The following is a 144179-nucleotide window of genomic DNA, read 5'->3' as shown; positions in this document are numbered from 1 at the left end:
ACAGCCGTCATCTCTTCATGGAGCCCAAGTCTCCCTGGCTCTGGCTGCTGCCCTTGCCTCCCCCGATTTTATCCAAAAGCCTCGGTGGCAGGCGATGCAGATGCATGCTGTTGCCTGCCCATCCGGGGCCACTCTTACCCTTCGCGCCACCTCCCCTGGAGAGGTTTCCCCCAGGACGCTCCCGCAGCGTCCCCTCTGCAGGGTGGGGTTAAGGGACACCTCTGGCTCCACGTGGAGGGGCTGGAGCTGACGCCAGCCTCTGCCCATCCGCTTTCCCGAGCCATTTCAGAAAAAAGCTGACGGGCTTAAACTCTAGAGAACCTAGCATAAATAACTTTCAAGGACCCTATCTTCTGCTAAGTCTCCTTGTCAAATTTGTTTTTCTTGTAACTTTTTTTTTCATATTTTTTATTGTGTTATTTCTTCCTATTACTCTGTGAAAAAGTCTGACATCAATGAAATCTTTAAACCTTAGAGATTTACTACAAACTTACTACAAAGATTTACTTTTTCAACATCATTGGGCTGTTTTGGAACATAAAACTTCAATATTGCTGTGATTGGACATGATTGTGAAGAACTGCCTTCCTATTCCATGAAAAAAGATACTGAAATTATCTCACTAACTACAGAAATGAAAGCATGAAATGAAGCAGCTCCTGTGTCCTGAGCTGACTCTGTCTAAGCTTCTATAACATTGTGCACACATCATAAAGCCCCAACAGACCCTCACCGGACATAAATGACTTGTTGTGTATAGAAGTTTTAAAACCAGACTGAAACTAAACCTCTTCTGAATCTAACGGCAAATTCTACCTCTGTGGGGATTTGTTTCTAAAGGAGGGTGCTGTGCATACACCTTTCTTCTTACAGCTGGTTGGGCGGTTTCTTTAGCCAGCTGGGTTTTCTTTCTTGCTGCTTCTCATGTACCGTTGGCTTCTCTACTGACTCTTGTCCATGGCAGCAAACAGGCTTTCTTAAAAAGGGTTTCTCCTTTGCAAGTTTTTAATATCAGGAAAAGATTTTCATCATATTTTTAATACCCCATCTCACCTTGAGTCCTTCTAAAAGATTATTTCCCCCCCTCTGTCTTATACAGTAAGAATTAATTTCTCCTCTGTCACTATTTGTCAGTTTTACGGCACTGTTTGCTGTAAATCATACTCTGACAAACTTCTAAGACAAACAAAAATACTCCTTCATCCCTAGATTTTCTGTGTTCCTCCTTTTAATTATTACTTTTCTTATTTTTCCTGTAAAGTCGCGTGTTCTGCCTCCTGTTTTGCTATGCAGCCGTGCACTTCCAAAATGGACCAAGACATCACGTACCCGTTTCACAGCCACACAACAGAGAGCTCCTGCTGGCACACGATCAAATGCACGGCGGAGTCCTTCGGGGTGAAGAGAGACAATCTTTTGCTGTTTTTCCAGCTGAGGACTCCTTTGAATTGGGCAGCATTGTGTCTTTATGATATTCCCATGTACTTATGAGCAGTAGCAACAGCTGACGCCGGAAGGAATCTGGAGCGGACTAATAAGCCCCCACACCACTTCTTTAAAGGCAACAAAAATAGCTTTGGTGGGTGCTGCGTCAGCCCTCTTGCTGAGGCTGGGAGCGTGCGCCCAGCCGCTGACGGCGTTTGCCAAAGGTGCTCTCTGCCACCCAGCTCCCCTCTGCCCAGAGCCGGCTCTCCAACCCCGCACGCAAAGGAGACCGCGTGGCAGGGGAAGGTATTGCCTCGGGGACTCTAGGAGGGTTGTAGGGTTGCGTGTATTCTCAGCTGTATCTTTTGTGGTAAACACAGAGTACCTGATGATCATTGACAAAAAAAATTTCTCTGGAACTCCTTAAAAAAAATCCCAACTTTTTGTTAATACTGTGAAGGTTTAAAGAAACTTGACTGAAGCAGCATACGGGCAGTATAGCAGTCTTCATTCGGGATAAAAGTAAGAAGATGCTAAGCTTCTTTTAGGAACAAACTACCCAAAATGAGAAAAACTGTTACCCCAGGCAGGTGTTGCGCTAGTTGGAAACTTAATGATGCAGGTGGTGATGAGGAAGGTTGTGGGGGGGAGATGGGGCTTATGGCTTTGTGGAGATGTTTCTGGGAAAAGCAAAAAAGGCAGCAGAAAAGCCAGAATGAAACAAGATAAATGCTCTTAACTTAGCACAGAAAGAAGGCAGCAAAAGACCGTATTGACCGGAGGGTTGGGAGGAGGAGTACCAAGGCAGTGAAAAGAAACTGCTTCATGTTGCTTCATTCGTCCTGTCTTCCAGAGAACATAATTTTAGGTATTATATCCATAAATAAAAAATAGTATCTCAAATATATGTAGCTTGTATTACTTTCATTTCCAAGAAAACCAAGAACCTGAATATTGACTATGCGCTGAATGGGCTGCTAAATAAATTAGGCAGACCTCCCCCTCCCCCACTGGGAAATAAAAACCAATATTCCATATAGCAGTAAAAGCATCACCAATAAATACAACCTGGAACATAATTCTTGAATAATACACATAAGCTTAGACAGGTATGCAGCCAGACTGCAAGCACAGCAACTTTAGCGTAAATCTGGAGAGCTCCACAAGAGCTGACAGATTTCTGATAGTTTCATATCTATAACTTAGTGGTTATGGTTGCTGGGTGGGTTTTTTTTCCTATGAAGCAGTAGCACAGAGGAATTAATCCCATAGGCCCTTCTTCCAGATGAGCAGCCCTTGGGTAAAAGCCACCCTTCAAAGCACTTGCGCTATTCCCAAAGTGCTGCGCTATTCTTCTGCTGTGCCCAGCTACTGCAGCCGCAGTAGCCACACAGGCAAACATTTCTGCTTCTAAGATTTGATTCTTTCACTTAGCTCAATTGAGCACTAATTTGTAGTTTTATAATTTAAGCTTTTTTTTCTTTCCATTAACTTGAACTCGTTTCAACTCCAGGCTGAAGTGTCTACATTTCCTCCTCTAATATCTCTTTTTTTTCCTGATGTTTGTTTACCATGAAGAATCATTCTGTCATTTGTACAGCGTATATATTACATTAGATATAACTGGTAGCTATATAGTGATACATTTGTGAACAAGGCGTCCAATAAATTCACAAGTAGGGAATGTATTTTGTCTTTCTGAATGATTTGTGAATGAATCTGCTTGCAAATTCCCAAAAGACACTAAAATATGTAATTAGAAATTACATGTTTTATATGCGCTGCTTTAGGTTTTTTTCCCCTCAAAGTTATTTCACCAACACTTGCAGATTAGGATGAAAATGCTGCACTGAGGAGGTATGGATCGATCACCCACCAGTAAAAATCACAGTCTGCTCCCAGGATGTGGTTACTGGAATCAAAGCAATCATAGATACAGTAAGCATAAAGTTTGGTGGGTTTGGGGTTTTTTTTTTGGTTTTTTTGGTTTTTTTACATATGTGTGTAACCCCCCAGTTTTGTAATGAGCTGCCCAGCGCTCGGGAAACGTTTGTTCTAAAAGATTCAGTAGAAGACAAGATCTTCAAAGGCAGTTGGCAGCTGAGAGGCACTTACTAGGGTTTACAGAAAAGTCTGTGTAGATATGTCCAGAGAGCACATTTTATTGAAATAAAATAATTCAATGCCAAGTAGTTATTGTGCTGCATAAGCACTCCCATGCTTTGCCTTCACTGCAAAGAACTCATGCTTTCCTCTCAAGATAACGCTCTTGTTATAAAATACTAAGGCAGATCCGAGGTGACCAGTTCCAGGTGACCCCAGCTACACGGAACGTCTCTGTTAGGTTCTGCCCTGAGATAGGTATCTCAACAGGAAGACACACCTGCTCTGAAAGACATAGCTGAAGGGAGGGCGGAGGTAGCTCTGCTGTTCGGTGCTGCTCATAGACCAGCCCCATGTCACCACTGCGTGCAAGAATACTCAGTACTGATCCCTTTATATCTCAGCATAATCCTTTTGATTAATCCTGGAAAGCAATGCACTATTTTGGTGAAAACAAACATGCAAAACCTATTGCAATTGGACATGAAGACAATTTTCTATGAGCGCAGGTGGATACAAACATTTTCCTAAAGCAAGTGTTGCAGACACATATGGACTCCATGAAACACAATCTTCTGCATGAAACTTGCTTTTTGCTGCCACTCCCTTGCCAATAAATTTTACAGGGACCTAGACAAGCACCAGCTGCTCCCTTCATCTGTGTTACAAATACTCTCCAGCGGTGAATAACCACCGCCGTCTTCTCGCATTCCAGAAACAGGCCCCGTGGAGCAATGCCGGTGAGCACACCAACAGCAGGAAAATTGCTGCCAAGGCCTCGCCAGCCTGAGTTCGACCGCTGCCTGCTGCTTTGACAGGCTGGCTGCTACTCAGGGAGCAGCACAAGACCTCCCTCAAAGTTTAAAAAAAGCAACAAAGAACTTTTAAATGCCCATGTAGATCTAGGTGAGGTGCTAAGGCAAACTTGCCGATTGGTTTGTTCTAAGATGCTTGCTTCTTGATTGTAAAATCGAGAGTTGTTTTGGCTTGCCATTAAAACAAAAAAATAGACAATTGTTGATCTGTCCAAAGAGCTTCCCCGTCCTTAGTGACTGCGATCCCTTAAGCCGTGTCAAAAGGCCTGGTGAAGCGAGGGCAGTTACGCTGCGAGTCCCCTCCGAGCCCGGGGCCGCCACTGCCTCCTCCGGGCTCCTCGGTCTCTGCTCACTGGCTCCGGCCGTCATTTTATAGTGAATTCAGTCAACCACAGGCAGGTGAAGTGGAGCATGATGGTTCACCGAGACGGATCAATTTTTTAATGTATCTGCCCTGGAAGCCTTCGCTCAGCATAAAATACCCCTTTACATTGGCAGGGAGGCCGTCTCAAATCTCTGTAAGATTTGACTAGGTGAGCACTACGTGTCCACATCTTTAGTAATCAACAACACAGAGAAAAGAAAATGTCAATAATGTGGTACAATATGAAAGTACTGCTTTTAAATATCTATCTACACTATTAAATACAGGATTTTAAAAAGTACGGTGACCAAATTGCTAGTCAACTATTGGAAAACTTAATCCATAAATACTTTTAAGCATTAACATCTATTAACTATCGAGTATTAACTGTCTGTTATTAATGTTAATGTCTTGTTACTATAGCACTAAAAGACAATTCTGAATCTTAAGCTACTTATAGTGTGTCTCAGTTCTTTAGTTTTTGCATTTTATTTTGCTTAACAATTAAAATGGATTCACTTTTGAATATTGTCCGCTCTTATAAAGCCAGTTTCACTATCTGCCTTCAGCAGCAGAAATAGCCGTAGTGTCTAAGCTGCAAGTTTAATCTTAAACAAAAACATTTTTGCTAAAGCTTCACAAGTAAATGTCGAGGAAACATTCTTCCTATGCAGTCAGTGAAGTTCATCTCCACTATAAACCCATTGGCATGATTAGCAAAATTTACAGAAGGAAATACAGATTATCATGGCCAAATTACTAGAACCAAGTCAAGAAAACAGCATCACACCCAACAATGGAGGATCAGACTTTCTCCCTCTCAAACCTCTAATTCCTTATCTTGTATGTATTTAATATTTCTTCCTTCTAACCTACTGTTTTGGAAGTTGAAAACTATAGAATTTCATTGCTACGTGCCTTAAAAAGGCATAAGGATTGAATCCTTGACTTGAAAAGGGTAGTTTGCTTTAATGTGTTTTTCATAACAATACACGTATTTCTTATTGCTACACAATGTTTTAACCATTTACTCGAGCTGCTATGGCTTTCTTTTTTGATGCAAGACATACTTTTACTAGCAATATGCATCCTGTATTAATACATTATACTTAACGACATTTAAAAACTCCTTTGAAAAGATACACATGCCACATTTTTAATAGAGTGACTTTCTGTGCACTATGATTATTATTGCAAATTGTTTCTCCTTGTTCCGGTCTCGCTCAGGTTGAGATGAGCAGGTCCTGCTCTGTGGAAGGGATCCTCGCCCTGAGGCACTCACGGTGCAGAGATGTGGCACCACAGGGTAGGACAGGCCAGCCAGGGATGGGTTGTAATTTTTAATGGTAATTTTGTTGTAAATTTTAATGCTCTGAGTGCTGACAGGGTTAGAGCTTTGCAAATAAGTGCGGGGAGACAGCATTTTAGAAAAACAAAAGTAACTCCATAAAAGTGAGAAAACCATAAAGGCGGAAAGTTTTGTAGATACGGCAAGAGCTGGGGATGACATAAAGCTCAAGGGAGGATAAGGAGGAATTAGACAGAGGTCCCACCATTAGACACAATGGCTTAAAACCACTATAACAACTTTCCTTTCTGCAGTGAACAAAGTTTTTTCCTTCTAATCCTTCAGGCTCCTAGTCAAATGTGGTGACAGCTGCTCATGCTATGACGCAGGGTCAAAAGAATTTTAAATATGACCTCTTTTAAGTCTGAAAAAAGCCTCCATTCTTGAAGTAGCTGTCCTTTCTGGCCACCTTAAATGGTTGGTTGCTGCACAGTTTGCACAGCTGTGAAGGTCGCAGTTTTAGACACGTTTTAGATAGCTACTGACTCCAAGTGGGTAGAAATGGAGGAAGCAATGAATTTTGAAAAAAACAAATGATGATAACTTTGGTTTCTACTCTTAATGTGTTCTTGCACTGGCACTTTGCCTTAAATATCAATAAAGCTGATAGGTATAAATGTTACCTTCATGTCAGAGCATGAGAAATGTAAGAAATAAGTAGGCTTATTCTCTAGCAAACATCACATACAATAAGCCATTAACAAGACACTTCCGTTTGTCACATATTGCCTCAAACTGGCATCCGCATGGAAAAGAATTACAGTCTATTAGGGAAGAAAGTCATTCTTGACAAATCATTCTCCAGAAGTCAATCTCATAGCTTTCAAGCAACTTCTCAGTTTTTCAAACTTGCCAGGGAAAAAAAAAAAAAAAGAAAAAAAAAAAAAAAAGGAGTGGAGCACGGAATACAGCCAGATCTTGCCAGGAGAACTACAAGAAATGTTTTTAATTCTTCAACCATCGAAGTTTACATCTAGACATCCAGTATGTGATGCATGTCATGCAGTGTACCAGAGGTTCTTGTAGAGTATATGTGGGTGAAACCTGCCAACCACCACATTCTAGAATGAACTCACAAGAATTATAAATAAAAAAGCACAGTTATCATTTAATATTGCAAAACAATAATTCCCTCTCACATCTCAATCCCAATCCTCAAGGAATATTTACAAAATATTTGGGATTAATTATTATTATTATATTATTTGGTATTAAATAGTACAGAATAAATAGAGACATTGGTTTTATGCTCATTATAATTCTCTCAACATCTCATCTCCTGCTGGCTTGACCCTGTTCTGCAAATGCTTTCTGTCTCAATCTGTCATCTCTGCTCCTACTGAATTCTCTCTGCTAACACCACTTCTCCCGCAAATGGGCTAATTAATTAACATAATTACAGATTACTTTTTCTTTTGTTTGGTTACTTCGAAATGACCTGCAGAACTTCACTTGTTTTACGGTATAGTCCCATGCTGAGGGAATAGTGAATTCATGGATGGGGTGAGGAATGAGTGGCTCTGGAAGGGTGTAACAGTCCTAGTTCTGTTTTGCTGCTGGGAAAAACACGTCAGCAGCCTAGGAGTAATGGTTTCCAGCGATATCTGCATCAGACTTGCTGAAATGCTTGCATACTGGAAAGCTTGACCACGTGTTACATCAGTTGGTCTAAACATATATTACCTGCCCTTACAAACTTGCCACCTTCTACAAGCTTAACTATGAGAGCTACAACACAGCTGCTAGAAAATGTGAAAGAGCAAAGAAGTACATTGCACAGGCACCAGAAAATAAATAGCAGGCACCATCAGGGGAGGGTGTCAGGGAGAAGGGAACAGGACCCCAGCTGAGCAGCTGCCTACTGATACTCTACTCCTACCTTGTTCAGGGAAACAAGCCAATGTTTTGAAATATTTGACTCCACACACACTCCTGGTGTGTATGAACTGGTGAAAGGTCTAGATAGTGTATACTATAGAATCATAGAATTGTTTAGGTAGGAAAAGACCCTTAAGATCATAGAGTCCAACCATAAACCTAACACTGCCAAGTCCCACTAAACCATGTCACCAAGTTGGGGACACATCTTTTAAATACCTCCAGGGATGGGGACTCAACCACTTCCCTGAGCAACCTGTTCCAATGCTTGACCACCCTCTTGGTGAAGAAAGGTTTGCTCATATCCGCTCTGAACTTCCCCTCACACAATCTGAGGCAATTCCCTCTTGTCCTATCACTTGTTATTTGGCAGAAGAGGCAGACACCCACCTCACTACAGCCTCCTTTCAGGTAGTTGTAGAGAGCGATAAGGTCTCCCCTGAGCTTGCTTTTCTCCAGACCAAACAACCCCAGTCCCAGTTCTCTCAGCTGCTCCTCATAAGACCTGTGCCTCCATACCCTTCACCAGTTCATTGCCCTTCTTTGGACGTGCTGTCCAGCACCTCCATGTCTATCTTGTAGTGAGGGGCCCAAAACTGGACACAATATCCCAGGTGCGGCCTCACCAGTGCCAAGAACAGGGGGACAATCACCTCCCTGCTCCTGCTGGCCACACTATTCCTGATACAAGCCAGGATGCTGTTGGCCTTCTTGGCCACCTGGGCACACTGCTGGCTCATATTCAGCCAGCTATCTACCAACACCCCCAGATCCTTTTCTGCTGGGCAGCTTTCCAGCCACTCTTCCCCAAGCCTGTAGCGTTGCATGGGGTTGTTGTGACCCAAGTGCAGGACCCGGCACTTGGTCTTGTTGAACCTCATACAGTTGGCCTCGGCCCATTGATCCAGCCTGTCCAGATCCCTCTGCAGGGTCTTCCTACCGTCAAGCAGATCAACACTCCCGCCAAACTTGGTGTCGTCTGCAAACTTACTGAGTGTGCACTCAATCCCCTCATCCAGATCATTGATAAAGATATTAAACAGAACTGGCCCCAGTACTGAGCCCTGGGGAACACCACTTGCAAACAGCTGCCAACGGGATTTAACTCCAGTCACCACAACTCTTCGGGCACGGCCATCCAGCCAGTTTTTTACCCAGCAAAGAGTGCAGCCGTCCAAGCCATGGGCAGCCAGTTTCTCCAGGAGAATGCTGTGGGAAACAGTGTCAAAGGCTTTACTAAAGTAGAGGTAGACAACCTCCACAGCCTTTCCCTCATCCACTAAGCAGGTCGCTTTGTCATAGAAGGAGATCAGGTTAGTCAAGCAGGACCTGCTGTTCATAAACCCATGCTGACTGGGCCTGATCACCTGGTTGTCCTGTACGTGCCGTGTGATGGCACTCAAGATGATCTGCTCCATAACCTTCCCTGGCACCGAGGTCAGACTGACAGGCCTGTAGTTCCCCAGATGCTCCTTCTGGCCCTTCTTGTGGATGGGCATCACATTTGCTAACTTCCAGTCAACTGGGACTTTCCTGGTTAGCCAGGACTGCTGATAAAGGATTGAAAGTGGCTTGGTGAGCACTTCTGCCAGATCCCTCAGTACCCTTGGGTGGATCCCATCCAGCCCCATGGACTTGTGTGTGTCTATATTACACTTAGATATACAAAAGATATCCATGAAAGTTAGCCAACCTATTAAGATGACATAGTCCCTTCCCAGAAGTCCTGACAACCTTGGAGATGAGCTCTACTAATGGAAGCTGTCATACTTCATCTTCTGCCCATATTTCTGCTGCTGTGCTATGTCATGAAGGCCAGATGGAATCTGAATTTATCTGAATACTGCCCATCTTCCCTTCTGTACCTGTAGTGCTCCTTTTCAAACTCTTTGTGGTCATCTTAAGTTTCCTGACAACAACCTATGGCTTCAGCCTGTGATATACACTGAAAAAAATTTTTTTATGTAACAAGCAATGGAAAAAGGCATCTGTTAGGGATTTCTTTGACAACTACCACCTCTCTTGAAATGGAAAGCTAAAGATACTCCCCAGAGCACAGCCAGCAAAAGCCACGCTGTGAGCAGGGTGACAGCTGAAATTTCTGTAGCAGTTCTAATTTGAAAAAGTGTCTGATGGGAATGCCTCCGCTGCTGCCAGCACAGGCTGCTGCCTAGGTTAGATACGAAAACCAGGAAAATGCAAAATAATAGTTTGGAAAGGCAGAACTTCAAAAAAACACTTTCTTTTGATGAATTTGTGCTTCTAAGCACTGAAGACAGATGTGACTTTGTTTGACTTGTTTCACTAACATTTGTTGTTATGAAATATCTCTGCTAGGGTACAATCATCAGAATTAGGTCCCTGCAAATACATCCGACACCTAGTCCTTGTTGCACAAAGCTACTCTTTAAGATAAAAGAGATTTGAGGAGAGTGCCTGAGTATTGAAACCAAATAAACATTACTCTCTTTCCTCATATAAATCGTAAGTAGTAGCTTCTTTCATTTTTCCTACATTGTTGTTACTCATTGTTTCCATACAAGGATGCATATTTTGGGGAGAGGATTCTCATCTTGCTGATGAACTGGGGGAGGGATCTTTGCATATAGATGAAAATATGAAATAAATATGTGTGTGTATATATACAAACACACATCTCTTTATCTGAATTAAAAAAAAAAAAAAGTGGGTGGAAAATGAAAGTAACTGGTAAAGTGAAGGCTATGGGTTAAGACAGGAGAAGATAACAGAGAGGATCAGAACTCTGAAGGGCATTCAAGGTGCAGACAAGAAGCTTAGTCTTCATACGCTGAAATGAGAGACACTCATCAGGAAGGAACGTGCCCAAAGTGACAGGCAAAGAAATATGCTGTAGAAACTATGTACTATAAGGACTGTGCAAGGGCTCCATGAAGTTGATTGAGGCTTGAAGGTAAATTTCAATGGCAGAGTTCTAGCTGGGCTCATAACCCTCAGTGGTGAAAATGTTCATCCAGTTTCCCATATCCCTATTCTTTGCTGCCACCTCTTGCTTTGCATTGGCTCTGGTGCTTGTTGGATCCCGCCATCAGAATACTCATCTCACTAAAAAGGCAGAAAACTAATCCAACAACAAGAGTGAAGAGCTTTCTGCCAGGCTGAACCCAGGGTCTGGCAGGCAGCAGAATGGGGCAAGGGAGGAGAAGGAAATAGGGTGGGAGCAGGCAGAAGAAAAACTTTCTGATTTTGGTGCTGAACAGATGTAAGACTAGCTTAGCAGTCACACGTAACTCCATCTTGACGGAAGGAAGGTTACAGGAATTAGGATGCTCAGTTAAGGATTTTGGTAGTTTAGGCACAAAGAGGAGGAGAAAACTTGTAAATATTTGTAAAACTAATTAGTGCATGATTGGTGTATGCCTTCTAGAGGTACAGAAGACTTAAAGGTCACTCCTAGCTTGTAGACTCCCATAACAAAGTTGACAGCAGTGATATCAACAGCAGCAGCTCAGTTTTGACTCTCAAATTTTAGTAGTAGTAAGACATTAAGAAGAGAAGCCAGAGGGAGAACTTGGGATAACTGATAAAAAGATGATGAGTGAAAGCCATGATTAGTACAGGGAAAAGATGTAGGCAGGCTCTTAGAGGGAAGCCATGAGTGGAAACAAGTCCACAATCAGGGTGGCAAGTGAACCCTTTCCTCGCCCACCATGACTCCCCAGGTGCCTCTGCACAATAGGTTTGAGGCTCTAGATGTGGAAGACCAGTCAGTGGATGATGTGGGCATTGATCCATCTACACCAGAGGAGTCACCAAGACCACAAAGACCTACTCCCCATATTACTACCACCTCCACAAGGAAGAAAAGAAGGGTCATAGTTGTAGGACACTCCCTTCTGAGGGGAACAGAGGGTCCAATATGCCGGGTGGACCTTCCTCATAGGAAAGTCTGCTGCCTCCCAGGAGCCCGGGTCAGAGGTATCACCGGGAGACTTCCCAGCCTGGTACGGCCCTCGGACTACTACCCATTACTGGTCTTCCATGTGGGTGGTGATGAAGTTGCAGTGCACAGCCCAAGGGTGATTAAAAGAGACTTCAGGGCCTTGGGATGGTTAGTGAGGGAATCTGGGGCACAGGTTATCTTTTCCTCCCTTCTTCCAGTTGTGGGAGGTGACATCGGAAGGAACAGGCGGATCCAATCTCTTAATACATGGCTCTGTGGCTGGTGCCACTGTCACAGCTTTGGGTTTTTTGACAATGGGATGGCCTACATGGCACCAGGCTTGCTGGCATCAAATGGGAGCCACCTTTCTCAAAGGGGAAAGAGGATCTTTGCTCAGGAGCTTGCGGGGCTCATTGACAGGGCTTTAAACTAGATGTGAAGGGGAAGGGGGAATATACCAGGCTTGCCTGTGACAAGCTGTGGGATGGCATGCTATGGTTAGAGGGATGAGGTGCTACTATGAGCCCTCAACCTGTTGCCCAGAGGCATGCTGGGGACGCTGCAGCACAGTCAAAGTCTTGCAGAGATGAGCTGGGGGCTCCTGAGGTAGTAGGAACTCACAAGCAAACCTTCGTGAAACACCCCAAGGGAAACAAAGGATGTTCCACGAAGGCAGCGACATGGCCAACAGCCCGGATGAAATGCCTCTACACAAAAGCACACAGCATGAGGAACAAACAGGACTTGGAAGCTGCTCTGCTACTAGAAAGCTACGGCCTGATTGCCATAACCGAAACTTGGTGGGACGAATCCCATGACTGGAATGTGGCTGTTGATGGCTACAGGCTGTTCAGAAGGGACAGGGGAGGAAGGAGCGGCGGAGGCGTTGCCCTCTACATAAAGAAATCAATACAGTGTGGAGAGCTGTCCCTGAAGAATAGCCATGAGCAGGTCGAAAGCTTATGGGTAAGAATCAGAGACAGAGGCAACAAAGGGAACCTTGTGGTTGGTGTCTACTACAGGCACGCCTGATCAAGGAGAGCCTACTGACAAAACCTTCTTCCCCCAGCTCCAGGAGGCTTCGCGCTTGCAGACTCTCGTCCTGCTGGGGGACTTCAACCACCCTGACATTTGCTGGAAAAGCAACATGGTGAGCTGTAGGCAATCCAGGAGATTCCTGGAATGCATAGACAATAACTTCCTAAGCCAGGTAATAGATACACCTACACAAGGGGATGCGATATGGGACCTGATGGTCACCAATGCAAGTGAGCTCATTGGTGATGTTAAGACTGGAGGCAGCCTGGGCTGCAGTGATCACGCGTTGGTGGAGTTCACGCTCCTGAGGGACATGGGAAAAGCGAGGAGTACAGTCAGGACCCTAAATTTTAGAAAAGCAAACTTCCAGCTCTTCAAGGAGTTAGTCAGAAGGACCACCTGGGAAATGGTCCTCAGGGACAGGGAAATGGAACAGAGCTGGCAGACCTTTAAGGACACCTTCCATAGAGCACAAGAGCTCTCAGTCCCCAAGTGTAAGAAAACAGGCAGGGAAGGGAAGAGACCAGCATGGCTGAGCAGAGACATGCTGGTCAAACTAAAGAGTAAGAGGGAACTGCACAGGCAGTGGAAGCAGGGACAGGTGTCCTGGGAAGAGTACAGGGAAGCTGCCCAGTTGTGTAGGGAGGGGGTCAGGAAGGCCAAGGTGTGGCTGGAGCTGAATTTGGCAAGAATAACAAGAAGGGCTTCTACAGGTATGTCAACCAGAAAAGGAAAGTTAAAGAAAGCGTACCCCCCCGATGAACAAGAATGGCCAACTTGTATCAACAGATGAGGAGGAGGCTGAGGTACTCAACAACTTCTTTGCCTCAGTCTTCACCGGCAACCTCTCTCCTCACCCCTCCTGAGTCGATTGACCAAAAGATGGGGACCAGGGGGGTAAAGACCCTCCCACTGTAAGGTTTGAGACCACCTGAAGAACCTGAATATACACAAGTCTATGGGACCTGATGAGATGCACCCCTGAGTCCTGAGGGAATTGGCTGATGTAGTTGCCAAGCCACCCTCCATGATATTTGAAAAGTCATGGCAGTCAGGTGAAGTCCCTGCCGACTGGAAGAAGGGAAACATTGAACCCGGTTTTAAAAAGGGAAGAAAGGAGGACCCTGGGAACTACTGACCTGTCAGCCTCACCTCTGTGCCTGGGAAGATCATGGAACAGATCCTCCTAGAAGCTATGCTCAAGCACATAGAAGACACGGAGGTGATTCGAGACAGCCAGCACAGATTCACCAAGAGCAAGTCCTGCCTGACCAACCTAGTGGCTTTCTATGATGGAGTGACTGCATCAGTGGACAAGGGAAAAGCAATGGATGTCACCTGTTTGGACTTCTGTAAAGCCTTCGACACAGTCCCCCACAACATTGTTCTCTCTAAATTGGGGAGATATGGGTCTGATGGGTGGACTGTTCAGTGGGTAAGGAATTGGTTGGATGACCGCATCCAGAGGGTAGTCATCAATGGCTTAATGTCCAAATGCAGAACAGTGACAAGTGGTGTCCCTCAGGGATCTGTACTGGGACCGGTGCTGTTTAACATCTTCATCAATGATATAGACAGTGGGATCGAGTGCACCCTCAGCAAGTTTGCAGATGGCACCAAGCTGAGTGGTGCGGTTGACACGCCAGAAGGACAAGATGTCATCCAAAGGGACCTGGACAAGCTGGAGAGGTGGGCCTGTGTGAACTTCATGAGGTTCAACAAGGCCAAGTGCAAGGTCCTGCACCTGGGACGGGGCAACCCCCGATATCAGTACAGGCTGGGGGATGAAGGGATTGAGAGCAGCCCTGCGGAGAAGGGCTTGGGGGTACTGGGGGATGAAAAGCTGGACATGAGCCAACAATGTGCGCTTGCAGCCCAGAAAGCCAAGCGTATCCTGGGCTGCATCAAAAGCAGCGTGGCCAGCAGGTCGAGGGAGGGGATTCTGCCCCTCTGCTCTGCTCTGGTGAGACCCCACCTGCAGCACTGCGTCCAGCTCTGGGGCCCTCAGCACAAGAAGGACATGGACCTGTTGGAGTGGGTCCAGGGGAGGGCCACCAAAATGATGCGAGGGCTGGAGCACCTCTGCTACGAGGCCAGGCTGAGAGAGTTGGGGTTGTTCAGCCTGGAGAAGAGAAGGCTGCGAGGAGACCTTATTGCAGCCTTTCAGTACTCAAAGGGGGCCTACAGGAAGGATGGGGACAATCTTTTTAGCAAGGCCTGTTGTGACAGGACAAGGAATAATGGATTTAAACTAAAGAAGAATAGATTTAGACTATAGACATAAGAAAGAAATTTTTTACAATGAGGGTGGTGAAGCACTGGAACAGGTTGCCCAGAGAGGCAGTGGAGGCCCCATCCCTGGCAACATTCAAGGTCAGGTTGGACGGGGCTCTGAGCACCCTGATCTGGTTAAAGCTGTCCCTGCTCACTGCAGGGGGGTTGGGCTAGATGATCTCTAAAGGTCCCTTCCAACCCAAAGCATTCTAAAAAAAAAAAAACCAAAAACCCAAAATGATCATGAGGCAGTCAGGAACTGGTCCTTCTGACTGCTTTTACGTTGACTGTTACTTCAGCACCTCAGTTGGAAACCAGAGGAGGACTGGGTCATGAAACGACCACAACGGACAAGATTCCAACAACACATCCATGGGTCACAGCATAAAAAAACAGCTGTGGATGTTTTTTCTTTTTAAATAAGAACCTTGTATATGTCCATCGAAGCTATTCCTACATCCGTAGATAATCTGGAGCAAGAGAGGCATGCACCTGCATATTTGTTTACTGCTTATCCTGAACCCTAAGAACACTAGTGTATATCAAAATTACTAACTATTTTGCAGCTGATCATTTAGAGCAGGTTGGGAAGATCCTGAAGCCCATAAACCAGCCACAGCATGCAACATCACCTCTCTGGCATTTTGTCTGTTATTGCCAGATAACACCAAGTATGCAATGCTGCATGGCCCTTGGGTTTAAACAGAAGCCAACAGCTACCAAGCGTAGCTTCGAGCTGCTGACTGTCCCCCGCAACGGTCCAGGTTCCAAACCCGAAAATTTCCCTTAAGCTATACCATGCACTACAGCAACCAATACACTGCAGCTTTTGGTTACCCATATACAGCAGTGCAGCAGACTTGGAAAAAATGACAATCTAGAGACAATATGATACAAATCATGTGAAAATAAGTGATCCAGCTGACAACTGTGCTTTCCTTCAAATTAGTCGCGAATCTTTACATTTAAATATTTTAAATAATCCTTTGCAGGCTATCAAGATCATTAGATCACTTGAATTGCAAGCTTCAGGGTCTCTGCTGAGGAATTCCAGATTATCTCACACAGCATGACTGCAGCAGGAGTGGGTGAATTACAGCACCCTTTGCTTTCCATGTGTGTTTGATAGAAGATCATTTTATGATTTCTGAGGTTTCACAGTGATGCATAAACAGAATGACATTAGCAGAGAGAATTCAAATACTAAATATTTTTGAGTAATCACTAAAACTGTACTCCCTACCTGCAGACAGTTTTTACGGTTTGTTTGTTTGTCTGGCTATATCAAAGAGGTCTGATCACCCACATGGGGGTTGCCCTACTATGTCTTATCTGCTGTAAGTTTTTCTAGTTTGTTTACTGTAGTGCTTTTGGGGGTTGGTTTTGTGTTGTTTTGTTTTTTAAACACAGAGAACATCTTGGTTTGCCTTTGAATTCAGCTCGTTTTCCCTTGTACAAAGTCAGACAACACTCACCACCTCTCCCAAAGAACAAAATATCAGACTCTGCTAAGCAGAACCGGCTCTGAAGGGTTGGTCCCAGATGCTTCCTGGTGCCAAACTTGTGTTGGTGAAGAATGTGGGCTTCACCAGTCAGTGAACAGGATGCACTTCGGATAAAAACGCACTCGACTGCAAGATACAGATCAGAAAAGCCCACATCCCTGGACCAGATTGCATCACTTCAGCCTAGAGAAATACCCAATATCTCAGTGATAATCCTGCTGAGATTATAGGGGTCTGCTTAAGCAGGTTTGCGAGGTTTTTTTAGGAATGCTTGGCCCATTCGGGGTTTTTTTACTTTTTATTTGAGCTTGAACCTCAGCCTGTTGGCCTGTGCAGCAAAATGAGAAAATAAGGCACAAAAGTAGTGGGTACGTGGTGAGGAGGAATTAAACTGCAGGTTCAGTGGACCGAGCAATCTCATTTCTTGGACTTAAATACCTTTCTGTTATGTCAACTCATCTGATATAATTGTATGAAGAATAACAAAGTCTGTGAGAAAGTAAGAGCTCTGCAGGATAGAGGCAGGTCTCTCAAGGTGATCATGACATCTGTTCAATCTCTGGGTATCAGGTCCCCACTCCTCCCCACGTACCTCAGAGAGGGCATGAGTGTATGAAGTGAGGTCTATAGTATACACAGTATCGACAACAGGTCTCATTGCTGCTTCAAAATCAGGAAAAATAGCACTCCAAAAATCATGAAGATGAATAGAAACATTCTAGTATATTGATTCAAAGTGCTGTTGCTGAAGCATCAGTTTGGAAAAAAGGGTAATTTTTTCCTTCTTCAAAGATTTGCATTAATTCAAAACCAATCCCTTCGGTAATTAAGTCAGCTGACTTAAAAAAACATGCCTCGTGTGTCTATTTTTGACAGAAAAAGACGAGGCAGATCTTCTCAAAAGCTAATTTCAGGAATCTATAGATAACTGGCTCAGTACTTACAAACTGAGTATGGTGCAAGGGCAAACGACACAAATGGGAGCTTTACACGTGCAGATTTGGAGCTACAACCTGCATAAACTTCTCACCCTTCATCATCTGGGGGCTTTGTATTCCTGCTGGGACAGCAGGGACCTGTCGGCACAGGCTGGTTGTCCTGCGACAGACGCCAGCACAGCACCGCAGGGGCTAGCCCCAATTTTCACCTTGGCTTTCTGCTGTCTCACTGAAGGCATTTTACCCTGAAGATTAATCAGCTCACCCTACACATTCACTGCTAATTTTGGCATCTAATCCTGACTAGGCAGAAATTGTTCTCTAACAGGAAAGAGAGAAATAAACATTTGCTTTCCAGGAGAGCAGTTTGGTTTTGCAGATGTCGTTGCTTTTCCTTCCCCGACTTCCAGACTGACTGATACAACATTACTTGTGGGAGTAAGCACAGAGAAGTGCTAGCAGGTAATAATATAACAGTTTAGCGCATACACTCCTCTGAACCCTTCCTTACATGGGAGTAATTTCTCAAGGTATCGGTTATCACCGATACGTTACTACCTGCTGCCACCAAGGACACAGGCTCATTACACTCTTTGAGGATAACTTTTAACTCGTAACAAGCATACGTCTGGGTTGGCTCTTTGTGGTTTATTTCTTTCTCATTTGGACCACACTTAAGCTGCCTAAGCATTTATACAGCTCCCCTTGCTGCTAAAAGCAATGCATTACCGTTGCAATGGAATGAGCACCTTCATTCACGTTAAAGAAGTATTTAAAATCCCTAAAGGCTTCACTGGGCAAAGCACTCTCTGTATACATGCCCTTGGGAAAGTTGGTGTCTTTTTCAAGGCGCCATTTTCAAACGCCCATACAATCTTCATTCTGTAAAGGTGACAGAGTAGAAAACGTAGCTGTACCATCACGAAAGATGACAAATGCGAGCAGAGCTGAGACTGCACAACCACACGGTTCTCCTGTCACAGGATTCCTGCTGCATTGATCGCTTATTGACTCACTAAGTAGATATTCACGGCATAGTCCCAAACCTTACTTAGAGTGCACTACCTGGCCTTTGCACAAGGTACAATATTAGCCATTTATTTTTGAAAATTTTAATGAAAATTTTACTACAGCATCTGAGTGCTTTTTTTCTCAATAACCCTGAGTTGAGCTGATACCATTATCCCCTTTCACGGTGAGTATGTGAAGCAGAGGAAGATGAAGGCCAAAACTGCTGAGAGTACACTAATTTTTAGATTCCTGACCAGAGATTCTGAGCATCTTGCTTGCCAGTGGGTTTTGCAGTTTGTAGAACATTTGCATGCCCAAAACATACACCCCAGGGACTGCAGTGCTTTCTGTGAGTACCAGCATCTCTGTAACACAGGTTTAAATCTGGACATTCAGAAACAGTTTGGTTTTGAGACAGTTGCCTGGGATTATACAATTGTAGTTGCAAAATAACAATTCCACAGCATATTCAGAAATATTAAAACCAGATCTTTCACTTGGCTCTTCCTGTAGTGAAGGCAGATTAATGATACTGATTTGATAGAGTCTTACTTCTGCCTGGGCAATGTGCTCTAGCCGTGCTATCAGCCCTCAATTCCTGTGAGCCTACGGCCATCTCTGTGCTCTACCATCCCGTTTTCCTCATGGGAGACAGCAGCAGGAGTCCCAGAGGCGGGACAGAAAGCTGAAGGCTGTCGATGCTCACATTGCTTTTGGCAGATACACAGCTGGTCAGCTGGGCATCAGGTTCGCTCTCACCTGCCTCACGATCATTAATCCAGGTTGACATGAAAGGAAGAAAGAAGTACAGTGCCTCTCGTCAGAGCAGATAAAAATAAAATGCACTGTACTAGTGAACTTCCCTTTGGATGAGGAATAGAAAAATAAGAAGTGCCTCTAGGTAACAACTTTCCTAATCAGATCCTATACCCATGGCAGATTTGCATCAGCCCCTGTATCTCGAGCTGCTGATCATAAAAGCAAAGAACCTTTGTTTACTTTCAGTTGTTTAGCTATCTGTGCTTCTTCATGATTGATAGCATCTCTCTCATCACCCGAGGGTTAAAAAAAAAAAAAAACCTCAGAAAATTGAGGAACATTAAATGTACACTTTCAAGTATTTTTCTATTGTCTTAAAGTAACAACTAAAAATAAAGTATTTCTTGAATTTATTACATCCATTGTTGTTACTTGCACTTTCCACAATGAAGGTCTTGCATGTTTCTTGCCATTAATTCAAGGCACAATAAGCAAAACCAGTGCACTCTTGGAGTTGCTGCTCATCAGCTTTTAGGACAAGCTCATAATTATTAAATACCAAAAATCTTCTGAGATCATTTAAAATAATTTAAAAAGAAACAAAATCAGCTTTTTGTAGCTTATTCTGGAAAGCAGGATGAAAGCCTCACCTCAGCAAGTTAAATTTACTTTTGCATCTTCCAAAGTACAAAAACAGATCTCCCAGAAGTGCTTTGGCATGAATAACGTGTTTTTTTCATAAGTCTTGATCCCCTGAGATGAAAATCTCATTTTAAAAATAAATATGAGTAAAGCCAACAAAACAAATACACTATTATAACATGACAGTAAAAGAAAACACAGTTCTATGCTATGATGAACATGCAAGGTTGTTCTGGAAAAAAAGCTGTCAACTTAAGGAAGATTAAATAGTTTTCTGGAGGTGAAAGAACACTTAAAAGTGCTTGCAAAAGTCAGCACTAAGGTGCATCTAACCCAGTATCTTGTCTCCTTAAGCATTAGCCCAGATCAGAGTGTAAGAACAGTGCAAGAACACATTGTACTTGGGGGTTGGTTTTGTGTTGTTTTGTTTTTTAAACACAGAGAACATCTTGGTTTGCCTTTGAATTCAGCTCGTTTTCCCTTGTACAAAGTCAGACAACACTCACCACCTCTCCCAAAGAACAAAATATCAGACTCTGCTAAGCAGAACCGGCTCTGAAGGGTTGGTCCCAGATGCTTCCTGGTGCCAAACTTGTGTTGGTGAAGAATGTGGGCTTCACCAGTCAGTGAACAGGATGCACTTCGGATAAAAACGCACTCGACTGCAAGATACAGATCAGAAAAGCCCACATCCCTGGACCAGATTGCATCACTTCAGCCTAGAGAAATACCCAATATCTCAGTGATAATCCTGCTGAGATTATAGGGGTCTGCTTAAGCAGGTTTGCGAGGTTTTTTTAGGAATGCTTGGCCCATTTGGGGTTTTTTTACTTTTTATTTGAGCTTGAACCTCAGCCTGTTGGTTGTTGATGCAGATAAAAGGATATATTAATTCAGCAAATACAAATTTTAACAATTCCTACACATTAAGTTTTAAAGTTTGTTATTAAATGCAAAACTGCTTATGGTTATAAACTGCCTACTCAGTAAAACAAAACCTAAAGCATTAAACCAGAAGGTCTTTGCTTTCAGTAGAGATTTAGAAAAGAATTGAGTGCTATAGAACAACTGCAACTATTCTGCAGCTCATTTAGAGAGACACAAACAAGTATAATTTTATTTAAAACAAATAATCTAATTTCTTTTTGATCTTGTATTTAATTTCTGTAAAGGACAAAGAACAAAGCTCCTCCGAGCTCTGTGGATGTCCTCTCCCAGCATCTCAATCAAAATAAATTAGAAATGGTAGAAGTCTTCTAGTTCACCAAACTCTGCACTTGCCAAATGCCTCTCCGTACACATTGCCAATATTCTCCCTGTCTCCAGCCATTTTCAGGGACTTCTTGGACGTGGCCTCTCTGGTATTGGTAGCCCTTAAGAGATTTCCATGAACTTGTCCAGTCTCCTCCTGAGCCACGCACGCTTTTAGCAGTCACAACATCCTTTGGGCAAGGAGTCTAAGCACTTAATTACTCATTCTATGAAAATCCACTTCATTTTATTATTTATTGGTTTTAGCCTGGCTCCTGCTAGCTTCATTTGATGTCCCATAGTTTTTGTATGAAAAGAGGCAGTGAACATAATCCCTATTTGTCATTTCCACACCATACATGGCTATGACCTTTATCACATTCTCCTCTGCTCCTACTGCTTCCCTAGTTTCTGTCTGCAAAACTCCTTCCCACTCCTGAGCCACAGGCAGGTACAGTATGGTGGCCATCTGCCACAGCAAATCTTGGTCGGGCAGATTGTCGAAGCGCTGCTACACTGCGTCTGGCATGGGGGGGGTGCCACTTTTCCTTTAAAAATGGTCCTTTAAAGGATAAGAGTTTATCAATACTGCCTCGTCCTAATTGCATTATTCCATTAGCTCAAAGAACAGAGCTTTATCTTGCCGTAAGTGAGGCACCAGCAGCCTGAGCTACGCAAAGGATTACTGACTTTAGCCCCATGAGGAAGAGGTTCTGTCTGTTTGCTCCACGTCCTTTTCCTAGACGTCCAACCTCCATGACCAAAGTCAACTGTAATAAGCCCCCTCTTCTTACAGCATCCCAAGTAATTGATTTCCCACAGCTGCTCCTGGTTCTTGTTCAAACATTCCCAAAGATGATTTGGGGCTGGAGCACCTTCCCTGTGAGGACAGACTGAGAGAATTGGGGTTGTTCAGCCTGGAGAAGAGAAGGCTCCAGGGAGACCTTATTGTGGCCTTCCAGTACTTAAAGGATGTACAGGAAAGATGGGAAGGGACTCTTTATCACAGAGCGTAGTGGTAGGATGAGGGGTTTCAGTTTTAAACTGAAAGAGGGTAGATTTAGATTAGATACTAGGAAGAAATTCTTTACTGTGAGGGTGGTGAGGCACTGGAACAGAAGTAGTGGATGGCCCATCCCTGGAAGTGTTCAAGGCCAGGTTGGATGGGGCTTTGAGCAACCTGGTCTAGTGGAAAGTGTCCCTGCCTATGGCAGGGGGGTTGGAACTAGATGATCTTTAAGGTCCCTTCCAACCCAAACCATTCTGTGATTCTATGAATTCAGGACAGAGAAATTGCAAGGTTTTTTCCTGACAAGTTCTGGGCCCAGCCTTGGTTCCCCCTCATAGCATTCCTCATGGCCAAGCTCCTAGCACAGGATTCAACTACGTTAAGTGCAGGTATCTATGTAGAACAAAATCACTCAAAATTCCTCTCACAGTTGGTAGAGATTCAGTGAACAGAGTCAATAGCATCTCTGGAGCATGTCTTCTCTGAAAGGAGCCAGAATGGCTCAGGAACCACAAGTACCTACCTTTTGCTATTGACTATACAAGAACAGAAGATGAGTAGCTCAGGTGCAAACATGTACACTGTAGACTTCTAAAGTTAGACATAACATCAAAAAAAGAATTGTATATGCTGTTCAAATAATGGAAATTTGATGCAGATAAAAGGATATATTAATTCAGCAAATACAAATTTTAACAATTCCTACACATTAAGTTTTAAAGTTTGTTATTAAATGCAAAACTGCTTATGGTTATAAACTGCCTACTCAGTAAAACAAAACCTAAAGCATTAAACCAGAAGGTCTTTGCTTTCAGTAGAGATTTAGAAAAGAATTGAGTGCTATAGAACAACTGCAACTATTCTGCAGCTCATTTAGAGAGACACAAACAAGTATAATTTTATTTAAAACAAATAATCTAATTTCTTTTTGATCTTGTATTTAATTTCTGTAAAGGACAAAGAACAAAGCTCCTCCGAGCTCTGTGGATGTCCTCTCCCAGCATCTCAATCAAAATAAATTAGAAATGGTAGAAGTCTTCTAGTTCACCAAACTCTGCACTTGCCAAATGCCTCTCCGAGTTGTGTTTCTTATTGTTTGTTACATTCTAGTTTTAAATATCGCAGAATGTTGCGATGCTGCTGCATAGTTCATTAGAAATAATGGTAAGGGAGGTTTTCCTCATATTCAGCTTGAAATTCCTTTAGGTTCACCCAGCCATCCCTTACTGTAGCTTTCCTATGCCCCTAGATTGTCTCCTCGCTTGCTTATATTCATCCTTCAATTATTTTTAAATCAAAGCATATCCCTTGAAACCAGCACACACTCGAAGAGATGATCTACAGCCCTGCAGCTCAAGTCACTTTGGGCGCAGGTGCCAACCTCTTGTGTTACCGCAGCTGAACGCCACCGCAGCAGAGCCACGCTGTGCGCCGAGGGAGGAGCCCTTCCCAGCCCACGGGGAGGAATTCCGACCGCCAGCTAAGCCAGGGAGAGAGCTTCAGCTTGCATTAATGGTACATTACCAGTAATTCCAGAAACAGGATGGGTACCAACGTGGAGTCTTTATCCGCAGCAAGAACTAACATACTTGTTTTCTGGGATTTTTTGCATGCCAGCAGCTGATACGAGAGGCCAAGTGAGTCACTGTCACCTTCTCCAGCTGCCTGGGCAGCCACCATGGCTTCTTTCTGCAAATGGAAACATCCTGAGGAGTAAAGACACTCAGGAGTTGCCACCGTGCTCCATGCCACCAAAAGGTACCTAGCAGAGCAAGGTCATTCATAATGCAGTAGTTGGTAGATTTTCCTTATCAAATCTTTGTGATTTGCCGTATTAGTTTCTGGATTAAAGCCTGTAGGCCAAATTATCTCATCTGCTTATGTATTCCCCTTTGGGAAAGAGAATGCGTACAAACCTGGCCTGGCAAATCTAATGGTATTCATTCTGCCATTCAGCTTCATTCTCTCTATTTTCCCTTTAGCTCCTCTCACATAGGTTTTCATTTTCTCATGCAATTTTATGCATGTTTATTTCATTATGTCTTCTGAGTACAATCACTGGCCTCAGCCCCATGAACTAGATGCAATTTACCCATAATTAAAGTCATTCCTCACCTGTAAAGTTCCATACATGGCAGTGGAAAAGAGATTAAAGTTAATTGGATCAGCCTGAAATGTAAACTATGCTGTCCCACCATGTATTCTCAGACAGCTTCATATAACTTCAGCAATCTACTCTCCTACTGGGGGACCTACTGTTATTGCTGAAAAGGTATGCAGGTACCATTGAATAACTACTGAAGGAAGAACCCAGAAGGTGAGGTTGCACTCCTTCAGATTTTTTTTTTTTTTTTTTAAATCTATTTCTAAAAGTTGGCATTAATGCTAGCACAGACTCAAGTGAAGATGCACGTACCATTGCCTCTCGGTAGCGCTAAACACACGCGTGCACAGAAGGCCAGCACAAGCAAACAAGATGCCTGAGAGGGTACGCGAATTCAAGGAAATCTGTAGCACAGACACGGGTGCAATTGTAGATGAAAAAGGGTATTTGGGTGGAAAGGCTGAGAAGTACAGTGGAAGAGGACTGGGAAGAAGAGAGGAGCATGAAGTTTCTTAAGAATCTGAAGGGAGGAAAGGTAGAGCATGTGACTAGAGGGGGTGGTGCAAGGAGCTGCCGGGTAAGTGGGATCAGCAGTGCTGTGGGAAGGAGAAAGTGGCCGATGCACTCAGGGTCAGCTCGCGCAGCGACCTACACGGAGTCCTGAAATATTTGCTTTGTCACAGCTTCCAACTAACATCAAAGAGCGTCCGACTAGAACAGGCTGTTCTCTTGTGCCACCCTGGCCTAAGACTTTGCTGGTTTCATGTGTGTGTTTTTGTTTTAATAATCATAAGAGGATTTCAGATATTTTTTTCCCCTAGTGCTTTCACTCTATTTAGCATTGTCAAAATCTCCTCCGCTTTGTAGTTTAGCTCCGCTTAGGGTTTGTATTTCACGCACTCGTTTGAATGAGGGCACTAATCCAACCATGGGGTTGCCCATGAAAATGTGTTCAAGACCTTTGCTGTATGCTAGCAAGAAAAAAAACCCAACCAACCAACTCTGCTTCTCACAGAGATGGGGACTGACTTTATTAGGCCAAGGTTTATTCAAAATTAAAATATCGTGCCGTATCATCAAGCTGAATCCAATAGTGACGAAAATTGTGATCCTGAAAGTTCAGACTCATAGGCACCTTACTTTTTTTGATTTTCAGAGGTTGCGGATAGGTGGTGTCTCCCCTGCGTGCGTGCCCGGAACTGCCTCGGTCTCCGCAGGGCTGAGCAGCCCAGCACTGCATCCTGAGCAGCCTCTACAATCTGCTCAAGTCCCCTAAGGGGCTCAGTCTGAAAGGTGTTTTCAGAAGACACAAGATTAGGCACCCTGCAAAGCGCACTGATGGCAGATACTTCCTTTTAAAATAGAGCCAAAGGAAGCCAGCCACCTTCTCACCTACCACTTTTACTTAGTAGCCTGGTGGTTAGAACATACACCCGGGAAGGAGAAGACCCAGGCTCAGTTCCCTACACAGAGCCTGAGGCAATTCAAAGCAGCCTCTCCGGGGCACGGTCTAAGCACCTAGCTAAAGGTTAATCTGGGAGCAAGCCTTCTCCTCTGCTGTTACTGAAGCCATGCTGCCAAGCCCAGAGGAATTCAGGACCCCACCAGGCCAGACAGAAAGCACGCTCCCATTTCTTGGCTACCTGGGGCAAGCCTTGGCTTCTCCTCCCAGATGGATCTCCACATTTCTCCAGATCCACAGCACTGCCCACCACGGTGCGTACGCAGAACTGCTTTGTTCCACAACAGGTTCCTGGATTTCTTCAAGGATTGTTTCAAGTGGAGCAAAAGGCATCACCTGGGAGGCAAAGCGCACATCCAGGCCTCTGCACTTCTACACAAGTGACCAGCCCACCAAACCAGGATCCCTTCTTGGTTCTCCTTCTGTACTCATGTATCTTAAATTCCCATCAGCACAGTACGCTAGCTTCCATAGGATGGGTATAAAGTATTTCCTACTAAGTTTACTGCATCATGCTGAGGGCATTTTACTGGAAAGTACTTAGGATCCATATATAATATCTTTTAAAAGCTACTTTTCAGGGAAAGCAAATGAATGCCTGTGGTTTTGACCTTACTCAATCAGAACACAGACTCCAGATTTTGCATCTCATTTGTGCACAATAATGGTGAAAAAGTACAAAATCCAAGTTACAAATAAGTAAAGCTTAAAGAAAAGGGCAATCCACAGTCAATACCTGGAACTAATAATTGTTCTGACACAATAATCACTGTTTCCTAAAAAGCCTGGATAATTAACTGGCCACAGGCAACTCCAGAACATCTCAGCAATATCCAAGTTTTACTCTACTTGGACTACGCTCTTTAATGTTTTGAAGAAACAGAGACAGGGTTTTTCTATTAGTTTTGAAAAGCAGGCATCCTGACTAAATGGATTTTATATTTAATTGATTTCAAAAATTGTAACTCTTATTTTCTACTTCAGATCTGAAGGATTAATGTTCTATGAACTCAGATATTATCAGACAACATTAAAGTCGTACTTCCTCTCCTTAGCAAAAAAACAAAACAAAAGAAGTTTACAAAATATATAGCTGATGTTCTACCTGGAAGTTGAATGATTAGGACCCAACTTTCCAAACAAAAGGCTCACAATGCCACCAAAGAGGCACATTGCCTAATCACACTCAATTCAGCCTCTCCTTCACACAAGCAGGAACCTTGTAGCTAAGATGATTTTGTGTAGATATCAGTAAACATGCTTTACCATGCCAACTTTCAAAATACTGAAAGTTATTTCAGCTAGTGTGCTGAAAATGCAGGTGAATCTATGAAAACAAGTATTCTGTAACATAAATGGTTAAACTCTTTACATTTTCTCACCACAAGGTTGTCCTATGCATTCCAACCAGATTACTAGGTCCAGACATCTAAAAAATTCTTTCTTAATATTTGCTTCTGCCACAAAGATAGGAAAAAAATCCCAAACCCATACAGACACTAAAGAAAAAGCAAACACATTTCAGACGGGAACCTCAAAACAGTAAGGAGGCATTAAGTAGCGCAGCACTAGCCTCCTAAAGACATGATTTATTGTATCTATTTTCTACTGTCACATCTTCCTTCCCCCACGACGATTCACTGTAGCCTGTTCCAAGTGGTAAGACAGGTACGGATTCCTGGGCTCCATTCCCGGTCTGTTCCTCGGCTCCAGGGCTTCTCCCATCCTCTGCTGCCCACTTGGGACTCACCTACAGCACTACTAACCCATTTCAAGAAGTTTGAAAAGAAAGTTTAGTATCCGCACCTGGAGCTCTCACTGCTTTCACCATTTCTAGCTTCATCCCCAAATCAAGTTTAGATCCCACATTTCACTCACGTGCACCATTCTCAACTGAGGAGCCTTTTATTATGTCACAACAACCCCATGCAACGCTACAGGCTTGGGGAGGAGTGGCTGGAAAGCTGCCTGGCCGAAAAGGACCTGGGGGTGTTGGTAGACAGCCGGCTGAACATGAGCCAGCAGTGTGCCCAGGTGGCCAAGGTGGCCAACAGCATCCTGGCTTGTATCAGGAATAGTGTGGCCAGCAGGAGCAGGGAGGTGATTGTCCCCCTGTACTCGGCGCTGGTGAGGCCGCACCTGGAATACTGCGTCCAGTTTTGGGCCCCTCAGTACAAGAAAGACATTGAGGTGCTGGAGCGTGTCCAGAGAAGGGCAACAAGGCTGGTGAAGGGTCTGGAGCACAGGCCTTATGAGGAGCGGCTGAGGGAACTGGGGTTGTTCAGCCTGGAGAAGAGGAGGCTGAGGGGAGACCTTATCGCTCTCTACAACTACCTGAACGGAGGTTGTAGTGAGGTGGGTGTTGGTCTCTTCTCCCAAGTAGCTAGTGATAGGACGAGAGGAAATGGGCTCAAGCTGCGCCAGGGGAGGTTTAGGTTGGAAATTAGGAAAAATTTCTTCATGGAAAGGGTGGTCAAGCATTGGAACAGGCTGCCCAGAGAGGTGGTGGAGTCACCATCCCTGGAAGTGTTTAAAAAAACGGGTAGATGTGGCACTTCGGGACATGGTTTAGTCTAGTCTACCCTTGATTGGTTTAGGTGGGCTGGGTAGTGTAGGTTAATGGTTGGACTGGATGATCTTAAAGGTCTTTTCCAACCTAGACGATTCTATGATTCTATGATTTTCAACAAGGCTTTCAAAGCTCGCACAATCAGGTGCTCCACTCAAAACTCAAAGGGAGAAAGTTTGGGGTTGAAGCAGCAGCTGATGGGAACTCAAGGAGAGAGGGTATTCGGAGAGTAGCAAGCTATGGGGAATCAAACGTGAGGTTTCTCATTTGTGTTACCTGTTCTTGTGCTTACAAACTGCCCAACTGAATAACTGTAGATCAGGGTTTTCTCCCACCCTAGGCAAAATCGATGCACCACACATCAAAATACAGCAAGTATTTCTGTACTGCCAGCTCCGCAGCTGTCTATTCCTCTGTTTCATACACTCTTAAATCCCCAAACTGTATCTTTCCCCACCTTTCTTGAGCTCTTCTACTGTAACAGTGATTTGGCTGTGAACAGCTTCGCACCCATCTTGATTCCCAGCCCTTCTCTCTCCCACTTTGTCTCAGCAAGAGGATGATCAATACCTTTCAAAAGCTGCAGTACTCCCCAAGCCTCCTGTTCCTGAGAGAACGATGGTTATCTCCACCCAGAAGGACTCTAGCAGAAAAGCAAGGTATGTTTTTCTGCAGCTTGTGGTATCCTTGCTCAGAGAAGGCATTTAATTGGGATGCAAAGCATCTTCCCCTTTTTACCCTCCCACCCAAATTTGCTAAAAGGTTGCAGCTGTCTCAGCAGAAATGCATCCCAGCAGGGTCCTCACTTTCAATCCCACCCACAAAATCATAAGAGCACAGCCCCAGCTGGCCCCTCTCTTCCCAGCTCCCAAGTGTGTGCACACAAGTTTCCTTCTGTGTTTTTTTTTGGTTTTTGGGTTTTTTTGTTTTGTTTTGGTTTTTTTGTTCTTTTTTAATGTCCTGTGCCCTCTAAGCTCTCTCGTTCTCCTTGCTGCACCCCCCAGATAGCTCACCTTGCTAAAGCCCCTCCTAAATCCTGACTCCACAGTGGAGAGTATTTCCTCTCCTAAAACATACCGTTAAGAAGAAGAGGTGGCTGCTGCTGTGGGAAAGCGGCTTTGGGGCCGGCTGAATCCCAGCAGTCAGAGGCAAGACCCGAGGCGCCGGTGAGGGCAGAGGAGAGCGCCAGGGCCGTGCGAGGCTCCCCCCGCCCAGCGCTGCTGCTGGCAGAGGGCCGCAGCGGGGCCCCTGCTGCGCCCACGGGCTCGCGCACCCCACACCCCTCCATGCTAACAAAGGAGGAGCAAGACATTTTCATGTCTTCATAGCTGTCTTCCCAATATTTGACCTTTTCAGCAGAATGTATTGTCACGCTGCTCTCCCCACAGTCACTAGGGCTGGTAAGTCTCTATTAAAAGCCGAGATTCTGCTATAACAATACATTTTAAGGAAAGCACCCACGTTTCCACACAGCTGCAATTAAATCAAGAGACTGCTGCTGCTGCAATCGCATTGCACCAGTGGCTTCAGAAAAGATGAGAACAGGCTGCTGACAGTCACTGCCCCAAGCAGGTTTGATAGCTTTCCGCCACCTTCCCCAAATTTTCCCAGCCAACGATTGTGTTGAGTGAAGAAATTAATAATCCCATTAAGTGAAACCAAGGCAGTGGAAGAATCTCTCCCTTCCACGCTGCAACTTCTCCTACAAATAGTGATTTTAGAGCAGTTGTTATTGAACATAAATACTGTAATTCTTCATAGCCTCAGCAGAGGATACAAAGACGCCCTGTCACAGTTGCTTCCTCCATCGCTGCAGATGAGTTTGAAAAGGAGTTTGCATTGATGTTGTCCATACTCTAGCTAGCATGTAGCTAAGCGACAGTTTTCAAGAGCATTTTAATGGGCCACATTTTACAGACACAAAAAATGAACAAAATAACCCCCAAAGGATTTCTAAGGACAACAAAAAAGTTCAAAATATCACTCTCTAGCATGTGAAGCACTAACCGATGGCTTGCAGTGCTCCGTAGGAGCGGTACCAAAACCCTAGTCTGCATGGGCAGGATTTAATGGGGTTTTTTTGGTTTTATAATTGATGCTCAAAACAGCCATCTATCAGAAATGACCAATGACAAATGCCTGAAGAAAACCTCATTTAAGTACGCCAGAGCTCTTGTGAGTATGACACTAATAAAAACAAATTCTAAGGCAGGCGAGGCCAAACTGCTTGCTACAGAAGCAGACATAGGAGTAGCAACTTGTCACGTACCTTCATAAGCAGAGATTTAAAAAAAAAAAAAAAAAAAAAAGAAAAGTAAAGAAAAGAAGGTTTAAGGCACCATGTGTAATTGCCATGTACAAAACATACAGCTAGGCAACAAAGCCCAAAAGGGTATGGCAAGACAGAAGAGCTCCATGCAGTGAGAAGGGCAAAACCAGCCCCTGCAAAGAGAAAACTCTACCCAGTCTGGAGCTCAGCTGTTACAGATGTGGAAAAGCACGATGGCCATTTTAGACAGCGTGGAAGGGAATTCAGGAAGATGTAAAGCCCAGAGTCTGTGTCAGCAGGATGTGTGAATTAAACATCCCATAAAAAAAACTTCCAAAATAAACTTCTTGAAGATATACCTTTCCAAAGGCTGTATTTTATTTTACAAAAGGACTTACAAACCAACCGAAGAAGGCAAAAGCAAATCTGTGTGTGTAAAGTAGCAATTTTACCTGCCATGTCTTCACCTCTGTCATTGCGTATGACCCATATAACCTACGGTTTCCTGAGCCGCCGCAGATAACACGCTATTAAGAACTTTATCCCAAGCTTCCTGGCATTTTTCTACGTACACCTTTGATCTCTGTCCCTATATTAGAATTAAGTCCACGCAGCTCACACCCTCCTTCGGCACCTGTAAACCCCCGCCGCGGCACGCCGCCTCCAGCAGCGCGCCTCCCGCCTGCCGCGCTCCCAACGCTTCCGCCCCGCGCGGCGACGGCGCTGCCTTTCCCTATGAACCGGTTGGCGAAGCGAGGCTTGTCCTGACTCGTAGCCCTTACGCTCGCAGGAGCTGCACCAGGAAGGGAAGGAGCAGATATTCCAGCTCTGCCTGTCAAGTCTGTATTTCAAAGGTTGTGCCTGGGTGTGGGAAAGAATAAAGAGGGTCTGACGGTCCACATGCAAAACCCCACACTCTTCTGCCCCAACTGCCAGGCTGCCATTCAGGACACGTCCCCACTTGCCCCTTCCCGCTAAGTAAATACCAGTCTCACTCAGTGACACAAGCTCCAGCGCTCTTCCATCCTATCTGTCGAACTATATACATGTATTTTAAAATACACATTTTTTAAAAATTAACTACCCAGTGCTCTGGAAGCGGGAGGGCATCCAAACCAGGTGAGGCTACTGCCTTGAGGAAAGAGGGCTGAGGAGCAGCTAGTGTAGTTTCTCAGTTACTTTACTAAAAAATGGACGCAGGTATTAATTTGCAGGGTCTTCTCAATGGATAGAAGTTTCTTAAGGCTAGAGTCTACTTGCACGCAGATGGAAGGTTTCCTTAGCCCGAAATGAGACTGCTGCTGTTCTCAACAGGAATGTTACGTCTTCCCAAATCTCCTTCACCAGCTGCAACGGGCACATCTCTGATTCACAGCCATGACTCAGATTTTAAGCAGTGCATGCTTTGTGGGTGTACATCTATTCCCTTCAATTTGTGGCTACAGTAAGGCTTAGATACATCATTACCAGTACACTAAAACATGTGGGAGCAGACACCCGCTTAGGGGAAGGGAAAGAATTTCACCTGGAATTGCTGAGATGAGGCTACAGGTGAGATTCACATGACTCATTTTCACAGCTTCAGATGGCAGTCAGGCAGAACATACGCACAAATCCAAACAGGTAGTTCTGAAAGCCTAATTTCCAAGTCTTTCTGAGTCCCCAGATGGCAAGATGGCCCCTGAACTTCAATGTTCACATACCTGAAGACTCATTCGTTACTGGTAACTAGATTACTAGCTGTCACTTAAGTCTATCATGGACATCAACAAACACAGAGGATGAAGTTTGCATACAGAATTCTGGCCACTGCTGCTTTCCTTCTGCACTGATGAGCAGATGGCTCATCTCTAGTGTACCAACCCACTGACTGGAACCCATACGCAAACCCACAGCCCCAGCTCCACAGGAATACCTTCACGACTAAAGTTACAGATCCCTCATCCCAATTATTGTTTTTTAGTCCCTTGAATATCGCAATGAAGAGTACACAAAAAGCCTGGGGAAGCAGGTAAGAGTTTATCCCTTGTAGGACTTGTACACATCCAAGAGAGGTACTAGGCCTTGCTTGCCTTATTGGGTAAGACCAGGGCACTCTCCTGGTCAAGGACAGAATGAAGACAGACTCATCCAAAAGGCCAGGCCTCCTGTTTCTTGAACGCCCACTCGCATCAGTGCTTATGCCCGCTCTTTAAAACAGAACAAACCCTGAAGAGAACATGTGATGTGATAGATCCTGTGCACACAGACGCACTAGATAAACTTCCGAAGAGTAAGTCAGTAGACCCTTCATACCCTTCCACTTACAGTTTCCTCTTGATTAGTTCTAGGCAGCACCTCACGCCATGTATCTCACCACTCTGAAGGAGCCAAATGCCTGGCATTGCTTAAAACAGATCCCATAAAGCATTCTGAAACTGGCTTCAAATATACAGATGACAACATAATATCATGAGTTTCAGATAAACTTTTTTTTATTCTCTCAAACTCAAGTTTTGACAGCCATGAATTCTACTAAGCTGGTGGCTGGAAAGAAGAAAGGAAAATGGACCCAGGCGTAGAGTTTTTCAGAAAACAGCCCAAGTACATCTTACGAAACTGAACTGAAACTATTAAACATAATGTGAAAAACTACCCAAGAATTGTTACACTTTTATCATATATACCTAGTAAGTTATAGATGATATAACCAATGCTAAAAGACAGGCAACAGCGACCTGCCAAGTTCCAAAACTGTCCTCAAACCACTCCTTTTTAATAACTGTTGGCAACTACACTGCTACTGTTCACAGCTGCTGGAAAAAGAGTTTGACACACATCAGAACCACCGGCTTCCACCAAAAGGTGATAACTACAGTGTTTACCATTCAATGATTATGCTAAGAACAAGGCCTCTTTGGGATGAAAACATGCCTAACAATCTCCTTATGTATCCATTGCTCGTGTAAACACTAATATATCAAACATTTGCTTGGGTAAGAGCCAGACTGAAAGGATTAATGCCTTGGCTATACAGACATCGGGAAGTGTTTCATCCATTCCACTTTACTTTCTGTAGTCCCAAAACACATCATTTTCTGCTCCTGGTATATAACACTACATCAGAGGAGATTATAGGAGAGCAAATTTACAGAAACACCAGTGTATGATTTTATTTATCTCAGTGGAAGACTGGAAGGAAGGACACACAAAGTCCGTAGAGCCCTCCTCAGTATACAATACCAGAGATTTCTGTCTAGTCCAGAAGCTCTAGAAAGGGTTCATACACAGCAAGTTCACCAGTGGTTCAAATGTAAAGTTTTTACTTGATATTGTAATAAACTAGTAATCACACACCCATCACTTTCCCCAGCTGAGCAGGAGGAACTTACGACAGTGTTAATGCAAGCTGTTCGTGACGCCAGTCAAAGCAACCAAGAGAGCATTTCAGTTTTGCTTGAATCACTGTTGATAGCTTTCAGTCACAAGGGTCGTAAAGAGGGTGTAGAAACGAATGGCAGAAGTAATTCCCTAAACTACTAGAACCGTTTTAGAAGTGACTAACAATACCTTTTGACTTGCTTCGTACAACTACTCAGGCTGGGAAGAGTCCTTCACTTTTCAGATACACATGCAAGACAGGACTTACTGGGGAGACTAAGGGAGCTTTCACGTCTTGCGCTGCGTGCTCCCAGGACAGCTGATGGGAGCAGCACCAACACGTGGCTATGTCGCATGCATTGCTGCTTTGAATATTCTAGCACACTTCTTCCTCAAATGCATGACAAGTAATCATCAATACTGAACTAAATAGTAATCTTGTTAATTAACATACGCATGTTCAAACTATTCAAAGATAAAGAACACAAAAATACAACTCCAGTAGTTCTAACCAGGGAGGCCAACTTGCCAGCCTCCTCATCTACCTCTTTCCTTTTCCTGGCTGTTATTTTCTTGCCTTGATGTAATTGTGAATTCCACAGAATGGAGACAATAAGAAATGCACATCCAAGCTACACGTGTCTGGTTACTTTCACTATCATATTTGTTCACCCTCCCTCTTTAAAACTACACACACACATGCTTGTGTTTAGCAAAGTCTTGCATTGTTTTAAAATTATTATACCCAAACTATGTTTTGATCCTTCCTGTTTTTGCCTGACAACTTGCAAGAACTGTTTTGTTATCAGCTAGAAAGTACAGTATGAGGTACCGTAAGCAAGTAAGGATAACTTCAGATTTGTAATAGGAGAAAATACCCAGTGCAAGAACAATTGCTTCTGGAGAATATGTTTTCATAGATTATAATACCTCAGATTAACTCTAGGTACTTACCATATTTGTAAAGCACGGATGGTCCTAACATATTTGCACTAGGGCACAAAGAATTTATTCTGCTCAAGAATCAATACTATGTTGAAAGACTTGCTTTTAAAATTAACTTTTTTAAGGATAAGAAATGGCTTTCTAAGTGTAGCTGAAAGATATCAGCTTATAAAATGTATTTCTCCTTTGACCAATTTCTGCACTCTGCTCCTTATTTGGAGGAGTGATGTACTCATTGAAAGGTTTCCTAAAAAGTAATGATAGTCTCCACTTTGAAAACTGTTTCTCATGTTATGGTGATTTAAGTACCTGTCATAGCTCCAGCAGCCCTCTATGTATGAACACACTAAAATACACATACACATTTTTCTTCCCTAGAATAAGATAATCAATCTGAAGACAAATCAAAACATCATAGAAATACATTTTCAGTTAGCCTAAGAATTATCAATAACACTCAACACTAGAGGTAAAATGCATTTTGATATTAGAAATGTATGAGATGTATGAAATCATTACGTTTCCAGACTCAGCTGTATGGCTCCTACAGCTAGCAGGTCATACATGTTAATAGGCATATAACAAATAAAAAAATCCGTACAATTATACCAGTTTCTTCTAGTGAAAAATTAAAAATGCACGGCATTTTTGGATGTCTTCTCTTTTTATCATTTGCCCCTCCTGTTAATACCCATTAGCACTTTGTATTTTGAAACGACACTTGCCAGAGGTATTGAGTTGCCAGGTTGTAGCACTACGTGTGCCAGCAATGACTTCAGTGACCTAACCCAGCTAGAGGGCTCAATCTTTGCACTACTTCTTTCCTTAGGGGGAAGGTGTGAGTTATACAGTAGAATTCAAAAAGTTTCCCAGCGATAGCCATGTTTCCCAAGAGGCACTGAAAAGACTGAGTTTGTGTATAATTATGAAAGACATTGTCTAGGGATGCCAACTGCACTGAAATACATGAATGTTTTTAACTCACTAAACATGTCTCAACTCAGCAGCATGCTTATCTAAAAACCAAAATATTACTTTTGATGTTTTAGGTATGCAAAAATTCAGAGATAAGGTAATGCTAAAATCTTACACGTTTGGGCTAGAGCAGTAAAGTTTTTGTTTTGTCTCTTAAGTGATTCTGAAAATAAATTTGTTAAGGCTTTTTCAAACTCAGTCTTAAAATTTTGCTACTGCAATCTATATTTAAATAAAGCTTTTATTAACCCTTTTATGAAGAAACAAGCTTAAAATCTGTTGACTCATACACAAGTTACAAGATAAAACACATTTGATTCCAGAAGCTTTGGTGTCACTGTTAGCTTGTTTTCTGGAGAAAGGATCTGATGATTCAATGTTCAGGCAATAATTTTTCTGTTGTGGCACAGAATATTCCCTCTATTCTATTTTTGTCATAAGAATGAATGAATTACTTTTTATAAAGCACAGAAACATTTCACACTGAAATAGATTAAAAGTCACTCCAGTCAAAATCTGGGCTAATGTGTCTCCTGTTTACTGCACCATAAGCACCTTTGCTGTCTCCCAACACTCATACAACTCTGAACTAGCACTTTAGACAATGACCTACTGCACCATATTATGATCAGCTAAAAAAAGCATTTCTTTAAGACATAAATCCATTTTAAAAATCTAGATCTTAGTACAGTGGGATAAAATACCATAAATATGGCAGAAGTGTTTAATGCCCTTCATTGTTTATTGCCCTTTAATCACCCTCCACATAAGGAAAACATATTACTATTTCTTGATGCATTTCCTAGTTAACTACAGAAAGTTTACTATACCCTCCAGATGACATATGAATGCAGTGTCAGTTAAGAAATAAGAGACAGCAACAATATGAGAGTTGGAGAGAACCCTTTCATACAGTGAAGAACTAGAAAAAGAAAAAAAGAAGGAAAAAGCTCCCCCCAAAGGGTTTCTTCCTTTAAAATTATTTCTTGATCTGTGGACTTTCAGTAGGTGATGAAATATCACACAATCAAAAAAAAAATATTGTAAATAACATATATACACATATATAATTTTATATGCACACAAATAAAATTTGGCAAAAATAGAACATTTGAAGTTAACTTAATATTTATCCTGTCAATGATAATTGCAGGCATAGCCATGAGGAAGCTCTTTTCCGCAGCAGGCATTCAGTGTGTTCACATGCTTAATGCTATTAAACTCCAATTACTTCCAGTGGTAGAGTTAGTACCTTTTAAAATTATACTTTGCTTATGTGAGAGTGAACAGTCACCATGCCATCCCTGATGAACAACGCAGGACGTGAAATAGCCCATGGATTTCTTGTCCTGCCCAAATAGCTAGAAATGTAATTGGGGCAGAGAAAAACAAAATATGATAAATACAACCATATGAGTTAGGAGGGAAAAGAAGGAAAAACCAGCGTGGGCTTATGTGGAAACAAACACAGGTACCTATCCATGTAGAGTTTCTACCCAATGCATTAGTGAAACAACATTTTTTCAATTACCAGTCTGCTATATTCTTTCCCATTAATAGGGTGGTTTCACAAGCCACTGAACTGTATCTTTGATGTTCATGATAACCATTCCTAACTCTTTGTGAACTACGCTACTTAAATCCCCTCAAATGTCTGTTTATTTTCTCTTGTAACATATTCCTGCAGTGTCAGATTAACAGACACAGAGTAGGCCTTCAGGCACTAAGAATGTAAGTTAGCCTAATTCTCAAGAAAACAAGATGTGCACTTAACCATAAATATTTTTTTATAATCACATCAAACATAATGTACCTGGTATTCAGTTTTATATAAATTAGTTCTTACGTCAGATCTACTTCTGAGGTTATCTAAAAACCAAACACATAACACTATTTTTACTCTTCCAGGTCTGAATAATATTTACAGACATTAATGCTAAATCCATTTCTACAATCATTCGAGACACAATATATAACTTTATTTTTTTTATTTGACAAGCAGCAGTATCATGTTCGTCATTTTTTTTACATTTTAATGTAGATACAATTATTAGGTTATCTGTCATATTACAATATTTAGGTTTTTTGTTTTTGTTTTGTTTTTGTGGTTTTTTTGTTCTTTTTTTTTTTTTTTTTTTAACTTTCTCTTAAGATACATTAAAAAACATCAACTGCAAACGTGAAAGGGGAGGAAAAAAAAAAGCATGGTACCCAACCAATTTTCCACATTTCAGCAATACTTCACTCATTCTTTTAGTAAAGTTTTAAGAAATGTCATAATGACATGAGCTTGAAATATCTATAGGCATTTTCATTGACGCTCATGACATGGCACTGGTGATGTTGTAAACAGCAGAAAAACAGGGGCTGCCAAGTGACCAATTATGGAGGCACAGGCCTGCCTCTTCCCACAGGAACACACCAAACAGTGACAGCAATGATCTCCTTACAATCATACCTGCAGGACAGCAACATCATGCTACATAACTGTATTCGTCTGCAGAGGCCTGGCTTCGCTCTATGTACTGTTTGTCTATCAGAACTTCAATACACTTCTTAATCATGCTGATACTTGGGTTAAACCTAGCTCTTGATTGGCTAATTACCTGCAAAAGAAAGACGTTTTTTGTGTTATTTTTATTTACAACAGTTATAAACGCTACAGAAATATTCACTAAGGGCTTTAAGGCAAATTCAGTATATTTTTCTTTTAAAGACAGGATTAAATAAACCTGGAATAGTTGATCTGTAACAATCAGCAAAGCATCTCTATACATTAGTGTCAGGACACTTAAACTGACTGCTTGGCTCATTGGTTAGTTTGCCTGCATGTTAACCACATCTTTTCAGTCCTCTTGCTTGCTTAATTTGCCACGGTACAAATGAATATAAATATTCAGGTTAAAAATTAATCTAATATTCACACATTTCTTCACTTTATTATTATCACAGTTTAAGCAAAGTGAGAATTTTGTAAAAGCACATGTGCCTTTCCACGCTGGCTCTGCAAACTGACTTCTCTTCCTAGACTAGGTCCCTTTTACTTCTGTTGATGTACTTTCACTGTTCTGGAATACTTAATTTATGGACTCCCAAATTTTGTTTGAGTTATGTCAGTCTTACTTGGAAATTAAATGCTTGAAGAATGTGTTAATCTTAGTTTTCAAAATAGTTTATACAATTCTGAATGGTTAAATTTAACTTGATTATATTTTTCAAAACTATCTCTAAAGCTGAACAATTTTCTTCTCATCCATCACCACTTTTGTTATCACAAGAAGATAGAGGAGACATTTTCATTTATTAAAGATTTGTGAAACCTGTGTTTTCTTTATAGCATTAAAAAGAGAGGTTTAGAAGACATGTGAACAAGTACACAGCAAATTACCAAAAAATCTGACTATAACCTTTTAATAAGTTTTTATTCATTCTTGACCAGCATATTTTAAATATATTAAAAATGCAACCTATCCTCAGAGATTCTACTGTACTAGGCAATCAAATCTGCAAGAAAAAATAACACTTCTTTTTCAGGAAATTTGCTGAAAAGCCCTAGATGACACTTTTCATCACAAAAGACACAGACGAAGTAGTAATCATTTTGTAAAGCTACACTACTTCATTGCTGTTGCAGCTGCCAGGAAATGAGATGTGAGCTGGATTTATTGTGTTTTGCCTAAGTTCCAGCCCATGTAGTGCTGTATATCTGGTCCTGGAAGGCACTCGAACTGCTCCGCTGCCTGCGAGGTGTAAATGGAGACCTCCTACCACTGAATTCCTTTCCTACACAATGAGATAATCAGAATGAGCCTCTCTTTTTTCAGTCACTGAAGGTAGCCCTACGATTTGGCAAATTCCATCTGGCTATGCTGGAACTTTGTAACACATACAGTAAAAAATTATTTATTGTAAAAACAAATTTATATATGCTTTGTGGAAAAAACTGCCACTGCAGGCAAAACTTTAGATGTCTCTTAACAGTTCTCAGTTTTGCCCATTCTCTTGTAGAGGAGAGGAGGAAATGGTGTGTAGTAACAGAATATACGTATCTATTAAACATGGAAAATTTTTCAAACAAAAGATCTTACTACTCAAGTGTCACTATATTTTGCCTCTAGTTTCTCATTTGTTCTGTAAAGAAATTGATTTTTATTTCAGCTGGATTTCCTGTTTTCTTTACAACTTTTCATGGCTGGCTTTGTCCCAGCTATAGAGCTTGCTGGAGCCCTCTGTGAACCAACAGAACTCACCAGGTAGAACTCACCCAGCAAAGCAAACAAAAAGCTCAAAAGAGAGAGTTTTGTTGGGCCAGCAGCCAAGGGTCTGGTACGTTCCACAGCAGTACAAGTGAGAAGAAACTTGGCGCTAACAGGCTAATAGATCTGCTCATATTTCACCTAACTTCAGCCCTACGCTCAGATTGATTGTCATCATCACACTTCATGTAGTTACTTAGGACAGAGAGAACAAAAGACAAGAGTTTTGTATCAGTAAGGTTTTTTTCATTTTGTTTTATCAAAGAAAACACAAATAAGAAGGATGGATAGAAAAACCTGATGGTCAGAATAAAAAATTTTTTGGGAATGACTGCATTGACCTTTCCCCTCCAACTACTCCCACTGACCCTTTTCATTTTAAGGGAAAAGCTACCTCGTCCTGCAAGCGACTGCAGCATGGAGCTAAAAGTAAAACTATCAGGGCATATCTAACACAATTAACAATTCAGCAAAGAGCACACGCTGACATATAGAGGTCTACCAAGGGCCTTGAGTATTTTCTTGGACACCTCACCCTAAATGAATATATGGTGTTGTAGTCTGACTGTTAGAATCAGAGCTAACTACATTAAGGCTAGGAGTCTTTTAATCATATCTTTAACGGTATAATCCTGCCCTTATATCTCAGAAAAAAACATTAGTGAGGCAAGAAAATATTAAACATTCATAGTAAACAGACTTCCTTGCAAAAGATTCATTCTTACTCCTCAAGAAGTCAGACTAGAAATTTTAGGTGATTACGTTATATGTAAGTATATGAGCGTCATGATAAAAGTAGCAATGTCACCGTAATGGGTAACAATATCACAGATGAACGTTTTAAGAAATAAAAAGGCTCTTGACAGTAAATCAAACCTTACTACAAGGTTAACAGGGAAAAAAAAGGAAGTTGGGCAGCCAAGTAGTTATGCATACTCTAAAACTTTATAGAAGTGATGGTTATTAATTGTTTAATAAAGGTCAGCCTAGCAAGAAAGCTGAGCATGTTCAACTCGGAACCACCTGGCAGTTTGGCCTTGTTCATACAACATGAAGCAAAACAAGTTACTGAGCTCAACGCACACATAACTGGGTAAAATTTCCACTTTCCGTGACATTTTCATCTTTGCGTTTAAGCATTAACTATACAAAAACGTGTCTCCCCACAATTTGCTCTAAAATCTGGCAATAATTTCTGAAGTGCCTAAGAGTACATCTGTATCACAGACTGTAGAGAAGACACCTAACATTTCAAAGAACCAAGCTCAGGTCCTAGTAACAGTTTAGCTGAGGCAGCATGGAGATTGCCACAAATGAATTCAGAGTGCAAAAAAGGAGGACAAGTTAACTGTAGTACATTTTTTTTGTACTGCTTCACCTTATTGCTTTAGGTTTCAGAATTGCTCATTTAAGGCTACATCAGGTCCCCACACTATACTGTAGCATAGATATCAATTATTTAGAAGCCTAGCCTTCAGTTTTAAATGCTCTAATCCATCTAGGACATAAGTAGTATTCAAAATTGAGAACTAAAGACTAAATGATAAAGGATATATTTTTCAAAAGTATCATAAATTTAGTTAAAAGCTAAGGTGAAAAACCAATACACGTGGATGTGGCTGGTGATAGGTAAATAGAGCACCAAACTTTACTCTCTATTTAGTTTTTAACTGAGTAACAATCAAAATATCCACCTTTCTTGCAAAGCATGAAAAAGCTCCTGATGTTAATAGACTGTACTATTTTGCAAGAGTACTGCAAGAGCAAAATGCAGCAGCAGCATGTCAGACAGTTCCTCCTGAGTTAAACAAAGGAAGAAGCAACCAGAAAGGATTTTTTGTTTCCAAAATATAAAAATTTGTAATCTATTCCACCCTTATAAACTGGTCTCAAGAAAAGTGCACTTCGAAAACTTTTTCTAAGAATTTGAGAGTACGGAGAAAAAGTATTTTCAAAGATGAAACAGGGCTTGTCTACCGTCTTCTAGTTTTAACTGTAAATTCTTCCTGGATTTAATCATAATTGCATGGATGATTTAAGTAACAAGGAAACCAAATAACCAAAGATTTTGAGAAGTAATCAGGACCTACGCTACCTCATCTTCTGATATTAAAAAATCAGATTTTTTAAATTAAGCTTGCCTTCAGAGTATTTGTATACAAGCACTATTTCAATATCCAAAACCTTTAAGGTGTCTCACGTTGCAAGTCCTGGGCTTACAAGCTCTCTGTAGCTGCTGGGTTTTTTTTAGGAAATAAAAATTAAGTGGTGGGTGTGGTAAACCGTTTCCTCCATCACCACAAGACAGAAAGCATACAGCAGATCTCAAAATGACTGAATGCCTCTCCACCTCCATGCTCAAAATGGTCCAGTAAAGCAGGAATCTTTATTCTCTCTCCCACCAGTCCACTCTGAGGCTCAAGTACGGCTCAAGAGACACAAGAATGAATTAGACTGAAGAATGAATGCCTGAGAAAACTAAAACTGGGAACTGGTTGGTAGGAGCAAAGGTTACATTGGAGTAAGAAATGTAAGTAGGCAGGCAACTAGCTCATATGGGAAAGTAGGAGAAAAAGAAAAGAAATAGCACTTCCTTCTCGGCCAGTCTGTTATAGTTCACAGATCATTAATCTAGAATCTAAAAGATCTAGACAACTGTACCACTTAACAGAATAGGGAGGTTAAGAACTGCATGTCTACATACTCGGACAAATTTTAAAATTTAAGCCATGAATTAGAATAAAATCATGATTAGAGCTCAAAATTGGCTAGGTGCTTCTGTGGAAATTCCATACCTAGAATATCCATACTAAGGTTTTCAGCTGAACCTACACCTCTGGCAATGATTCTTATAGGATACGACATCTGTCGGCATAGAACCAGCCAACAGGAAAAAGCAAGCACAGAGGCACTTAATGCTTTAGTGCCAAGACACATTTACAAGATTGAGGGATCACAGCTAGTGCTCGAGTACTGCAGTTCAAAGTAGACTCCAATGAAATTCTCACTAATTTCACCAAAGTACTAGTTTTGACATGGGAGAGTTTTGTGGTCAGATGTTTCACTCAACTATCCTGAAGATTTTCATCAAATCATGTTTAAGAAGAGGATTTCTCTTACCTCCTGAATAAGAGCATTATGTCGCAACACTTTACGTGCTTTCATAATACGGACAATAGCAGCTTGAAGATACATTTTTCTGTCTTCATCTACAGCACTTCTGGTCTGCTCCATCTCCTGTGATACAGGAAGAACAGTAATGCTTAAAATATAGTAAGATGAATAAACATTTCATAAAAGTATCTTGAATCTATACTTTTTACTTTATTAGAAGTAGTCGATTAATACAAAAATCTAGGTGAAGTTCAATTCCAGGCACAGTACTTCAATAAATCAAGAATACCAGGTTTCATGAAAGTCAGCAGGAAAAGTAGAAGAGAGACATCCAAACCAGTGTTTTTGCTAGGGAAAAAGGCAGGCAGAATTTACTATAATGCATTGAGTTTGGAAACACGTATGTCTCTTGTACAAAAATCCTGTGTCTTAGGAGATACATAGGGAACATGGATTATCAACACCAGAGTTAATTCTAGTTGATGAAGGACACAAAACCATAGGAAAACAGATTTGTTCTGCTGTTCCTGAAGTAAGTTGCTTTTATAACCACCACCCATAAAAAAGTCTCATTAGGTAAGACAAGCTAAACATCAATCCCATTTGGTACAAGAGGAATAGTGCTTGTTTGTCTTTTTCTTCCTCTTTCTTATTCCCTACTCTATCTTCTCCTGCCTGTATTTTAGGTACAAAAAAATTTGCAGTGCTTAAGCTTTAAATATAAACAATTTTTTTACAGTGATGTAAATCTTACACAGGGACTCTTACATCTGCTTACACCAAACTTATACAATAAATTTGTTTTTAGAAAAATAAGCTTCCTAAGCTGTTCAAGCTACAAACAACAAAGAATACTTGCCTGTGGTGTGTCTTTCTGCATTGATGTAGTAATTTTAAATTTTGTTCGTTTACTGCTGAAGTTCATATTTAATGAAAACGTAGACTCTGTCTCTATATCTTCCTGCAATAAAGAATCTTTTTAAAAAATCAGAAATGGAATGAGAAAATGATAACAATTTACTTTGAAAAATAACAGTTAGGGGCTTGCATACATACAAACAATTTCAGTGGTTTGTAGTTGGAAATTCTAAAATGCCACTTGAACCAAGTCAATTTTTTAAGCTACGGTTTAACTAACCTAGAAATCAAGTCTATTTTAGAAAACGCTCTACAGAACTCTGACACACATGAATATTGTTAACAAGTCAATATGATTAAAGCAATTTCTGTTTTAATACTTTGTTGCAACTATCTTAGTTGCAAACACTCTCCATTTAAACTAATTTTCTCCCTTCAAAGAAAGTAGGATTTGCATTTATTTATGGCAGAACCTCGAGAGAGAGAGAGGGCTGTTGTTTTCACAACTATTACTAATGTTGCCTTCCAGAACTTAAGGAAAAACATCTAAGCATTTTGTTATTTTATATCAGAAACAGCTGACAAACTGCCACTTCTACAGTTCCACATCTATCTGTACGTTTCTAATTTTTTCCTCAGAATCTCAGTCCTTTTCCACACATGTAAAAGTCCATTTCTTCAATAAATGGTAACTATTCCCTGCAGTCCAAACACCTTTACATTCAACTAACAGGATGACCTGACTGATCTTCACAATTTCCAGGCAAAAGTCTGTACAAGTATTACCAATTTCCAGCAGAATAAAGTTACTGGGCTTCTTATACTTTGGAATCTTGCCAAACCATAGTTGCCTCAAGCGCAAATACTTTTGCAAACACAGTCAATATTTATCTAAATATATACTCAAAACAATATTAATTCTAATAACAATATTAATTCTAATTTTATATTCTGCAACAAATATTCTTTATTATAATATTTTATAATAACCAGGCATAGTATAGAAAATTTAACATGAAAGGGCAAATATCAACAGCCTTAAGAAATATAAGCTAACATTAAATTTTAGCACTACTGGTTGCCTATAAACCAAAATAAATTATGTGTTGTGCATTAACTCGAAAAGCATGATTCTAATGAACCAACAAAGATTTTGCCAAAAGTTTCTTTTTTTTTTTTCCCCCCCTCTCTTTCAAAAAAACCCAATCAAACAAAAGCGAACTACAACATTTAATACACTGCACTTTTCTGTGCTCAGACACAGGTAAAGAGAAGTTAGCATATTTAATTTCACTGCTTAAGCCACTAAAGTTCACTGTCGTATTGAATAAGTAAGCTGATAGACTGTCTGCAGATCAGCTTTCACATTGCTGGATGGAGTGCAAGGAAAACAGGAATTAGCAGAGATGTTTGAATATAATAGCCTGCAAGTTAAAGAACCAGAAAATGCGGTGGTAAACATTAAAAGGTAAAAGGGTTCAAAAGCTAACCATTCACTCTTCAATGACATGCTTAAAGAAACTGGCCAAACCTTACATGACAGATATAAGTAAATGTAAAACCTTTAAATAATGGGCAACTTTCTAAGATTATGAAAAATCTCACTGTTTTCTGTAATAGCTCCCAGTGTTATATTTCCCCCAGGGTTTCACAGACATCTTCCCAGCCACTGTTCCAACCTGAGCTCATTTCTAGATATTGGAAGCATGTCCTATGCTTCAGCCAAGCATCAGATCTTCCTTGTGATCTCACTTTCCATTTTCTAATATTTTCCTGGTTAAAAAAAAATAGCAGCTATCAGAGCAGCTTTGGATTTCTTCTCCTAAGTGAAGTGCACAGCTTATCTCAGTTTCTTCTGCCTGATACTGTCTGAATAACTTGGGCTTTCTGGGCTAGCTGGAAGCACATGCTGAAGGTATGCACAGGCACTTCGTAGTCTGTCTTAACAGACATCTGTGCCCTTCGCTGTATGGGAAAAAGGATAACTGGTTTCACGTAGGTCATACAGAAGTATGAGGAAGAGTCAGAAACAGAACCTGTATCAACCATTGCCTTAACCACAAACAAAGCTCAGATATTACTGGAATTCCATGAAACTCATGCAATGATAGTTTGGCAAATTGCAGCAAAAATCCTCTCACACAAGCCCCCCTTGCTCCCGTTCCTCCTCCCTCCTCCTCCTGTAATGTGTCAGCAAGGGGGAAGATGGTTGCTGTTACTTTCTGTCTCTTAATCCCACAAATTTTTGTTTTTCAGGATCTCTCTAAGAGTCTCTGGTTTACTACTCGGGCTCCTTCTCATGATTCAGTACAACTTTGAAAGTGGCGTATTCAAAGACTATTTCCCTCCAACAGCAGTGAGTCTAAAGCTATATGGCTGAAATGCAACAGAAACAATAAAGAGTCCTAGCATTATTACCTTCTCAGCATACCATGCTGTTATAGGCACACAGAGCAAACAAAGATAGTCTACTTCCTCCTGTTGCCTTCCTTATAAATACGGACTTATAATTGTTCACAAGGGTTAATAATACAGTTTAGGAAAAAAAAGCAAACAGTGGATTCTTCTGTCTTAAAAAAAAGCCCTCAAAAAGTAGTAGAATCACAAGACTGAAAACATGAAACTTTTTAATATCATTACTGCATACCTTGTCTGAGTCATGGTTGATCATTTTGACATCAAGTAAGGATTTGATGGTTTTTGTCAGTTCCTTCTCATTCATTTGTGTACTATCCTGAAGCTCCTTGTAACTGACAGTTTCACTGTTGTTGAAGGCAAGCAACACTGCCATTTGGTATGTTGTGACCATGGCTACATAAGGTTTGCACAAATAATTCATTTTTACTTCACCTGCAATGATACAAGTAGTATTTATAAACTGATGGAATGTGCTGAAAAGTCATCTGAAGCCTAACTACTAGAGCTCCTCATACATTTCCAGACATTCAATTCACACCTAAGTATGCATTTAGCACCTGGAATGGGAAGATGAAAACTGATGTTGTGAATCTACACATATAGAATGTGGTCTGCAACAAAAATAACTCTGAAAACTGGGTAGGGTTTTCAAGAAAAAAGGAAACCTACAGTGTTGAATTTGAATAATGCAATATAATTTATAGTAATAAAAAAAGGAAATTCCAAATAGCCTTAATGCATTGTAATGCATGAACTTCAATTAGTAATAGCTTACAGAGAATCACAGAATAGTGATTACAGGAAAGTTGTTCCAAGGAAAGATTTTTAAAAATAAAATAGAAGACTTATCCAGTAAAATTTTTGACAATATTCTTCTATGCTTTAAATTCCCCTGAAATGAAAAAAAAAAGAAAAGAAAAGAAAAGAAAAAAAAGCACTTAAGATATCTGCCTGAAAGCAGATTCAGATTTTCTGTGTGAAGGTGACTGTCAGTTAATGGCAACCGTCCATTATCAGAACTAAATTTTCATTAGATTATATTGTATGCTAGTCTGGTTTTCACCTCCATGTAACATGTTGTAGTGCTCAGTCATTAAAGCCCAATACTGAAAGCACTTAAAATATGATTGACTGATACTTACTAAACTACGCTACAATTTTATATATCTCTTCTAAAATGTTTTTTAACATATATTTCTATATAGTAGATATAAACAAAAGTAAATATACATATGTATGTATTTACTTAGATACTTATATATCTGAGTAAAATAGTATAACAGGCATTCTTAAAATTATTTAATATTCAGCTAAGGGACATCTGATACTACAGAAAAAATTCCAGTGTAATTTTTATTAACTCATCAGTTCTGCAGTGCTGTTTTGTAGTTAAGAATGTACAACTCTAATTTTACTTGGATTTAATAAATCACAGTAACATATGCAAATTTTCAAAACACAAATTTTGGAAATACTAAGCAGCAAATATTAAATTAGATTATAATGCCAAATAAGTCAGTTGACTTTATATGCAACATAATGTTCCAACTCCAAAGTCTGTTGCCATTTGAAAAGGACTTCTAAAAAGTAATTTTCAGTTGTATAGAGCTTAAGTTTAGCTAAGCACTTATTTTTACCTGTACAAAGATAATGTAACCAAGTAAGCTTCCTTCCACTAAAATGCTGACTGTAAAATAATTCAAACTGCAAAACAAAATGAACTTCAATTAGACACACATATAACTACTTACAATAGTTTATTATCACACTACCACCCCAGTGAAGAAATACTGGGTTTATGTTCACCATATTGGATGCAAACATTGCAGATCAATTCATGACAACATTTTCCTTTAGAAGATGGGTGATGGACTGAATATCAGTCATTTACTGAACTACTTAAGCATTTTAACATATCACTTGATGACTAAATTGAAAAGATTGTTGGCACATTCATATTCTCAAAGCATAAAATAGTGTAGTTAAACAGTGTTCCAAAGAAGTATCAACTCTACTGAATTTAAAAGAATTTCTAGGAGGTTTTCTAGCAATCAATCTTATTAGGTTTTATTACTCTGTTCCTTCCAATTCCATAGAAAAACAAGTGTATTCTTATTTTTTCACACTGGTGAAATCATTCTATATTCCATGGCTTTGATACCCTACTTAAAATCAAATCAGAAAATCCATTTATTGATCATGTTCTGTTTCCTCAGGGGATTATAAGTATAATTTAGAGCATTAATTCTAGCTAGGTGACAAATTAATAAGTTTGCTCCTTTGAACTGGCAAAACAGTGAAGTTAGGTAAGCAACCCAGGCTCTGAGCTACTTCTGATACGCAAGTCCGTAACAATTTGCCAACTGAGGCACGACTGACAATACTCCTATTTTAAACTCACAAAGAACAGCAAAATGTCATCAGTCACTTTCTGTGGATCCCATAGTATGGGCTGGAAACTATCATATTGCTAAAACCATGTGCCACTTAATACAGCAGAAATAAAAGCAGAATAGATAGTTCTTACTACATGAAAAAGCTCCTGCACCACAGAAACAGACATTTACCATTATAATTCAGATTAAAAAAATGCTTAAAAAAAATCTGTTACGTCCAATAATATCAAATATTTACTGCCTAAAATGTACTTTGCCATTAAATACACTTTAGCAAAGATCAACAAACAAAATGAAGCAGCTCAGGTTTTTCTCTGTTAGAGTGATCATCTTTTATTTGGAGTTATTTTACATTTTCCACATGTTTACAAGAAGCCTCCTACTAACCTACCATCTGTACACTTTTTTCCAGTTCCTGAGGAATTGCAAATGTAGAAGAAGGAGCCTGAGTTAGAGGCCATGCACCAGCCTAAAGGTATCAGGAAAAACAAAAACATTAACATTTTCATACTATATATATACACACATAAAAAAACCCACTATTAAACAGATCTATAGTGTATATTATGCCATAAGACATTCAATTTAGACCAGAAGTTTTACTGCTTATTTTTTACTACTCACTATGCATGCGCCACTGAGGTATTTATTTGAGACAAGAACACAAGGCATTTTACATCACTATTTTTTTGTGTGTTAGTGGGTTACTTTTAAAAAGGAAAACTAGGAAAATAAATTATTCCACAATGATCACAAGGTGTCAGGTTCCATATGAGAAGTATTCATAATTAGAAAAATTGTTCACTTGTTATCAAAACATAAAAATTAAGTACAAATAACTCAATAGTAATAAACATGCATTAGTACCTGTAGAACATATATTTGAAAACTAATCCCCAAATCTATAATTGTGTCCTGGTTTTTGATAAAGTTGTTGAATTTATTGTTGAGATCAGCACTAACACTCATGTCTGTATACATTCGATGGAGCTTGCTGGTAAATTCATAACCACAGGCTTGCTGTGAAGAAATATTGTAACAGGTTTCACAGTGAGAACAGTACTTATTATATAAACTATGCACATTCACTACTAAAATATGAAAATCTAGTCAGCAAAAGAGTTGGTATAATATTTACGGAGAACACCAATTACAACAGAAGACAAACATTATAAAAGAAAATTATCAGATTTATCTTAGCTTCACTTTCTATACATTGATTTATATGAACAATGTTATTGTATAAAATTGAAAGATAGAGCTGGTTTATGAAAGTCCTTGGTACTTTTATAATTTGAATAGGAATCATTTGAACACACTTAATAAAACTACCCAAAAATCTCAACTGCCTAAGTGATACTGGGCCATCTGTCTTTCACAGACTACCCAAGAAATAAGTTTTTCCTTTCAGCTATTGGAAACAGGTTCTACTGATCGCTAAGTTATCTCTGGCACCCTCTGCTGCTCCTTCTCAACATTACATACTCCTGTGTTTGTTTATTCTGCATTAGAAGAATATTACATTACCTTTAGTTTATTAATCATGGCTTCTTCAGAATCCATAGACATAGACAAACCATGAATTAATCTTTTTGCCAACATTCTGGCATAGAACTGCATAAAAAAAATCAGATATGAGGATTTTTAAAAGCATAACCGCATCCTTCAAGTATACTTTAAATGCAACATTTTAACATTTATGAATATCAAAAGTTACCTTTTGGAATACATCTTTGTCATCAATGTATTTGAAAACAGTAATGAAACTTGTAAGTTTGTCTTCTACTTCATTCTCTGTCATTCCTTTTGCTGATTTCTTCAACAAGTTGTCACAGTACTTGGCCAGCTCAAGTTAAAAAAAGAAAAAACAAACCCAAACCTACTTGTCAAGCTTGAGAACAAACATATGCCAAGGTATTCCAAACTTCTACACAAAAGTTAAAGCATGAAATAAGTCAGAGTTTATAGTCTCCTGTTCTATTACAAGGGCTGTATTCATTGGCAAATGATACATACTACATCCACAGAAAATACAAATTCTGTATCAAAAGTTACAACTGCACCAATTTTGCATGCCCACAAAATGTGTGTGCAGGTTAAGTCATTTATTACTCCTGAAACACACACCTAAGGCTGACTTAGTGTGAGAAATGGATATTCATGTGATGGACCCTATGCCAATCCATTTGACAGTTATAAAAAAGTATGATTATGTTCTACAATAATATATATCACTTACCAACTCAGGTGCTTTGCAGATTGACTTGGGCTCCCTATAGTTAACTACTGATGTCAAAGCCTACATAGGAACATAGAGCAAAGAGAAAAATGTAAATTACTTAAAACTTTTTATTTCACAAAATTTGAATAAATAAAAAAAACCGTTCAGGGCAAAGACCATCCGAGATCCTATGAAACTGAACTACACAAAAGGGGACCAAAAAAGAAGCAATGAATAAAAGGGTTTGAATTGCTGCTCTGTGAGAATTTGTGTGTTGAACATTTTTAAGTTGAGATTTAAGTAAAAGTGGAAAGAGTAGAGGAACAGAAGTTAATTGCAGATAGCAGGAGAAGAACTTATGTTCTGGTCAGAAACTGAAATGTAAAAGTATGAAAATTTTTTTATACAGCAATATGTATGGTCCAAAACTATGGATGGAAAGAAACTGAGGAATAACTGCAGATAAAGCAGATTTGAGCAGCAGCACATCAACAGTAGCCTACATCAACAGCATGTATCTTGAACTGAAAAAACATATGTGGGGGTGCTCACAACAGTAAGAAAGGAAAGATCTTTTGGTTGTTGGATTTTTTGATGGACTAAAGAGAAGAAAAAGATATTGTTGAAAGTGTAAATTTGAAGCAGTGCAGTACGAAAAATGTGGTAGCTGAAGAAAACCTGAATATGAGGAAAAAGAAAAGGAAGGAGATAATGACAGTTTAGAATTGGGAAATGTAAACAAAGATATCAGAATCATCAAGATCAGATTCTGAATTACATCACATTTAAATTAACATTTTAAACTAATACCAAACCAAAAATATTGCATGACCATAGTTCCAATTAATTATAGTTCCTTCTATGGAAGGAAAACATTATTTTTGTTATTATTATAAAGAAGAACTGACAAGCAACTCTGTTGTGCAATGCCTTGACATTCCAATATTTGATAATAGGTCCCTAGAATCCTCCTGAGAAAGGAATGCATGGCTTAACTTCAGAGTTTCATATTTCTCGTCAAGAGCACTCTTTTGCAACAATACTGGAGGCAACAATAGCAGTTTTGATAGCCACCATGAAAAACTGACAGCAGATTAAGATTTTAAATATTTATTGTAATAAAGAAGAATTGATGTATTTAGGAAAAAGTACATTGCCTATGTGCCAGCAAACATGGCTGTCAATCTCATATTACTCCACCTTCTGGTACATGGCATTAATTGCAATTGAGACAGAAACGTATTAGGATACTGAAATAAGCATTTGTTTTAAAATACTAAATAATTAATTTCTCAATATCACAAATACAGATGGGTAACTACTATTGATATTATTACTGGTATCTTCATCGCTGTGTCTTTCCAATTAACCTTGGCTGAAAATTATCAAAGCTTAGACTATGACCCTAACTACAAACTACAAGTCCTGTAAACACCACAAATGAGCAATGAAATGTATGCATGCATCCTATGACAGGAAATTATAGACAGGAAAGTAGTAAGTGCACTCTCTAGGAAAAAGATACAAGAATATATGGAAATGAGTGGGAAATTAACCAACTGATTAGATAAAATTTACTTCTTTTTTTGAGGAGGAACCACTCAATCCCTCAAGAGCCCAGGCACATTTTGCTGAATATAATTAACAATAATCATAACAACAACAACAACAATAATAATAATAATTTATAACCATTAGAACTGTTATCTTAAATACCTTCATGGCTATGCATTTAAAAGAAAAGAGCAGCAAGCCTCTTTCCCTAAACAGGCTTATTTAAGTTCAAGTACAGTTCTCTCCTGGAAGAAGTTAGTTATTGTGACAGTGGTTGAAGTAATGTAAGTTTCCAGATATTCTTTGCAGTCAACTTGAAAAATCTAAACAAAGCTTCTATGTAAGTAATACTATCAGCATTCAGAGTTTAAACATTATGGCAGCAAGCAAGTTTAATTCAAATGCCTGTAAGAGTTGCCAAACTTCCCAAAACCCACCATTTGTCGTCTTATTATCTGCACTTAAATTACATTAAGTGGGTCAGCTTCATTTCTGTGTTTTCAATTACGATGAAAAGAAAGGTCCTTCTTTCAGAAAACATTTAAAGTGGTTTCCTTTGTACTTATCTTTTCCCCTAACACTAGCTTGTCTTTTGTTCCATTGCATTGCTAAACTACTATCTTTGAACATGTGTTGATGCCCTGAAGAATTTTGGTGAGCCTGAAACAGGGTCCCGCATTGTGTTTTTCAATGGTTTTTTTACTTCAAAAGTAAAAGTTACCTTGTCAAGGGCACTCATAAAGTGTTGATCACCATTCAGAACTGTGTTGATGAGTTGAACAAATTTACTATGTACTTCCAAAACTGACTCCACAAACTGAGTTGGCATCTAAAAAAGGTAGATAAAACAGAAAGCAAGTTATTGAGAAAAGTAAGATTATCTACACACAAACTTATCTACATTAGCTGTACATTTTTTCCTAATTATTATTTTTGATAAGTTAAAATCATAGTGATTAAGTCCTTGAGAGGATTGATTCTGCATTGTTGTACTCTTACACTACTGAGCTTGAGCATGTTTTGTAAATAAAATGTCTACAGCTGCATTTACAGTCCTGCTATCAAACACAGATTTTAGTCTATACTGCTCTCATGCTCTAATCTTTTCCATCATACCCTGAAATCCTTTATTAGCCCTTTCAAAAATCATTAATGCTAACATGTAAATACAGCAAAATCAAGCCAAAAAGCTACTGAAATAAGTAAACTGCTGCTTCTCCTGCACACTGACTTCAGAGACAGAAAATCTGGATGAACCCTTTTAATTTTCCTATGTAGGACAGTTACGAATGAAATTTAGTGCACCACATGTCAGCATAACATTTTGTATAGAAGTGACTAATATGAATTAGAGGAGTCCCTACGCAGACAAGCTGGCAGGCAGCAATGCAAGAGTGTGCAATGCACTGGCTGCATCACATGGCTCCCCAAGTGCATTCTCAGGTCACACATTAAAAATGTTTTGATGAGAAATTACTTAAACCACACAGTGGGGCAAGCATTTCACACTTTGAGTTTATCTACATAAGGCTGTAAATTTTCATCATCCTCATGGCTCTGCATTCATTTCCCTGTGCAGACACTATTAGTTTGAAATAATAAGCTCAGAAAACTTACAAATAATTTGAAAGCAAACTACACTACCAAAGACTTCAGCCCATTTTCAGTATGCACACAGGAGTTACGGAAGAGTAAGCCGTCCTGTGCAGTCAACGGAAGAGTGAATTTACAACAGTTCCTATCTATGTATTATTATAGACAGAAACACTGGATGGCTAAAGTCACCATCCTAAAGTGAGCACAGATCTAGACAGCAAGATGTATACATGTACAGATATAATGCCGAATGACAGCTTGTTTGTTTCTCAACAGCAATGCTAGAGGAACAAAAATGAAATTGGGTAATTTAATTACACATGAACTGAAAAAAGTTTAACAAACTTTAGTAAAATAATTATGCTACAGTATTTTCAGAAATTACATGAAAATATGAGACTACAAAGCTATTAGTGAAAAATACCACACTGAAATCAGGACAGGATGTCAAGTCTTCACAAATAACATATAATTAAACTAAATGGAATCATTGGTTCCCAACACACCAGAACAGCAAATGTCACCGACTTAGAGTAATTCAGGGAAAAAAAATACATACACGGAACAAAAGGACCTACTTGCCATGACAGCATTAAACAAACAACAATGAGAAATATCTAGCTGTAGTTGTTTCTGGTTAGATCACAACAATCAACTCTCAGGATAGATATGTGTTGCACAGCTAAGCGTGCTGATCAGAAGTTACAATTTATCTGTAATGTTCCAAACCAATTTCATATAGACAGAATTAAAAAAACAGAATAGACTAAAAAGAAAAGGGTAAACACTTCATCAGGAATGTTAATCAAATAGGTAATTTCAGCCGCCTAAGAAAACTCACATTTTCCTGAGAAAGATTGCTGGTTGCTCTAAGGCCCTCATCATGGATATGGTTTTGTAGTTCCTGAATCATATGAGGTAAACCACTTGACACAGCACGAAGTAGAGTATACATATTTGCCATGTCTGTAACAGAGATACATTTTTATAGAATATGCTTAGAAACACTAAAAATCAACACTTAATATAGTATCATAATTTCACACAGAGCTTTTCAAAGACTGAAACAAGACCAACTGTTCTGAAAAAAAAAAAATTAACATACACTGGGTCACTGACAAAAGAAAAAAAGGAAAGAGTAGGGCTAGTATCGGTGTTTACTGAGTACTGCCATTGTGACTATCTCACTCTTCCAATACTGCTTATTTAGGAGAGACTCCAAGAGGAGAGGTGGGCTAGTATGGAAAACTACTGTCAGTTTGTTTTAATCCTTGTCCTCCCTAAATCTCCCTTAGCAGCAGCTGACTAAAATCAGTTTAAATATCTTCTTGACTTTTTGTTTTCCTCCAGTGGTGGCTTGAAATTTTTCTCAGGCTGTAAATAAGCAACTGCTATTTTTATGATTTTTTTTTTTTCTCCCCAAAAATGGATCCAAGCGCTGATCAATTTTGCAAAACTCTCTGGAAACTCAACACTATTATTAGATATGATTTGAGTTCGACTGCAAAAATAATTTGTTTCACATAATAGATATCATCTTCCATGCAAAAAGAAGCATTCTTTCAAGGGTAGGAGGCATGTAGTCATCAGGAAGCATAATTTTTTTAATCAGGCAGGGAATATAACTATAAGAGCATCTGCTTCTGTAAAAAGGATTTGGAAATAGAGATCACAAAAGATTCAGGACAATAAAAAGTGGCTATGAAAAGAAGCCAAAATATTTTATAATCCTGACCTGTCAAATGATGATGAAGAAATCTGTAAAGACAGAGCCATTGGTTTACAAATGAAAACACAAGCATAAAATATGATCAATTCTACAGGACACAGGACTTCAGTGTGTTTTTAAGCCGACTAAGACAAGGAAAGAGAAAGAGTATTGGCTGAGAGAAGGGTTGTTAACAGTAAAAAGAAGGGTTTGACTATATATTTGGAAGAATGATAATGAATTACATGGTAAAAGAAAAATGTCATTCAGGGTTTAATTGGGCTTTCTAGATAAGTAACATATATTAGTTGAAAATGCTTAAGTGCACAGAGGTCACTGAATAAAGATAGTAAATTGCAATGCTAAATGAATAAAACAAAACAAAAAAATAAAACACATGCTTTTTGTGACCATTGAGACTTACCACTTCTTTTCTCTTGTCTGATAATATTGTGACATTCTGCATGTAGAAACTGCAAGTGATCCGCTACCATTCTCTGTTGGCATTCATGAATCACTTTGCCATATGAGCTGGGATGCAAGTACTTCCGACACCGCATTTCTTCATCTTTTAATCTACCTAAAACCTACGGACAAGTTTTTAAACTAAGAGCTGATGATATACTAACAACCAATACAGAACCAAGAATATACAACAGTATATGTATGCAGAATGAGACACACAAATAAGTAACAAAGTTAAAAAAGAACTTGTTTGGGATGCTGAAAAATTAAATTTGCTCTTTTGAATCAGGCTATTACTAAGCTAATAGAATCTTCTACTCTGAGTACTGACTAGGCTCAGTCACTACTAGACGTCTGATAGCACTCAATAATTCTCTTCTCAAAATTTCTTCTTCAACTTTGTGACTAGTCTTCCCTAATTTCTCCTACCACACTTCTTATTCCTTCTGAGAAAGTTTTACCACAGTACCTAATTATGTAAGAATCACTTTTCTGTTCCAAAGCCATCTGCTTGTACCTAAACATCTGCTCAAAGGGTATACATCTGAGCTATTAATAAAAACTCTCTCTATAACTTCAATGAAGGAAATAGGTATTATCATAAAACAAGTCATGGACTTGAGCCAGCAATGTACACTTGCAGCCCAGAAAGCCAACCATGTCCTGGGCTGCGTCAAAAGCAGCGTGGCCAGCAGGTCGAGGGAGGGGATTCTGCCCCTCTGCTCTGCTCTGGTGAGACCCCACCTGCAGCACTGCGTCCAGCTCTGGGGCCCTCAGCACAAGAAGGACATGGACCTGCTGGAGCGGGTCCAGAGGAGGGCCACAAAAATGATCCGAGGGATGGAACACCTCTCCTGTGAAGAAAGGCTGAGAGAGTTGGGGTTGTTCAGCCTGGAGAAGAAAAGGCTCCAGGGAGACCTTATTGTGGCCTTTCAGTACTTAAAGGGGACAAAAGAAAGGTGGGGACAAACTTTTTAGCAGGGCCTGTTGCAATAGGACAAGGGGTAATGGTTTTAAACTAAAAGAGGGTAGATTTAGACTAGATTGAGGGAAAGAATTTTCTACAATGAGGGTGGTGAAACACTGGCACAGGTTGCCCAGATTGGTGGTAGATGCCCCATCCCTGGCAACACTCAAGGTCAGGTTGGACGGGGCTCTGAGCACCCTGATCTGGTTGAAGATGTCCCTGCTCACTGCAGGGGGGTTGGGCTAGATGACCTCTAAAGGTCCCTTCCAACCCAAAGCATTCTGTGATTCTAAGTCATATGAATACTGACACAGAAGTACTTATATCCAGCAAGGGAGCCTAGGGAGAGTAGTGCAGCTGAAGACTGGTAATGATAGACAAAATGAATCTGCATTTCTTTTGGTTTAATTGAAGTCTTAGCCTATTCCTGAATTTCACCTCAGGTATGCAACCATTAACTTATGCTCCTTATGGTTAAAAGCAATCTCACAACCTTCTCCTCAACTCTTCTATCTTGTTAGTGTGGACAGTATGGCACCAAGGACTGACTCCTAGTCTTGTATTAATCTTTGATTTCCCAAGCAAGGTATAAGAATTACAAGTAATCTACCCACAACCTGACTTCATACACCACAAGCAAAACTAAAGAAAGTCCACCTCAGAGTATGTAATTTTTAATAATGCTCTGTAACAATTCTACCATATAGTCTTCTCTAACCATTATATTGCTAAAACTCTCATCTTATGCTACTACAAATAGAAGGAAAATAAGGAAGTGAGGAAGTTGGGGGGGGTTGGTTTTTTTTTTTTTAAACTTTTCATGCAATTGACTTATCATTTTGAAGCTGACAGTCCATCCATAGGCAAGGTTTGTAGTTTATATTCAGATTAACCATGCCATCAAAATGCATAGTTTAAACTGCAGGAAAGCATCCAACAAAGAACAACTACAGGAACTGTACAGGAAAACATGTATCATCAGTAAATTGATAATATTAGATTTTAGTTATTGCATGTGTATGGAAGAATCTCTTACCTTCTCCATGTATTGTGAGCAATTTGACTCTTGCAATAAATTTGAAGCTTCCTGTTTATAATACTCCCCTGTTTCATTCAGAAAAGGACACTCAAAAATTTCCTGATAAAACTGAAAGGGAGAATTTTTTTTTAAAGGACAAATAGTGCATATACTAGATTAACATTCAAAATTAAAAACATAAATCAGAAATGTGTATCTACCTTTAGGGGGAATTTTTTCTTATACTGTTCAACATGAACAAAGGAGTTAATAACCCCATGGATTACTTTCTGGTTTGGGTCTTCTCCACAGCGATCACTGAAATAGGCAAAGCAAACATTCATGAGAACATAGGTATCTAGTGTAACTCATCTGATAGCCGAATGAAATAAAATTGGATGAAAACATTTTCCAGTAAATTCCTCTGCTTAAATTGGCAAAATTGAAGAAGATTAATCTTAAAATAACAAATGCATTCTTCTTCCTCTCCTATACATTTAAATTATTGATACAGCAACTCATAAACTATTCAAAAGCATTTGCAGGTCGTGAAATTTCCAAGTGTTTACTAAGGATATAAGTGTTCCAAATTACATAGTCTAAGCAAGTACTTCAAAAGTTACAATAAGTTCCATGTTCTATCTGTAGCCTTTATTAAATAGACTACCTTCACACTCCTGCCCCTGCCAAAAAAAACCCCACTTTTGCCAACATCACACCAAGAGGCATGTTATTTTCTTTTCTGAATATCTACTCTTCAACACGTAGATGTCAAGTGGAACAAATAATGTACTTGGCACATCGTCACAATTTTTAATCATTCATTGGAAAAGGAAAACCATATGTTTTCCAGTCAAGTTCTTAGCTTCAAATGAGCAAGTTCAAGTGAAGTAAATATTATCTTTTGCCCCATTCAGTTGAGAACAAAAGTAATTAAAACAAGTGTTTTCCATGCTAAAAACATTAGTGTTCACTCCTTTGCAAAGATTGGAAATAACAGACCCACACTCGGAGCAGCAGAGACTTTCTCAAAACATGAACTGTTCTAAAAAAGACCACTTTTCACATATGCTTTACAAAAAAGTAAAAAATATTCCTAAACTCCTACGGTGTTAAATAGGACTAAAATATGATTTATAAAAGTAAATTTACACTTAAACATCAGCAGTTGTAACTTCAAAGGTTTTCCTTTTTTAAATACATATGTACACATATATACATGTATAAAGAATAAGAACTTTTACTTTACCCAGACTACACTAAAAAGACAAAATGAGTTCTCTGTTAGAAACCTATGTTGGTATAGAAGAGTCATTTACAAGAGTGATTTTAAAAAAAATCAGGAGGGGGAAAAAAAAAAAAGTAAAGCCAGCAAAAATACTTCAAATCCAAACATTACCATATACCCATCTAGGCTAGGGTGGAACATGAGAGAAATAATTTTGCTAATTTCATTCATTTTGTTTGGGAATTGATAAAAACTCCAGAGGATGCCCATGAGCTGGGGAGGTTTAGCAGGAGAGCCACTCCAGCAGTCATCCTATTACATACACCAGACCATACTCCTATGTTCGCAACACTGTTAATTACATGTAGTGCTTTTAAATACTACTGTGTCCTAAGATTTGAAAACCTAAGCTCATGATGGGTGGAAAGAACTAGCTCTCTAACAGATTACGAGCAGTCACTGTATGGTTTATACAGCTTGGTCGCCCATTACAAATGAGCTGACCTAATAGATAACTGCTCCAGCAGTGATGGTCTGTTTTTTTCCCCCTGGGGGACAGCGAGGTTTCCTCTGGTTCTGATAGCTGAACCAATGGAATAAATTTGGGTTTAGGGTTAGAATGCAATCACACCCTGCATTCTTGCCCATGTCTCTCTGCTAGGTCTGGTTACGATGGCAGAGGCAGCAGCACATCACTGAAGGGAAGAGGTGTAACACCAGACCGGGTCCTGGACCCAGCTCCATCCTGGAGGGGCCCAGAAGCACACTAAGCTGCAGGACACACGCAGCCTGTGCGCACAGCACAACATCATGGAGTGAAGGAAACTGCATAACCAAAAGTTAACCATGTTACAAAGCAGGACTGTGTCAAGAGACAGCCCAGTCCGCCTCTAGCACGTGGGGTTCTGGACCTGGAAAAATACTGGTGACACAAGCACAAGAAGCATTGCTGTAATAACAGACGAAGACCCGGCTCCCCTCTGTCGGTTCACAGGCCACTTCACAGACCTTAGCCCACACAGATGCTGGAGGAGAGGGGGAAGCAAAGGTCAGGCCCAGGGGATTTGAAGGTCAGCGTATCATTAGGAAAAAGCTGTATAAGTACAGGAGGCAGATGCTCCATGGAAGAGCTGCAAGGGAGGAGACAGGCTTTCGAAGCAGAGGCCAGATGGCATGAAGGCGATAGACGAAAAGGAACACAACATGGAACCGGCCTTGCCTGCCTTTTGGGTAGCTGGTGGTACACAACAAAGAGAAAGAGTTTAAATCCACCTCTGAATATGGAGGTAGTGAGGATGCGGTTACCCATCAAATGACAAGTTTGGAACAACTGCCAGGATCATGTAAGTTTTTTTTTTTTTTTAAACAGATGTCCACACTCCCCATTCCCCCCCCCCCACTTGCAGAATTTTTAGTATCTTAACATAGGCTTCCTCAGTGGGTGAGTATTATACATTCACAGCAAAGCTGTCATGAAATTTATTGACAGAACTGTGTTATGAACTTCATCACAAACCCATCTGAAAAGCTACACTATTTCCAAGATAAATAGCATATGTCACAAAACTATCATTCTTTCCACTTTGGCAGCATCTTTACGTTTTTATTTACACCAATGGCACTCTGCTCCCAAGAATTTGTAACACAAATGGCTAGTTTCAACAAAATTTGACAGAAGTTTCAAGGATGATTTTCATGAAAGTTGTAGTAGTAAGAGCATCCGCCAAGCTAAAATGAGAGAAATTGGTGACCCCACCAAGGTGGAAGTCTATTAAGTGTATATTTTCCTTCCTGGCAGTAGTCAGCAAGCTATATGGACGCATACAGCTACAGAGCAGCTGCTGCACAGTTTGACGCGGGGATGTCACAGGACATCTTTGGAGGGTAGGAAGGAATGATGATCTTTGGTGGGGCATCTGGACAAGAAGATAAAGTGCTAGGAACACAAGTTCCACTAATCTGAATGCCAATGAGTTTTTTTTTCCAAAAGAAATGGAGAAAACTACAAAACACAAGTTCAAGGACATTGTGCTGTTTTATATTAACTCCATCTTGTTCCTATCTTAAGACTAAAGCTAACAGTAGAAGTTTGAAATGTATTGTACAGTGTACTACTATAGCCCCACAGAACATATTTAAAGTTTAAGGTGCAATAATACTGTATTCATTAAAAGAAGATTCTGTCATTCAAAAGAAATGCTCTGCTGTGTCAGACCAATGGACTATTGAGACGGATTAACTACAGAATTCACTGTGAACTAGAAAAGCCTGTTTCGAACACTTTTAAAAAAGTTAACAACTTCCAATAGCTTTCCTTTCAAATAAATGGTATAAATAATGTATCAGCTTAGACAGGAATAGGTTCAGTTAGTTAGAAAGCGTTAGTTATCGTTAGTAGAGAAGCCTCTCTTGGTTAGTCTGTACTAATCACACTTTCATTTGAGATAGCACCTGAATAATTTCCAAATTATTTCTGTTTAAGAATTTCATAGATGAATTTTCTCACAATTCGAGATCTTGTCGGCTTCCTGTTGTGTTGAAACAAAAATGCGTAAGTTGATATTCAGCTTTCCTTGTAGGAGGAGTGCTTGGGCTAGAGGGAGGGGGAAGAAAGTGTGTTATATTCAGAACTCTATATTAAGAGGAGTGCAGTCAGACAAGACAGGCTTAAGTGATTTAACAATTCTCTGCTGTTCAAGGGGGCTAATCCTGCTCCCTTTTGCTCAGTTACAGGCCTCTATCTATCTTGCATTGCTTTGACACTCACCTAATTCTTTGCTGACCTGACTCATCATGCCAATCTGGAGAAATATTAGCCAAGATTGTTTTCTGCCATATTAGCATTTGAGCTGGTTCACTAAGGGACTAGATGAGCACCAAATTCGGCACAAGAAAGGCAGTAGAGCACAGCCTGCTCCACTTTGTCATCAGCAAACTCAGATCAGTTTAGCCATCTTGTTCAGCTGAACCACAAGTCACTACCTGTATTTCTTTGTTTTCATATGCCGAAAAAGTTTATTGTTAATTTTAATGTCTAATGTATTGCACAAGTTTATAGCTTCTAAAAAGCAGACATGCTCAAGATTTTAGTCAGAAGTCTTTTTAAGATTCTAGTTAAATACACTGATAAAATAAAACGTGAAAGCAAAATTTGTGGCTCTGTTCCCCCTACCTTTTCCAGCACAGTAATAAACATACTTCTATATACAACCAGTTGACTACAATGTTGGTTATCAACTCCACATATCGTTGTACATGATGCAAAATCTTCTGGTTATAGGAAGTTCTACTGTCCCATCTATTGAAGTTTTAATTTTTTTGTAAAACATTTTAATAAATTGAACCATACATACACTTAAGTAGGCATCTAATGGAGAGGTTTCTAAGTCTATATATGTATTAGTAATTGTATTAAATTTTTTAGGTAATAATCTTCCCATGTATATTCTTGCACCTCCGATAGATGTAACTTACTGATATCCATTTCTTCAAAGACATTGTTTCATTTCTGAATTGCTAAACTCAACACTAAAAGACATTTAACAGACATTTGCAGCAAAGTCTTTAAAATTGCCTCTTACAAACTGTATTGACCAGTGGAATTGTAGCAAAGAATAACAACAAGTCTATAGTTACATGCAAAGGTCATCCTCAGAACACCCATGGCAAGCCCTACATTTCAAGATACCAGGAAGAACAGCTGTAAGTTCTCTCTTCTATAGTTTATTACATGATATGCAGATCACAAAGTGGCTAGAACAAACTTAATACAAGTTGTTAGACGTGTATTTTGAGAAACAGAGTTGAATTAACTTCTTTGAGATCACACAGAAGAATCCTTAACAATGGAGGGGGAAAAAAATCCAGACCCAACATTAGAGACAATGACTCCAGTTTTATTTAAAACTTTCCAAATGGTTTAATAACAAATTACATCAACTTGTTAGTCTCAATATCTAACGCCCCACTGAGCCAGTGACAGTTTGATCTAAATACCTTTGTGAGGTCTGCAGTCAGCCTCAAGTTAAATACATACCATGACTTTTAAGAGACATCAGATGTCTGTTGAGAAAGGTTTTAACACAGATTTCCACTCCCACCCACCAGTGAAATACACAGATTGACTAAAACGAGTCTTCAATGTCACTGTGCTTGATGTAACAAAGCAGAATTTTCTTCACCATGAATTAGGGAATCTTCATTTAGTAAAAATAAATTGTTATAGTAAACATATGGATAAAGCAGTATTAATGCTGATTACAAAGGAAGCATGGTTCAACAACATAAAGCAAATAAATACTTCCTGGCTTCAGAAATACCATCTGAGAGGGACAACATGTCAGTTACTTCGTTGTCAAAAATTTATTTCAAGAAGGAAAAATAAAATGATAATATTAAAATCAGTTTTTTAATGCCTTATAAATACAGGTTTTTGTCTGACCAAATGCATGTCCAAGGCACCTCAATCAGCCAAATTACCTCAAGCTTTCAGTTTACCTACACTAGCCTGGTGACCTGAGTCAGGCATGCAATCACTTAAAAAAATCCCACCCATTAGGCAATTCCAGAGCTAGTAGTAAAAGTGTAGAAACTGATGGAACTTACAACTACACACAAGGTCTGCAGTACATTTCAAAATTTCTGTTTATTCATAAATAAAAAGATCCTTTAGGAATTAAATAGTATAAAGGTTTTAAATCAAAACTTAAAAAGCCCCAAGCCCTGTAACTACCAGGGTCTTTGTTTAAAAGTAACCAAGATATTCAGAAATAAAATAATAAATTCCCTCAAAGTGAAAAAAAACCAATTATTTGCATTTCATTCAAGTAAAGCACCAAGAATGTTAAATGAAGCCATTCATCTGAACAACAGAAACCCAGAAGCTTAGTCTTCCTGGCAGATAAGCAACAACTGTTTTGGGTCCCATGCAAAGCAATATAGATTTCCCGGCTTCGGCAAATCCTTGCCTAAGTCCGGGTCCTTAGGTTTACTGACAGCACAGAAGCCATAAGCAGTCAGCATCAGCTGGAGAAAAAGGAGAAAGGCATCCTGGGACCTGGAGAATTATCCTAACTGCTCCCCAATCCCACTGATAAGAGTTGCTGAAACAGAAGAGATCACTACCCTCGGGTTACAGTGAATTAACTTCTTTCTTTTCAGAGTCTTTTTCTACACATGCAAGCCACAAATATGTAGCTACAATGAGAAAAACTGATGGAACATTATCATCAGGTAAGAAGCCGCCTTCAAAATAAACATAAAAGAATTTGGTCAAAGTCCCCAGACTTTTCAAAGTAAAAAAGTGCCATACCCCCACATTGTGTAAAAGCAAAAAATAATCAAGCACTCACTTTTTTATTTCTCGGAGGAGCATCCGAATAAGGATGGCCTGCAGTGGCTCAATCATTAATTTTCTCCACATATCAAGAGCTAGCTGTCAGGACACAACACAAGTTTACATCAATAAAAAATACAAAAAAACCCCCCACCCAAACCAAAACCAAGTATTTTTAAAATCAAATTGTTAGATAGTCTCTTCTCTGTCCTTTTCAAATTCTTTTGTTTGTCCCCCCCACCCAGTTTGTCAATATATTAATATTTTATAATTTTTCTTCTAGAACATCTGACTGCATTTGGATAATGATCACACAGATCTGTATGCTAGCAGTGTCAGGCATAGATTTTTTAGTCAGGCAGTGTCTGAATGCATTCTTCCCCATCTGCATGCTTTCTACACATCTAATAGAAGTGATTTATTCCTGGGTTGCTCTCTATCAAGGATTCTCAAATGCATAAGGACCCTAAGGAAGTTGGTTACAAGGGCAAGTTTTGAGTGTACATATAAACAAAACATCTGCACACTAATAGGTAAGTAACATGCCTTCCTGCTTGAAGTGTTTGAATGTGTGCAGTCACTGGTATTTCAAAATAAGCCTCAGCTGACAAAAGGGGATGTCTCTTGGCCAATTTGTCAGAGGTCAGAGCCAAAGATACCAGAACCCTTATATCCAACACACAGAGAGAATCTCCAAACTAAGATGCATACAGCTTAAGCAAAGTCACTGGCAAGCTAATATTTGACTTAAATGGAATTCAGATCACCTTCATATTAGGGATAGGTCACCTTATTCCTAATATATCATTAGAGGGGTCAGTCAGATGGACTCAAACACAACTGCAATTGTTCAAAGGAATTTTTACATGTAAGACAAAATCTGATTTAAAGCCCAAAGGGGATAACATGATCCCTCATATGGGGGCAATGACCCTACGTAAGACCTCTAAAAACACCTACCAGTCAGTAGTAGACTAGGAAAAAATGAAATGCTTAAAATCACTGAGGACAGAGGGAATATTGCTGCTAAGAAAGCTTTGACACAACTAACAGGTCCTTAGCTGTAAAAATTAAAGTATTGATCAGGTGTGTCTTAACTGAAAGTAGGCATCTACCTGTCAACTAGGCATCTGATCTGATCCACTTTGTGAAATAAATCTTCCTTTTAAAGAGCAGACAAATGAACTTGCTCTGTCTGTCAAAGCTATCCAGCACCCATGCTGTAATACGGGGTACAGAAGCCAGGGAGGTAAAGCTGACCCAACTGCATCATAAGCAGGTTCAAAGAAGAGGTAAAGGCTTGCTTATAAATCAAAAGACAGATAACATTTTGGAATCAAAGTTGTCTTAGAAGTGATTTTCACTGTCTTGCCTTGTGGAGAGTAGTTGTAGAACAGTTAGAAGAAAATAGTTTCCCTGTTTCCTATCAGGAACTCATCAAGCAGAGAATGCTGAAAGAAGCTAGTTTGCGGGGGGGGGGGGGGGGGGAATGATATGACAAAAAACAACAACAACAAAGACTGATACATTTTGTGACTATGAGGTGAAGGGGATGACCTCAGGTAACTCTATTGTGTGATGTGGTCTCTGAAATGCAGTCTCTAATATGGTCCCTCTCACATACAATCTACCAATCTGAAACAGCTTCAAGTTGCCTCTTGGAATTTTCTTGTCAAGAAAACTACAGACAGGTCGATCCAGCAACTTGATGTATTACTTCAAAAGACGTTTTTCTCCTTGAAGACTGGGACTGATCTTACTTCTCCACCTAGACTGACAATACAGAACGTGGCGTTTCTTCCATTTTCCAGAATCTGTTGCCCCACAATGGTGGAAAAAACCAGAAGGCACATCTTAACTACCTTCTAGTTCAGGGCTCCCACAGAGTCACTGAAAACTCAGAAGTCTGAAATTGGTGATAGGAGCTCAACTCAGAAAAGCACTATCCTTCACCATGCATTCATAAAATATGCCCCCCCCCCCCCCCCCCCCCCCCCAAAAAAGCCTCTTGCAAGCACTGGCAGACTACTTTCATCAACTGATCTCATCCTGTATTTTTACTAGTACAACAATTACTGAATGTCTGGAACACTTATCAGTATGCTAAACTGTTTGAAGCCATGCCCATACACATCACATATGCACCTCTGGTCTCTTACATGTACCTACTGTTACACACCCCAGAAGAACTAAGCAAGCACGTACTCGTTTAAGATTACTGAAAAGCTCCCAAAGTTTCATTAGCACACGGGATTGACGCTGAGACAGAAACTTCAGTACACAGAGAGTACAGTTCTGCTTTTACAAATTCTAAATACTGGGTATTATTTCTGTAACTTCATGCAGAGACTGAAGACAACTATATATAAAATAAGTGTGTTTGCTCTTGGGTAGATAAAGGACAGATCATCTCAGGCATTCAAAAGGGAAAAATGGTAATTCCTTCCATTCTAAAGTGATGAACAACTGAGATAAAAACTTTTGTCAAAGCCCCTAGTGCAATCCAAAGAATAAAAGACAGAATCCTAAACAGGAACCATAATGAAAGAGAAAATGCTTTCAAAACAATGACTTGATAAATTTGGTGAATGCCTGGCAGGTCAAGAAATGTGAACTAGTTTTATTTCTGGGGCAGCAAGTTCACCAAAAACAGTGCTACAATTTAATGCACTTAAACTACTTGAGTGTAGGACTCAAGTCTCCATTCCTCTTCAGGGCAAAGGAATAACTGCCATAAACCTAATCCTACACCGGTAATGAACAGAGATTAATTTTACTGCCTCAAGATCCAAAATTTACCTCCCACTACTACAGACTACAGAGACATTACTCGGTAAAGAGAAGTGGAAAGAGTCCTGGGGATTGAGATAATAAAAAACTCATTAGTAGAATTCCAGACATCATCATCCAGAACATCTTTATCAAAAACCAAAGGCTACCAGCTACAGTTTAAGAATCTTGACCCGCCCCCATAACGTGCCCAAATAATGAGCTAGGGATGTACCATCCGACAAACAACTGCTGGGAAGCTTGATGACGACTGTGCGTCACTGTCCTTCTACCCCATCTATGATTCCATAAACACAAGGAAAACTGAAAACTCAAAGCTGAATTATCAGGTCTGCTGTTTGTTTTTCTTTGGTAAACATATCCTAGGGCAGAAAGCTATGGACAAAAGTTGGTACTACCACCCTTTGGATGATACTCCAAAACAGAGGAGCACACTAAAACAGGGAGAATTCATTAATATACCAACATCACCCAGCCCCAGGAAAAAGCCCAGAACTATTCCCAGCCCCCAAAGTAGCTGAACTAACAGTCATTCACACAGAGCTAAGGACTACCTCCAACAATTGTGGGAACACACTCAGCTAAATCTCAGTCTGAGGAAATAACGAATAATGTTTACGCCATTTTGAAGACACCACAAATGGTGCAGCAATATACACTTCCAAGCTGTGATAAGCCTTTACAGATGCCACTGATTAGCAAGCCTTGCAGACAGCACAGCCTAAAAGAAGAATTTCCTTTCCTGAATTGCCTTGAAGTATATCATGTTTCTGGTGTTTTTATCAGCCCACCCCCAGCCTGTCAGAGGATCAGCAATTTCAACTGGCAGTGCTGTCTTCATCAGCTGGGTAGCTGGGTCAGAAGCACAGAAGATCCTTCTTCCCGCATCACAATCTCTCCTTACTCTTAACTAAAGACAGCAGAGATCTCCTACTTAAAACAATGAAATACAAGAGCTAGAACAGTAACCACTGACAGGTCAAGTTCCGACATTAAGGGAAAAAAAAGCGCTTTCTCTAGGCTTTCCAAACCAAAAGACAAGAACTGTTTGCTTCCCTTTTAGAGAAAAAGGCAAATGTAGAGAGGAAAGGAAAAAACAATACACCACTACAGATGATGACAGAATAAAATGAATTCTCCAGCTAGCAGTGTGTATACATACAGACACAAATCAAACAGATACACAGAAAGGCATTCAAATGAAAAGTTTCTATTCAACTATATTCAGGATTATGTCTTTGTTCTGATTCAGACTGAAAAGGTGTTTTTACAATCTTCTTAAAGACATGCTGAAACACTTTTTTTTTAAAAATTTGAAAGAATTTTTTTTTCCCTGTAAAATTGTCTTTCGCTTTCTTGTATTTCATAGTAACAGTAGCCATGAAGTGACAGAAACAATGTATACTTCACTTCCACATAGCTGAAGTGCAGATGGTGGTATCTCAGAACATAGTCCTACTGCTGACAATTTTGTTTCATTTTATAGGTATTTAAAAATGAGTCTCAGCCTCTCCAATTTACATTAGTAACCGTGTTAACACCCTTGTGTTTGTACTAAAGAACTTTCCTTTTTTTTTAAAAGATAAGCCCTCCCTACATGATACTTTTGTGCACAGAATGTTTACTTTTTTCCCAAAATCTGAGTTGCTAAAATAGAAGCACAAAACAGTTTGCATTAGAAAATAAGATGTACAGTATCACAGAAGACTAATCTCAAAAAAAGCTGTTACACCTGTAACATCAAGAAATAGAAGCCTAAAAGCAGTATTCCAAGGGTTTAAACAACAAAAGTACTGCTTCTTTAAAACATTTTCTAGATAGTAGTGTCACTTGATAAACCAAAGGTTTGGGTTTTTTTTCCAAAGTGGTATCTATTACCACATTTTAAAATTAAATTTTCCAGTAGTTTTCATATTTGCTTAATTTTTTCCCCTAGGTCACTATATTTTTCTACATCAAAACTGTAATCTCATTTTACAAAGGGTTCAATGCTTACATCTCCAACCATATTTAACCACTCAAATTCTGTAACACAGAAAAGTCAAAATTTAAAAGGACAAAGCTGAACTTGTAGCACTTCTGAAGATGGTTTATATCCACTCCCACTTTCAGAGATACCTACCTCTCCTATTTCCATCAATGGTTCATTCATATCCACCCCTCCATACCCATACTGAAGATCAGCTTCAGTCAATTTGTTCTTCTTAATAAACTGTGTGTTGAGGTACCTATAGAAATAAAGATATTCTAATCAAAACAGGCAAAAGTTAAACTTTTTTTTTTAAATAAATTTGGAATTGTGGAATGTCTTCCACATCACAAAAAAACCTCTTTTAACCAATGCCATTGCTATCTGTAGGAAATTCTTAAAATACAAATGACTTCATTTTAAAAGATCTTACATCATATTAAAACACTACAGTGTTATTAATTGAGGTATCAAACAGTAGCCTGATATATCACTGTCAGCATTTTCTTGGTGCGTAATATACTTTTGTAAGAATCCAACCTTTCAACATACATTGCCATGTTACTCATACATGTATATGCAAAGTAACTTCTAAATTCTGAGCAGTTAACTAGTATTAGAGTGGTAATAATTTATGTCTTTTTAATGATAGAAAAGTGTTCCTGAGTACCAGATATTTTTAAGTAAAATGTATTTTCTTCTACCTGTACTGTTTATTATTTTGCATTTCTCTCAGACTAAAACACAAAAATAGTGTCAATTTTTACAGGGCAAATCTTTTGTCAGTTATGATCCCTTACTTAGGCCATGGTACCTAGCAAATAGCTGTATTATAAATGTTAAAGATAAGAGAAGAATTTGCAGAAGTATTTTAATTAACAGTTCTAAAGAAGAAACATTATAAAAGCTTTTTTTAATTTTAGTATTTACTACTGTATGCATAGTTTTTATAAAGAACAGAAAATGGTTTCTGTGCAAGACCTGACAAAACATCCCTCAATTCTCAGTATTCCCTTAAAAGAAATACAGTAACATTTTTAAACTGAAACATTATTTTTCTCTTTCACAGATAACTGGGAAAAAAAATCTATTAGCTTTCATAACTACACTTACAATATTTGTTATGTTAGTGCTTACAAGAGGTAACTGAGAATTTTTTTTTTAAATTCTGACCCAACTAGCAGTTTTGAGATGTCCAGTTTCAGACACTGAAGAGAGCCGGATTACTGAAGCGCTTTAAGATGTTCAGGCTTCAGAGGCTGCACCAGACTAGTCATGTCTGAACATGTTGGGCAGGAAGGCAAATGACAAGCAAAGAAGAAAAGGAGAAACACACTATGGAAACCTGTAAACTTGAAAAAATTTAGGACACCAGAGTCCACAGAAGGAAGACTTGTGACAGTGCAGTGGTGACAAACTGGAATACAGTGGCCTAACCTACTTTCAGACTCCAGTCTTACAGAGTACTGTAAACTGCCCTGCTACAATCAATAACCATCATAAATTGTAAATGCAAACCTGTGTAGAAGGCTACAGGCCTGCCATTTCATATAAAACTTGTGTGGACATCCAGAATAGTTGGAACACAAGCCTTAAGCAGGCATGCTCCTCGATGATACTTCCTGCTCCCCGCAATTTGAACAAAGGCAGCAGCTGCCATCCTGCTTTTTCCTGTTAAGGTTGCTAAAAAGGAAATTCACACCCTCTCTCTTCTATCAGTCCAGGCCTTCTCAACAAATCCAGATTGGGCAACTGACCCATCTTAAAACTAATGTAACCACAAGTAAACAAACAAGTTTAACCTAGATCAGGTACCCCTGCAAAGACCTACCTGATTCAAGCAAAAAGCAGGTGGCAAGAAGCAGGCAGGCAGAACCACTCGTGGCAAGAGCTTCACCACACTCTGCCTCAAAAAAAAAACCCCCAAATTTGCCCACGCGTCCTCTCCCCTTGCCCTACTTTTACCATCAAGTTCCAGAACCAAGCGCAAGCACAAGCAAATAATTGCAAAGGATGTGCAAACAGTGTAATCTCAAATCAACTTCTCCACTGAAGTCATAAGCCATTTTTCACCTTGACTAACTACTTCAAATACTTCATCTATGTTTCTTACTTTTAGAAGACTCTCCATAAGGATTATCTGTAACTTACTGCGGAGACAAGGATTGGGCATGAATTGATAATACCAGAAGCTACCCACAGACTCTTGTTACTGTTGAGATGTAACTTTCAGGTGAAAATCTTAAATACCTGATCACACTGCTCAGGCTCAATTACTTGACAGTGCACCTGTGCAGGCTTATGGTTTACCGTCTGATGAGGAAAATGGCAAACAAGATGAGAAAACAGGCTTGTTTCCTTTCATGGCATTAGCAAAGCAATATACCTTTTGGTACCCAAACCTCAAAACACACCTACCAAGCTTCCACTCCAGAAAGAGGAGAAATACCTACTTTACAGTGGAATACTGAAAGACAGTGTTCCATGTAAATTAACAATATCAGGACAATGTCTGGTACATGGATATTTTTGTGGGCAATTTTTCCAGATTTAAAGGACTTGGTAATTCAGTAAAAGGGTAAGATCTTTTACAAGGAATTTAGCAAAAAAAATAAACTGCAAAAAACTAATTTAACAATTAGAAAGGTACCTAATTATTGGGACAGGTTACCTAGTAACTTTCATGTATTTGATACTTTTAGATCAACAAAGGACAATACTGTAACCACAGATGACTATTCTAGACACAGTGACCCCATTCCCAAAACAATGTTGCCACAATAGCCCACAGCGTCCTTGGGGGAACAGACTTTGCAAAGCCTTCTCAGAAGGATTAGATGTATATTTTTTTTCTTTTAATGATTTATTTGGTGTTAGTAGTTTGAATTACATACTGCTGGATAAGAAACAAATATTAGTGTTGGCAAAACAGACATTGTGAAATTTAACTTGAATGTACTAAACCTAAGAGCGTACCTGTCTCAAGTCATCTCCTGGTTATTTTCTTATGTTCTCCACGATAAACCCAAAAGAATTTACCTTCTTTAAGTCTTTGTCCATCCATGATATGACACCACAAGACAACACACATGATTATGTATATATTTCTAGAAGTACCATACTTTTTCAAGCAAAAAGGGTAGATGCCCTCTATTCAGATTTTTTCCTCCTCCAAAAGCTCTCCAAAGATAGAGACTTTTGAGTAACCACTCTCTTTTTTTTCCCCACTCCCCCTGCCCCCTTCTGCACACATAGTCAGACTGCTACGTTGATCCCCAAAATGGCACACGAGTTGAGAAGAACAGTATACAGTGCTGCTAGAACTGTATAAACCTGACCAAGCGCTGAGGAAATTGCTTTCAGAAGTTTGCACTGAATACCCTGCTAATGATTTTCACAGGTCACTGCAAGTGTTCATGGACAGAGAAATGGATAAAAATCCTATGTGGCAATATCATTCACCCTTCTGATGTATAGGAGGCAATTAAAGAAAAGGTAACTGATTAACTAGGACTAATTACTACAGTTAGTTTTCAGAATCACTCAGGTTGTTTTTCCAAGATTTTCTTCAGCCTACCACTTGCACGATTAAATTGCTTTGCAAACTACAGAATGCTGATACAACCACCTGACAAAGTTATAAATGGGTACATTACTGTATAATAGGAATTAGCAATTGTATCAAAGTTTTTAGCAATTTCCATGTGCATTCGCATGGTCAGCAGTGCTAAATCTACCTGGGGACCAGTTATGAACAGTGTTTCTCATGGGTGGATACTAAGTTATCAGTTTGTCTTGTGGAACCGACAGTGAACCAACCACCTTCTCGGCTGCATCAGCAAAGGTGTATCAGCAAGCTGAGGGAGGTGATTGTTCCCTCAGCACTTGTGAGGACACACCTGGAATATTACAACCAGTTTTGAGTACCCAAATACAAGAAATCTGGGCAAATGGAAGAGCACAGGGAAAGCTCACTGAAATAGCCAGGATACAAAGCCCGAGGCATAGATAAGATGATGATAAACTCTACTCAGAGGAGCACAGAGAAAAGACAAGCAGCAATGGACACAAGCTGGAGCATGAAAAATTCCAAACAGACATACAGAAAACTTTTTTTAGAATGACAGTAATCAAGCACTGAAATAGGCTGCTCATAAAGGCAGCAAAATCTCTGTCCTTGAAGGAGCTCAGAATTTGACTCACCAAAACCTTAAGCAACCTGGTTTAACTGAAACTATCCCTACTCTGAGCATAAGGTTGAAATGGATGACCTTCAGATGTTTGTTCACACCCACTTTTTTTTTTTTTTTTTAAATGTTTCAATGAAAACATGCAATGGTGCCTTCACAAGAGCTATACTAAAAGCAGCAGAACCACTGTGCTTTATACAAGCAGAATGCTTTAACGTGCCTAGTACTGTACACATACAAGTGCTCAGCACAGAAGTTTTCATAATCTGTTCTGATTCACTCTTAAGCACAGGCAAAGTATTCACTGGTTTACAGATCTGTAAAACAGGGTTGAAGTCATCTACCACAATTTGAGGATTAGCTAATAAATGAAAACCATTTTATTATGACAAAGCACTGCAGATACTAACACTTTGTTTATCTAACAGCCAATTCAAAATTATGAGACCAATAATAAATATCTGATGCGGAAGTAAACATCCCAGGGCTACCAAATGCTATAACCTAGAATGAAGGCAGTTCGTTCAGTGGAAGAAATTTCAATAGAAAAATATCATTAATGTTAGGTTTCAAATGTTGATGGGACTTCTTGTGTATTTAAATCTTCACCATGTTTATTCAGTTACATAATTAGCAAGCAAGATTAAGAACAGCAGCTTCTTAAGGCTTAAAAGAAATGAGAAGGGGACTGGAACTAGTATCAGTTTGAATTGTGTTACAGGTTACTGTGATATTAGGCTTAGAATCAGAATACAAATTACTCCTATCATGACAAAACTGGCTAAAGTTTAATCCTGAAAGGGAAGATGTCTCACATAAAAGTACAAAACGAAAGAGAACTGAGATTAGCCTAAAGAGCTAAAAATTACTATACATTAATATGCTAGTATTACAAGTGTTTAAAAAGAGACAAGACAGAACAAAGCAAAAGCTGCACTATGTGTGTTTAGTTTTCAGGATTTTATTATGAGCAGATTTTAAAGCTTCAGCTGTTTTAAAAAAAACAAATTCAAATTAATTTCAATTTGCTGGATAAGAAAACCCTTCAGTTACTTGAAATAAAGGTACACAAACCAGATTTTTTTACAAGTACAATTACCTATGAAAACAGTTAAAGCACCAAGACACTGATAAGCCCCAATGTCCAACATTATTTTTATCCATTATGTTTATCATCAGAACTAACAAAAACAACACCTAAAAAAGTTTATTTAACATCAAGTGTTCCTTATTCCATCAGTTTTATCATCTTGGTTTAGTCAAGCATATATGGGATTTTAGTTTTCAAACTAAATCCAAATTTGTTTTCCTAGCAAAACACACCTGGGTGGGGAGTGAGATAAAGCAAAACCAACACCAAAGAAAGAAAACATTTGACTGCATTGCCAGTCATGATTGGTCTCATATTTTATAAATTTTGCTCAAAAGTAAAGTGTCTCACGTTTTAGTAGTATTTCAAATATTGCCTATCAGGGTAGAAGGTTTAAGAAGCAGAGATGCGAGCCTATTTAAATTTTAAAGGAATCTATTTCACATTAGGATTACTAGCTGTAGAGATTAATCAGTTTTCACTGCTGGAAGAATTATACAAATTAGATTCTGGCATACAACAGAGTCGACTAATTTATGGCACTTTTTTGAAAGCAGGCATGCAAGTAAGAAAGGAACTCCAACTACTTTATAAAAACCAGAATATCTTCTCACGGTCTTTAGAAGTACTTTCAGCCAAAACATTCTCTCAAAAAACCAAAAAAGTGACATAACACTTAATGAAGTGTTTCCAGTGCATGAAAGTCATTATGACTACTAATCAAGTACTGAATTATTTCTTGCCTTCACGTGGGAGGGTCTTTTAGTTCCCATTACAATGTACTTTTTTATTATTGAAGAGAAAACTCATACTTTCACAAAGTCATACCCTTCAGAGACTTTTAAAAGACAGTATATGACAAAGCTCAGAATTTCAACACAAAGAAAGAAGATATACCTTTATGGTAAAATTATTTCCAAGAGAACATCTAACAAGTACATTTTCTGGACCAAAACACCATATGCAAAGCAGGAAGAAGAGTCAGAATGGGCAGAGCTGGCATGAAATAAATAACTTCAGAGTTTAAGGACTTGTCTTCACTGATCTATGAATACCCCTCTACTGATCTTTATATACATACAGGTTGGTTTGTGTGCTTAACAACTGTCTGGAAAAAAATGCCCTAGCTTGTTTAAAAATAAAACAAAAAAACAAGGTTCATACTGCTGGAGAAGTATTTTAATTTGTTCGTTTAAGACCAGAGGCACTCAAGTGCTCAGAAAATCTGTTACACAAAGTAGAATCAGTGAGATTCATACACATTAAATAGGATTTTTTTTTTTACCCCTGTATCAACTCTCCAGTTAAGTCAGTGACACATTATGGAACTAAAGTTTACAAGCCCAGGATGGACTCCATCACATTTGTTCCCAGTCTGCTAGCGGTAATTTAATAGATTCTACAAGATCACACATACATCTCCTAATGTAATACTAAAGGTCTTGAAATCCTTTGTAAATCCTCACATCATACCATCAAATAAGTACAATATTAACAGTGCCTCATATTTACCTGCTGGGTATCACATGCATAATGGATGTTAGAATGTTCGACCTACAGTCAGAGTGGAACTAAAATCCAAATCCTAGTAAATCCAAAGCCATCCCAATATAGTTATAATGCTAGCAGCTCATGAATGGGTGAGTTTTATATGCTTAAGATATCACTAGTAGCAATGAAATGCACTCTTAATTCAGGAAACAGTAGAAGTTGTGGTTTTATTTGCAGACTTGGCTGTAATCTACTGAAAAAAAGCTGTAAAACCGATTGCCTGTATACAGACTATTAGTTTCTGAAGTTCTCAGAAAAGGAACAAGGAGAAATTTTCACTCCCTTTCCAACCCCTGCAGTTCAAACGTTCACCTGAAAAGAACGGACCTTAAGAGCACATAGCCTTGTCTGAAAGGTTTTTTTAGAAGGGAGAGCTGTGTTTTTGCCAAGGTACGTGGCTAAGCTTTAAAACAAAACATGCTGGTTCAACTGGACACCAGTACAATGCCATCCTTGTGGAAGAACACCTAGGATTATGAGCTACTTCACCACAGGGTTGATTAGCACCAACATATTTGGCACTGCAACATCAGAAACAACAGAGGTAGAACGTTATCAGTAATGAAAGAACAGTAGGAATCATCTCAGATAATGACTTCGGTGGTAAGGAGCAGCGCACAGGAAAACCTGTTGGAGTATTATTCCTTTTTTCTCATGTTCTGCTACTATTTTCTCTTCAAAACTGATCTGGGGCATATTCATTTATTGCTCTCTTTAAGCAACATTCTTAGACTTCAGCTGCAGATCACTGTAATCATTTCAAAAGTTTAACAACTCATTTGCAAAGCTTACCTGTATAAACAGTCCATATAGTCTGCCCCTTTGCTATACTCTTCCCAGTATCTGTGATACATAACCAGTACTTGTTCTTCAGCTTCTAGAACTCTCTGTGAAGGAAGATACACACACATGCCGCTAAAATTAGTAGGAACATAGCACACATACATAGAAAGTTATAACAGGATTATAATTTTGGAATAACAATCACAGATTCAAAATTAAGACCACACCTATAGCTTTAACCAGTCTAAAAATAACATTGTTGCAATGACCAGAAAACTAACAAATCTTCATAGTACAAAGTTTCGGTAAGCCAGCTACAACACCTGAAGTTGTTTTATTTTGCATTTAAAAATAACAATCTCTGTAACGTATTATTTTCTATTTGTTTTTTACAGAAGTACTTGCTTGAATAAGCATGGTTCATATTCTCACATCACACTGGTAGGATAACTCACATAACTATTCCCTCACTGACACAGATAAATTTTAAATTTGTGCAGCCACATGCACACTGGAGGAGTTGCCTAACTGTAACTGCTTAAAATCAGTATGCCTTACTGGTCAGACAAGCCCTTATACTTACCAAGAATCCTGGAATAAAACAAGTTTAACAAAGCACAGGTATATGCAAACTTAAACACATCTTAAGTTCTGTAAATCTAGGCCCAAATCTTTTGGAATTTAAACAAATCGTCATCTAAGAAGTTGCTGATGTACTGAACTTCTCAAAATACATTCATACACCAAAGGAATAAGTTCAACAATTTAAACAAATTAGTACAATTTGTGAAGAATGATGAGATCCTAGGAATTCAACTATAATTCTCTGTAGAGAGAGTGTACAATTTTAAACCCTGGCTCAAGCAGCAAAGGAGCCTATGCAAAAATAATGTAAAAGAGGAAAGCTAGTAGACGAAACAGGATTGAGAGCGCTTTCCTCTGCAGTATGATTTTTGCAAAGGTTTTCCAACATTATTTCCAAGACAGATGGTGGATAGACAATTTAAAAAAAAAATGCATGTATGCTTTCTGCATTCAGTCTCGTAAAATCTGCATACCTTCATACACACAAACCAAACAAAACCCCTCTCTAAAGTCAAAAAAGGATAAACAATACCTACGTGTACATCAGTAACTGTATAGGTTACCTTGTGCAAATGGCGTACATGATTTTCCAAAAAAATTTTAGTCTCAGTATAAAGTCTCTCTCCAAGAGGTTCAGGATAGGCCACACACAAAGCATAAATGTCTCTGGGCTCAGAGTCAAGGTTTGTATCTGCTTGAAGTGTGAAAACTTATCAACAAAATTTGAGATTTACAGAACCTTTTTTCCCTCACACAAACATTTTAGATCTTTTTTTTACAGTTGAACACAAAAGATAAAATGGATCATTTTCTGAACTTAGTGTAAGTCCTGATTTGTGGAGAACCTAAGTTTTCAGCGTCAATAATAAATTTTAAATAGTAGAAAGTGAGGGAATGTTACAGCTAAGATCCTGGAACTTCTGGTAGCTCCATTTTGACATGGCTTCTACCACTTATTTGCCACCTATGAATAATATATGATTATTTCAAAGTGAAATTTCATCCAAAATTCTTCCTCTGTATCTGCAGCCAAAGTGAAATTGAGACTCTCTTCTGATAATGGAAAGAAGCACTAAATAGGTTAAGAATGTGATTAGCCAAGTATGGAGCAGAGCAAACATGAAGTGAAGACAACTTCAAGTTTTCCTCCCCCAAGTCCAAAACAATTTACTGCCCTTGCATATTCTCCCCAACTCCACAGGTAACACAATTTTGTGGGACACTGGAAATTAAGTCACCAGAATGGTGGTGTGGATGCAAAAAACTTTATTTTATTTTTAGCCATTATTATCTTTTCAGTAATCCTGTTTAGGTCACAGCCACACAAACCAGTTATACTTGCTCACTTAAATGGGCAGCAGCAAACAGTTAAACCCCTTAAGGTGGTTTTGTCCCTGAAGTACCTCACAGAGCTACACCTTTGGTTTGTATGCTTTATGTCAAGTTTAAAAAAAGTTACTTGATACGTTGTCAGGAAAAGAATTTATGATTAACTTTGCTTTCAGAAAAGTCAAGCAACGATTAAGTCAAGCTTCAGGTGAACAACTGTGGGAAATAAACTAGTTCTGCAAAAGTTATTTAAAAACATCATGCTTATCCACTAAGTCTAGGTATTTTATGAAACCAGCCATGCTAGAAACAATGATTTAGTATAGATTCTTTAAGGTAAGCTCTTTAATTAAAACAAGACAAAAAATCAGCTTTCCTCTAGTCTACCTTAAAAAAAAGCACATGCTGTGTAAAAGGAGGTAGAAGACATAAGGACAGTTGACACATCACCTGCTTAGTCTACAGAACAGCCTCAAGCTTTCATCACACAGTTTTGCCCCAAAAGCATGTTTCATTTTTTATACAGAAGTACTACTCAAAACAGAGAAGATACTGATGTAGGACAACTACATGGAAAAAGCCTTTATTTGACAACTGGAATCTTGGACAGCCTAATCAGAGTCTAATCTCACGTACAGTTATTTCACCCATATAGAACACCTTTAGCAGAATTCTCCTCGGAATCACAAGAAGCATTAAATGGAAACCCCAACAAACAAAACAGGCAATATGCACTGCTTTATAATAGCAGCTAGCATTGTGTTACACCAACTTACAAAGTTATAACCAATAAAATACCAAAACAAACTATTAAATTAGTAATTAAGAATGACAGGTTCTCTTAAACAGATTGTAAAAGAACAATTGTTTTTTTCACACATTCCCCTCCCGCGCCCAGACAAATTTTGTCAGTCTAAGGATGGGCTGTAGTCAAACGCATCCTCAGTATCATTCACATTGCAAGCCTCTTCACTATGCAAATAAGATATTTCTGAGAAAGTGAATTCCAGAATTAGAAATCTTTGTAAGCTACTCACAAGCAAAGGGACATGACTTTTCTCTTTAGATCCACAGCTACACTACCTGAATCACCAAAACTGTTACGGATCTCTGCCCCAGGAACTACTTACTTTGAAGTTAGAGGAAACAGGCAGTCTTCACCACAACAGCACAAGAAAATAATACCAGCAGCTTATCTGATGAAAGCAGCAAACATATCCCCGAATTTATCTAGCCTCTTCAGTTAGGAGTCCAGATGACCTGACTGTTGTAAACAAGTTTCTTAGTTGTAATAAACCTATTTAAGAATGAAAATAGGATCTGTACTCCTGCATGAAAATGCACTTCTTCCAACCGTGCCCTTCCTAATTCTAGAGAACAGTCAAATTTTCTTGCAAATGAAGAAAGCTGAATCTAGTATCCTTCCTTGACATATGACACTCAGTTTGCACACCTGCTGAAATTAAACAGCTTAATCACAGAAACACTTCCACAGGCAACTCACACGTTTTCCTCTATCAACCAAATGATAAAAATCAATACCAAATGCTACTTGCTGGATACTAAGTTTCTCTGGATTTCTACAAAAGAGAGCTACATGAGTCTCAAAAACACATTACAGAGTAGCTTTGCTACAGAAAGTTCACCTTCTTGCTCAATTTGTACTAGTTTATTCATCTATATACATCTTCCAGTCCAGAATCCAAATTCAAGTGTAGTGTTCAAAATGTTGTGAATCTCTTAACAACAACAACAACAAAAAATCGTTGAGCGGAGAGGAATCATTAATCATCACTGGTATTTTACTCCATGAACTTAAAGCACATTTTTTCTGTGCTGCTGTCCCTCAGAAGATCAGAAAGAAGCCTTTACTGTTCAATAATTTATCTTTAATGGTGAAAGCCATCTGTCTTTCCAGTTCAGCACATAGTTTTGCAGGGTGAGAAAGGTCAAAGGAAGCTGAAGCCAAACTGCTGCTTAGGGGCCATCACTCTGTGTTGAGAACAAGAACATCAAAAGCCTTGTGCAATTTAAGTGCTCCAGTAGTTGCTATTTGAGGGGCATTACGCAGCAATGGGAAACTGAAGCAACTCCAAACTAAGGAAAAAACAAAAATACCATCAACTAGAAAATACTGTATCCAAGGTCATAAAAGCTCACAAATATTGTCCTAAGGGTTAAAAAGGCATCTAGTTAAGACCATATATTAGCAAAAGGTTTTGAATAGATCTTCTCTAGAAGACCAAAGTAGCACTTTTGGAAAAATTCTGTGATTGTTAGTCTCCCTCTGTAACAGAATCAAAATTCTTAGAGCACTTGAGGACTTACAGTCAGAAAGAATCACGATCATATGAACTTTACTTACTCTTCCTGCTCTCTGGGTTATGTTAAAGATCCATGTGTGTAAGTTTCTGGTTCATCATAGGATCCTTGTAAAATGGGAGATTAGAGGAGGGAGAACAAACATGCAGAAAAATGGAAAAAAGCAGGTGGCCACTTTGCATACTTTTAAAATAATTCTGCTTGCAGTATGGCTACCTTCCTCCCTGGGTATTGTTCATCCTATTTACTTGGTTGGTGGAAAACCCAAGACAACAACAGAAGATCCTGATGTTCTACCCGTTCAAAATAGTTCTACTGCTAAAAGGTAGTTTTCAAAGTACAGATGAACTACCACTCTCTAATCAAGCTTGATCAGCCTCTTTAAGTTAAAGAGCACTCCCTAGCCTACTGAACAGTTAGAAGCAAAGCCTTAAAAGTTATACAAAGCATTCATAATAACCAAATTATTGTAAATAATATCTCAAATAGAGAGACATAACTGTCACTCATTTACCAGACAACGAAACAATTCCAGAAACATTTCTTTTTGCAGAGAACCTGAAAGGAAATCTGAAGGTCAAAGGTGGCTCAAGATGACTCACAGCTTAAATAAAGCAACATATGGTCTTTCAAGAGATCTTTTCCAGAAGATTTTAACTCTTACACAGTTGTGGTTCCCAGCTCATCGCCATTCTAGCATTTCAAGTTTGAGATAAGCTATATTTAAAGGTAAACTATGTTTAACAATAAAATTACCATCAGAGTTACAAAGAAAACATTATACTCAAGACAAACAAGTTCTGGGGAAGTAGTGAGGCAAAAATTAGTTCTGGAAGTGGTACATGCACAGTACAAACCTCTCACCCTTAAAATGCTATTAGTCTGCATACACCATTTGATCTCAGCTGTCTTAAGCAGCACAAGAGAAAGCAAACACTTCTTCGAATACACTGCTGCAGACTGAAATCATGATTCTTTGCTGTATCTTACCCTTTGTTTCCACATCGTTGTTTTAAGCATAGAGAGACGACAAAGATCAAGTGGTACTATAATCAATGAAATAGCCTGTATGAATTTCATTAAGACATAGTTCAAATCATTTGTCACCTTTTTATTGTGCTTATTAAGCAGCAAGAAAAATAGTTAATATGACATTTCCTTTAAATTCCCTGTAGATGTTTAGAAACACATTACTCCAATTAAATTGAATTTAACAGAGAACAAAAAGCTAACAAAGAACAGGAAGATGTATTTTTTAAATGCCACATCTACATAAAATATATCATTACTATTTTAGTTTTCTTTATATATTTAAAATGTGGAAAAAGCTTTCACACCAGCTGTATAGAACTACCAGTTTCACCAACTTGTTGAACACTCGGTGAGCAGTTTGTGTTAAAACATACAGTTTGGTTAAAGGTAGCAGTACTAAACAATCAACATTTAAGCTGGAAGTTACAAGTCACATAAGCTCCTCAGGCCATTCAGCCATAGGGAATAAGCCAAAAGGCTCTCACCTGTGCCAAATCAGGCACTAATAGTGCCACCTTCCAAGGAACATAATTAAGAGATGATAGTAAGTAAGGTCTTAAGAATTACATGCCAAATGATTCTTCCAAGACTGCTTCCTGAGTCTGCTATTCATAAGCATTCCCTTTCTGATGTTCAATCAACTGGAGTAAATCCCAAAAGAGGATCAACAGCAGACTTGTGTACCAGGCCTCACATAAGAAGTTCTAAGTGAAACAGTGTGACAAGAGGAATCAATCCAACATCTCATTCAATTATTTTAGATTTAAAACTATCTTAGGTGCCCTTGTTTAAATGTTTAGTTTTAAGCTCCAGAAGTTAAGCAGTTGTTGAAGATTGAAAAATGCAGTTCTTAAAAACTGTTTAGAAAGAATGACTACAGCACAATTTGTCAGCACATAAGTGCAGAACTAATTAATTCAAAAAGTCAGCAAATTTTGGAGTAATTTGAACTTGACTCCAAGACAAGGTGAAGAGGCATGGCCCCAGAAATTAATTACAAAGTTTTAAAATGAAGGAGCTCCTTAAAGATTATTGCACCATAGAACAAGGCTCCACAAGGACTGTGAGCAACTAAATCTGTCTTTTTTGTGTTTATACATATGCAAACACTCAAAACACAGGCACGTGGGAAAGCAATTCTGAGAAATGGTAACACATCCAGAAAGAGAAGAAACTTCAGAGTCTAGCTCCTGCACACAGCATAAGCTTATGTTGTAAAAAAAAAAAAAAAAAAAAAAAAAAATCTATGTATAAGAACCTTCTCAGGAGCTTCTTTTTTCACCCAGAAGAATTAACAAATCGATAAATAAGTCTAAACCATTCTTCCCCCTTATAATTAAACCAAACTCAGTCAAATTGCTGCAGAAGAGCTGCAAAGCCTCCTAAAATTCTCTAATTAGTCACCACACTGTAATGGCTACTGAATGCATAGACACAGGGTACAGTATAACTGGTTAGAATAGTTACACTTGTTTCAAAAGAAGTTCACTGAAACTTAAATCTTGTAAAAAATTACAAGTCCATTTGACATGTAAAATGCAAAACTTTCACTACAACAATATATGCACAGCTGTGACTTGAACAGCAAGACCATACGACCACAGCTAGAAAGAGTAATTATTTTTAAACACAGCTTGACTGTAAGGAATAGAGAGGCAATAACAGTGGAGGTAAAGGAAGAAGGCTTTTTTATAAACATTTGCTATAGAAACATCTAATATGGTAGTCATCAAGCACACTTACAAGTGCAAAGAGGAGGGAGACATCTTTAAACAGAACAACCTCACCACCCCTCCCACCCTACCAAATTTAAAGATGTGCATTCTCCGTCTTACATGTTTCCCCTGATGCACGCGCACTTAAGCATACAAGAAGAAGTCATTATCAGAATAGGGGAGATTCAATGTATGTACTTTTGTGAACAGCTACAGCATAAGCTAAGTATTAGAGCTACTAAAAGCGAGCAAAACTCAGACCAGCTTACTTTTTATAACTGTGGTGATTTTCACACAGAATATTTCCAAAATATGCAGAATACCCATCCCTCTCAACATATCCACTGACACACAGGCTTAATAACCGACACAGCCTTGCAGCGGGCTTCTGATCAAGACCACCGAAATTGTTATATAACACAGGCCTACTCCATGCTAAAGACATCACACAAACACATTAAGTCAGATTTTCAATTAAAGGATACGAGAAGCGATCATTCCACGTTGCTCTTTCAACATAATCCAACATAACAACAGCTTTAATTGTTGTTAGAAGTTTGTTCCATGTTTCATCAAAGTCAACTACTCGTGGTTTCAAGGACATTGTGGGGCTTTAGTGTTAATCTGTAGAAGAATTAAACATGTCAGACAACATTGCACAATCGTTTTAAAAAAAATACATTTCCTTTGAATTTTTCAATTTAAACTTTGTACACTGTTGCACCACCACAATGCAGCAACACAAAGAACACCCACCCCTGCTTTGCCACCCTCCCAAATCAAGCTCACAAGCCCTTATTTTTAACATTATGGAACATTAATGTTGCACAAATAGCCTATAACATAACATCAATTTATTTAACAGCATCATGCTCCATGAAGTTCATCGCCTTACCAAGCTGCCCATTTAACAGTGCCATATGAATAAAACAACTTTCCTGTAAATTTTTTGTTTGTTCACTTTTATGCAAAGACTGTTTCAGCTGTATCCAAGAGAATTTTGGGCAGGAACACACTGAACATATTACCAGAGTATTTGAAATTACTACTGTCAGTTTGTAGCCTATGTTCACCTCAAGCTTTCATGAGACATTTTTGGTGTTACATTTAAAAAGCCACAAAACCTGAAAGCTTTGATCAGGATGACAGAAAGAAAACATATCTAAACACAGAGCATTATGCAGAGCTTGTGCAGCTTATTGCACTGGGCAACAGGACAAATAGTGAATTCTTTCAAATAAGACATGGATTGAAAATACAGAAGCTGTGTTAGTAATTTCATATCAAAAATACTAGGAGATTTACTGAAAGAAAAACATTAAATTATTGAAATAAAACTAAGAAAAATGTAAAGTAATTTAAAAAAGAGGTCCTGAGAGACACAACTGTGAAGGGCTCTTCTTTGTTTCTATTTGTCTCTGTCCTGTGCACCTAATCTAGAAGGGACCTGATGTGTGACATTCCATGCACAAAGCAAGTCCAGTTCTTGCTCAGAAACACGACACTGTAAAACTAAAACAAAAAGTGGAGAGAATACTTCTATTTCCTTTTTAAATAGATGAAAAAGTGACTCTGAACTTGTCTTCCCAAATTTTCAAGGTCAAAAGGGAAAGAAGCAAGCTAGTGACAAACAGACTTTTAGCACAAGAGGCACACCTCCGTAAGGGAAAGAATCAAACGTCATGCTAAAAAACTATTCAGCAACCAGCTTACTACCTTAACCACTACTGGCTCTCAACTTCTCTCAGGCAGTTTAGTCCTCTCAAATTGCAGGATATATAGCTTCTCAGTTTAAGAGAGGAAAAAAAAAACAAAAAAAAACCCCCCAAACCCCAGATGCAACTTTTACACTGTATGCATACAAAATGCCACCCTGACTAACTAACTAAGCTCCTTAACTGCTGCGAATTCAGGAACCGCAGACGATTGTTCTCCTCTACCTGCAACACAACGGCTTCCATTTAAAATGCAATCAATATATTACCCAACCCACATTCACTTTGATTTCATAAAGAAACTGAGTAGCAACTAAGTAATATCGAGGAAGTGGTATTATCCTAGGCTTTATGAACAGGAACCTTTTTTAAGAAGAACTAAAGCTCAGCAAGCGGTGCATAAATACTTTCAGTTCAGTAGAAACATTTAAGTTGTTGTATTTGCGTGGCAATTACCACTTTTGGAACTAAAACCAATCTTCAATCCATGTATGTCAGTAGCAGCTTACTACACAGAAAATCAGCAAGAACTGACAAAACAAACAGATATCCATCAAAGAAAGCAAGTTGAAAAACACAAACCGATCTATGTTTCAAAGAAACATGAACCTCCATAGAAGTAAACAACAGCTCACTTCCAGGAGGTGGTGGGGGGGTAGTCTTCTAAAAGCTCTAATATTATTATTCTTCTGGAAAACACAAGAGTATTTTCAGCTGACACCAAGAAAAAATAATCACGGTCCACGAAACTTTTCAGAATCCTAAGAAATTCTTGTGGTAGTGAAGTTATACTTAGCTCAGTGTTACGTTATAGATTGCTCTCTCTGAAACACGCTTGGTACCTCCAATGTAAAAGCACCATTCCTTCACAAATAAGCAAAACTGAGGGGGAGAAGGAAGCGTGAAGAAAAAGTCCTCCCCACAATACATCACACAGAATCAGTAACACTGTTTAGTATCACCAAAACCTAATAATATGTAAAGCACTATGCATCCATATAGTCACAAAGGTATTCTGCGGTTAAACAGTTAACAGAGCTGACTGTTATTTGGCATTCTCTTACAGCTTTCACATCAATATGAATGTAAAGTTGTTTTACAGACATGTTAACAAATGGAGCATAACTTTTTCTGTTAGACGCTGGGGTTTTGGGGGTTTGCTGTGCTTCAGCGCCTGCAGTGTGCAAGCTCACCAGCTTAGAATATTAAATGTCTTGTACACAGGCCAAGTAACCTCCATGGAAAAATTATAGCAGAGCAGAATATCCACCCTAGGGTTTACGCTATTCAGGGGGTGGGAAACCATACCTGTCTGACAAGCCCTAAGGTAAGCAGATATCGTTGAAACATATTTACACAGGAAGATAATGAAAGGATGTTGCTTCCATCGCCTCATTCTTTAAAACATACCGCTGTCATACCGAATATATTTGTCCACGCAAATAAACGCAGGTTTTTGGCCAGCGTCAAGACGTTCCCCAAATTTCCAACCTATGTAACCACCTCGAGAGATAGGATTACACGCCAGTGGCGGGCGGAAGGCCCAGGGCCGGAGCACCCGCGCCGAGCAGGGCTGCCTGCCACCCCCCGCGCCCCGGCACCCGCCCGCCGGCGGCGGCAGCCCCCGGCCCCCCACGGCGCCCTCCGGCAGGCCGCGGGCAGGGGACCTGCGCTCCCCGCCCGCCCTCGCGGCCAAAACAAAAGCGAAACTGGCTGAGGACGCACCGAGGGGCGATGGCCGGCCCCGCCGGAGGAGCCGCACCGCGCCCTCCCCGCCGGGCCGGGGCAGGACCCGGGGCAGGACCCGGCCCGCGCCCCCCCCGCCGGCCCCCGCGGGGCGAGGGCGCTGCCACCACTCACGGCCGAGGCACGGGGGCCCGGGCGGGCCGGCAGACGCCGGCGGGGCGGCGGGCAGGGCCTCAGCGCCCCGACCCGCACCCGGCCGGGCCGCCCACAGCGCGCGGCGACGGGGGCCGCCGCCTCCCCCCGAGCGCGGGGCTCCCTCCCCTCAGCCCGCCGGCGCTGCCGGCCGGGCCGGGCGAGCGGGGTTACCTGGCGGCCAGGGGCCCGAGTCAGCGACGCCCACCCGCCGGCCTCCCTCGCTCCCCGCCCTGCGGCCGCGGTCCCTGCCCCGCTCCGTCCTCACAGCGCTGCCATTACCCAAGCCGCTCGCCCCTCGCGCCCCGCCCCTCCGCCGGCGCCGCCACTGCCGGGGGCGGGGTGCGCCGCGGCCCCGCGCCCCAGCGCGCCCCGCAGCCCCCGCCGCGCCGCTCCCTCACCCGCCGCGCCGCGCTGCGCGCCGCCCGCCGCCGCCCCCGCGCTCTCCCCGCCGGCGACAGGATGGGCGGCGGCCGACGGCTCCCGGCGCACCGTCACTTTCCGACCCCACCCCCCCCGCCGGCGCAGCGGGGCTTGGTACAGCCCGCTCTACGGCAAGCGCGGGCGGCCGCAATTCCCCGCAGCGGCTCGGCCCGGGGCTGCATGGCGCATGTCCCGTTGGGTCCCCGCGCACGCGTTGCTCCGCCATTGGTGACGGGTTCCCTCCCGCGCATGCGCGCCGGCCTCCCGCTGTGGGCGGCGGGGCCGGGCCACCGGCGCCCGAAATGGTGTCGCGGCGGGCGGCGGCCGTGCGGGCCGTCCCTCCGCCCCTGCGCCCCTGCGTGCGGCTCCGCAGGCGCCGGGGAGGCCGCGCCCTGTGCGGGTCCCTCCCCGGGGCTCGCTTGAGGAGGTTTCCGTGTCCCCAGAAGATGGAGGTGTCCCCGTCCCGCCGCGGAGAGGTGCGGAGGGAGCAGGCACGGCCCGCCCCTGGCTCCCCGCAGGGACTTCCGACCGCGAGTAAACCACTTCGGCAGCTGCTCGAGTGAAAAGGCCCCGTGCAGCGGCGGTGCTGCGCCGCCCCGCCCCGCCCCGGGCCCGGCCCTGGCCCCGGCCCCGGCCGCCCGCCCGCTTCAGCGGCCTCGGCAGGGCGCCCGCCGCTGGCCTTGCCGGCTCCTTGGCGGAAAACCGCAACAAAAAGTTTTTAACTCGAAGTAACGAAGTAAAATCATTGTGGAGGCAAAGTAGCTTAATGTTTCCACGTGCCCTCTGCGCACGCTTTTTCCGTATGGGAGATGGCCTGTGTCTGACCACAGACACCTTTGGGACTTGCGCTGACTCGGGACTCGGCAGCAATCTGCTGCTCAGGCAGCACTCGCAGCTCCCTCTCTTCTCACTGCTTGCTCGCAGTAACTGAAGTCTGCTTCCTCCCATTTTGCAGGAAAATGTGGGTCTGTTTCCTGAGGCTTGTCCCAGAGACAAAACCAGTTTATGTTTTAAACCCATCTCCAGTTTTCATGGAAGAAAGGCTATGGGACTGACAGATGAGAGAATGGTTCTGAAGTACATCAGAAAACATGTAAAACCATAAAAAGTTAGGTGCAAAAGTGTAACTTTCTATCGATTTACTATGGCTCTGCAAGCTGTTTGGCAGAGGGATACCTATTGTAATTCCTAAGAGCAGGAGAAAGACGTCTGATTCCTGAAGCCTGTTTCTCCTCCCCCTCTCCAAATGAACTGTGGGTTTAACATCCAACCCTACAGAAACACACACTTGAATTTTTGTGTGGCAGTTTCTTGCATCTTCCCTCTGGAAATCTGTTTTTCATCTTCTAATGCTCCTGAACCCATCCATTCTTACATATTTGAGCAACTTAAAGTATTTTCTTTTTAATAACTGTATCCCTTCTGTGAGTAGAGAGTGCTCAAGAGATCCTTTAAGAGGCAATTACTAGATTAGAAAGAAGTAAGTAGTATCTCTTGAGGCTATTATCTCCTTACTATTTTTCCATTATGTTCAGGTGTACCATTCTATCATAGAAAATACTTTCAAGTACATGCTTTTTATTTCCGTTGTAAAAGGTGTCCGTGTTCAGAAAATCTTAAAAATAGCTCACTATCAATTTAGCTATTTCAATTTGTTTTTCTTTTCTCTTAGGAAGTTCAGGTATATGAGGGATAGGAGGACAATAAGAAAATTAACTGTCACTCAGAAAAAATACCAAATTCAGTATAGTAATTACTAATATAATTGTTGCATCACTCAAAATATAACGTATTTATAATTCTAATTTTTTTTTTTCTGTTATTTGGAGTATGCTTCCTGCCAGAGGGAAATCTGCATTTGATTTCAGCCCACATGTTTGTTTGTTTGTTTAATTACGGAAATACCACACAGCTGCTCTTATTATGCAAGAGAGTTTTCATACCTGTATCCTCCTTTACATGCTCTTCAAGTACTCCTCCTTTTCCTTTCCAACTGAAAATAGCAACACTGGAAATACACCACTGGCACAGTGAGGTTGTGTTCTGAAAAGTGACTGAAAATTCTTTTACAGTTCTCCTTGTAGCCTCCAGAACAAAATTCTTCAGGCCTGGATGATAGCCAGAGATGTATTTCTACATGTGCATGTATAAAAACACTGACTTCAAATTCTTAAGTATCTTTTTTTTCCTTGGTTATTCAATAATATTGCTTAGGCTGCTTTTTAATTAAAAGTCAAGTCCAGTTCCTCAGTTCTGTAGGAGGAAACTTAAATACGTCTTGAATAGAGAGGCATTTTAGAAGAAAATGGAAAATCAAGTTCTAAAGACATATGATGAGTGCTAACTCTGTAGTCTACACTGAATAACAGGTTGCCATAGTGCATATTTCTGTATCTTTGTAAAACTGTATGTAGGTATCAGGTTTACATAATTATGGTACTCCAAAATATCTTGATTCTATGTATATTCAAAAAGTATCACATCTAATTGACCTTAAATTTTAAAAAATATGAATATTTTAGGTTCTCAGTTTGGCAGTGGTCTTCCCATGGACAGCTGTTAAAAAAAAAAAAAAATCGTCCAAAAGTATGTAATAATCAGGCAATTACATCAGCAGGTAGTCCAGCTGATCAACTGTGAATGTTCATGGGATCAAAAGTCTAAAGTAAAACCTCTGAAAATCCTGTAGTGTGGATATCAAGTCCTCAGCACCAACAGTTCTTTTCTACAGATGTGTTGTATCACATTCATGAGTGCAGATACAGCCAAAGAGCATCAAAATACAGAAATGTTTGTAATGTGATAAACACCCAGGATGTTTTCTGGAAATCTCCTTTCCATCCATTCACTGCAGAGGTTATTCAGTGCATGTGCCTTCAAGTAGTGGGCAATATTATGGTGACATTATTTTTTTTTTTTTAAGATGCAGTAAGGAGATTCTAAAATAGGGTAATTCGGCACCTACAAAGTAGATTTCTAGAGCTGAGCTAGCCATTTTAGATCCCTCTTTTATATTGAGAGAAACAGGCAAGTCATTTACCTCATTTTAGATTTCTACAGTAGGATGGGATAAATCGCATCCAAGGCTCCGTTATAAAGGAAACCTAGTGAGATTGGGTCGGATAAACTGCACCTTAAGTGTCTGGTTTTAAAACATGTATAGTATCAACCTTAAATATGACTACAGATTGCTGCTGTGAATATATTCCTTAATACTGGCCAGAATTTAGGACTCTCTAGTAACCTGCTGCTAAATATAGCTGATCCAACTTTGTTCCTGTCGAAGTGGAATAGAATCTTATGTTTCATCTTTGAAAATTTAAATTTCAAATTTAAAAAAGTATCGGGGGCAGGTTTTCTAGAAGTGCCTAAGTGACATAGAAAAATTAACCAGGGCAAATGGAATGTCAAGGATACACATGCTTCTACAGCATTTCACTGAAAAATTAAAAGCAAGTTAATGTGAAAGGTGTTACATAAAACCTATGCATGTTCAGGAGGTTCCCCAGAAATGTGCCTGTGTCGATGTTTATGTTTTATTAAGGCTAAAAAAAGGATCCATTTAGAGTATACAGTGCAAGTATCTCCAGAGACACAGTTTTCTGGAAAATGGACACTTATTTTGGAAAGCTCTCCATTGTTCAAATTACTCAAAACTCATATCAAAATAATTCCTTTTCCTGTTTTCAAATCAAGCCCTTGCCGATTTAATTTCCAGTGCTTACAAATTTTTCGTTAAGCCTTAATAATTTTATCTGGTGTTTAATTTTATTAACACTTTCTAGACATTTTAAACACCATTTCAACTTTCTCTGTTTTCAACCTAAACCCCTTTCTTTTTCTGTTTCGCTGATTTAACTCTCTTCTGGTTGCTGGGGGCAGGGGTTGTCACTTTGGGCTTTTGATTGCCTGTTACTCTGCAAGTGTTACATTGGATCTGTGGCACTCTCCTTTTTGTAGGACTGAAGGCACTTTTTTAGTGGCAGCATTAGCAACAAGCTTGTAAAATTAAACTCTTAGAAGTTAAGATATGTGCTGGCACAACTAAATTATGCTATTTCATCATGCTGTGCGAGTGTATTACTTGTACAAGATCACAGTAGATATCACAAGTTAGACAGCAGTTAATGAGAAGCATGCTTATCTGTACACTACTCAAACCTTACACAGCACCTATTCTCTAAATTTCTGTTACATGAGGAAATACTTGCCTGAGTTAACTGTTGCGAACTGGAAACATAGATACGGGAAGGAAGATATTTACAAATCTAATAATTTTGAGTGTTCAGCATGGGAGAATTATGGGCTGATTTTCTGAGCTGATGAATCTTCACAGTTTCCACAGACTTTACGTTAGGTACCGAATCCTTACCTCTTCTGCCAGCTCTGTTCTGGAAGACTGCAGTTGAGGAACCATGATTAGGGAGACACAATTAGGAGGAAGAAGATGAACATTCATTATTGCTTTTTATGTAAGGTATTTTAAAATTGTTCTTGGAATTAAATGTATTTAGGAAATAACAATTTCCAAGTCCCAAAACTTTGTAAAATCCAGATACCCTTCTCATCAAGTTTCTATGTCAAGACTGGCCAGAGAATTACCACCTGAAAATGCACAGTGGGGTATTGCAGGAGTCTGAGATGAGGATGCTCTTGAGCTCTGCTGCGTGTGCTGCTAACATCATCCCGCCACTCCCATAGTGCTGCCTGCATCTCCAAAAGAACAGAGGTTCTCCTACCATCCATTAAGAAATGATATTAATGTATCTGCTGAGAGGAAGACTAAAACCTGTGTGTGCGCACCAGTGCTTTTACATGAGTGGATGCATGATTTATGCATCAGCGAGTTTAGTTCAGTGTTAGCTCTACAGTGGGGCTGCTCCTGCTTGCTGAAACGCAGGTGTTGATCTCGTGAATTAAGCCTGCTGGGCAGGCATGCCCAAGAATACCAGCTACGAAGGTTGCCATTTGACAAAGCTTAATCAATTAATGGGAGTGTTCAGGAACCTTAGCCATGTCTTGCCCCATTTCTTGATGACAGCGAATGTCTAGACCTACTTTAAATCCAGCTTAACCTGGGCTCAGTGTTCTGTGTTGGCAGCTGCAGCTAGTGGAGTCACAGAAGGGTGACACAGGTGGAAACTCTGGAAGTTTTCATAGGATGGTCCTATGGAGAAGTCAGCTGCTTCTCAGTAAATTCCTATCAATTCTTTATCAATTCTTGATTACAGTAGTGAGCTACATGGGATAATTTGTAGTATATACACATGCCACCTTAAAACTTCGCCACACCATGTATACAAATTTAACATTTCTATGATTACATCTGCTATCAAGTCTGTTCATCATTCCAACCAGTACTGCAGTATTTCCTGAAATGCCCCTGTTGTTTATATGCATTTGTTTTCTTTTATCTGATACTTCTGTTTCTTTGTTTGTATTAACTTGTTTTCTTTTCTCTTATATAATAAGTTCTTTTGGCAGGAGCTGTCTATTTTATGTTTATGCTACATCTAACACTGTGTTATTCTGGTCCAAAAACAGGAATCCCACAGGCCTGTGATAATACAAACACTATATGAAATATGCCAGTATATGGCCTACTGCTCTATTTAAAAGCTGTTCTACAGACTGCAGTCTGAACTGCCAGTAAATAGTTCACATTCCTTACCACCACCATTTCATTTGCACATGCCTTCCATGTTACTATCTGCTCTTTTTTCCTCCGATTTCAAATCCCATTTTTACAGTAACAGATCCTTTCATTTTTTTTCATGTAGAAAAAGAGAATATTTGCTACATTCTGAGACAGTTACCTGTCTCTCCTTCCCTCGCAGCCACATTCTTTAGTTTGTGCACAAGGTTTATGCTGGATCATTCATATTATATTCATGTTACATTAAATTTTCACTAAATGAGTTAGTCTGCATTATTGGTGCAGATAATAATATGGAAATAATTTTGAAATATATTTAAAAAAAAAACCAAGATAAATGAAAGCAGGAATGAACCTTTATTTCATTACAGCTATTTTTAATCTAGACTTCTATCGTGGCTGTTTGTCTTTCATGTGATGACATGCAAAATATAAATTGAGCGTACATTTTGTGATTATAAAAATCCACAGTGATAAAGTATTATTCTTGCAGCTTTCTTTTTTTTTTTTTTTGTAATTTTATGAAGAATTTAAAATGTGTGATTATTTTAACTGCTTAAACCCGTTTAATTCTTGGTAAGACACGGAAGCTCCCTGCAATCATGTCCACTAGATGGCAATGCTGAATACATAAAAAATAGCAGTTTAAGAGGTTAAGCTTGCACAACCTACACTAAGACTAACAAAATCTACATCTTTTTGTTCATGAAATAGGAAAATAAACAGGAGTTGAGCTCTCCCAAACAACATTTATGAGTTAGCCATCAACTGCTTAGATGAACTCCCAGATTTGTTCTGTCCTTCCCCGGGACCTGAGGTTGCTTGAAAAAAATTCACAAATGTCATTTTTTCCTTCATTATTAAAAAGGGGTGCAACTTATTTTTATGTCATTGTAGCTAAGCAGTTAAATTATCTGTATGTATGAGCAACCCTAGATAATTTTCATTTCCTATATTTTTTGCCAAAAAAATTGTTGCTAAAAAAAAATTGTTCTGTAACATTATTGACAAGTACAATTGTGTATTTAGAACTTGTATTTAAAGATCAATGAGTTGTAAAACTTCTATAATGCAGTAACTATGAATCTAAATGATTCTACTTAGAGGACTTTTCAGATATAAAATAGCTCTATATGTGAGGTATCAAAATAGTAAAAGCTTTCAGAGCTTTCATTTGTTCCATTACAAGACTCTGTATCCTTCCTGTTCAGTGAGTGCATCAAATGCAGACATCTCAGGTATGGGCTATGTTGAATTAGATATAATTTACTAACAAACAAGTAATCTGGCATTTAAGAGGTTTCAGTGTTCCTATTTATTGCATTGCTAATCTAAACAAAGTTGGAAAAAGAGTAAATGAGCTTCTAGTGAAGCTCTTAATGTGGCTTTTTTTCTGACTTGCTGAAAATGGAGGAGTCCGGCTGGGTCATTACCTGGCTGCATTTGAACTGAGTACTGGGATTTTGCTTTCAGGGTTTCAATTTGAATATAAAACTACCCCTGAAGTTTACTGCAGAAAAGAAGCTACTGATTGTAGTTTTCATGCTTTAGCTTATACACGTAAAATGCCGGGAAATGGAGGAGCCAGGTGAGGGCACTGTACGCAATGGAAGGAGACCCGGCAAGTTCAGAGTAAGTTATTTTACCTCTACCCGTTCGTAATTAAGAAATACATTTGTTTACACTGCCAGCAACCAAACAAAACACTACAACCAGGCCAATATTATTCTAAACTCCTCTCCTTCTCCTTTAATTCCGAAATTGTGCAATTGCCTTCAGATAGTGATTCAACCCCTTTTTTTAGCAGTATGACTACTTTTTGTGAAAGATGCATAGATCATGTGCACCATAGTAAAATCAAAATCGTATTAAAAATCATATTAAAATAATCCTTACAAGGAGATGCTTGTAACACAATGAAAAAGTATTGCTCAACAGATACTGTGAGAGGAAGAAGTCTGCTGCTTCTTGTTTGTTAGGCACAATGTTGTGGAGAAAATAGGCCTGTAAATCTTGAGTGGTTCTAGCACTGCACTAAAAATGTAAACCCCAGCACACTGCTCTTTGACGTCTGTGTGTGGGGTATGTATAAATACACATAGATGGAAGAAAAGCATTTGAACTCGGTGATTGCACAACCCTTAGCGATGATGAATCTTAGACAATACCACTTAGCTTTGAGACATGGTTGAATTTGCCAAGCTGTTGTTTCTAGAAAAAAAAAGGAAAAAAGAGCAAGTAATATCCATCTTCACTAAAATATGATAAATAGGAGATGTCTAGTGCCCATTTCTAAAACATCGTTTTGCAAATTAAACTAGACATCATTCTACTGACAGTTTCCTTGGGTTTTTTTTTGAGAAATTATTTTATAAATATCTATATTTGTCTCTCAAATAGTTCAGTAAAACACATTTTTCGTACTTAATGGAGATTGAAACCTCCTGTAATGTGCAGAAGTGGTAGATAAATAGAATGAGAAAAAACAGTTCATAAATAAGCCAGCTGGCAAAATAGCATCATCAAGGAGATAGGTTAGTTGAGCTAGCATTTGATAAAAGAGACTTCCTCTTCAGGAAAAGTACGTTACTTTAGCCATTTTTGTGTGTTACTGGTAGACTAAGAACTTAGAACTCTTGATATGAAAGAAATACAAAAGCTCTGTGACATAAACTACACTGTGAATAGCCTGATAATCTCCTGTTATACTGAATACTATCCCATTTAATTATTTTTCACTTGTATCTCTTCCTTCTCTTTATAGCTGCCAGACACCTCTACTTTGTGGCTCGTGAGCTCCATTTATTCAGTTGATTTTGCTTTTCATTTTTTATTCTTCATTCTTGCTCTTCACTGTTATTTACAACCATCTACCACCACCAACAAAAAAATCTACTCCCCCATCAAAAACAACCTACAGGTGCTAGGAAATCTAGTCTACAGCCAGACTGTTAGCCAAATGCAAATTCTTCTTAGTATTTCTTCATATGTTCATTGCATATTTTTGAATGAATACGAGATCTTTATATGTGTTTGTCTTTTACTGCATTATCTGAATGGCTGATGTCATTCACCTTTGTGTGAGGTAGTTTCTCAATGTCCGTATTAGTGCCTGCCGCGTTTTTCCATTGGCTTACCTCACTTTACAGGATAAACCTTTTTGCAAAGCATGATCGTACAACAGCAAACAGTTTGTGGTACAGTATATTCACATTAAGCTACCTGAGCCTTTTTAAACCTTTCAGGAAGCTTTTCACACTGGCAAACTCTGTTTTCTGTGTACTTCTTTTAACACAGCCTATTCCAAAGACTTTTAATAGTAAATTTTTATGTATTTACATTTTAAATAGAACTCAAGCAGTTGTTTGGGAAGTGACATCAGTTAATATTCATGTTATAAGTACAAAATAATGTTTAATACAAGCCTTATACTTTTCATCAACAAAGTTCAGAGATCTCTACAAACAGTAATAAATTGTAAATGGTTAAGAATACTGTGAAGTACATATTATGTTCATGTTATAAGAAAATTATTATATAGGTAAAGCTCATTATTCAGCAGAGGAAATGAGAAAATGTCATGTAATAGCTCTCAATTGCCATTCTTTTTTTCTGCTGCAGCAGAAATACCGTCATTGAAGTCACCAGTCAATCCTTTAAACATTTAAACATTTCAGCCACCTTATACTGTTACCTAGTCAGAATATTACTTTTTCACTATAATAATTTCTCTCATGAAATGAGTAAGCAACAAATGAGTACACAGCAATTCATAGAATGTCCAGTTATTTGCCAAACTGGGTTTCCCCATTTTTTTCTTCATTCTGGCTCCAGTGAGCGGGGAGACAACAGTGATGGAGACCTGACCTACGAATGGTAGATGAGAAAACGGACACTGTGAACTGTGTCAATTCTCCTTCTCATAAAGCCTTTCTTACAAACACCACACCAAATATCTAACTACACATTCACAAATCATTTTAGTTGTTTGTGGTGTTGTTCAAGCAGCGATTAATAAAGTGACTGCAGTTTAGCTGCTGGTGTACTCTGGTTTACTTTGGCATGTTTTGGTGCAATCAATGAGTACCCCTCCTTTCAAACTACAGGACATACCAGATAGTAGTGCATCACTTGTGATTCCTGTTTAGTATTTATAAAATTAGATTTCTGATTACAAATCCTAAAAAAGTTAAAAAAAAAACCAAACCCACAAACAAACCACATTGAAATGTTGTATTTCAGACTGTACATCTGTGCTTTCGGGTGTAAAATATTGTAGCATTACTGCAAGTTATTATCCAAAATCAAATCATTACAAACCCAAGAAAATCGAAGTAATGATATTGTAAAAAATTGAACTAGATTAGTACCTGATAATCCCTTCAACAATAATAACCTCCAAGCCTTCCAAATAAAGAAATTCTGTTATTTACATGACACAAGGCAGTATTGAGCTAGCTGAGGTACTGCAAAGCCTCACACCTGTTAGGCCAGACTTCTCACTAAGCCATACCTGGGACACCTCAAGGCTATTCCTGCCTGCGCTTCTGGCTTCTACAATCCACTAAAGTCAAGGTGGTACCATAGCACAGTACTAATTTAGGCAGTATTAATTTTCAGTGGTTTCAGTGATGGGCAGTAGTGGAAAAATAAGAATAAAAGGATCAGTAATTTGCTCTTATACTACTCATACAGTCACTCAGTCTTACTTCCATCTTAACATAGTTTAGGAAAGGAAACATAAATAAATACTTATAATCCTACAGATGTACAACATTCTTTTAAAACCTATATACATTTGGGAAAAAAAACCACAAAACAATTTACAAAGCTTTTACCTTCTACAATATTGTTCAATATTTGCCTTTTTAAGGGTGTGCCATTTATTTCTATTTGTAAGCCAATTGAAATGCATACTTTTCTTGCATTACTAGCAGTTTATCAAAAAAGTGGGTAAAAGAAATGATTAGTCATATATTTTATATTAATTACAGTATTTTATATTTTATACTCATTACAGTGTACTTCTTGCCTAACCTGTTCTCTGTTACAGACAGATCAGGATTCTGTTGCAGCATGAGGGTATTGGTTACTTCTGACTTTCATCACACTTACAAAATAAGTTGTGAAAACAATGGCTGTGTGTTGACGGCAGTTTCTTGTGACCACTCCACAAGTTCTGCACTTGTCCTTCTATTCCTCTAGAGGCAATGAAAGAGTAGAGGTAGGGTTATTTAATGACCAGTAAAACTTGAGTGGTCCATGAAGAGATCTGTGGTGCAATTATGTTATGGTAATTCAGTCTCTTCTAGGTTCATACCCCCAATAAGGTATTAATTTATGACCTATGACAATAATTACAAACATGCAATCTTTAAGAAGAAAGATGTAGACATCAAATATCAGATTGTGTAAGCAAAGAAAAACAGAACACTGTTAGAAAGGCCTAATGGTGAACTTCTTTAAGTGTTATATGAGAACACATTTACTGGACATCTTTTAGCTAAGCATTCAGTGGGAATGATTTCTGGCATAATAAACTACCTGTAAGTCATCACTTTATATAAATAACATTCAGGGCATTTCAGACATAATTTGAATAAAGGTTTTTCTTTAACCTAAAAGTTATATTTCATCATTCCTAAATGTTTAGGATATGTAGGCGTGGAATGGGCTGAAAAGAGATGTATGTAACATACCAAATGGCTCTAGGTTGAAAAAAAATCACAGACCAAACATTTAAACATCTGTCAGGATGGCAATATTGGGATCTTTTCTATACTGCATAATCAAAGCAAAATTATTAAATATCAGTATTATTTCAAATAGAATGCCAGTCTGTTTTTCTGTCAGGCTAACCTATATTATCTTCAAATGTCTGAATCCTAATTAAAAAGAAATCTACAACATAAGTAGCATGCTCCTTTTTCTGTCTTTACTTATGCCATGACATTCTATCAACTTTTTTGCAAGAAAACTGCATAGGTGTTTCATAAGATTATAGCAGAAATACACCAAGTTCTTTTAACCCTATTCCTTCAAAAATCTATTTAAAAGATAGCTGTGAAGACCCAATATGTAAAATCAGTTATCTGAAGATTACATAGACGGCATTCATATTGACGTAATATGCATTGGTGAAGTATTTACACTCTCTGCAAAGAGCATCGCATTTCTTTTGGTTGGTGTCAGCGCCAACTGAAGTTGCTCTAACTCCCTGCTCATATATTACCCCCCCTCAGCTGAGGTAGCACTTCTCTCCGTGTGATGCTGCAGTGGACCAGACTTAAGCATTGATCCAGGTTGAAAGAAACTTTGTTTCTTGATATATTGTTTCTAACTCGAATTACTTCCCCAGACAGGGCTCTGTGTTGCCCAGGCAGTGGCATCAATGTAACTGAGGGGGTGGGAATAAGGTGCCAGGGGCAGCTGGGGGCTGCTTAAATTGACATTGCTCTTTCAGTTACACTTTCAACTTCTCTTTACAGAACTTCTGTCTTTGCCCACCAAAGCCAAAAACCAATGAAAAAAGTAACTCCTACTGAATCGTTGATACTCCCTTGAATCTGCAGGACACAGCATCAGGTTCGACATTTCAGGTCAGAGAGAAAAGACAGCCCGGGTCATCGTTGTGATGGCTGCAAAGTGCCTGGATTTCCAATTTACATTCAGTACTGCCTTATGTAAATTATGACAATCATAAAGAATCCTGACCTGTGCGGTCTTCTTATGGATTGCTTCTGGTCTTAGTGTTTGAAATTAAATTGGCTCCTATCAGGGATTGATACCAATTGAATTAGAACCATTTGAGAGTGATGTTAGTTAAAGTGATGCACTTTTGTAGCAAAGATTGTTTTGGCCTCAGCTAACAAATGTAGTGCCCCAGCCCTGCCACAGTAAGAATGCAAGGCTTGCTCTTCATCACCACCAGCCGGGTGGCCAGACTAAACCCTGGCAGAACTTGGCCAACTTCAGTAAGCCATGTCAGGAGCTGAAGCTGGTCAGTCGTCTTTATATCACCAAGGACTAAATCCCTTTGGGAGTTCACTCACTCCTCTGATACACTTCATTAAATTATCAGAGAGAAGAGGTATAAATAGTAATAAACTCTCAGTTAAATGTTTCGAAGCTGCTTATGACTTACTTGAAAACTAATAGAAAATAACTGCTTTTCCAAATTCACACTGTAAGAGTTCCATGGAAATTCTCAGCTTGTTTATAAATAACTCATTCCAGTGGTTTCCGTTATTTAACACACTCATTCAAAATTTCTTCCTGTTTGTAATCAGACTTCTACCTTCAAAAATATTTTTGAGGTGCTACTAGTATCACAACAGCTACTTTTGGCTTTTTGAGTATAATAAGCGAAGACGTAATTTCTTCCAAAGGCTTCAGCAGGGTTATTCTCAACAGTTTGACACTTGCTTGCTCATTTGATTATCTTATTATTCTATCAAATATTTTCTAATTCACCAGAGGTTTTCTAGTAAAGCACATCTTTTGATGAATGGGCATAACAATTTTGTACCTAATGGGTTAGCTGTCAAGCCAGAAGGTTATTAATCATGGGAAGAGAAACACCTATTTAAAACCCTGAAAAGACACATAAAATATATGCAACAAACAAAAGGAGGGAAACAGAACTCAAAACAGGAAGGGGGTGTTGTTCAATATTTCAACAAAGGAAACGTAGGATGAAAACCGAAAACTTGCATAAGCAACAGGGACTTCAAAAATTTTGTATTCTTTACACTAGATTGTGATTTTGATAGCTGTGTTAAATAACTTGTGAGGCAAATTAACACACTTAAATGCTTAAAGGCAAAAAGCTTTGCAAATAAATCTAATTAATCTTTCATGAAGTCAGAGATAAGAGTTATTTGGCTTTTTTTTTTTTTTTTTAAACACAGGAAATCAATACCTAGGTTCTCTTCATTCCATGAATAAGACTGAATATTTGACCTGTACGGACATCTTACCAATCCCGACACACACATCCTCCAATTCTTCAATCACAATGAGTCATGTGAAATCAACTTAGGTTTTTCATTCTTATTTAGCACACTATTGAATAGTCTCTCACAGAAAACAAAAAAAAAGTCAAAATGGGCAAATACATTATGTAACTTCAAAATGTAAGTGGAGTAACGTATAGACGTGTAATTGAAAATACACTGTACTATAAGCCTGACGCTTATAGTACAGCTTTAGTATAGTATAGCTTTAGTATAGTATAGCTTATAGTATAGCTTTCTGACGCTACTTTGCAAAATGCTGTAAATACTTTGTAAAAAATAGCAGCAAGACGCATGGTGTTAAAGCACCACTGGTAACAGAGTTTAGGGCTCCAAGCATTTATGGCATGTTAACGTTACTAAACCCGAGAAGAAGGGCCTTCTGCTTCCCGGAACAAGAAATGCTCGAGCGTACGGCACAAACCGACCATGACTCATGACATTTGAGCGCAGCCTGTGGCAGCGAGCAGGGAAACCCGTACGTAGCTCCCGTTCATTCCCTTGGCCATTTCCGATTTATTTAGCCGAATAAATACAAAATGCGATGTCATACTTCAGAAGGAAGAGTACGCAGCATTAGGAATAACTGAAGTGAGGGATGTGCTTTCAGTAAATAGAAGAATGGGAAAACAAGCTGCGGGCGCTGGCTCGGCGGGGCGGGCTGGCCGCCGCTGTCCCACCGGCCGGCTGCCCGCCGGTCCCCAGCGGGTTCCCCTGCACCTCCCCACGCCGGCGGGGCCCAGGGCACAGCCAGCGGCCTGCGCGGCTCCCCCTTGCCCGGGGCCGGCCGGGGGAAGCGCCAGCCTCGCCTCGGCGGGGCTCCGCGGGGAGGCCGCTCCGCCGAGCCCAGCGCGGCCCAGACAACCGCCCTTCTCGGCGGAGGCCGGCCGGCACCGCGCCGCTGCTACCGCGCACCTCGAGCGCAAACCCGCCTCCGGGCAGCGGGGCCGGCCCCGGCCGCCGCTGAGGGCGCCCGGCCGAGCGGGGCAGCCCGGAGCCCCCCGCTGCCACCCGGCTGCCGCGGCCCGGGCCCAGGGGCCGCCCGCCGCCCTCCCCCCGCGGAGGGCAGCCCGCCCCTCCCCCCCGCCGGGCGCCTCGTCCCGCCCCCGAGCCAATGAGAGGCGCTGCCGGCAGCCCCGCGGCGGCGGTTGGCCAGCCCGTCAGCCGTTGGGCGCCCCGCAGCCAATCGGCGGCGGCGCCTGAGCCCCGGCTCCTCCTCCTTCCGCGGCCGCTGGGGCTGGGAGTCGCCGCGGACGCCATTTCCTCAGCGCCCCCGCGGCGGCGCGGCTGCATCAGCGCTGACGTGAGGCCGACGTGCGGCTCCGCCCGGCCCAATCCCCCCCACCCCCTGTGACGGGGGCAGCACGTACGGGGCGGCGGGTGAGTGCGGGAGGGGGCGGGGACACGTGTGCGCGCAGCCCGACCCCCCGCGGGCCGGGAGCGGGGGAGCGCGGCGGGCAGCGGCCGGCCCCGGCAGCGCGGAGGGGCGGGCGGGCGGGGCAGGGCAGGGGGGCGCTGTGCCGCGCCCTGCCGCTCGGCCCGGCCCGGCCCCTGCCGCCGGGAGCGCGCAGGCGGGGGCGGAGGCGCGTCCCCGCCGGCGGCCGGGAGCGCGCCGCGCTCGGGGAGGGCCGCGCAGGGCCCGCCTGCCTCGCTCGCCGGCACGGCTCCGTCGGGCGGCCGCCGGGCGAGTCCGCCGCCCGGGAAGGGGGCGTGCGGAGCGCCCTGCTCCCGTACAGCCCGGGAGCCGAGGCGCCCGGCGGGCTGCGGCTCGGGCCCTTCCTCCGGAGCGAGGCTTGCGAGGGAGAGCGGCTCGACTCGCCTGGCGGCGGTCCGGCGAGGGAGGGGGCGGCGCAGCGTGCCCTCCCGCTGCAGCCAGGGAGCCCCGGGACGCAGGGCCCTGGGGCCTCCGGGTGCTGCCCGGCTGCCGGCGGGGTGCACGGGCGGAGGGGAGAGCGCCGGCCGGGGCGGGGGGGCAGGCCGTGGTGCCTGGTGGCGTTTTCCCCTTAGTGCGGTAGGCCTGATTACATCCCTGCCCATAGGGTTTTCCGAGCTGGGACGGGAAAACGGGTGGGAGAGGATCACCGTGGGCTTCGTGGGTCCTGGGTCTTGCGCAAAGTTTGAGGGTTTTGTCTGCAGCCACCGCTGCCGTGTCAGCGTCTTTCTTGATGCTGAGTGGAGCCCCGTGTTAAATGATTCCACAGATACTGATGCTCAAATGATCCTCTTACCTATTCAGGGACCGGTTGGGCTCTTCTAAACGGGGACCGCGTGTCCTCTTCGCAGCAGACTCGCCGCTGTCTTGTCCGGGTTATTGAGGTGGCAGATGGCGAGTGACAGGTAGCATGCTGGTGCTTACAGTAACGCCAGGTCGGGATTTTAAATTATTTTTTGAGGATTTTGTCAAGATATTCTAGGAAGAAAAGGATGGGGAATAAAATGAGGAAACATGTTAGAGTTTAGGAGACACAAGAAACTTAGTATTCTGCTGGTACTGGAAACTTAACGGAAAGATTACACTTTCAGAATCTGGTCTGTTGCACTGTCCCTCGCTTTACCTGGCTGAATGCTGTGTGCCAGCTGGTGTGCCTTACAAAGCAGTGTAGTAAAACAGATTGTAGACTTCATACGTGAAAACACAATGCTCTTCTGATACTAGTGCATTCTGAGAGTTTCCACACTCACTGTGGGGACATCAATAAATGCAAAACAGGTGTTTGTAAACGCACATCCTTGCTTTCTAGTAACTCCTCTACGAATGAAAGCCTTCAAAGAGATTTGGAGCAAGGGCTGAAACATATTTCTTAGCCTCTTACAATTTCCCTTGTAATAAGCCACCTTTGTAAACAGTCTCTGATGTATAAAGTATTACTGAAATAAAGAAGTTGTCTTTAAAGTGTCTCTGGGTATTTAATTAGACATTCATACATATCCAGTCATGCAAAATACTGTACCAATTTGCTTATGCAGTATAATTTCACCAACAGCCATTAAATATTTCTATTAATATTCGGCGATGTATTTGTAAAACAGCAGTATTGGGGAGGAGTGAAAAGATTTTTTTGTGCTCTTCATTACACAAGAACACATCCTGATAGGGATGCTGTCCTTAACCTTTTATCTATAAAAATATATATATATATATACAAAAATATAAAAGGTTCACACTTCTAGCTGTAAATGACTTCCAGTTTTCTAGGTCACCTGGGCAACACTTTCCTTTAGGTGATGCTGTCTGTCAGTATTGTCCTGTCAGGGATGCTGCTGTTATCAGCTGAAGAAGCTTTTGATGTGCACTATATTCGTCATCTTAATCAGTGTTTACCTGCTAATGACCTTCTGTACATTAGTCTCAGTGACTATAGTAAGCACATGTACTATATATTGAAATGTTACTAGCTAGTTAAACCTCCTGCCAGATCCCAAAGATTTCTTTACTGTTTTGTAGGAAGAAGCAGCTATCTTTGCTTACATAATGGAAAGCCATTTTTTGCCCCCTCTATAGGAGGGGAGAGGTATAACTTGTTTATTCATTTAAAAATCCAGACTAATATTTAAAATTACTGTTCAATGATGGTAAGCAACCAAGGTGGAAAATGTAAGAAATGAATGTATTAATACTGAATAAAGACTAAAGCTTGTCTATAATTAATCATACAATGAAGAAAACATTATAGAATTTTAAACAGGACCTAAGACCATATACTTTAAAACTGTTTGCTTGGTTTTCCTTTAAAATATATTAATACTGAATAAAGACTAAAGCTTGTGTATAATTAATCATACAATGAAGAAAACCATACAATTTTAAACAGGACCTAAGACCATGTACTTTAAAACTGTTTGCTTGGTTTTCCTTTAAAATAGGAGGAAGGTAATGTAAACTTTAAAGCATGATGTGTACTACTACTGATACACTTTTATAAAGAATTCTAAGTGCTTGGCAAAAGATTTTTCTTTTTTCTTACTTTGAAACTTAAAATCAATAAATATGTTAGAATATCTTTGGAGTGTAGACTGATGGAGTGTGATAGCTGTGGACACTGTTTATGTTGTTAGTTTCTGGATTGGATTAATAACTGTTTCTTACCACAGTCCATATTACTGATGTTTTAGAAAAAAAACAGTTATGATCTTGCTCTCTGTATTTTTCTGTTATTTATTAAAAACACTTCCGTGTACTCATGGTAAAACAATATATGAGATAATACAGAAAACATAAAAGCTGTACAACTCGGGTTATAGAAATTTGAGAGTTTGTGAGAGTGCACTAAAGAAAATCACAACCTGGACTGGACTGTGAAATTCAGGAGTTTCTTAGCATGCATGGTCTTGAGCTGTGCACAGGCCCCCATGAAGTGACATGGCCCTGTGTGGCTATACCACTTCTAACCTGGGGGCTCAAATGACTGCAGCTGACCTTCACCTGCAAGTTCACTAATCCCCTACAGTTATGTCTACCGAAGATTCATAATCTTGTAACATGTCTGAATTATGGTACTCATGTGCTACATTTTGTCCTTAGTCATTTTTTCTCATTTAAGTTTTATGCCAAGTTAACAAGTGTATATTTTAAAATTACTTGTGTCCTTTGTTATTTTTGTTTCGGTTTTATAGGCTATAGTTAGGCATTATATATTTGGAGGGCATTTTCAGTAAACTCTCTGTTTGCAAACATACTAGAATTACCAGGTTGTCAGAAAGAAGCGGATTTTAGCTTATCTAGGAAGAGTATTTTGCTGTTATCTAGGGTAACAGTTGCGTTTTATGGCAGTAAAAAAAAAAAAAGCTAATAAAAAGCAGTATACACATTTTACTCCACTTTGCTAAAGATTTCAAATTGCAATAATTTGTGTTGAGTCAGATTATACACAGTTATAGATGGAAAATCTATTTAAATTACTGAGTTTTTCATGTATGTCATAAGTCTTAATATATTTGTCATTTCACTGGCATGTATAATACTTGCTGTTGTTTTTCTAATTTAACATAGATAATCTAAAAAATTTGGTTCTTTCTCTGTACTGTATTTTGTGAAATACTAGGAATAACTTTTTATTAGATTTTCTGCTGTGCTGATGCTCTTTTCATAGCTATTTGCTAACTCGGTTACTGGGGCACAGCAGATGAAAAGACTTTGGGAGAAAAATCCTGATAATCAAAGTAGTAAAAATAAATAATTTTTTTTTTTATAGTGTTCTGCAGTCAGTGAGGAATTAAGCTAAAATTTAGAAACTAAACCCTATTTTTCACAACATGAAGAACAGCTTTTTCCAGGTAAAATTTCTATGGAATGTATTCAGTGGGAATAAAAATACTTGGGTTTTTTTCCCAGCAGTAGGTTATCTGTGACAGATGGCTTTGGATAAGAAAATACTTCAAGGCCTGTATAAAGTGAATTAATTCTGACTATGTTCCCATCTTTAGGAAAAGATTGCAATGAATATGTTGCCAGTACCTACGAATTATTTAATTGTCCTTGGTGTGTGAGCTGTTCTGAAGCTTATGGAGGCATTCTTACGTGAACCAGACGGAGTTTTCATGTTTGAGACTCTATGGATGGGTCCTAGTATACTAAGGAGGAATGTTTTTTTCCCCAACTTTTTAATTATTATTGTTATATTTATATATTCATATATATATATGAATGCATATGTAAAACTGGAATGATTTAATGGATAAACGTCTTGTGCAGAATTATGGTGAAAAGTGTGGTGAAAACATTCTGCCCAGAATTGCTCAACTTTGAATTTCAGTAGATCTTTAATTAGATTATATCTAGAGAAAAAGGTAATTGGTGGTAACTAACAAGACAGGAATGTAGAAAGATTTTAGGTGTAAAATGTCTCCTTTTGAGTCTAATGAGTCTAATCTGAATTGGTACTGGCATAGAGTATGTAACTTCTGTTGGCAGAAATACTAATATTAACCTGTAAAATCTTGAATTGTGTAAAGCTTGGCTACCACTAGCCGTAGTACTGTTAAGTCTGGTCAGTAGAATACCATTAGAGGAATACAAGCTAGAAATATGCTTCTCTGCATCATTTGACTGGATTCCTTTTCATATTTTCATGCCTTTATTCTAGGTAAAAAGGGTGATTTTTTTTTTTTTTAAATATATATTCTCCTCAAAGATTGCAGAATATTCTGTAAAATAGTGCCACAAAAGGAGTTGGGTTTAACATTTAATTTGACTTAATGTAGTTAACTTTTAACATGTGGGACTAAATTCAGGAGCCTCCAAGTCAGGCACATAGCAGACTTCCTTCCCTGTCTCTTCCATCTCTCAATATAAGACCTGAGAAGAAACTGCAGTAACTATCAGCCACTTGACATAGTTGAAGTTCGAGTTCAGATGGGCTTGCTGTCCCCTAGTTTCTGTAACTGAACCCAAGGAAGTGAGATTTGCTGCCTCTTAAATCCCACAACTATATCGCATCTTCCTTTTGCAGCCTCAGTTTCTTGTGTAAGTGAGGTGTAGGTGGGAGCACGCCCGCAGGGCATCCTGCCTGCCTCTGCCTGACCCTGTCCTGTCTGTTCTGTTTGTAAACTGACCTGTTGCCGTGGCAATGTTTGTGACATCACTTGTTCAATGTTGCACCTTCAGTGCAGGGTTTGGTAGGAGAGAAAGGGAGCCGAAGAGAACCAAGCTCTTGTTTCAAAACACACCTTCCATTATGACTAAGTGTGCCAAGAAATATGGAAAAGCAACTGTCAGGTAATTGCATTTTTATACAGCAGATATATTTGGAAGCTTTCTCCGGAGTTTAAACTCATAGTTTAAATTGAGGGTCAGGGAGTTGCTTGTTCTTCTGTGAAACTTACTCTACTTTTAAACCTGCAAAACAAGAAGAATCGTCGTGGGTCTTGAGCCGTGAGTGGTTTACAGACAATTCAAGCATAGATCCCGGCTGGGGGTTGGTATCTCAGAAGGTTCAAGAGGGCTGTAGCAGCACGTGGCTGCTGGTCAACTTGAGCCTTTCCAGTGGGAGATGTGAGACATGAGGGGCCTGCTGCGGGCAGTGCTGGTGAGCCGCTCTGGAGCGCTGCGCTCCCAGCCCCGCTGTCGACACTGCACGGGACCCCGGGACACTGTGCTTGTCTTCTCATGCACTCTTTTGCATGAGAACCATTTCCAGAACTGCCCCTCCTTGCAGCTTTTCAAAGTACTTGTTTTAGAGCTTCTGGCTATATGAATGAATGTTTTAATATGGGGGAATGGGAAGAAAGCACTTCAGTTAATCTGATAGTTTTGCGAGAAATCTATTTTCTGTTAGTTGTCTGCTCCAAATATAAGATAGCCTGGAACTGCTGTTTTCTCCCTAGGTGCCTGATATACCTCCCTGTACTGCATTATTTAGATATGTACGTACTTACTTTTAGGCAGATGACCATGGAAATGGTTGAATCACAACAGGATGACAATGCAGTGGATTCTGTGCCAGAGAGAGATGCTGGTCACCTTCACAATCAGCCAGGCCGAAGTCGGATTTCGCCAGTATCTGAGGTAAGTTGAAATGTGGAAAGATGAGAAGAATCAATAAAGTGATATTCAGAACTGCTGTGATTTTTAAATTATCAGTTGGAGTTCTCACATTCTATAAGTCTTGTTATTAAACAGGAAAAATACAGCAAAGATATACTGAAAACTATGCCTGCTCTACTTAACAAAGGATAGTATAACATCAGGTCTGTTAAAAGGTAACACTTTTAGGAGACCGGGCTTTTCAGAATGATCTGTAGGCACCTTTTGGGTTGGGTTTGGTTTTTTTTTCTTCCCACTTTTCCAAGATTATTTTCTTTGTATGGAGATGGGAGTAGGGTCTAAAGAATTGAGATGGCTGCAAGATCAAACATAGCTAAAACATTTGTGTATCTTGAAGATGTGTTGTATAACAAAAATGAAAAATGAATAAAAATAACTATGGTTCTTTCCTAGTTCTGGTTTTTGTACAGAATGTGTTTCATCTTCTTGCAAGTGCATTTTTAATGCATGCTTGTTTTGTTTTGTTTCATCCATGTGCACCCAATGACAGTGTCTGGAGTTCTAAAAATATACTTTACATGTTCTGTATGGTAGCGGTACCTGGATTCTTCTTTGGTAGTTAATGGATAAAAGGTGACGTAATAATAATTCTCAAGCATTAAAAATACACACTGAAACGCTCAGCGCTTGAAATAGTGTTCTTGCCAGTACTAATATTTATAGCTTCAGGAAGCTGTATAGACCACTTGGAAGGATCTTCAAAAACCCTTTGTGAAATAAAAGAACTGATTTTAAAAAACATCTTACAGAATTTCTTCATCATCAGAAGTTAGAAGTTACTTGGTAAGATTCCTGTCCGATCTGAGGGAGGGATGCTCAGTTATTTGATGCCATGTATTTGGAATGTTAGATACCTGATTTACATTATAGATACATTTTTGAGTCTGAATTCAGCTGCTTTTTGTTGGGTCTTCAGACACAAAGTAGACCGCAAAGTATTTATGAACACGTACTTGTTGGTTTTGTTACCTATGGCATTTGTTGTGGTTTTGATACCTGTAGCATTGGGACTACTGGGTTGGGGTTTTTTTTGCCCTTTACGAATGGAGCATGAAACCAAGAATTTTATTTGGTTTGCTCTGTTGATGTCATCCCCTCATTTCTTCTCTCTTTGATAGTTCAGTTCAAATTTTGCGTTTTAACTTCATAGGATGATTTATGTGTAAAATCTATTGCCTTGTGCAATAGTCTCTGAAGAAAATACCTGTGAATTCTGTCACTTGGAATTTTTAATGTTGATCTACAGACAAGGCTCTCACTGATGCTGTAGGAGGGCTTCTGGGTCCCCAGGGAAAATACTTTTTATGTTTATCTACATTTGATGCTTGAGTACTGTGTGTGAAAGTTCATCCATACTGGGCATAGGCCTCAGGTCTTTCAGTTAAAAGTAATAACTCTGAAGTACGGATGGATGTCGGTCATTTAGCACTAAAATGAAACACATGCACTTCAGTTTGAAGGCTCAGGATAATCGTCTGGAGTTCATATCTGGGAGTCCCTCTTTTTTGGTCAGACGGCCTAGAGAGCCATCCTGGCCCTGCCAGAGCGGCTCGGCGCTCACAGCTGGAGTCCATGTCCCTCTCCTGGGCCATCCGGAAAAGCGGGGTTGATGCAATTGTGCCACTCTGTGAAAAATAGTGAAGCTGAGAGGCCTCCAGCGGACAGGCCTGTCGCCTCAGCAGCCGGGCAGTGCCGCGGGCCTCCCGGCCGGCCGCTCCCCTCGCTGCTGCTCCCCGGGGCCCGCCGGCCGGCCGCCATCTCCCTGAGCGGGGCGGCTGGCAGTCCGCGCCCGCCCCCGTGGTGCCTTGAGGCCACCACCACCACCACCACCACAGCCTTTCTTTTGGTCAAACGGGCCCCAACGGAAAGCTTGTTGCTGAAAGGCCTCGTGGTGACATTTCTTTGGCTTAAGATGAGGAGGACTTACTTCCCTTACTTGCCTACCTGGCAGGCTCTGCAGGTGAGACGCTTTGTCATGGTGAGGGTTAGAGGCGGACGTTGAGAGGTTAACCCCTGCGTGAGGCAAGGGCCTTGTGTGGGACTTGTCCCATCTGCTTTTGCTGGTATGGGATGGGAAACTCGGGGTGTTCCTGAGGAATTCCTGGCTGTGCTGCTGGTCTGGCGTCTGTGGGTTTTGACTGTTACAGAAGGGCACAGGTAGCTCCTTCTCCCTCTTTGGCCTCTGGAACAGTGCAGTTAAGGGAAGACAACCGCTTAAAGTAACTGAAATGTACCTTGTGCCAACTTCCAATCATCTCTCCTACTAATTTTCTTGCATATGTGCAGAAATAGGAGAAAAGAATGACTTGGTTCTTAGTGAGAGGTGAAATGCCTAGTAACTGAAACCGAGGGCTCCTTTTCAGACATCTCTGTGGGTTTTTTGTTTGTTTTTTCCAGCCAAATATTTGTTCAGCCTTGGGTTTGTTCAGTCAGAAGTAAAGCATTTTCATACGCTATGTTTTAATACGCAATTTATAGTGCAGAATGGTTGAGGTTGTGAGGGAGCTCTTGAGATCACCGAATCCAACCCCTCTGCACAAGCAGGGTCAGCCAGAGCAGGTTGCCCAGGACTGGGTCCAGTTGCGTTGTGAGTATCTCCAAGGACGGAGTCTCTACAACCTCTCTGAGCACCTGTGCCAGTATTTGACTGCCCTCACAGTGACAACGGTGGGTTTTTATGTTCAGATGGAATTTCATGTTTTGTTCATTTGCTCGTTTTTTTCTTTAATTATGACTTTGGCTAGGGAACAACTAGCAAAATGCTGAGGAATACCACTGCATAGGAGGTGGGTTTTTTGTGGGTTTGTTTTTCTTTCCTGTGGAATTCAGGCTTTTAAAAGAAATACCTGCCATTTAGTTTTAAAAAGGTGGACAAGGTATTCAATAAAATTATAAACTCTAAAGAGCACACATTGTTTTGTGCTGAAGCATTCTTAATGTCTTCCCTGTTGGGAGGGAGGGGAGACATTAAGAATGTCTGGGTGGGAGCACTATGGTGTGATGGGATAACCTCCAACGCTAAAGGAGGACCTATTATACATTCTTAGTAGAAAAAAAAATAGTGTCTTTTTTTTTTTCCCCCAGCTTATGTACTAGGTATTGCTATATACTCATGTAACTTTGGTGATGAAAGTAAAATTACTTTTTCTGCAAAAGCAAAAACTAGTAACTTAGAAACTAGCAAAAATTAGATGCATCTTTCATCCATTGAGGCAAAATTGAGAATTTCTGTCTTTAAAGGGTTATTTTTAAAATAAAATTAATTAATGTAGAACAAGATTGCATTTGTAGTTGAATTTCCTGCATCCCTCGCTTTCAACCAGTTAATGAATTGACACAGCATTGTTTTGGTGATCGAGCCACCAAAAGAATTAGGTAAGACAATATTTATTTGTAAAAATCATGGTGTTTGTCTTTAGAAGTTGGAAGTGTACGGAGCACCTGTACAGAAGCTTGATGCCTTTTCTTCAGGGAAGAACAAAAGTGCAAGGTGGGAAATTTCTCAACCTGTTTTGAGATGGACTCCATAGTTTCTGTCTCACATGCACAGATCTATTAATACATATATGGTTGTTCTTAAAAGGAAGTTAGTTTGGATTGAAATATTCTGATAATGTTGATGATAGTCAAACTGGTATCGTGGAAGAGTTACATCTGCATTGGTATTCAAAGAGAAATTAGATGTTTCTTTTGCAGGATTTCTAGAGGCCATACTGCATTCTGTGTTGCCTTTTGCTCAGCTACACTAAATCTAACTCTAAAAATGTAAAAGCAATGTGCTTACACCATTTTCAGATTTGACAAAAATACTTTCAGTTGTGTTTTTTTTTTTTTTCTTTAATCCTACATCCTTGGTGGGTTCTTCTTTGAATCACTTTTTGTAAACTTTGTCACGTTCTGTCTGTCAGTAGAGCTGTCTGCTGTCTTGGCCTGAGATACCATCTGTTGACCTCTTGGTGCTGGCTCTGAACAAGACATGGGTCAGGTTTTGCAACGTAAGAACTGCTGTCAGAGCAGAGGGACTTTTCCAGAGCCTGGAGTGCATAACCATTGCAAGCTGGGACTGCTCAGGTTTAGCACTTAAGCGGTATTGTCCTTGTGGGCTCTCAGCATCAAACTTCGTGTTAAATCTTGCTCCCAACAGATTGAGCCCTGTAGAATTTTGGCAGGCTGTTGTAAATCTGGCTCTAAAACCAGCCTGCCAAAGGCAAGTCCAGGACATTTAGCAAAGTTGATGTTAGAGCATTATAAATCTGCAGCCTTATGACCATTTTGTGCTTCCTCAAGGGTGTGCTATCACCAAATGGCTCAAATCAGCATAACCTTGTCTTCCCTAAAACTATGTGCTTCTTTTCTGACATTAGCTTTGGAATTGACCAAAACTTCCCTGTCTTCAGCTTTTCCTCATAGAGACTACTTGGTGCCTGAGTGTGGTGAGTCCTTTGTTCCTTTATTAGGTAAGTCCAGGATTGGTTAGCCTTGTCTTCTCCTTTTCCAGAAGTACTTTTCAGTTTACTTCTGGAGTCCTTGTAGTGTTTAAATTCTACAGCAGGGACATAAATCAGATGGAGTTGTGCACTGCGTACTTCATATCAGCAGTGTTTAAGGTATGAGGGGTTGAATGTGAATGTAACTTCTGTAGTACTCTGTAAGGAAAAGTTAGCTGACCCTGGGTGGCGAGAGTGCATACCTCCACAGTATAACTGTTCAGATGCACAATGCATCTTGAAGTCAGATAACCGATGAATAACCTCTTTCTCTGAAAGAATGCATGCCTCGGTATGAAGATAGTTCATGATCTTTTTTGCTGGCTACTTTTCTTTCCCCTCTTGGAAGACGGAGCACTTGTATTTCCAAACATATGAAGTATGAGACCACGCTGCTATGACAATGCATATTTGTTGAAGCTATTAGACTTGACTGTTGCATACCTAAGAGGATAGAACCCAAAAGGACATTACAACAACTGAAATCTCTTTGCCCTTGCCAGGGACATAACCCCTTACATTGTTTAACCAGGTGCTTTATGTGCTAAGCTTCCCCTCACCCTCTATGTTCCTGAGTTGCTTCTGTGGATTGTTGTCAGTCATTGTGCCAGACAGCCCTTGAAGTAATGATGTTAAAGGTAGCATTGCTCATCACTGATGCCAGAAATTAATTTTTTTTCCAAGTCTGTTTTAGGCAGCATTTATGCGTGATAGCATCAAAAGGTTCTAGTGTATCAGTTAACATGGGAATATTCGATTTGAAAACAATGCAAAGGGAAATGTGAATCAAAATTGTTTTAATAATTTCTAATATTTATAAAAGAGATGCAGAGTATTAAGTTGGGAAGATTTTTTTCAGTCTTAGTTATAGAAAACAAAGCTAATACAGAAGAATCACAGACGTTTTAAAGTAAGGTTCGTAGGTTATGTATTGTGTAACCTTCAGATACTTGTGGAAACTCAGTAAACAGTGATCAAATAAAATCGAGCTGATTAAAATAGATATAAGTAAACAAACCAATCACTTTTTGTTTCATGCAGTTTTAAAACACTACCGTCTCCTCTTCACTCAACCCTATCCCCCATTTAATCTCTCTTTCTGAATTAATGGGAACAAAACAATTTCTTCTGTGATATTGTGAACTGTAGTCTAAAAGAGTACTGGCTGAGTGTGGGTTTTGTTTTTTTCTTGTGTGGTTATACTAAATAAGGAGCTTTTAAATGAATGTAGTGTTTCTTAATCTTGAATACTGGATTATTTACTGATTATATGTGCCTGACCCATTGTGTACTAAAAAGAAACTCATAAACTGTTCACCTTATACTGTTTTGTGTGTGTTGTACCTAGAAAGTTTTTTCTGATACACAGAGTATTGTATCCGATTGCAGGTCTCACAAAGATAGCAGTAAAAGGTTTAGTGAAATTGCCTTTGTGATGTTTTGAAAAGTTACCGTGTTTTGTAAACATTTAGACTGCACCATGTTCTTTCCTTGAAGCTTGGGTTTAGGATGATGTCAGCTTTGACACAAAATAGATCACACTCTTCAGATCTTCGAGACTTTCTAGATCTCAATCCCAAATATCTCTTTCTGATAAATTTCTGATAATAATATTAATACTTGTTTTATAGATTGGGAAGAAGGTTTGTATGTCCTATTTACATGTTGCCATTTAATGCCACTTAAGGAATGATTGTCTCCATTTGGGGCTTAGAAGTGCCCTCAATTGTTCTATTTCCTGAAAAGCGGTTCAGTTTCCTGTAACAATTGAACAATTACATAGTGAATGTTGGCAAGATCCTGTCTCTGTTTCCTAGAAACATTGTTTCTTCAAGATAATTTGAGCCAACATCTGGTCTTTTTGATAGTGGTGCATCTTAATAGTAGTTACAATTTTTCTCTGGTTTCAAGAAAGGAATGTTTCCCAGACAAGCAATTGCTTCTGGATCAGGAATGAAAGCTTCTTTAATATTTGGAATTAAAAAAAAAACCTTCAGTGTGAATACAGAAAAATACAAAACTTTATCTTTTTTTTTATATTCAGCTTTCATCACGTCTGTCTTCTCGCTGTCATCTCTTTTTACCTTTACTGCTCATACCAGACACCTTTTGGGGTTGAGAACAAAGCTAGGAAGGGAATAATAGCAGAATTTTAGATGTGACTCTAGGTTTATTCTTGTACATCCAGAATATAGAAATAAGGTTTTTCAATGCAGTTTACTTTGAAAAACATAGTATCTCCTTTTATCATATGATTTATGTTTGTCATTCTCTTCCTTTTCTGAGTTTAGAGATGTTTCATCACACAGAACTTGAGATCAATTGTAGTGTTTTCCCTTTGCTTGAGTATGTGTTTCTGTTAATAGACTTAACAGTAATAGCATAGATATTGAACTATTTTTTAGCTTGTAGGTGTTTAGCTGTTTCTTAACCCATTCATCCTCAGTACGAATGGTTGAGAGCCAAGGGCTGGGGAAAGCTGTGTGTGCTCTAAAATGTCATCAGCAAAAGGGATCAGATTATTCCTAAACAGAACACTCTTCAGCTGTGCTAGGCTTAAAGAAGATTCAGCTGTTCTTTATTTTTGTTGTGTTATTGAAGCACTGATACACTGCAATCCTCTTTTTCTTGATATATAAATATATGTGTATATATAAAAGAGAATTTATTAAACTAAATCAATTTACAAATCCATGTAGATGTCTGTCTGAAAAGCATAACTTATTGCCTAAGAAAGCAAACCCAAAGCAGTTCTGGATTTTTTTTTTTTTTTCCCCCTGACTAAGAACATTCTGCCCTGTATGTTGTTGCAGCAACATGCCAAATCAGTGAATATTGGTATTTTTTGTTACATTTCTTGAGGTTCTTCCCAACCTTTGTGCTAGTGACAGCAGATTTAGTGTGTGATAGCTTAGGCTTGTTTTTAATTGAGAAGAAAACATGAAGTCTCTGGAGGAGAAAAAAAAAAAAAGAAGAAGAAAGATTTGTAATTCGTTAGGGGACAGTTCTGACCTTTCCATACCATTTGGAAAGATACGCACCAAACTCTTACTTGTAAAACTAGTTAATTTCTGTGTGTGATAATTAAACACATGTAAGCTATTTTGGATATGGCATCAAAACCAGTTTGTTTTAGTATCACTTTTGCTGAAGTCTTAAGGCATGTTACTTAAACGTGATGATTGTAATTTTTGCAGGTTTCTGTAGCTGCATCAAGTGCTGGAAGAGGATCTCCAGCTGTAAGTCTAGTGCAGTTGCCTTCTGGTCAAACTGTTCATGTCCAGGGTGTCATTCAAGCCACACAGCCCTCAGTCATTCAGTCACCACACATGCAAGCTGTTCAGGTTAGCTCTTTTTATTGTTACATTTTCATGAATATTTGGTGCCTCATGACTCTTCCCCCAACCCCATCTTCAGTTTCTCTTAATTCCTACCAGTGCTGAAAGATTTACTCATATGGTGTGGGAAACAGCAGGGGGGAAGGTGGCAAAGTGCCAACCAGTAGGAGCTCTGCAAGCATTGTGTAGCAATTCCTTAATGCTTCCTGTTTATCTTTTAAGAAATTGTGTCTTGGAACCCTGAACTTACGCAACAGCAAATTTGTGTAATAACTTGGCCTTACTTTAGCGTATCTTGCAGTTTTTCTCTTTTGTTAAATTCTGTGAACGTCATGTTTCTAATGAGACTATGAACTCGTAAATTTGCAAGTATCTCATACAGTATTTTTGGAGAGCATCTGGATGTAATGGAAGTAAACATGTTATAGTCAAATGATTCCTTGTTTTTAGCAGACCCTGTTACAGCATCTGGTATTGCTTTTTGTGGGTGTGGATATATAAAGACCAAAAATAAGGGCAGCCTCAAAATAAGCATTTATTTGGTGAATCTTCACATGTTTAAAGTTGCTGATGTTAGAAAACAGGGATCGATGCAAAATGCTTAAGAGTTTTCAGAGCTTTTAGATAGTGAAAAAGACTAGAGAGAATGAACTTGCAGTGTTTTGAAAATGACTTGGCCTCCCATTGGTGTTTTTCTTGTAGCTTGGAATGCCTTTTCTCTACTTCTCTTAAAATCAGGTTGTGAAATGTCAACTGAATTGCTTTTTGCAAATCGAATTGGTATCTCTGGTAAGAGAGGCTATGTACCCGTTATGTGTGAACTGTTTTACCTACAGTCATTGCAACATGTTAAGGAAAAGACATGTGTTGTCAGTCTTCTTGAGAAGCCACCTTTAATGTTTGAGACTTCTTAGTAGCTTCCAAGTATAATGAATAAAAAGGCATATGTAAGTATGATTTATCTTAGAGATGAGAGAAAAAGAATAAAACCTTGGCCAGATACTGAATATTTTATTTGTAAGAAGTAGGTGTAGATGATGGGACCTGGTAAGGTTTTGAAGTTCTAGGTCACTATTGAAACAGGTGCAGTAAATAGCAAGAGACTTCGGATTAGACCAAACTTGAAGTCAAATCAGAGTATTCAAAATAAATGCGTTTTTAATGGAATTCTTTCTAACTGTAATTTACCAGAGAGAACTTTATCAGATAAGCATATTACAGTCATTCCCAGTTTCTGTTGCTGCTTTTCTTCAAGTCCATATAGTCAGGACATACATGCAAAAATGGAGGACTTGCTTCAAAGCTCAGGAGGAGGAATTTCTCTGGAATCTTGTGCCAGCTGCTGCTGTGTTGTTTTAGGGGAGTGGAAATCGACTATTTGTTGTATTGAGTGAACTCTGTCTGTCTTCCCTTTCCTAAAGGAGCAGAGACAGGAAAGCTGTGTCCTGATTAATACTGACTAGTTAGTTCCAGGGTTTTGCTTTGGTTTCATCTGAGCATGCTAATGCCAAATAAGGTGATTCTACAAGAAGGGCTTGAAGATGCTGTAAAAGACTCCATTACAGAGCTTGTTCAGCCCTTCTGTAATCCTCTTAAGTACTTTATCCTGCCACCTGGCATTTCCTCCAGATCATGTAACGTGATATCCTATCTCTGCCAGACAGTGGGGAACTTGGGGAATGATATCAGTTTAATTTAAAAAAAAAAAAAAAAAAAAGTATGTTGAAGGTAAATAATAAAGCTTGCATGACCTCTCCCTCAAACACCTGCAGCTTTAAACTGGAAGGTGTTCAAAATGTTTTCTTCTAATGTTGTTGCTTTTGGGATGAAAAAAATGCTTATCTATATCGTGTTCCTTACTGTTTTGTTAATTTTGTTTTACTTGTAGGAAGGTTTGAAGCTCAGATTGTTACTTGACTTTTCTGCTTACTGTAATGGATCAGGTATTAGCAGACTAACATGAGCTCGAAGTTAAATTTGTTCAAATGCAGAGTGGCGTGGTAAAGTTGAAGTCCAAATGATGTCCAAGAAAAACTGACAATGGTTTCCGTTGGCTAGCATTGTGGACATGGTTGCTTGCTATTAAACAAACTGAAATGTTGTTTATGTCTTTGTCTTGATGAAAATCAGAACTTTTTGAAATTTCTTGCAGAAAATGTCCTCTTCCATGTTAAAATGCTTAAATCGTCTTGTGATTTCCTTACCTTCTTCCCCAAGTACTACTGTTCCTGACTTCTTTGGCCATCTTCACAAACTAGGAGTAGCTATTGATAACCCTTAGTGGAATGGGAAGGTTTAAAGGCACCGAGGTCTTGTTTTCCTGCTGTTTGGCTTGGGACAAATAGATTCCCCCCCGCCTTCCCCGGCAGAACGAGAGTTCTGTTTTGAGGTGGGATGCCTGGGCTCTTGGCTGTGTAATACTGTCTTAGTTTTGAAGGTTTAGGCTTGAAGGTTGATCCACAAGCAGATCACTGTAGGGCGCTGGAGAGAAATGCCTTTCAGAAGATCTCTTTGCTGGTCAGCATTGGTCTGGCCTGCAAAAGGATGAATGCAAACTTCCTGAAGCTCTTGTATCTCTGCCAGTCAGCTCTGGAGTCTGGTGTGGAGCTGTGCATCTGTAGACATGCAAAAGTACCTCATTATTTCTAGGTGGTCTTTTTTTTCACTAGGCAGGTGTAGAGTTTTAATGACAGTGCCTACATATTACCAAGCAAAATGAGGCTACATTAAATATTCTTACACAGAACTGGAATGTAATAAAATTAACAAGTGAAGAGACAATTTCCTTCTGCAATAACCTGTAGTTTTTTCAAGGTGTAGTTTTATAGGTTTGAGTTGGGGTGGCCCAGGCCTATAAATTTCCAGAACCTTCCAGCCAGGCATTTTCTGTTGAGGTCATGCAGGTTTTGTTTCTAGCACTGAGCACTCAGGCCTGGCAGCCACGTTAGTTCTAGACCTCTGGGTCGAACACTTGAGCCTTCTACTCACTTCATTCATGTTTGTTCAGTGTTAGCTTAACACAGCGCTTAGTCCGAAACTGTAGTCTGGTCTGTCTTTAGGTGAAAAGGTTGTTTTCCACACTAACTTTACTGCACTGTTTCAGTTTGGAAATCTTCCACACCAATGGTTCCGAGTAGTTAAATGAATCAAGAAAATGGCGTGTTTTCCTTTTTCGATAATCACTTTCAGTTGCGTGTAACGAGATAGTTGCTGGTAAAGAGTGTGATTCAGCTCCAGGCCTTAATGTTGTCTTGCGTAGTTTTAAAAGAACCTGTGAAAATACTTCTAATAAAGGTCTGAGAAAACGAGATGTTGTGTACTTGTCAGGGGTTTCTAAAACTGGCACAGTATTGCTACGTGATGTATTTGTATTTTTGAATATGTGTTGGTAAGTGTAATAAATGTGTATATTTAAATAAACTTATTTTCTGAATAGCTTTGGTGTGGCTGTGAAGAGGTTTTTGTATTGTATACTGTTATTTAAGGTGCATTACTGCAGTATTCTGTATTTTAAATGTTTAATTTAACTTTAAAAGCCAATTAAATTGTGTAATATTTTTATATTTAAAGAAATCTTCTGTCTTCAATACTTTTTCTAGGTGTCATTCACAAAAAAGTAAGCTGGATTATTTTGATTTTTTTCTTTTTCAAATGGAAGATGACATCTAAGTGGCTATGTGTTGCTAACCTCATAATTTGTGATTTGCTTTGGAAAAAGAAGTCCAAGGTCACACGATTAGTGATAAATAAGTGCACAAATTTCATGTATGCAACCATGGAAGGAATTTTTTAAAATAACCTTTTACTCTGTTGCTATCTTCTTTTTTTTATTAAGTTATGAATTTCAGAAACTTTACTATTACAGGTAGCATCGATTGCAGATGAATCTGCAGAGTCAGAAGGGATAATTGATTCTCAAAAACGTAGGGAAATACTTTCAAGGCGGCCTTCATACCGGTAAGGAACTTTTATTTTGGTTTTGCTGGTTTTTAAAGGCAGCTTATATATTATAGCAAAACTGTCTGATAAAAGCCAGTGACTTAGTTTTCTTACGGATATGGAATTTCAAATATATAAAATTATTTACATTCTTTTTTAGAAAAATTTTGAATGAACTGTCATCAGATGTTCCTGCAGTACCAAAGATTGAAGAAGAAGAAAAGTCAGAAGATGAAGGAGCACCTTCTGGAATTTCTGCAATGGCCATGCCAGCCAGCCTGTATCATGCTAACACAGGGCAATACAGTATGTTTGCAAAGATACTACGTGATGTTGTAGAACATATATAGGAACAACATTGTTTCTAAGCATTCCATAATGAAGCAGAGATGTTGGATTTTGGTGAAGAAGAACGAGAACTTCTGTATTTATAAATAATTCAATTTTTATATTTAGTTTTTCCTAATATGGGTGTTATAGACTTTTAGTCTGTTTCTTGTAACGTTTGTTGGTTGCTAGATTTAGTCCTTTCAGAACTCCTCTGCATTAAAAATGTGGAGGTGAGGCTCAGGTGAAGTGAGAAATGTTCACACTTTTATGTGAATGTTCAGTGTTACAAATCATTGCAGTTTCAAATTACTGTGATTTCCTATGTATTAGTGCTATTCATTACATGAAATGACAATTAGTGAGTTAGACTTTTTTTAAAGTGTAAGTTTGGATTATGAAATGATTTCTTAACTTTGAGGGTTTTTTCTTAAAAGAACTATGTCTCTTCCTCTCCAGTTGTCAAGTATGAACACTTTAGCTGCAGAATTAACCTAAATTGTGGTCTCCAACATTTGATACTTCATCCAAACACAAGTTAAAAGTTAGATTCACAGTTCTGTTCTATAGATTTTTTATTTTTTTTTTTATTATTCTTGCATTTATGTTAAGAATATTGCGTAACTTGCTCCCCATAGCTTCTTTGGGCTTAATCATATATAATCATCTAAGGGATAACTTTCTTATAACTCTTTTTTTTTTTCAATGATGTATTGGATGAAGCTTCACTCCTACATTATTTTTTCTCATGTCTTTTCATGTGTAGCCACACTGAAGTGCAGGTATTTTTCCTTTGACATAATGACAGGAAAATGGCAAAATAAATGTTCTGCGTTTTTTTTTTCCTGAAACAAGAGAACAGAGGAAGTCTATTAAAACATTGCAATGGCATATAAAAGAGGATAGAATGGCTCTCTAGTTGAATAGTTGTATTCTAGTCACCCTTAAAATTCTTCAGTTATTTTTAATTTATGCAACTAAAGTAATTATCAACTCTGAGAAAGCAGAATTTGCTATAATATTATCTACCCCTTCAGCATAGACAGTAATTTTGCTTGGGCTCCTAAGCTGCTTTTCTTACCCTTTGTGTAAGGTATAGACATAAATAAATGTCTGCTTCATGATGTCCAGCATCTGAAGTGCTCGTTTCCGTGGACTTGTGGTCATGCTAAAATCCATTACAGAATCTGGCACATATCCTTGACCAAATTAAATTATTTTCTTCAATTTTTGAAGTACATTTTTTGTTTGGCTTAGGTTTAGTTTAAAACAATATATATTTGCAGTTTCAAGGCCTAGAAAGAAGTGCTATACTGTCTGCACTATGTTCTAGTGAGCTTCCAAATGTTTAGGACTTCTAAGAAATTATGATTTTAGGTTTCTTAATCATATATTCATCTAGGAATCCAGAGTTGTACTTTTACTTGCAATGTCTTGCAGGAGGTGATTCTTGGTTCTTAATTGAGGATGTTTTAATTTGAACGTAGCTATAAATCATAGTAACAGGGCAGTGTGTAAAAGAATAATGAAATTCACAGTTGTTGCTTTCTTGTTCAATCAAACATTTACTTCTGAAAGATCAAATAACAGAAAGCGTCGCCAACAATGTGCTTGAATTAAGAGTCCACAGAAATTTAATTAAATCTTAATTTAAACTTGGCTTTCGCATGAGCCAAGCATAGAAGATTTCTGTTCTATGCTGCTTTTTCTTCGAATAAGTTATATTCATAGCCTAAACCATGTGCTGTATATTTCAAGTAACTCAGCTTGTTAAATAGGTTCTCAGCCATAATGAGGCATTGCTTCAGGATGTCAGCCTTCATAGGCTCTCCTGATTCTGGCTCAAAAACTTTGTTTTGAGAGCTTTGTCTTCCTGGAAATGTTTTTTCTTACCCAATTTATTTGTTCATTACTTTGGTTATTATTTTTTTTAAGTTAGACTTTGTAAGTTAAAATATTACACAACTTTTGCTGCAGCGAAGTCTGTGTGTTCTCTCTAATTCTGGTTAGGAAAAATTATATCAAACTCTCTCTTACGATGCTGGTCATTACCCTTGAAGTTATTGCTTGCCAGAAAAGTCAGATTTCAAGTTGAATCCAAGTGGTAGCAAAAATGGTCATCTTGTAGTAGAGAGGGTCTTAATTTTGAATTTACCAAAAAGAGCTTGACTGTTTACTTCTAGTCCTTACATGTATAAGGCACGGATCTGCAGCATTTCTGAGCAGCCATCCTGTTGGCTGGCTGTGATCCTCAGGAACTGCTGTCAGCTAAAACCGTGAACACTATGTGGGAATGCAGCATCTGCTGTGTTGATTTCAGTCTGGATATGATGCAGAAGGTCACTATATGTATCTGTTTTATCTTTATGCCTCCTGCCAATAACTTTTTACTTCCGCTTATCGTTATTGTATCTGAGTACTCTTCTCTTCTTGGTTAGCATTGGTTGCATGGGTTCTCTTGTGCAGTTTATGCATAAAGTGTCTGTGGCAATGAAGAACTGGTCTTGCAGTGTCACTACAGCCATATGTATTGTGCCCTGGTTTGAAATAGATATCATGTTGCTACATTTGCTGATTCCTTATGTTCTCTACTGTTCTCTGTATTCCCGCACAGAAAAGGCAGTTCAGTTGAAAAGATAATTTTGACTGTATGTTGGTGTCTGGATGTCTGGGATGACTGGTTTTGGAAGAACTTGATAAGTAAATTTTTCTGAAAAACAAATATATTTTTTCTATTAGCAGCAGTGATGGCTGTTCTTTGCTTTCTTTTTATCAGCCAAAATGGTATGTTGCCATGGTTTCCAAGTATCTTTTTCCTCAGAGCTTCTTGGCTTTGGCTTATGGAAGCCAACAGACTGACAGGCATGACCAGCTAGATAAAATGTCTGTCCCAGTTACCTCCATCAACATGTATGTTATCTTTCTGTAAGGGGAATGGCTAGTTTTGCATAAGGTGGTGTCTTGTGTATGAGCCTTGTAGCCTGATCTGACTACAAACCTTCTATGTTGGCTCTAGTTCTGTCACATTGGTTATTGAATACTGAAAAAAACCTGGCTTGCCTCACCTGTGGTGGTGGTCTAACTGTGCAAGAGTTGTTTGTTCAGTTGGAGCGTGTGAATCAACTGCTCCTCTCTCCTCACTGCCCGCCCCCCCCCCCCCACCCCTTGCCTACTTGTGCATATCATGATGTTCTGTCCGAAACAATGCAGGGGAAATGAAGATTACTAGTTCTTTTACCATCTGTTTGGGTTGCTTGCTGTCTTAGGACAGGTTTTTAACAGCTGGAGAGTTAAGAAATCTTTTGGGAAAGCACAACTTTAGTTGCTTTTCCCCGTTTTGGAAGGGAGAGAAAGATCTGATCTTTCTGGATTACAGCTGTTGATGATACTCAGAGAATGGTATTAGTATCATATTCAGTCCTAGCTAGACGCAAAGATGCCACTTGTATCTACCTGCATGATGTACAACTCCAGATGCTGTCCAGGAAAGTCGTATACTCTTTATAGAAGGCCCAATTTCCAGTAGAGCTCCGACACAACAGAAGTCTGTGCAGTGGTTGAGATCAGGACAGTGAATGGGGCGGGGACAGCGCGGTGTTCTGGTAAAATGGCAGGAATCAGTCCAGTAAGGGAGAGAGTTACTGGAGTTAATTCACTGTTGTTTAGAAAGTACTGGATTGTGATCTGAATGAATAATTGCAGGACAGCTGTGACATAATGGTTTATCCAGGCTCATAGCGGAGCCAAGAACTTTGTATGTTGTGTGTATTGATGTTTTACTGTTCAGGAACCCAAACTGACTGGTTTTTATATGGTATGGTACTGTGATGGTGTAGACGTTTTTGGTGCTAACTCTGTGAGAGGCAGAACTCAGCTGTGTGTAACTTCTCTGGGAGGTAGAGGTGACAGATCCTGCTGGGAAGCTCATGTGCCACTGGTAACCTGCTCTTGTCCTGCTCTCAGGAAGAATAGAGGAGACAATGATTCATTTTTCTTGCTTCTCTCTTCCACCCTGCCCCAAAATGGGGCACTTCCTGCTTTGGAGGCCAGACCAAAATAACATCTTGCTCCTTCCAACCCCCTGACCCCCAATGCCTTATGGAGCCTGCGTGCAGCACCCAGCTAGTTCCTACATTACATGTTGCCAATTCCAAGGGTAGGACTGGAGGTCCATGCTGAACCCTGTTCCAGTATTGCAGATAGGGCTCAGTGCTTCATTCAGCATGAGAGGGATTCCCCATTTTCCCCAAAAAGAAGCTAATTTAGCTGCTGGGATTTGGCCATTTTGGTAGATATGTCTACTACACTCTCAAAAAATTAGCTGAGCTTCTAGTAGATAGTTACTATTGTCTAATTTACTAATAACAGCTTACTAATCAACTGTTAGTATTTCAGCGCTCTTTGAAGTGTTATTATCTGATGTTGCCCTTTCAAGATAACCTACCATTGTCAAGACAGAACATTTGAAATCAGCTATCTCCAGAACACACATGGATGCCTAACAAATCATGTACTCATATAACCAGATCTGAACCTTCAAGAATGTAATCAAGTATTGTGAATCTGACAGTGAAATCAGAGGAGTTGGCAATCCTGAATCTGTACTTATATGTGACTTTTGTACCATCTCAGACCAATTTAAATACAATGACAGTGATTGTAATTTAGATATCTTTTGGGGAGAAAGAAGTTTGTTACTTCTTGGGAATTGGGTTCTCATCTAAAAGTTCCCTCAGTATCTTAGTTAACACAAGAGACCTGGATTTGATGAGTGGGCCACTTGGTGGATAAGGAATTGGCTGGATGGTCACACTCAAAAGAGTTGCAGTTAACAGCTTGATGTCTGGGTGGAGACCAATGACGAGTGGTGTCCTTCAGCGGTCTGTATTGGGACCAGTATTATTTAACACCTTTGTTGGGGTCATGGACCAGTGGGATTGAGTGCACCCTCAGAAGGTTTGCAGATGACACCAAGGTGAGTGGTGTGGATGATACTCTGGAGAGAAGGGATGCCATCCAGAAGGAACTTGACAGGCCAGAGAGGTGGGCCTGTGTGAACCTCATGAAGTCCAAGGAGGCTGAGTGCAAGGTCCTGCACCTGAGTTGGGGCAATCCCAAACATGGATACAGGCTGGGCGATGAGTGGATTGAGAACAGCCCTGTGGAGGACTTTGGGGTACTGGCGGATGAAAAACTGAATATGAGCTGGCAATGTGTGCTAGCAGCCCAGAAAGCCTATTGCATCCTTGGCTTCATCAAAAGAAGCATGGCCAGCAGGCCGAGGAGGGTGATTCTGCCCCTCTGCTCCACTCTGGTGAGACCCCACCTGGAGTACTGTGTTCAGCTCTGGGGCCCCAGCATAAGACAGACATGAAGCTGCTTGAGCAGGTCCAGAGGAGGGCCGCGAAGATGATCGGGGGCTGAAGTACCTCCTCTGTGAGGACAGGCTGAGAGAGTTGGGGTTGTTCAGCCTGGAGAAGAGAAGGCTCTGGGTAGACCTTGTAGCAGCCTTCCAGTACTTAAAGGGGGCCTACAGAAAAGATGGGGAGGGACTCTTTGTAAGGAAGTGTAGTGGTAGGATGAGGGGATAATGGTTTTACACTGAAAGAGGGTAGATTTAGATTAGATACTAGGAAGAAATTCTTTACTGTGAGGGTGGTGAGGCACTGGAACAGAAGTTGTGGATGCCCCATGCCTGGAAGTGTTTGAGGCCAGGTTGGATGGGGCTTTGACCAGCCTGGTCTAGTGGAAAGTGTCCCTGCCTATGGCAGGGGGGTTGGAACTAGATGATCTCTGAGGTCCCTTCCAACCCAAACCATTCTGTGATATTTCTGCTCTTAACAAAGACAATGATAATTTCAAAAGGAATATACAATTAATAACCTCTCTAGGGAATTTGATTTTTGTCTAAATATTTAATTATGGTGAGCAACACAATATGATTCTATGTTTTTTTAATGGGGAAGGTATGTTTGTATTTTTCATATTGTTGATTACATGGGGGAGAAGAAAAACTTTGTTCTGTTTCTCTTTTTACATAAGTATCAGACTCTTTACAGCTTTGTACAGCTTGGAAAAACATTGTTGGGTGAGACTTTCTCTCACACTAAGGGAAGGATTGTGAGTGTCAGAAGACTTGCTATTCCTTTGTCTAGATGTCCAGGGGTTTGTTTTGTGGGAGTCAATAATCAGCTTTTTATTATTTTTTTTTTAAATAATTTTTTTACATTAGTGTTTAAAACAACAGTGATTCTTTATAGTCAGGAGCTACTGTTTCTTCTTTTTTCTTGTATTATAACTATTTTATGAGAGTTAATATTTCTGGAAGCATAGAGATAAAAGTATGTGGAACACTGCTTTTTATCTGTTTTACACATGGTATGTACTACACAACAGGCTTTATATTTGTGGAAATCAGTATTAACATTATTTAGGTTTTCTTGTACAATTGGCCTTTAAGCAAGGAGAGGACCAGGAGTCCTATCAGAAAATGTTTATTTTAAAAAGGGAGATGTGTTTTTTAACATGTGTTATCTCTTTCTATTACCTAACTTTTCTTTTCCTTTTTATATTTAGTTACTATAAGTCAAGGTGGTGCAATCCAGATTTCTAATCCAGCCTCTGATGGTGTCCATGGACTACAGACATTAGCAATGACAAATTCAGGAGCTCCTCAGCCAGGTGCTACCATTGTGCAATATGCAGGACAATCACCTGATGGCACACAACAGTTTTTTGTTCCTGGAAGCCAAGTTGTTGTTCAAGGTATATTTTATTAGTCTACTGCATTTTAGTTTTTTCATATAAAACAATTTTTATTAAAAGGCTTTTTATTTTGTGTTGACGTTATTGCACTATTAAAGAAAATATTTATACATAACAAGATGAAAGACAGTCTTAGGAGGAGAGTCAGTTTCTCTGCTCAGTAAAGCAGCTGCTACTTTTGATTAAAAAAGTTATGAGGAGGAAATAACAGTATAAAATCACTTTCTGCTTTGAATTCTCTTGTCCAGACTTTGAGAGGTATGTTTAATTGCAGTAAAGGTGCTGTTACAGATTGAAATGAGATGCTGAGGGTGCATCTCATTTAATATATGAAACTAATTTGGTTTTTTTGGCGGTCAGTCAATCTTAGTAAAACACAAGTTCTGCAGTTCTTTGGACATGCTTCGGGCAGAATTTCCTTGCAACTTACAACTCTTGTAGTTATTAGAAAGGAGATCCTTTACTGAAGCTAGTTTTCTCACAGAAGAAAGCTTTGTAGGTCCTATAAAATGCACACATGTGAATTGAACTGTGAATAGTGAATTCTTGAACCTTTACTGTAGTTTATGCAGGATTTTTTTTTCCTTCCACTGTTCCCAGCCTTTTGGAAATGCTGAGGGAGATTGAGAACCAAAGCTATCTTGGATTCTTATCGATACCAGGGAAAGTAGGGTTGGGATTTGGGTTATGCTGAAGAAAACCTTTGAAAATGGGGAAGATATTTCTGTATGGAGACAGCAAATTAGTGGCTGCCATGGAGGATATAGGGAATTTATTTTCCCTATTTTTGTTTTTTTAATTGGTGCAGAGAAGTAGGGAGGGAGGGCTGTAAGAATGCTTTCTTAAGCCAAAACAGTTATCTCAAATAACCCATGAGAAGAGCTAGGAAGACTTAAATATGTATTCATGGAGTGGATGAGAGTCATCAATTAAATGCAGACACAGATATCTGAGATAGTTGGTGAAGTCCAGGTTGAGGTGCTTTTTTTGCCCCCATATGGATGGTTGAAATAAGGTCTGTCTTTAAGTGGCTGTTTCTCTCCCTTTGCTGTAAAGGAAGCCCAGGATGTAAATAAAGCTAATAGCCTGTAGATATCTGAACTGGATGAGATGATGCTAAATAATGATACCAAATTCTTCCAGTGCCTCTGGTTAATTCTTTGCTGAAATACATTGTCTTCCCAAGATGTTTCCGAAGCTTTTCAAGGAAGCTTTAAGACTATAGTATGAAAAACCCTTAGCCAAAATGTTAGTTTGTATCATGCAGAGAGTACTGTTATAAGTTCTGTAAATATTATTAATAATACATTCTTAGCAAAACCTTAAGACCCAAATTTGGCTGTCCCCCAAACAAATCTCCCACTCTGATAGTGCATATTTTCTGACTATGAGTCTAATATGTTTTCTATACACATGCATACACGCCCCTTCAATTAGAGGTCTTCTCTGTCTCTCCAGGTTGACTGTAGTATTTTGTTTGTATTGCTTTGATTCTTTCAGATTCTTCAGGGGGTCGGGGGGCAGAGAGAGTAGCTCCTCAGTTGTTTCCTAAAACCTCCCCAGTCTGTGAAGAAGCATAGCACTTAGGGATTGTATCTGGCAGCCTTTCAGTCCTTGGGAATTTCATCTGAGTGGCCTTCACGGACTTTTCATGACAGGGTTGTCTTCTGACGGGGCTGTCCTCTAACCTCCCTCTTCAGTCTCAGTGATGGGTTTGCCTACTTGATGGTATAGCCCATTAAGTGTCTTGCCTGTGATGAGAACTTTCAAAATGGATTCAGAGACAGTTACTGAATACCTGCTATATCGTGTTTCTGGAAGTCTCTAGATACTTTTAACTAAACTGATTTGTTCTCTGTCCATGCTCAGAGAAGTTGACTTCTTGGAATTCCCTGTTCCTTTGGCCCAAACAAAATCTGGTGCTTTAGTGATGCTCATAGCTGTTGACACCAAAGAAAAATGCTACATAACATATGCAGGGAAAAATATAAAGGGACTAGTAAGTAAGCATGAACTCAGAGATGATGAGAAGATAAAAGGTTTCAACTCATTATACATGCTATTGATACTGCAAAATCTTAAAAAAAAAAAAAATCTTTAATAAAAAAAAGAGTATGAAAGCACCTGAGGATGTTTACAGTAATACAGGTCTCTTTATGATAGTAATTGCATATCGTCAGCAAACCTGAGTTATTCAGGATAGAGTTAGACAATGGAATTCACCTAATATCATGATAGCACATATTATAATAGGAAGGGAGCATTCTGCTTATTAATCTTTCCACTTACGTATATTTTTATAATGATTTTGGGTAGACAGCATATAAATTTTATAGAAGTAAAAGAAAGGAAAAAAAAAAAGTAACAAAGATCAATCCTAGGGCAGAAAAGATCTGTTTCAGAATCTTTCAGATAGCATATGTATTCATATGTTTTCTAAAGTATTTGCTGATGAATCTCATGTAATAATGGATGGCATCACATAAACTCTGTGCTTGATTTTTTCTGATGGGGACAAGGATTAATATAAAAGCGCCAAAGGTGTTGATCCAGCTGAGTGATATTTCATCTGCTACAAGTTTACATTCATAGGCGAAGCACGAGGCAGTCCTGATGTCCTGACAGTTTCCTAATACAGGTTAAGGATTTTTTGCTAGCTGAAGCAAAAGCAAGTGCTTAATTATTAGTGAAAATGAGTGTAGAAAAGTTGTATCAATAATCATTCTGTTGGGATCTATGTGTGTTTTCATAATATGGTCAGTGATACAGACAGTGATATTTGAGATCTGTGGCTTGAATTTCTTGCGTGCTTCAGTTCTGATCTTCTGTTCATATGATAGGCTTTTTAAGCCTATTTTAGCTATCAAATCTGAAGTGTTTATTGCTAAACAAAAAAGCAATGTCATTTTTACAAAACAAAAACCAATTATAAACATAGCAATATATATGACTACCGTCACAATAAAGAAGAATTAAAAAGAAGAGTGCTGGATTTTTCAGCAAAATCCTGCATCAAATAAAAAGCGGTCCTGTAGTCACAGGGTGCTCCTTTTTTTGCATTGATGCTTCCATTATTGCTGTCCTTGGCATAGTTTCACAGTTGATGAATTACCAGTCTGAATTTATTACAGATGAAGGCTTTAGAAGTTTGCTATGCCCTACATACAGACCAGTGCCTGGACTGTTGGTCTGCAACTAACGTCATTTAAATTGATGTAGATAAGGAGTAACTACGTTAGAGCTGATTTTTTTTTTTTCTTTCGATTTTTTATTTTTTAAAACTAAGTCAACCAGATCTCTTGGACTTATTTTGGAAAAGGAGGGAATGGGGGAGAGGTAGCCCTTACCCAGAGTTACTGTTCTGCCTGTTACAGCATCTGAAAATCACTAGCTTTAGCTGACTGACTTTGGAGCTTTCTTCAATCTTTTCTGAAGCTTTTAACTGAAATTGAGTGGGTTGTGGGTTCCCCCCCAAGGCAAGGAGCGTTAGCCTTTCATTTACCTATTTGTTAAAGCTTATTAAGCTTTCCTGTCGTGCATGTCTGTCTGGCAGAGTTCTCTGCCTTTTAGTGGAATTGCTCTGATCAAAACAATTGCACGTCGTCTTAAAATTTCCCTATTTTCTATCCAATCATGACTTACTCATTTGCATTCATTCATGAATTCTAGAGCCACGTTTTAATTTCTGTCAGTCAGTGCTGTGAATTTGCAGGTCTTGCTTTACAGCCAGCTTTGTGGTGAGTGCTTTCTGTGGCTTTATGAATAATTCAGGGGAAAAGAACAAAGCTAGGCTTATAGAAATATGGAAGAGGAAGGAAAAAAAAATGTTTACTGGAAAAGGAGTTCTTTGGGCTCCAGTTTCAGTGAGCTGTTCCAGTGACAGAGCATATTAATGACAGTGGTAAGCAAGTGAGGTCACTGTGATGTCAGTGCTCTTGCTTGTAATCCTGCACATGCTTGCTAGTTTGGAACAGTTCACACTGAGCTCTGGTAGAAGAACAGGAGAATCGTGTGTGCAGAAGCTGATCATGGCTGTAACAGGAGATGAAACAGGTAAAAATTTTGTTAGTCTTTTACATGATATTTTTGGATGTCTAAGCAGTGCTTAGTTGGTATTTGTGATATTTTCTTTTGAACCTGTTGCTGTAACTCCTTCATCTTTCAAAACTGGTACAAACAGCTTCTGGTTCTATCTAGTCAGTGTAGGATTTCAGGGCAATTTTAACAGTTTCATTTGGGGAAAAAAATCACGGTTAGTGCATGAGTTCTTGCACAGATTGATTCAGATAACTAATCTTTACTATTTGATGCATGATTTTGCTGAAAAATCCAGCACTCTTAAATTCTTCTTTATTGTGGAGGTAGTCATATATGTTGCTATGTTTATAATTGTTTTTTGTTTTATAAAAATGACATTGCTTTTTTGTTTAGCAATAAACACTTCAGATTTGATAGCTCAAATAGGCTTAAGCATAGCTGTAAGAGAAAGGTGTGCATGGTTTCAGCAGTGTAAATAAACCCTGTGCTTTCATTATTAAAGAAAATACTGAACACAAATTTGAGAGCACAATAATTTTAAGTAGCGTAACGCCTGCTTGTTTTCTCCTCCACTGTTAAAATGGTCTGTTCCTTAGCTAATCGAGTTCAAAAGGCTGACGTCATTAGATTTCCTGGAATCGTGTTGCAGTAGGGAACTGGAAAAGTTAAACTCCAAACAAGATACACATTGACGTCAGCTCCAAGTCATGCTGCGATTTAGTCAGTTCCTTTCTGCTTCGTCAATTGCCTCCGGCAGATCTGTAATGTTAACCTGTTTGCAGCCGGTACCTACGTGCTGCTGCTCATTGCTGGTACATATTGTTTCATTAATCCAAAGATAAGTATCTTCTCCAAGTCGACATTTTGTGGTTTTTTTATGCTCAAAGGGATAACGATTCATGCCTTGTTTAGCCGGTTTAGTGGTGAAGTTAAAAACCCTTTGATAATCTAAGTCCCATCATTATGACTCACAGAAGGGGAGAATAGACATACTAATACATAGCATGTATCAGGCTTTTTTTCTCCTGGATAGTCACTGAAAGAACTCAAGTGCAGGGATGCTCTCTAGTGTTCAGCAAGTTACTTTTTCCAAGAACCTGCACATAGAAGGTGGATGATTTTTTGGTTTGTTTAGTTGGGTTTTTTTAATTTAATTTTATTTATTTATTTATTTCTCAGAGCTTAATTTACAGGGTTAGTTGTACTCTTCTGAATGTGGTTTGGTTTTTCGGTTGGTTTTTTGTTTGTTTGTCTTCCGGTTAATAATTTCCTTTTTGTAAGCTTCAACTGAAAGCTTCAGGTTTTCAGTGACTTTTTACTCCCTTGCAATTTTAAGGAGAGAGGAAAAAAAAAAAAAAAAAAAAAGATGACAAGGTGACCTGGGGCAATGTGTTAGGGAGATACACCATCTCCAGGTTTGTTGCTCTGCTAACAGTCTCAGTCCTATGTCTGTTACATTAGGAATGACTTTAAACCTCCATGGAGTTCCATTAGAAACTGCCACAGAGGTTTGTCAGTCTGGATCAGGGTGTGGGATTTTGGCCTCAGATGCTGAAATGGAAGGTACCCTTCTCTGTAATATGTAGATACATTACTAGACTTAAACTATGAATTTTTTCAAGGGTATTTTATTCCCCCTGCTTAAAGGCTGTTTCATCTTTCCCAATGTCTTTTTCAGGGGAAACAGTATTTTAACTTTTTGAGATATTATACAAAAAATTTTGCAGACTTTGAAATAATTGATTTGCAGTAATGTATCATAAACCACATATTGCTGCACAATGAAAAGATACTTTGTCAATGCTACACTTTTTTTTTTCTTTTTAACTGCGGCGTCTGGGTTTACAAGGTCTATACTGCCAAAATGGTTATTTATCTGTTACCACACTGGTAGGTTTATAAGTGAGCCAACTGTTAGGCAGGGACAGACACTACTGGAACCTGCTCAAACTATTCATGCAACATGTTACTTACAGTGGTGTTTGCTGATTGCAGCTGAGATAGGGACTCAGTTTCGTTAAGCCATGTTGCAGGTACATTGTCATACTGAGTCCTCTTAACAACAGCAGCAGTAAGTCCGGTTAGCTAACATCTGAGTGTAAATCAAACAAAGACGACAAAGTAGTTGGTCTTGCTGGGCTGACATGACCTGGGTAATGGGTCTTTCCCCATGACTTGATCTACAAAATGGTTCACTTAGATTTCTAATTCATTGTAGCTAATGCAAGCTGAGATAACATCTCTTCTTTTACCTAGTGATGATAGAAAATGGTAGTTCTTACCATAGAGTCTATACAATGTATGTAATGTGGCCAGCATAAGATGAGTCTGAAGAGTTTCTAAAATTCCATTTTTATAAACAGTGAGCTGAAGTATTGTCCCATTGACATAACTGGGACTGCTGTGAGATGTGGAGAACTTAAAGAAAGGGTTAAGTAATTTTCTTGTAGATGTACAAGAAGACTAAGCCCTGTGTTCACTGAGGCTGCCTGTTAGTGCCCGCAGGGCTGTCCTGGGATGATTTCTCTCTCCCTCCCCCATCCCCAGGGAATTACCCGTAACTCAGGCCAGTTCACTGGTCCAGTTCATCTTGTAGTTCCACAAACACTTTTTACCCGCAGGACTGAGACGGGGGTGGGGTGGGGGGGGAGGTGCACAGTGTTTAAGCTGATAATGATTTCAGGACATGGCTGGGGAATTGTAGTCTAAACACAGCTTGATCCTATTTTTTTAATTTCATTAGTGAAGCACCTGCATTAACTTAGTAAGAATAATAGTAATTTTTTTCTTAAGTTTAGGTTTTGTTTTTGTTTTTTTCCCCCTTGTAGTTGACTGATGTGTCTTTACTGTTCTACCTGTCAGCCTCCCCAAAGTGTTTTTGTCTACATTTTATTTTTCCAAGTGAAGTTTTTCCATTATTTGAATATTGCTTTAAAGAATTAAACTATAAATTAAGTATAACATAACAGCCTCTGAAATTCCATCTTTTATATTTGGTTGCTTTAATGACAAAATATGAAGTCTTGTTCTGTCATAATATAAAATATTTATGGAAAGGAATAGGTAAATAATTTGAAGAGGGATACATTGGTTTTGTTTGATATTTTTCTGTCTCAGACAAGACACAAGTACTTAGGATTTTCACAGTGTTTTAAAGTTGGGGTACCTCATGTAGGAACAGAGTACTTCAGAAATACAGAAATGAGGTGAGACTATCAGAAAGGTGTTGGTTCCAAATAACACGTCAGATTTCAGATCTGTGTTTAGCTTGGGGAGAGCTCAAAACTGGTAGGCTCAGGAGCTCAATCTGAACTTTTGCACTTCAATTTACTGTATAGCTACACCCCTTCCTGTGCAACTGCCACTACCTCCTCTTGCCTGCTAATGCTGCAGTATCCTACTTGTGGTCCTCTTGCTCAAGGAACATACTCCTGTTCACCATGAGCACTTGTCTGTTCCTTTTCATTTTAGCAACAGCAGCTCTCACTGGTTTTCCAAGGGTTGCCAAACTGCTGCTGTAAAGGGAGGAGAGGCAGTAAGACTGGTACTGTTGCTAGGAGAAAGTTGACTCCTGAAGCCTCTGTTTGAGGACAAGGGGTAGCATATAAACCTCAGTGGCTGCAACAGCGGGACCATCTTTTCATGGGATCGTGCAAACAGGAAATGTGGATGTTCCGACAGTGTTTCTCAAACAGCTTTCCCTATGTTGTCTGAAAAGAGCCATGTGGAAGGTTTCACAGGCTTCAGTCTGGCTGGCTAGTGGGGCCACATGCTAGAGCAATTTAGATAACTTATTTTACAATGTGGAAATAAATGCTAGTAAGATAACAAATGTAGTTGTGACATTACAGGCCTGTGAAATATTTTATGTAGCAGGGATCCTGGGTAACTCATCAACAGAAATCTGTTATTTCCAGAGAGACTTTTGCTTAGTTCTTTTTTGCCATAAAGTTTAAAATACAATTCTTTTATACAGCTGCCACTGGAGACATGCCAGCTTACCAGATTCGAACTCCCACTACCACCTTACCTCAGGGAGTGGTGATGGCAGCCTCACCAGGGACTTTGCATAGCCCTCAGCAACTGGCAGAAGAGGCAACACGCAAGAGAGAGCTGAGACTTTTGAAAAATAGGTAAGCCTGTATATAGCCAGTGTTGCAAAAAAAAAAAAAAAAACCACCAAACCCAAACCCCCCCCAAAAAAACAAAAAAACCCCCAAAAAACCAACAAACCCAAAGCCCAAACCCAACCCAAAACATCCTAATGAAGTTTTCTTCTTAAGGTCATGAGCACTGCCTGTGATTGACGAAGGGAAGGCAAGAAATTCTTTGTTAGTCATCCCATGTCCTTATTGAGTATTGGCTGTTAACTCTGGAAAGTTAGAGTTGACCTTATCGCCATGGATTTTTAGTTCTAAAATATTATGGTAGTTCAGAATTTAGTATTAGTGTTGTCCCTTTCTGATAATTTCTGGGATGATCTGGAGGCATACTTATTGCTGAATTCCCCCCCTGCCTCCAACAGTAAAATGGCCAGTATGGGTTTGTTCGTTTTGAAACATCCCAGCAAAGACTTGGTTAGGAAAATATCTGAGGATCTCATTAGCAGCTGTCCAGTAATGATGCTGTGAAGAGGCCTTATTTTAGGATGGAATGATAATTATAGACTTTCCTAAATACTTGGCTACTGGGATAAGTTATTGTGCAGTGCCCCTGTCATTTTGTGAGGCATATTGTGTGAGATGGCTGAATATTCTTTTCATTAGTTGGCATGGAATTGACTGTATGCTGTAAATGCCAGTCTTTCTCTGCATTCTTCTTGCTATTCTTTGGTGACTCTTTCTTTCTTTAAATGTGTAGCCACTGCTATCAGTGGCAGTTAGAGTAATGGAAGAAATAGTCTGCTATGCAGATCTCTAATACATTGAGTATCCACTTGCCTTACGATTGAATTCATGGTATTGCTTTGCTCTCATGCCTGTCCTTTATTTTAAATTACTCACGAGGATTGCTGCATTGTTGTGCCTCCTTTTGTTTCTCCTCTCTTCAGTTTTAAAACTAGCGTCTATGCTATCTCTCATATGACTTGCTGGAAATTTACGCTCTCGCAATTTGACAATTCTTCGTGTTCCAAGATGTTAAGGAGTGGACTTCCAGTACTTCTAAAATTTCTTCTGGAATGGAATGCTTGTTCAGTCACATGCTTCTGAAAATACTACCCCAAGTGTTTAGCTTCAATGTAACAGAATTCTGATCAGAGCTATGAGAATGGCTCCAGACTCCCATTTGCCAGCAACAAAAAAACCACAGATACATGTGGCTGAAATGTGCCCGGGTGGACAGTTCTAAAATGCTAATAAATTGTATTTGTTTGGACTTAAATTTTACTGTAGATTGTTACATTAAGGTAAAAAAATTACAGCAGGTTCTAAGGTTGGCATCCAGCTTTTTATATGAAGAGAGGAGTATTATGTTTGTATTTTCTGAAAGTAAATTCTTTGAGTTGGGTTTTAAGATTTTGATTGCAGAAGATAATACTCCTGATAAACACACAAAATAGAATGTGACTGGAAGAAGAAATGCTGCTTTCAGTCTTAATGTTTAGTATAACTCAAGTCAATACGTTATCATTTACTCACTGTCTTTCTCAGTTCTTCTGTGTATTAATTCTATCTTTGTATTTGTTGATGCTGAATTTGTTTCAAGTTCTAGTTGTTTCGAATTGTATTTTAACCATGTTATTGCTTATTGCTGTTATCTGCTGTTCTGTTTGTGCAATCCAACAGTTGGTGGTGGTTGTTGTTATTGTGGAACTGAAGGGATTGCAGGTAATTTAATTTATCCAGTCTTTGCCGTATTGTGGCTGTTCCTGTAGTCATTTGCCTTGTATTGGTTCCAGGGAAGCTGCCAGAGAATGTCGCAGAAAGAAGAAAGAATATGTCAAATGTCTTGAAAATCGTGTGGCTGTGCTTGAAAACCAAAACAAGACTCTCATTGAGGAACTCAAGGCCCTCAAAGATCTCTATTGTCATAAAGCAGAATAACTGTCTTTCATTTGGACCTCGTTTATTATGAACTTTAATCAAGGCATGAGAGGAAGCAATTCTACAGATTGCCGTAGGAACTTGAGAAAGAGACACTTGAGGCCCTTGTGGAACCCAGTTTTGCTTAGTGTTTTCAGACTGATTTGGGAGATATTCCAAAATTTGGAATTCTGTCATAGTCTACATACTCTGCTGAGCTTTCTAATGGCATGCAAATGGCTTTTTTGTTTGCACTTTTTACTTCTGCTTTTTGCAGGGAAGCTGCTAAAGAATGTCGACGTCGGAAGAAAGAATACATAAAATGTCTGGAGAGTCGTGTTGCAGTGCTAGAAGTTCAGAACAAGAAACTTATAGAGGAGCTTGAAACCCTAAAAGACATTTGCTCTTCCAAAACAGATTAGTAAAAATATTTATTATACTGTGAACTGACTAAAATATGTCCAGTTGCTTTACAAGGCAATACATAGTCAACATGAATTATGGCTTTCTTTTTGTGTCATTTATATTATATTCCAACTCCTAACATTCCTGGAATGCTTTCCTGCTTTTTGTCAATTCATAGCTCTAATTGCAGGTTTTTCACGCTCCTCCTTTCCATCTCCCAAGGAGCCAAATGTTAAAAAAATGTAACAAAGTAAAAAAGCGCATAATTTCTAAGAGTAGTTTCTTTGCCATATATTTACATACTACTTTTTACATGTTACTGAGTGCCCTGCACATACAAAATATTTTACAGTTGTTTTAGATGAATCATAAAGATAATGCATCCAGTAATACAGGAAAATCAAACAACCCAAGGTATCTCAGGAAAGAGTTTATAAAAGAATGTTATGATTACATGTATGTACAAGCATACTAGTCTACAGATGATTTTATGGCATATTTTTATATTAGTTGCTTTGTGGAAAAAAGTATTGTATTGCTGTCACTGAGTGCCATGGTTAAAGATAGTTTTTAATAGAACCATGTTGTTTAACCTGTGTAGTGTCTGATTTCCTTTAAATGTCTGGTTATTTGAGATACTTTAAAACCCGTGAGTATCTGGAAGAGGACAAAGGAAAAAAGCATACCTAAACTCGTGACATGATACTAAGTGTATTGTAAATACCTGAAAGAAGCTGTCTGTTATATAGCTGCTATTTACTTAAATTTTCTGTAGTCTGTAGAATATTTGATTTATTAGAGGTCTATATATCAAAATTCAATTTTGCATCCTGAATGCTTCATGTTCTGTATTCTGGACAGTTGTAGACAGATGCATGTAGTGAAGGCTGATGGTGTAGTTCTTTTCACATGTTCTGCAAAGTACTGAGAGGAACTAAGGGTGACTTAAAGAAGGAAGCTTTCCAATAAACAGTAACTATTTGCTGATTCACAGGGTTCCGGACTAGCCTATAGGTGAGAGCTGAAGATTTTTGAAATAAACCCATGCTTAAACCAGATTACAGTTCTGGTAAATGCAGTACGTGCCAACTTTCCATTGTGCTTTGAAAGAAAATAGTATTTACGCAGAATTGCTTCTGGGTATTTCTTAATTCAGGAATGATCTGATTGTTTGTTGGCCAGTACAGTCTATGAGCAGAGTATTTGGGAGCTTTGTTGGAACTAGCAGCACCGTTGCCTTACTGATGTGGTAGGAAGAATGGCTTAGTTCCTACTTAATTGGCTTTACTGGGAGGAGTGTGTGTGTGGAGGGGGGGAGGGATGGAATCATATCATTACTAAAGTCACTGAAACTTCTTCACTTAATTTAAACTGAATTTACATTTAACCCAGTCTTCACTCTGACAATGTTGGGGGGGGAGTGGTGTATCTTCTTTTTTTTTCTTAAATCTGGTTTTCTTTTAGCTTTCCCAAATTACTTGAAATACACAGGATAACTTTCTTGAATCTTTTAAAAATCCCACTAGGTACCTAAGTGAGGCCATTTGTAAGAAGAGGTATTATCTCTCACTTCCCCCAGCCACATCAGTTGATTTAAAAAGGAAAAGAGCTGCCTTTTGGGCCCACAGGCTCTGCTGCAGGTCTGAAACAAAAGTAAAGTAAACCTTGAAATATCTGTCTCACTGTGAAAATACATCTTAAGTGCTAAAGTCAGTGGTGGTCAAAGGTTCTGTCAAAGTTGGACAGGATGACTACAGTCTGCAGGTTCATGTTGCAGCTTCTAGACTGCAACAAAAGTGTCCAGCAAATTGTTTGTTGTGGCTCTGTCACTAGAATCTGTTTTCTGTTATGGGTAGGCATTGGTCCTGACTCTCAACGGATTTGGAAACTTAAGTGGAAAGAAACTTGGGTGCATGGTGGATGTCTCTCCAGTAAAAAACTTCTCTTATCTTTATCTTCCCAATACTATCTGGCACTAACTGTAGTTAGAAATTTGATAGCAGAAGTCCTTGTCTGTTCCACATCTATGTAGTCTGCAGTCATTGCTTTGCTAATACTTTTAAAACATTTGATTAATGTTTATTTTTTATTTCAATAATTTCTTGGGGGGAGGGGGCTGCTTTGTTAATAATGGGAGCTAAACCCAAATGCTCTTGGCGTGTGTTTGGTCATTCTAGAAGACTCCATTTGATGTGTTTATCTGCACCAGGGAAAAGTATCCTGCTTCAGAAAAGTCAACTGTACAAAACCTGGCTCATTCAGACTAAGATTAGGAAAAAAGAAAAGTTTATGACGTATTATTGTTTCATTCTCAGTAATGCAGTTTGATATAGCATTGATTTTGACAGTATTAGCAACACACATTTCTGTATTTTAAAGTGAGAATGAGTGAGTTTGGTGAATAAGAACATGTAAGATGTACAGTGGGTAAATTAGAACCAAGATGCATCTTGTGGAGAAAGAAATAACTTATTTGAAAATGTGCAAAGGCAGATCTGCAAAATGCCAAAAATCTGTTGTCAAATTGCTACTGCAAAAATTACTACTTAAAACATTAAATCCAGTTCTGAATTGGTTTGAGAGATGTACGTTGTAAACTTTGTGAGAGAATTCCCTGAGATTAAACGAAGATTTGAAGGAAAAGTCAGTGTACCACTGGAGTTTGTCAGAGAAATAATACCAAAATACTTATGTGAGATGGGACTGCTAGAGCCTGAGTCTCTGTTTAAGCAGTATATCAGAGGATTAAAGCAATAGATAGGATATATACTAGGATATAGAAATTAGTTTAGATTATAAAGGAAAGTAAATCATAGTAAGTCTTCCTTCAATTTATTTTTCCCTCTTTAAAGTGCCAATATAGCCCTCTCAAGTTTTAGACTGGTTGTGGGACTCATTTTGTTCTACATCAGTGCCCATTTCTGAATATTTGTCATCACTGGAATCTAGAGTAGATGCACATGTGCTATGAATGAGAAGGGAATTTTTCTTTCGACTTTTTGACTTTTCTTTCAACTCGACATCAACCTTGCATTTGCGCATGTAAGCCCTGTGCTTGCTACCGCTCCTCTCCAAGGGCAGAAAAAGTGAAAATGGCTGCAACTATTCATCGTTACTTCTTACTCTTTGTGGAAGAAAACTGAAATTTGACTGGGGTCTGAATTAGTAACTGCCAAAGTTCTTGGGAGGTGACACTAACGCGTTTTAGGAGCTGTGCTGCCTTAACAGTCCAGGCAAAACTGCCTGTGCTTGTATAATGGCACCCGCATTCAGGATACCAGGCCAAGGAAAGGTCAGTTTATAATGACTGTGTTGAAATTCTTAGGGTAAATCTTAGGGGTTTTATTGAAATCAGTTACTGATCTTTTTCCTGAGGATATGTTTTCATGGGAGAGAGGAAACTACTTTCTGCATTTCATCTGTCTCGCTTTGTGACCACTTTTGGTTCATCCAAAGGCCAGACGGTCTGTTTGCAGAGAATTGCCAAGTGGATCAGACACTGAGCTCAAAGTATTTCTTTCAGTGACAATGTTTGGAAAAGCTGTCCCTTTGAGTTTCTTCACGTCTCATTCTTTGTGTAAATGATGGATCCATCCCTTTTCCTGAAAGTATTGTCACCTAAAATTGTACAGTACAAGCATGCAAACTAACTGTTGATTTTTTTTGTGAAAGGTCTGTGATGGCTGTCAGTCACATACCCAAGGAAACACAGTATCAGTGGCTGTTGTGGTTCATGTGAGTACTGGGACTTGCCCTCTGTCCCCATTTTACTACTTCAGTTCTCAGTTGAACCAGGCTTTGGGTTTAGTACTTTTTCCAAAGATCTTTTTGACCACAAGATCAAAAACCACCTTCTGTCTTGTAGCATGTGTGTGTGGATAGTTTTAATGCCTTTTCCCACAATTTGATGCTGTTGCTACTCTCCGAGGTTGCTAAGAATGTACAAATAGCAACTGAAGAGGTGTTCAGTCAATTACCTTACTCGATGGCTGTGTCACTGTCTCATTTGAGAAGGCTGGAAAGCACCTACTTATCTAATAAAAATTTGAGCTTTGGATACCAGTATAATTTCCATAGGAATCTGATTCCAGTTCAGATTTGTGAAGCAGAGTGCTTGGTGTGGTGCAGGTGAAAAGCCTTTTGAACACAGTATTGTTCTTAGTACAGAAACATTAAATGAATCTGAGTTTGTTTATTACAGGAGATTTTGAGCACTGCCCAAGCTTTGATTTACCCAAGCCAGGAATTTTATTTTTTCAGTACCAGAAAAAAAGGCTGAAATAACTGTAATTTTCTTTCCATAAGAAAACCCTATCCCTGTGGCACAAAACTCTTCTCCCTTGCTGAAACCATGCATCTGTTTGCAAATTTCTTTAAGACAGATAGCTAGGAAGGTGTACTTTACTTTATGAGAAGGTGTACACAAGACTGCATGGATGGTTGTTTTGTTGTTGTTGTTTTTTTGTTTGGGTTTTTGTTTTAGATAGAATTTCATGTAGCTCAGGGGAAATGGTCTCTTGAAAAATGTCTTCAACCTCCTAGAGTTGTGGGCAATGAGGAGTGTAATAGTCAGCTTCCTCTTAAGGTACAGCTTTGAGTCATAGCTGTTTTCCTCCCCATCTAAATGGAACGGGGAGCAGAGTTATAAAATCTCTAGGTTATCCAGGCAGAGCTGTCTCTTGACTGTCTAAAACAGCCTCAGCTGGGAAAAAAGGGATTAAAATAAGTATATTGTGTGAGTAGGTGTGGGTTTGGTTTTTTTGGGGGGTGGGTGATTGTTAGTTCCCATGGATTTTTCTGTTTGCAAGAATAATTGTGGATTTTTCTGCCTGCACTGATACGGTCCTAAGGAGTGCAAGCTCTATTGTCTCCCCCTTGGTCCTCCAGGGTTTTACTTCCATTCTTACCAAACATCATTGCTGATCGGTACTGTTACCCTGCAGACATCAGTGTAATAGCTAAATCCAGTGTGATGTTTTTCTGAATGAAGTATCACTTCAAAGAAAATAAAGGGGTCTGCTCAGGTTCTGGTTTGGATTGACTCATTTTGCCCACAATTTTTTTTTCTGTTTTATCCACTTGGTGTTTTGTGCGTGGGTGTGTACATGACAAGAATGTATTGAATGCTGAGCTGTTAAGCAGCTGAGAAGTAGCTGCATTTTGGTTGTCAG

General features: G+C 39.6%; 2 protein-coding genes across 23 annotated transcripts; one reads left to right on the top strand and one right to left on the bottom strand.

Moving 5' to 3' along the window:
- Positions 1-37949: 37949 nt before the first annotated feature.
- Positions 37950-87649, bottom strand: CUL2 (cullin 2). 2 transcript variants are annotated; one of them, XM_075728308.1, is made up of 22 exons: positions 87480-87649; positions 84942-85080; positions 78622-78724; positions 77483-77577; positions 70013-70118; positions 65117-65199; positions 62272-62358; positions 58759-58855; positions 58556-58666; positions 56512-56674; positions 55221-55345; positions 53505-53612; positions 51248-51307; positions 50726-50854; positions 50536-50622; positions 49876-50028; positions 49400-49477; positions 48250-48316; positions 46842-47044; positions 44196-44297; positions 43343-43459; positions 37950-38572 (listed from the first exon to the last, which is right to left on the bottom strand). In XM_075728308.1, the coding sequence occupies exons 2-22, from the start codon at positions 85058-85060 to the stop codon at positions 38441-38443; spliced, it is 2325 nt and encodes a 774-aa protein (XP_075584423.1). In that variant the 5' UTR covers positions 85061-85080; positions 87480-87649; the 3' UTR covers positions 37950-38440. The 2 variants fall into 2 exon arrangements, with proteins under 2 accessions (XP_075584423.1, XP_009483437.1); XM_009485162.2 differs by lacking the exon at positions 62272-62358.
- A 15810-nt stretch (positions 87650-103459) lies between these two features.
- Positions 103460-143747, top strand: CREM (cAMP responsive element modulator). 21 transcript variants are annotated; one of them, XM_075706174.1, is made up of 10 exons: positions 108783-108858; positions 109524-109647; positions 117371-117517; positions 121377-121468; positions 121611-121756; positions 128354-128542; positions 134129-134143; positions 134593-134613; positions 136557-136713; positions 138881-139834. In XM_075706174.1, the coding sequence occupies exons 1-10, from the start codon at positions 108818-108820 to the stop codon at positions 139023-139025; spliced, it is 1077 nt and encodes a 358-aa protein (XP_075562289.1). In that variant the 5' UTR covers positions 108783-108817; the 3' UTR covers positions 139026-139834. The 21 variants fall into 21 exon arrangements, with proteins under 21 accessions (XP_075562290.1, XP_075562289.1, XP_075562287.1 ...); XM_075706172.1 differs by having other exon boundaries at positions 138480-138926; XM_075706173.1 differs by lacking the exon at positions 134129-134143 and having other exon boundaries at positions 134581-134613.
- The last annotated feature ends 432 nt before the right edge of the window (positions 143748-144179 follow it).

The sequence above is a fragment of the Pelecanus crispus genome, chromosome 2 (genome assembly GCF_030463565.1).
Source record: "Pelecanus crispus isolate bPelCri1 chromosome 2, bPelCri1.pri, whole genome shotgun sequence".
NCBI lineage: Eukaryota > Metazoa > Chordata > Aves > Pelecaniformes > Pelecanidae > Pelecanus > Pelecanus crispus.
Note: the sequence above shows the minus strand (reverse complement) of the source record. Positions and strands in the feature narration are given on the sequence as shown.

Coding starts and splice junctions, on each gene's coding strand:
- CUL2 (XM_075728308.1), bottom strand. CDS start 85,060: ATGTCCTTGAAACCACGAGTAGTTGACTTTGATGAAACATGGAACAAA. Junction 77,578..78,621: donor ATGTACGCCATTTGCACAAG/GTAACCTATACA, acceptor CTTCCTTCACAG/AGAGTTCTAGAAGCTGAAGA. Junction 58,667..58,758: donor AGAAAAAATTCCCCCTAAAG/GTAGATACACAT, acceptor TCTCCCTTTCAG/TTTTATCAGGAAATTTTTGA.
- CREM (XM_075706168.1), top strand. CDS start 108,818: ATGACTAAGTGTGCCAAGAAATATGGAAAAGCAACTGTCAG. Junction 121,757..128,353: donor TGCTAACACAGGGCAATACA/GTATGTTTGCAA, acceptor TTTTATATTTAG/TTACTATAAGTCAAGGTGGT. Junction 128,543..136,556: donor AAGCCAAGTTGTTGTTCAAG/GTATATTTTATT, acceptor TCTTTTATACAG/CTGCCACTGGAGACATGCCA.